The sequence below is a fragment of the Malus sylvestris genome, chromosome 2, assembly GCF_916048215.2.
Source record: "Malus sylvestris chromosome 2, drMalSylv7.2, whole genome shotgun sequence".
Taxonomy (NCBI): Eukaryota; Viridiplantae; Streptophyta; class Magnoliopsida; order Rosales; family Rosaceae; genus Malus; species Malus sylvestris.
Window position 1 is genome coordinate 14550804 of NC_062261.1, and position 143426 is coordinate 14694229.

Sequence of the window (143426 nt, forward strand, 5' to 3'; positions counted from 1 at the left end):
CTTCAGAAATACCCAATCACCTACATTATACCTCCGGTCAATGGCATGTTTGTCTGCTAAGTTTTTTTGCCCATCCTAGGCCGCTTTCATGTTAGACTTAATTACCTGAACATTTTGAGTAGTCTTGTCCACAATCTCAGGGCCCACTAAAACTCTTTCGCCAATCTTTGACCAACATAATGGTGTTCGACAAGACTTGTCATAAAGTGCCTCAAAAGGTGCCATACCATCTATCTGATAATGATATGTCGTACTATAAAGTAATCTTGTACAAAGAGCTTCCTGGAACGCTATCTAGAACTTAGAAGTAAATCGAGGATCCTGATCCGAGATAATATTAACTGGAACACCATAGTACTTCACAATCTTCGATATGAATAACTTAGCTAATCAGCTTAATGGATATTTTTCCCTTACTGGAATAAAGTGTGCTGACTTAGTAAGCCAATCAACTATCACCCAAATGCCATCAAAACCATTCTGTGTACGAGGAAGCTTGTATATAAAATCCATGGTAATATTTTCCCATTTCCACTGTGGAATAGGAAGTGGCTGCATTAATCTAAACGACTTCTTCCTTTCTGCTTTAACCTGTTGGCAAATGGCACACCTACTCACATATTCGGCGATTTCCTTTTTCATACCCAACCAATAATAAAATGGTCGAATGGTATGATACATCTTGGTACCTCCTGGATGCATTGCATAAGCCAAAATATGTGCTTCATCAAGGATTGTCTTCTTTAATTCCATATTATTCGGCACATACATTCTACTCTCTTGCATAAGTATACCATCAGATTCTCGGATTCTGAAATCTTTCTTCTTCCCTTGATTCCTTGCTTGAATTATTTTCTGAGTATCATCATCATTCGTTTAGGCTTTAAGCACTCGATCAATTAAAATTGGCCTAACTTGGAAATTTGCAAGTAATGCTTCCTTTCTATCTTCCACTCCTAACTTCACTCTAGTCGACCTCAAATCTGCAAAGAGAGGAACATGACAATCATAGATGGCATTAAGTCTAGCTGTAGTCTTCCTACCAAGTGCATCCGCCACTGCATTTGCACGACCAGGGTGATACTCAGTCGTGCAATCATAATCACTACGTAACTCAATCCACCTTCACTGCTGAAGATTAAGATCATTCTGAGTAAAAAGATACTGAAAACTCTTATGATCTGTGAAGATCTTACATTTCTCACCATAAAGATAATGTCTCCAAATCTTCAAAGCAAAGATGATAGCCGCTAACTCCAAATCATAAGTAGGGTAATTCTTCTCATGAGGTTACAACTGCCTCGAAGCATAATCAATCACCCTACCATGTTGCATCAGCAATCACCCTACCATGTTGCATCAACACACAACCCAGACCATTCACTATAGACCTCAAAATTACCATTATCATCTGGGAGTGCTAGAACAGGTGCATGAGTGAGATAATACTTTAACTGTTGAAAACTTTGCTCACAATTATCATCCTACTCAAACTTAACATCCTTCATTGTCAACCTCGTCAATGGTAAAGCAATCATTGAAAACTCTACACCTTGGTGACGGTTCGAGGTTGCTCCCAATTCTCCATAGTTGCCATTTTTTGGGAATCCACTCGGATACTTTGAGCTGATATAACATGTCCCAAAAATGCTACTTGATCTAACTAGAATTAGCATTTGCTAAACTTAGCATGAAACTGGTGTTCCCTCATACTTTTCAACACCAATTTAAGATGTCTAGCATGCTTAGCTCTAGACTTAGAGTATACCAGAATATCATCAATGAAGACAATGACAAACCTATCCAAATATGGTTGGAATACTCGATTCATTAAATCCATGAAAGCAGTTGGTGCATTAGTTAACCCGAATGACATCACAAGAAACTCATAATGACCATATCGAGTCCTGAATGTTGTGTGGAGGGCGAAGGCCCATAAGCCCAAAATAGCACCAACTAGGTGACCAAAAGTATGTCTAGTACTAAAAAAATTATTCGGCACCCTGTCGCTATTATCACTAACCAGGTTACTAAAAGTATGCCTAGTACTACAAAAAATTATTCAGCACCCTACCACTATTATCACCAACCAGGTGACCAAAAGTACGTCCAGTACTACAAAAAATTATTCAGCACCCTACCGCTATTATCACCAACCAGGTGATCAAAAGTACACCCAGTACTTCAAATTATACATGAGCATTACTCATATCAATCATAAATAAACATTCATGAGTATTACTCATATCAATCATATATAAACATTCATGAGCATCACTCATGTCAACATTCATGAGCATCACTCATGTCAACATCCATGAGCATCACTCATGTCAATCAGCTTCAAAACCTTCATTTACAAAAGCTCTAGCTTCAAAAGTTTCATTTACAGAGCTCCAGCTTCAAAAGTTCATTTACAAAAGCTCTAGCTTCAAAAGCTTCATTTACAAAAGCTCTAGCTTTAAAAGCTTCATTTACAAAGCTCTAGCTTTAAAAGCTTCATTTACAAAAGCTCTAGCTTCAAAAGCTTCATTTACAAAGCTCCAGCTTCAAAGCTTCACTTGCAAAGCTTCACCTACAAAGCTTCAGTTCAGGGTATACAAATACCGCCTCTAAACAACCGCCACTTCGGCCCACACATGGATTCAATTTGAAGTTTCCAGCCAACATACTCTATTGACCGAAGACTTTGAGGACTACATTATGTACCATATATTGGGCCTCAACTGAGCCTCGTGAAAAATACTTGGGGGACTTAGCCCATTATTTATGTACTGAGGAGCTAGCCCTTATTCTACAAAAGGGACTCCCTCACTTTCATTAGAAAGCACCCATCACTTATGTATTGAGGAACGAGCCCTTATTCTATAAAATGAACTCTCTCACCATCATTAGAAAGCATCAACTCTAGCTTATCACTTATGTATTGAGGAGCGAGCCCTTATTCTATAAAAGGGACTCCCTCACTTTCATTAGAGAGCATCGCCGCCAGCTGAGCAACCGCCTCGCTGCGAGCATCACTCCTAACCCATCACTTATGTATTGAGGAGCGAGCCTTTATTTTATAAAAGAGACTCCCTCACCTTCAACGCCACAAACCGAGCCAACCAAGGCAACATAAGTCACAAGCAAAACAGCCTCGCAACATGTGCTACTTTTAGTTGAGCATCATTTCACTTTGAGCACCTCCTCATATCCAGTATCAGTTCAAGACGACATCTAGTTACTTCGGCCCACACATGGACTGAATTTCAAGTCTCCAGCCAAAAGACTCTCTTGACTGAAGACTTGGGGGACTACTGTTTATACCATACTTACGGCCTCCGTATAAATACTCGGGGGACTCAAAAGTAATTATGTAATAAAGGAAGGGGCAAATATGTAAAAAGGGGATGAGCCCTTATTCTATAAAAGGGCCTCCTCACCCTCACAAACCCTAAGGCTCAGAAGCCTTCTCACATCCCCTAAGCTCTAAGCTCTCTCAAAGCTCTCACTATCATATTCAGAGCTCTCTCTCCCTCAAAAATACAATATCAGTGTGGACGTAGCTCAAACCTTGGGGTGAACCACGATACATCTTGTGTTCTTTACATTTCTTGCAGATTCACGATCGGATTTACGTTGTTCCAAGACCTCCGGTTTTGTGCATCAACAATTTTCAAATGTTATTATTATACCAATAAAATGACTAATTTTTTAATAATTGATGAATGAATTTTTTTTTTTTAAGTTATGCTTTGTTCATTTTTGTGATGAGTTACATGTATTTTGTAAAAAAAAAAACCCAAAGATAATGTATCTTTTAGGGTTTTAAAACTTTTAAGATAAACTAAGAATAAGAAGATCAAGTGTTTTAAAAATTTAAAATTTAATCTCCTAGAAGATAAAGTACTTCAAGATGTTTTATGTACATAGAACATAATCTCCTTATATAAAAGTAATCCCTTGGACTCTTAATCATCACAATTATCATACCTTGTTCCTTAAAAAAAAATGGGACAATTAATGGCAAGCCACGATTATCCACCCCTTCTGGGGGCCTGGAAGACTCACAAAAGCATTTCAGCCTCCTCCTGGCCACAAGTCTGACCTTCACACCAGCAGCGGGTTTCGAAACCGAGACCTCCAGTTTTTTTTTTTAGTTTTAAGGAAGTCTCGTAATCCGTCATTTACCATTGAACCACCAGCTCGTGGTTATCATACCTTGTTCCTCAATAAAGCCTTATTTGAACATAACAAAAAACATAGTGATAGACTGATAGTGATATTTCTTTAATTATTTTTTGTTTCTTTTTTAATAAACCATATAATTTACATTAAGGGAAAAGACGGTGGGATTAGTCTTACAATGTGCTAGCAATAATGTGATTCAAATTCGTCTTTGGCACGAATCGAATTTAAGACCTCTCATTTTTTATTATTTTTAGTTGGGGCATTCTACATGAGTTTTTTGTGAGAATTTGTGGTTTTAAATTTTTTTTTGTCAATGGTGCCTGGCTTCATAGCGAAACGTCATTGTTGACTCTATGAGGTTACATTGTAAGAGGGAGTATTTAAAAATTAGGTGAATTACATAAAACTACTTCAACTATTGGGTTAGTCATAGTCATGGAAGAAAATGCCGATAATATCGGTGAAATATCGCCGATATTATCGGTTTTTCACGTAATGGATATTTAAATAAGTATCCGGATGGTTTTTGTCCAAATATCGCGATATTATCGATAATATCGCGATATTACCGATAATATCGCCTCTTGAACAGCTGAGTCGACCCGGATGAGGGCAAGTCGAACCGGTTGAACATGCTCAACTCGTGGTCGTACATGGCCTTCTTGGTGGGGTTAGAGAGGACGTTCCAGGCCTCGGAGACCAGCCGAAAGGCATAATCAGGGAAGCGATTCCGGTAGGGGTTTAGCAGAAGAGCGAGTCGACGGTATTGAGTCGCGACGATTTCGAGGTTCTGAGTGTACTGGGCGAGTTGGAGAATACCGTACCAGTCGGGCTGCTGGTTTTGGTTGTTGATCTGGGATTTAGCGGCGAGAAGAGTGTCGGCGGCGACGATTATCTGCTTGGTGGCCTCGAGCCTGGGGTCAATCTCTAGGGCTCGGATCACGAAGGTCTCGGTCTCCTGCAAGTCATGCGCCGACAGTAGCTTCACGGCTCTCCGCTTCCGCCCTCGCCCTCTCTTCTCTCTCTCTCTCACTCCCCTTTCTGCCTTTCTTGGTTTTCGATGAAGTTCACTTCAGACAAAGTATAAAGGTGGGGGGATTTTGGGTGGACGAAAGAGGACCTGGGGCTTTCCGCTTCCACCCTCGCCCTCTCTTCTCTCTCTCTCACTCCCCTTTCTGCCTTTCTTGGTTTTCGGTGAAGTTCACTTCAGACAGAGTAGAAGGGTGGGGGAATTTTGGGTGGACGAAATAGGACCTGGGTTGTGACTGAAATGACGGAGATTGTTTGATGGTGGGGTGGGAGAATGAGAGGTGCAGTAGGGGTATTTTGGGAGAATGGGAGATTGTTGTTGTTGAGGGTTTTGAGCACACTTGGACCCGGTTAATGGATTGAGATTTTAAACCAACGGAACTGCTACCCTTCAACACCTTGACCACCATATCACTTATGTTTTCGTGAAAATATGCTAAAATATTTATATATATGGTTTTGTTTTGAATTCTTTTTGCAAGAAACAAATTTGCATATGACAACTCGCTATATAATCAACTTAAATCAGTTAAATCCATCATGCAATGCATTTCCTTCCAATTTTTTGTGATAAACTAATAGATAATTGACTAAATAAACATCCTGTAAAGTTTCAATAAAAATTTCCAAGTTTTTCTTACAATTTTCGTGGTTTCCATATAATTTTTATCGATATCGATATTATCCCGATATTTCCATCGATATTTCCGTATTTTCGGACTACCGATATTTTCGATATTACCGATATTTAATACCTTGGTCACAGTTTCATACTCCGTCTTTAAAAAATGTCAATGTCATACCTCATCTACAAATTTGTTACAATTTCATACCTTTCATCAGTTGTATGTCAATTCCTCCGTTAAATGCTGACGTGGCTTGAGGCGGGACCCACTTTCTATTAAAAAATTAATTAAATATTAACTAAATATTAAAAAATTAAAAAAAAAATCCAAACCCACACCTAGATCCCTTTCCCATCTTCCCCATCCAACCCGTGTCCCCCCACCCCAAAACCTTCTTTCCAAACCCAGAACCCCACCCCCACCTCCCCCGCAACCACCCCCCACCCCTCTTCTCCCTTCTGAGCCTCCCAATCACCTCTCTCTCATCCATTCTCTTCACCTCCCCTCCCATTCAAAACTTAAAAAATTATAAAAAATTATAAAAAAAAAACAATCAAAGGGTCTCATTACCTCTGTCAATGAGTTTGTCAACGAGGTGGGACCCGACGAACCCAGCTTTGCTGGTGACGACGATTCGCAGCCTCAGTTGGCCGAGCGCAACATGGACGTGACCCAAGTTGGCATGGGTAGGCTTGGAGACGAGGTCGTGGGCTGTGGAGAAGGATCTGGAGATGAAGTTGGGATTGGAGGGGCCGAGGCGAGAGAGGGTAGGCTGGAGGATGAAGAAGGTGAAGCCGATGAGAATGCCAACGAGGATGAAGATGAGGCACTACTCCTTGAAGAGGAAGTTGATGGATCTGGGTCAATGGGGAAGATAGGAAGGGGATGGGGAGTTTCGAGGAGGGGGAAAGGGATCTAGGGTGTGGGTTTGGATTTTTGGTTTTTTGGTTTTTTTTATTTAAATTTTTTAGGGTAAATTACATAGTAGCCCCTCAGATTTGAGGTCTATTACAATCTCATACAACAACTTTAAAACATTTCACTTTCATACTTCCAGTACCATTTTATTTCAAAATAACATCTTCGTTAGATTTTCCATCCATTAGTCTGTTAAATACTGACGTGGCTGCCACATTTTTGCCGATGTGGTTGCCACATGGCAAAAAAAATAATTTTTTTTTTTTTTTTTTAAAAACCTAAATCTTCTAAATATTAAAATATAAAAAATAAAAAAATAAATAAATAACTGAAACCTTCCCTCATCCTCATCTCTTCTCCCTGCAACACCCAAACCCATATCCCTCATCTTCATCTTCTTCCCTGCAACCTAGAAAGAAAAGAAAGAAGAAAAAAAAAAACCCCCATTCGATTCATATTTTCCCCCATCTTCCCCTCTCTTCCCCTCCCTCTCTTCTCCCCCATCTTCATCTTCTTCCCCCAACCCCCTACCTGCAACCCATACAAATAAAAAATAAAACCCAGATCCCGTCTCGCCATCACCGGGTTCGTGGAATGGAGGGTGTGTGGAGAAGGAAAGAGAGTGGGTGCGGAGGGAGGGAGGGTTGTGGGTTGGGGGGTGCACAGGGAGGGTCGCAGGTGGGGGGGGTGTTCTGGGTTTCTGGTTTTGGGGTGAGGGACGCGGGTGGGGTAGGGTGGGGGGGTTATCATTTCTGGGTTGCAGGGAAGAATATGAAGATGGGGGATATAGGTTTGGGGGTTGCGGGGAGAATAGAGGATTTTGGGAGTTGCATAAGGGTGGGGGTGGGGAGAAGGGATCCGGGTTTCGGGATTTTCTAGTTTTTTTTTTAATTTTTTAATTTTTAATATTTAGAAGATTTAGGTTTTTTTTTAAATAAAAATAAAAAAATAATTTTTTTTAAATAAAAAAAATATATTTTTTCCACATGGCAGCCACATCAGCACAAATGTGGTAGTTACGGTAGCATTTAACAGACTAATGGATGAAAAATCTAACGGATGTGTTATTTTGAAATAAAATGGTACTGGATGTATGAAAGTGAAATGTTTTAAAGTTGTTGTATGGGGTTATAATAGATCTCAAACCTGAGGGGCTACTATGTAATTTACCCAATTTTTTAATATTTAGTTAATATTTAATTATTTTTTTAATAGAAAGTGGATCCCGCCTCAAGCCACGTCAGCATTTAACAGAGGAATTGACAGACAACTGAAGGAAGGTATGAAATTGTAACAAATTCGTAGACGAAGTATAACATTGACATTTTTAAAAGATGGGGTATGAAACTGTGACTGAACCAATAGTTGAGATAATTTTATATAATTTACCCTTAAAAATTAGTATTTTTTGTTGTTGACAAAACTAGTGTTACATATAAAATTATTTTTTGACCAAATTCAAATGTCTTAATTTTTAAATACTCCCTCTTAAAATGTAATTTCAAGTTCAGTTACGGTATATATAGGTGTTTGGGCCCAAAATAACAGTTTGGGCCGAGTGTAGGGTCATTCTCGGCCCGGAAGGCCTTGCGGCAAGAATACCATGGATCGTTCAGTACGTGGGCCTCCAAACCTAGGTCGGCTAGGTCATAACGCAAGAGGTCGAATCCTAGTGCAATAAGGAGTCTCGGCAGGACCCGGAAGTGAATCCGGCTCAGTTAGGGACTAGGTTCACAGTCCTAGTGAAGGTAGGATTGGTCGAGTTGATGCTGATCAGGGGAAGAAAACCTAGTCCGAGTAGGTTTTTAACTCGACCTTGGGGGGAGTCATTGCTATAAATAGAAGAGGTTGCACATCCTTCAGGGACCTACAAAATCAATACAAAATTGCCCTGCGCAAACTCTCACAACTTGTGATTTTTCTTTTTCCTTTTTCGCTGACACATCTTCCGTTGGCATCAACAGCACTGTGGAAGCAACCGGTGATATCTTAAGTCGGCATAGATAGCTCTGTCACCGTAGAATTGATCGGTCTTGCAGTATCTTCCGTTGGCATCAACAGCATTGCGGCGAGAACGGTTGATTACCTATCGAAGTCTCGGTCGAGAAGGGTTTCTGAACCCTTATTGGTCGAGGTCATCTCATCAGCCTTCTCGGCGAAGTGAGGTGTTACAGTTATTACATTCGGCACATTGAAAGCCAAATTTGATATTGAACTTTGTAAGAATAGTAACCTTGTCTTCAGGTTCGAGAGCTCAAGAGGCCGAGACGTGTTCCTTTCTCGGCCGCAATCGCAAGACGCAGAAGTCAGTAGCGCGACCCAACGCAACATCAACAAATTTACTCCTCGGCCGAGCTCGGCCGACGAGTTAGCACGCCCCGCATTCAGCGAAGGACGTAGTTAGCTCATTAATTACTCGGCCTGCGCGCCACGTAGGCTTTGTAATTTCTAGGGTCAACAATAGGTGCAAAATTTTCCAATTTTTATTTACCAACACCATATATATATATATATATATATATATATATATATATATTTTTTTTTTTTTTTTTTTTTTTTTTGAGAAATGCTAAGAGGAATCTCTCAAAAGTAAAATTCTTTATGAACTCTCTGTTATCTCATTTTTTTATGCAATTTTTAGTAATATTAGCACGAAAATTGACATTAAACTGTAAGATGATAAAGAGCAGATGTGGCAAATCAACCCATTAGGTTGTTAATAAATACCTATTAAGATCCATTTAGTTTAATTTCACTTTACATCATTATCACCACTACTAAACTCACCTCTATATCATAATGATATCAAATTAAATAGATCTTAATGATACCAATTAACAATTTAATAAATTGATTTACCATCTCTAACAGAGAATTCATAAAGGGTTCAATTTTAAAAGATTCTTCTTAATTAATATTTTTTTTTTCACCGTAGAGAGGAGAGGATGTTCGGGTGTGAGAGAGGGAAACTAAAAAAAAACGTCTGGAGAGAAGGTAGGGTGCACGAGAGGAGAGGTGAAAAAAGGTGGTCACGTCACAGCGCACAGGACGAAATTCTGAACGAACCCAAACACAATAAAATGCATAAACACATCGAATCTCGTCCTCAACAATCCTATCCAATCCCTACGACCAAAAACACAAATGTAAGTAATGAGTGGGTGCAAATGTGCCATTTGCAAAATGCTAACCTTCCAATAATGGAAGTGGGACGAGGCTGTCATTTGACGATGTTGTCTTCCTCAAGTGCAAACAGGTGTACCCTCTAGAAGTGAGCCCACTAAAAAGTTAGGTTTCCACAATTAAATTAAGAGTTGTGTAACTTCTTAAAACTTATCTAATGAAGATGTTAAATTAGTGTTAAATTTCATTTGATGACTAACATGATAATTTGAAGTTAGATGTTTAATTTTTTTTATTTTTAAAGGGTGAGTCAATTTTTTTTTATTATATATTATAGGACCTACTGTTATAGAAATTGTTAAAAATTGTGTAAATTGGTTTGGGTACTATATTTGATTTGAAGTTATTGGGCTATGTTATTAAAAAAAAAAAAAACTTCAACGAAAAACTTCCGGTACTGTTCATTTTAACAAAAAACCACATTTTTACATTAAAAAGTTAATAATGGTATTATTCACTTTACCCTTTATTTTGTCCTTATCGTTAAAATTTAAAGTTTTCAAGCTTTTTTCATTAGTTTTTCTTAAAAAAAAAAGCTTCTATCTCACATACAACTCATCCGTTGGAAAAAACTTGCTGTCTTTTTATCCTATTTGGCACTTTTGACTCTTCTTCGGAGATAGTCTTATAAGTCATTGCAAGGTTTTTCCTTTCACTAATGTAGGACTATTTTACATTCACATCCTTACATGTCGCTCACGTGTGGCGAATTTTTAAGTCTAACACGTGAACAACACAAATCGGGTGACTTGGAGCACGTGTGGCTATTGGTTTCACACGTAAGACAACATGCTCTGATACTATTAAAAGAGTTAAGGTTTCACCGTAAACTTCTTTTATTATTCCTAACGTTTTTTCTTTGTTTCAAACCTACCCTTTTATCATTTCAGCAATTTCTCAGTGTGATCATAACACCGTTGTGGTAGCAAAAATACGATGTCTTCAGTCTTGACAAGATTATACCCACAAAACAATTAAACATCTTTGATCAAAGACAAAGCCATGTGCCCACAAGGCGGGGTCAACCAATGAACCTCTTATGCCTAAGTCAATTTTACTTAAAAGAGAAAGAGTTTAGGGCTTGATTGCGTAGCAAAAGCTTACCAGAAATTGTCATTACTGATCTACTAATATTGTAACATGTGTAAATTAATAATAGTTATATTTTTAAAATAGTACTATGCGTCCACTAACACCATGGCAGTTTCACTCCCAATTATTTTTCAAAATTTTGGAGAAAACTTGAGTAGGAATGCTTATAAATGCATAGTTTGTGTGGAAGAGTCTACAAGGACTTATAATCACGGAAGAGGATCCGGTCCAGATCTCTCCCATCAAAGGCCCAGGATCAAGTAATCCGGGTTGTTAAAATTTGATCCAACGGCTACACAGAGAGGACCCCTCTAAAAGTTATAATAATTATAGCCGTTGGATCAAATTTCAATAACCTAGATTACTTGATCCTAGGCCGTTGATGGAAGAGATCATGACTGGATCCTCTTCCTATAATCACAAGTGTTATGTATTCATTAGTCAATGCATGTCACTCATCTTCCCATGTGACAAGGAAGGCACCACAAATTGGAATTTGGATCTTCTCTGGATTTTAGTGTCAGGAGCTTAAGGACCAGAAAATTTGGGCCCCTTGATTTGTGTGAAAGAGAAATCAGAGCCCTTGGTTTGTGTGAGGTGGGTTAGCAAAATGAGTTAATAGAGACCGTTGGATTCAATTTAAATTGTCTGGGTTGCTTGGTTTTTGAGCTTCAAACAATGAGATCCGGAGAGGAAAATTGTTTCTATTTTTTTCTTGCACCAATTGGATTGTCCCAGAGCTTTTTCTTTGATTACCAAGGTCTAACCACAACTTTAATTTTGCAAAATTAGGTGGTTAACGTATGCAGAAATGAGTTCATATGACAATTTGTTAGATATACACACCATAAAAAAAGGGGGTCTTTTGATATGGATCCAATTGGACTAAAAATTTGACATATTTCAAAAATCAAAAGTCACTAAAAATTGGACATATTTCAAAAGATGAGCTATAAAATTGAATCTCTTTCAAATTTTGCCAAAAATAAAATATGACTACTAGTAGATAAGCATGGTGTTGTCTACTTTCATCCCCTTTGTTTGTTTGTTTATTTTCTGGTTTTTTTTTTTTTTTTTTTTTTTTTTTGTCTAGGTACCAAAAACAAAACAAGATGATACCCACTACCCACCACAGGTCCCAAATAGCAATTTCCGAGCTCAATTGTGTATTTACCAAGTGGGTCTCAAATTTCACCTTATTGTACAAAAGCTTGTATAATATGTATAACTTTGGTAATTGGTACCTACTTCCTCTTCTAGAACATGGCCTTCATTAAATGTGGATTATGATTTAAGGAACCCACATCACATTGATGGTCCCACACTTGATTTTAAAGCTAATTTTGGGATTACTTAAATGAACAAACACAAAAGATAGATTTAAGGTGAAGAAAGTGCCAATGAGAGAGCAAAGGCATATTTGTTAAATTTAGAGATATCATTGCTACCAAACTACTATGAAGATTTAGTAATTAACTAATTTAAGTTATGGTTACTATAAATAATTTTAACGAAATTTAAGGTGCCTTAACTACAACATATACTTGACATAAGTTTATGTATACCTGCATTTCTAAACAATCGTGTATATCTATACCTACGGAGATATTCTTAGTTACGATATTTGAAATTTCTGCATACTTAAGTAGAACTATTTCTAGGCGGAAAATACTAGTGTTATGTTGACGAGGTTTTTCCTTTATTTTCTTTTTCTTTTTCTGTTGACACGGTTCATCTAAATTAAACAATTATGCTATGTCTCATGGTTTTGTATATCCATCTATATGGCTTGAATTCGTAGTAAATTCTATTTCGTTAAGAACAGTTGAATCATTTTTATCACATTTCAGATACGTATGGTGCCAAAAAAAATGTCTAACTCCAAGTTATTAAAGAAAATGACTATATTTTCTAAAACCTATGCTATCGACTCCTAGATCTATAAAAATGGCCTAGGACTTATGGGCTGGCTCGAATTTGGCCCCATTTTTTGAGGTGTGAGCAGTCCAGCTCGATTGTAGGGTTATCCTTTATTTGGCACATTTTTAAATGAACAGAGTTTTTAATAGGCTTTGGGTCGGCCCATGGCCCAGTCATAAGAGTTGGACCTGGTTTGGCCTGATGTAACTAATAAATTTGGTGTAGACTATTTATCGTTTGCTAAAAAAATTGATAATAATTTCCTTGAAGAAAAAAACAATGTTCGAGGTTTATTTCATGCTACTAACATTCTCTCTTTATTTAGCTAAAAAATTATTTTGTATTATAAACTACAACTAGGACTAAAGGAGTTAATTTGTTGGGGAAAAAAAATTAGTTGTATTAGTATAGATAAAAGGTAATGCTAGGGAGATCAATTTTTTTAAACCAAATTCGCAAACCAAATAATGTGGTTCGATTATTAATTAAGTATCAATTAACATGTTTGTTTCTTATTAGTGACACATCATTTAGTTTAAAAAATTTGGTCTTCCTAGCATTACCTTTTATCTATACTAATACAACTAATTTTTTTCCCCAACAAATTAACTCCTTTAGTCCTAGTTGTAGTTTATAATAATTGAGTAAGAGAATTTTGGTTCAATTCTTAACGGTACCAAAATAATTTTTTAGCTAAATAAAGAGAGATTGTTAGTAGCATGAAATAAACCTCAACATTGTTTTTTTCTTCAAGGAAATTATTATCAATTTTTTTGGCAAACGATATTATCTACACTAAGGGAGTGGAGGAGTGGGTTAAGCCTCACAATGGTTAGTAATAATGTGGCTCTACTTTGCCATTGACGGGAATCGAACCTAAAATCTCTCCCTTACAAAAGAGGAGGAATACCACTAGCAAAGAAATAGATTTACAAATGAAAGGCCTAGAAATAGAAAAACATAAACAAGCAAAAAAAAGGCCCAACTAAACAAACCAACAAGACCCTAACTAGACAGCTGAAGCCCAAAAAACAGGAAAAAAAAAAAAAAAGATTATCGAGAATCATTACTACCGCCTCTGTCGGAAAAGTGCATCTTGGCCTGCACAAATCCACGCCCACCATTTAACATTGTCTCACCAATCTCATCTTCCAACCTCAATATGCTCTCCGAGTATAGCCACAAAGTAAAGATAACCAACAATTGAAAGAAATCAGTTGGCTATCAAGAAAAAATAAAAGCCCTTGGAAAACCATACGCAACACTGCCAGAAATAGCAAACAATGGAGAAGTGGTGGTGTTAGGAACATTCGAATTGGTTGAATCGCCGGAACTTTACACGCCATCTCCATGGAAAGTATGGCTAAAGATAGAAGCTTAGGCCATCTCCAACTGATCTGGCCAAAAGGTCAGAGGGCCGAAAATAGCCCAGAATGACACAAAAACCATCTCTAACCGAGGGCTAGGCCAAATGGCTTGTGGGCCCCATCGGGCCAAAAAAGGAAAAAATGGCCAACCGGCTGGCCTAACCCAGCCAGCCCCAAGCCGGGCCAAATGTTTAAAACTAACAGCTTCTTGCTGACGTCAGCTAGCCGTTTTATTTGAATTTTTTTTTACAGTTTTTTTTTTTAATTTTTAATTTTTATTTTTTTTCCTATAACTTGACACACCTTGACCTAGATCAAGGTATGTTGGCCGTCACGTGAGGGTGACGTAGCCATGTGCATAATGCGGAAGAATAACGATATTAATAAATGCAAATAAATAAAAACCAAACTGACTAAAACACTAAATAAGAATAAGTGCAGGACAAAATTAAGAGTGACTAAACATAACCAGAGCGTAGGTATCCTAGGTGTAGTTCAGCAAGACAAGTACTAATTATACAATACCAAAGATGATCCTACATTAGTGATAATCTATCAGAGCTGCCGTGAATTTCTCGTGAGCCACCAACGAGCACTCTTACCTAAAACCTGGAGGGGCGCAAAACAAAACGTGTGAGTGGGCAAAAACAAAGCTTTTCAAAATCATTTCACTATCAAAAGTAGGAACCTCTCGATGTAAAACCTGTATAATTCCCAAAAAATAGCATATATGATTATATCCCAAAATCATATTCAAAATAGCAAATCCACCGAATATACCATGTCAAATCTCATAAAGAAATAAGTAAGCCAGGTGAAATAAATCAATATGAAATAGTATGCAAGCCGGAGTCACATAACGTGACCTGTACGGTTGAATCTATAACTCATCAATTAGTTCTCTATACACAAGTCGAAAACACCTAAAGTGGTCTGTACGATAGGCTGGGTGTAAATAAGTATGCTCGAGTGCTACAGTCACGTGAAGGCTATGCGAAGTATCGCAAGTCACCTACGAGTCAGAACCACCTTAAGTGGTTTGTACGACAGGCTAGCACCTGCCTTGGATCTAAGGTGAGCGTGTGGTGCGAGAGGTGAACGATCACGTGAAGGTTAGGCCCTATCCTCGGGTAGAGCACTAACACCGGGGTGCAGGATAATAATCTCGAAATACATCTCAACACTAATACACTCACTGCCATCACTACTATCAATATACTCACCTGAAGCTTACTTAAGCGTCTGCAGCGTCGAACAACAATATATATATATATATAACCGTACTAATGTACAATTAGACATAGAGAGTATTTGACATGGCATTTCAAAGTATCAAACCATTTAATTAAGTTTTCTGGGAAAATACCAAGTGTGTGTGTGTGTGTGTGTGTGTATATATACTGAAAACCAAAAGCCCACTCACTGATATGTAGAAGGGTAGTAACCCCCGAGCCTTGCTTGACTATGCTCGTCCTCAGGATAGGTCTCACCTATATGCGAAACAACTATTTAAACGTTATTTTTAAGCACATAAACAAAACTAGCTAATAACTTCTCATACATTGCTCAATTGGCGTATTTGAATATACCACCGTGACCTACTCAACCCCACAAACATCCTCATATTTTTAGAAAAAATTTCCACCACTCACACGCTGGCCAAGGCACGGCCAGACGCATAGCCCACGCGCAGGCATGTGCCTGGCACACTGACGGATTCCCTAATGGTGTTAGGGAATATTCCGTTAAATAAAAGCATATGCCGTTAAAGATACTTGACGCCGTTAGAATATTTCGTCAACTTTGACGGAATATTTGCCTCATTCTTCTTTGGTTCGCTGAAGTTCGGCCGATCGTCGCTGTGATCGCTGGAAACTGGAAAATCTTCAAATTTTCATATCTCAGTCAAAACTCAACCAAAATTCATGAAACTTATACCATAATGAAGCTTAGGACGAAAGGAACAAGTTCTTACCACTTAAAAGTCCTAAAACAAACGGAAAGTCACTGGAAAATCCTTCGATATTCCGGTCACTCCTGCAACTGGCCAAACTCGAGCTTCCTGATGTTCAAAACCTTCCAAAATTCTTCTCTGAGCTTCATGAAGAAATTCAAGGCTCACTAGAACCTTAAAACTCGATGAAACCTCTGCGATCACGACGAAGTCACTGTGCACCTCATCGAGGGTTTTTGGTTCTCGGGTTTTCAAGGGCCTCACGTCCAACCAAAACTACAACTCAACTCCTGAGCTTGAAAGAAGCATGAAAATAACATCCACCACCTCGATCAGTGAGAGATGACGAGAGTTAAAGGCTTGTCCGTACAATTGTACGGACAAATGGAAAAATCCGAGAGGGAGAAGAGAGAAAGTGTAAATGGGAGAGTGTGAGAGTGTGAGTGTGTGGTCCAAGTTTTGTCACCAAACAAAACTAACAAATGTTTTAAGTTCTAAATACTTAGGAATAAAAAGGATTGGTCCAAATCCAAAGCATAAACCATACAACACAACTCAACGATTAAAGGACATAAAAGAAATTTCCATGCTCTCGAGGGTAAAATAATATAGCGTGGAAATTTCTATTATGCCTTTTAATCGTTGAGTCGTGTGTGTGTATAGGCTAAGGTTTTGGACCAATTAGTTATATTCCTAATTAATTGGACTTAATTAGAACTAAAAGGCCTAAGGTTTTGGTTGATTGGCTGCAAACTAGACCCCCCACTCACACACACCAACCAATCCCGTTGACCATCTCTCTCAGATTTTCTTCCATTTCCGTACAACCGTATGGACAACCTCAAACCTAGCTCACTAATCACAGATCGGGGTTTTGGTAGTTGTTTTCATGCTCCTTTCAAGCTCATGAGTCGAGCAATACTTTTGATTGGACGTGAGGACGTCGGGAACCAGAAAACCCCCAAAGAGATGCACAATGACTCGACATGATCGCGAAGGTTTCATGTAGTTTTGAGACTTAAGAAGGCTCTGTTCTTGCTCTTCTAGTACTTTGGATTAATTTTGGAAGGTTTTGGACGTTAGGAAGCTTGGGTTTGACAAGTTGCAGGGTGGCCAGCTTATCGTGACTTTTTCCAACGAGTTTTCTGTTGGTTTTATGTCCCCAAAGTGGTAAGGAATTGTTCCTCTCATCCTAAGCTTCAACTTGGTACAAATTTCGTGAATTTTGGTTGAGAAATGAAGAAGATATTGAAGTTTAAAGTTTTTCCAGAATCCGACAATCGCAGAGGTCACTGGCGCCGGACTCTAGCGAACCAAGGTTGAAGGAGAAGAATATTCCGTCAAAGTTGACGGAATATGCTAACGGCGTCAGGTATATATAACCGTATATGCTAGTATTTAACGGAATATTCCATAACGCCGTTAGGGAATCCATCAGTGTGCCAGGCACGTGAATGCTTGGAAAAATTTTCTAAAAATATGGGGATGTTCCCGAGGTTGAGTAGGTCAATGTGGTATATTCAAATACCCCAATTGAGCAATGTATGAGAAGTTATTACCTAGTTTTGTGTATGTGCTTTAAAATAACGTTTAAATAGTCATTTTTCATATAGGTGAGACCTATCTTGAGGACGAGTGTAGTCAAGCAAGGTTTTGGGGTTACAACCCTTCCACATACCAGTGAGTGGGCTTTTGGTTTTCAGTATATACTTATATACTTGGTATTTTTCCCAGAAAATATGTTTAAATGAAATTATGTTTTGAAATGCCATGCCTATTGATTTATGCTTAGACTCTGAATTAGTATAGTAATTACATATATCTATGTTTGACGATGTGGATGCTCAGGTAAGTACATGAGAGTTGTAGATTGTTATGTGAATTGATGATTACGTGACATGTGTTAAGAGCTCATACACATGTACCTCGGTGTTAGTGCTCCCGCCCGTGGTTAGGGCACAGTCCTTCACGTGGTGTTCACCTCCCGCAACATACGCTCACCTTGGATCCAAGTTAGGTGTACATTCTTGTTGTACAGACCACTTTAGGTGGTTTCGACTCGTAGGTGACCCACGATTATTCGTACAGTCTTCACGTGATCATAGCATTAGAGCATATTCATTTACACCTAGTCATATCATACAGACCACTATAGGTGGTTCCGACTCATGTGCAGGCATACTTGTTGAGCTATAAATTCAGTCGTACAAGCCACTTTAGGTGGATCTGACTAATATGTTATTTCTCATGAGTTTATTTCACCTGAGTCACTTATTCTGTTATTTTGGGATATTTGGCATAGCATACTTATGAATATCGCTTTTTTGAGCATGGTTTTGAGTTTTGTATATAGATTCTATTTTCTGGGAAATTATACAGGTTTTACGGCGAGGGGTTAGAACTTTTGATAAATGAAATGGTTTTGAAAAGCTTTGTTTTTGCCCACTCACACTTTCTGTTTTGCGCCCCTCTAAGTTTTAGATAGGAGTGCTCGTTGTTGGCTCACAAGGAACTCACGGCAGCTCTAACAGATTATCACTAGTGTAGGACCATATTTGATACTGTATAATTAGTATTCGTCCTACTGGACTGCACTTAGGCTACTCATGCTCTAATCATCACACTTACACTTTACCTTATTTAGTGTTCTAGTTGGTTTGGGTTTTTTTATTTATTTATTCGCTTTTCCTTATATTAATATTGCTTCCGCACTGTGCCATGGCTACGTCACTCTTACGTAACGGCCAACATGCCTCGATCTAGGTCGGGGTGTGTCAGGCTGTCACATAACTACCTAAGCCATTAAACAACATTAAATAACATTAAGTAAAACAACCTTAAACAATATTAAACAACATTAAATAACATTAAGTAACATTAACGTAAAATTATTGAGATTCCGAGACGTAAAATTATTGAGATTTCATCTCGAAAAATTATTAACAATTCATAACGTAAAATTATTGAGGTAGTTTAATTTAAGTAACCATATTAATTCAATTAAAATAATAAATTATGTTTGACCCTATAACCCTTTGGCCCCCTTGATTGGAGATTATTTTTTGTCACAGGGCTATGTTGGCCTATGGTCCTCTGGCCCCTTGGTTGAAGATGGTAAGAAAAATGGTATGATATTGTTCATTAAAATATTAATTTCTTGGAAGGCTATAGGGTCAAAGAGAGCTCTCTGGCCCTCCTTCGGTTGGAGATGGCCTTAGATGAAGGAGGAAAAGGGATGCTAGTAAAGTAAGAAGAGACCCTTGAACTATAAACACCTCACTTTTAAAATTTTGAATTTATTAGTGCAAAAGTGTAACGGTATGAGTGGGTGGTGTTGACTGTTGAAACTCTTGAAAAACAAATAACGCTAGGGAGATCGAATTTTTAAACTAAATTTGCATACCAAATTATATGTCACCAATAGGAAATAAGCATGTTAATCGATACTTAAAATAATAATCCAATCCTAAACAACCACATTAGTTGGTTTACATAATTTGGTTTAAAAATTTGATCTCGCTAACATTACCCTTAAAAAGGGTGTGCTATCCAACACCATTTTTTACTTCTCACACACCTTTTGTTAATTTCTGCTATTTGATCTTCTTCAATCCATCTTATCCAAAGACAAAAAATTAAAAAAGATGTGAAATATAAAAGGGGTGTGTGGATAGCAAACCCCTACAAAAAGGGTTAGTTAAGTTAGGATTTAGTTGTTGTAAACAGATCAAGGATGCGAGATTCATCATTAATTGTACACGTTTTCACATTCAAGTTGTGTACAGAGCCGGATTGATATAATTGTGTTTTAGTGATCAATTTAATTAGTCCCAACTGATGTTATATACCCAAATTATTAGTGTTTCTCCGCTGCTAATCTTAGATTTATTTTATGTATGTTAAATGCATGTGATGACACAGTATTATATGATAAAGATTGTATCATATAAAAGATCATGACATGAAGATAAATGAATTCCTTGAATTTTCAAAATTTGGCCTTGAGTTTCATTTTTTGGTTTTCAATTTTCTTTTTTTTTTAAACCGAAAGCTGAAAATATTTACTAAACAAGATATTAGTTTTCACTTAAAAAAAAAAAATTGAAAACAAAATGGTTATCAAACGGTTCCTAAGTTTTTAGTCTTTAATTTTTTAAAATGTTCTTTAAATTGTACCACCATTTGAAAAGATGATCAAACATAAGCCAACAAAGCCTCCTAATACACAATCTTACATTGTACTTTACATTTTATCAAATCGAACTGTCTTATTAAAAAAATAAAAATAAAAACTGAAAAATAAAATGGGTTTTAAATGTACCTTAAATTATAGCCACTTGAAATACATGATCTTCAATTGTAAATTGTATCTTAACGATCCAAATCATCTTATAAAAGGTTTGTTTATTTCCACAAACACACACGTTCCTTCAGTGATGAGGAAAGGTTTGTTTATTTTGGCTTTTTACCCCCTAATTCCTTATTTTGATAGGACTCCAGACTCCTAATTACGCCGGGACTCGATATCGATAGTATAAAACGTTGCTGCCCCCATCCTGCATATTCAGACAACATAACACTCTAAAGCTGTCAACTTCCGCACACTCGCTACTCACTCACATTCAACATCATGATTCTGGAAGCACTATTCGCGGTGATTTTCTTCGAGATGGTTTTCATACTCTCCATCTTGCTCGAGACTCCCTTGAGGAAGATGGCGACATCGTGGCTTGATCAGGTAAAGCGCTGCGGTCTTTGGTCTGCTGCGGTTAAGTTCCTAGCCAATACAATCTTATTCACAAAGATCCAGAAGCGCACGACGGACAATGTCATCCTCGAAGCCACTCTCATTGCGTTCGCCCTATTTCTAGCTCTTGTGATCGACCAACTGCATCGTCGTCTCAGTTCTCTTGATGGAAGTATCGTTTGCAGTTCGAAAAGGATCAAAGAGTTGGAAGAAGTGATTGCTGGTTTAAATCTGAGGCTGAGGCACATGAGAAATCAGAGCATTATAAGTGCTGAGAAAATTAAGAACCAACCTCCTCAACCTTTATGTGACCAAAAGGTTGAAGGCCTTGAGCCAAATAATAAGAAATCAGTGCATCAGTTGTTTACTGGAAGTTTGAACAAATTTAATGTTGCAGTCTACATTGAACGACTGATCATGTCCATTTAGGTAGCTAGAAGAAGTACTGACGCGATTAACTGTACAAGTTTTGAGGGGTTTTTTTTTTTTTTTTTTTTTTTTTGCAATTGATGGATAAACATGTGGTTAGTGAAATTGACTTTTTTTTTTTTCAATACTTATAACTGCACTTTTTTATCGATGCATGTCATGTTCTTATGTTGATTTATGTTTGCATAATTATTTTAATTTTTATTAAGTCGAGCTAAACTTGAAGTCCGAGCTCATTCAAAAAAAGAGCCGAGTCGAACCAACCATTTATGAGTTCGAGTTCAATCCACAATGAACCGAGCTGAGCTTAACATCCCTAGTTTCTCACCAAACGTCTAAAAGACTAAAACTGATAACTTGATTCGCTACAAGAGAAAACTTAGCAAAGCGCCATCTCACCAACGATCTATCGCGTTTGATGTGTGGTTCGAACTTGGAAGAGGGACAGCCCTTTTGCTTGCTTTGTTTGGCTTGCAACCCCATTTGGAATCCCTTTCCCCGGAGCTTCTCAAATGGAAGTCTACTCCTCCAGGCCGTCTCAAAATGAATATCGGCGGAGCTTGGAGCAAGGAGAATACTGTTGGAGGGGTGGTATCATTATCCGGGATTCTACCGGAAAGTTTGTTGCTGCAACGGCGCTGAAGCTCTGGCTTTCAAAGAAGATCTTTTGCTGGCTTCGACAAGGGACTTTCACAAATAGTTCAGTTGAGAGTGACTCACTTCAGATCATCTCAGGCTTCGCAGCGCTAAAGGGCACCTCTGTCGATGTCTATCCTATCGGGCACATTGTGGAGGATTTCAAGGCATTGCTGTCTGTGATCACTGAAGCTTCTATTGCAACACGTCCGTCGCTAAGCTAATGGAGCAGCGCATCGGCTAGCCCGGTTTTCCCTAAACACTCTCTTAGCTGATGCTCCTTTAGAAGCAGCTTAACTTGTAATGTTGTATCTTGATTCCCTCGTGTACTGTTCTTCTAGGTAATGAAATGCTCTCTTTACTAAAAAAAAAAAAAAATATTGATTTCCACCAGCCACCATGGATCAATCAAAAAATAAAACAATTTCACTATCAACCATCTCTCTGACTCTTAGATAGACTTACATAAAACGAACCCAACAAGGTAATGATGTCTCAATCACACATCGTCACGTATCTTAATTACATGCAATATAATTGACTTGAAACAATATCATATTGTAATCTCTATTTCATAAAAGCTTACATGCACATCATCACAATGGTGCTTCGATCCAATGACAGTATGCCTCGCACGCTCAGTCAAATTAGTTTTTAAATCCGTTGTTATTTATCATGTAGCGCGGTCGGGATGACCAGGGCGGTTTCTCTGCAGAACTAAAATATATATATAAATCTCCGCAGGCCGGCAGCTGAAAAACCAAAACAATTTGCCAACACCACCACCAGTAGGCAGTCCACTGTATCAGTATACACCCCAAGCCATCATCCATGGCCTCGATTTTCGTTCCACAACCTCCGCTCCTCCCTCTCTCCACGCCTTCGGCTTCTGCTCCGGCCGATCGGACGCCGTGCTTGCCGCTGGTAACCCGTCCCGGTCAGAGGCTCTTCCTGGTATCCGTCGCCACTTTGGGGGTTCGGAGGTCCTTCAATGTCGCCGCCTCCGCCACCTTCATGCCTAATTCAGTACCGGTATCTTCTTCGTTCCCGTTATGCAATTCGAATTTTCATCTGATTAATTTGTTCAGAATTTGTAATATATTAGGGTGATTGATTCCTTTGTAGTTATGAACAAAAGGATGAAGTTTTTGGAAATGTGAATGCTGTCAAGCTTGCGTACTTGTTCATCTAATTAATTTGATCAGAATTTGTTTACTGCATTGGGATGTCTGATTAGAACTGGATAATTTGTGATCGGAATTGCCGCTCTTTTGCTTGATATTGTTGTGCAGGAGAAAAATGGAGTTCTTACTGTTGGCGATTTTATGACGAGAAGAGAGGATTTGCACGTGGTGAAGCCTACAACGACTGTCGATGAAGGTATTTGTTGTATTTGTATGAGATGACGGTTCGTCGCGTGTAATACTTGTTTTTATAGGTTTTTCATTTTTTCTGATGGATCAGCTTTGTGCCTACAGCTATAGAGCTTCTTGTGGATAACAGAATCACTGGTTTTCCGGTGATCGACGATGACTGGACACTGGTAGGTGCTCACTTATATATCATTGAGCTTCTTTGTCAGATTTATAAATGATTGTCTGATTAAACTAACTTCAAGTTTCCATGTATTTATTTAAATTCCAGAACCAGACTTACCAATGATTTCCAATTTACGACGTTTGAAATTCACGTGGCCAAATCTTGTCTTACTTAATGTACATTCTGTCATTTCTGTTTCTTGATTTCCGTTTATTTGGTTGAGCAAAACAAGCATTACCCAATTGATCTGATGTGAGCTTAGTGTAGTGACATTGTGCAACTGATGTATAATGGTACTCCGTTGATGCAGGTCGGTCTTGTCTCGGATTATGACTTGTTAGCACTGGACACTATTTCAGGTAACTAAATATGTTCGTTGATCTTCATTTTTGTTTCTTTATGGAATTATGCTGTGTGATTCATTTTTTTTCTTAAAGATTTCACGGCCTTCTTTTCTCTCAATTTCACCTTCATTTGATTCATTTTCGTACTTGATAGTGGTAGGCCACCCTTGAAAAAGGGTAATCTGAATCTTGTGAACTAAGTTTGTTTGACAAATTTATTTGCTTAGCAGAGAAGTTTTGTTTTGGCTGGTACGCATGTAAGTATAGATTAGCTTTTTGAGGAAATTGAAGTATACGTTGTTTCTTTGTTTTTCAACATTGAAGCTAATTAAAACATGATGAGATTTTCTTACATAAAAGGGAGCAAAAGCAGAGATGAGGATGTTGAGGGGGATGAGTGGTATAAAGATACTGAGTGTAGAATAGAAAATGAAAATTCATGTGACGAGTCCCAACAAGTATGCGATTAGGATCCATGTAACCAAACTCAAAAGGTTGGGATTACAGTTAAGTTTAATATACGGAAATGTAAATGCGAATCATGCTGTACTGGCTTTGGCAAGTAAAGAATTAATTTTAACTTTTGTTGAGGAAAAAAGGGGTTTTAAATGGGGTGAATCAATATTGTGTGAATAAAAAATGGAATGTTGGGCATGAATCTTGTATTAGTACAAATCTCTTTGAAGAGGGTCAAATTGTTAAATTTACCTGTATAATTTGTATATCAAATTTACTCGAGATGCAGAGGTTTGTCTAATTTCTTTAACAACCAATTTGGAACTTCATCAGAATAAGGAATTCTCTGCTTCAGTTCAGCTTCATCTGAGTTCTATATTAAGCATTACTATCCGGAACAGCCTTGCCCTTAGAATTCAATTTATTTGGTAGGGAAAGATTTGGATGTTCATACAGATACCAGTCCAACCAAATTAGATTTGATTTGTCAAGGATTCAATTTAATTTTCTCTCACACTTTCTCTCATTCCAAATGTAGCCCTGCATTCCCTCTTGTTTTTGCACTTTTATCTTCATTCTCCACAGAGCTCTCTAGGTTCTTCAATAATCTATTGGTTTTCATTTTTCTCATTGAAATCGAATGAATTTTACTTGCATTATTGCGTCTACATGATGTCAAAGACGTAAGAATATATGGCTAGTTATGTTGGGGCGTTGTTTGATGAAAAAATTGAACAAAATTATTTGTTTTTGCTTAATATCTGTTGGTGTTTGGAAATTTAAATTAAAAGTTCCGGTCTGTGATACTGTTGTGTGCTACAACAGCTCTAGTGGGCAACTGTTATCTAGTTCAAGAGGTGTAATATTGGGACCATATTCATTTGTTTCCTCTGTTTTAAACAATAGTAAAATCAACTCAATTATTCAATTTAGTTTCAAACAGATGACATGAAGTGAAAATCAATTATACTCAAGTTTATTTGATTGACCTCAATTCAGTTGTAGATAGAATTGCTCACAAACGATGTCTTAGGTTGTGGATGAACTTCTTCTATGTCCAATGATCGAGTTGGTCATCTCTTACATAGTTGATAATACAAATCATTCGAATATTTCACCTGATAGGTAGTGGAAGAACTGACAACAGCATGTTTCCAGAAGTTGACAGCACTTGGAAAGTATGTGAGAATTTATATATCTTTTCCCGTTCTCAATATTTGTCTTATAATTTTATATGAATTTTAGTAGAATTAACATATGTTCTTGGTAATGGGAATGAATTTGAGAGGAGGGGTTTAATAGTTTCTCAAACTTGTATATCCCCATAGTGGCAATTGATATATCAAAAGGCATGGTGCTTTTTGCTCTAGAATTTCAAATTGGCGCATTGTGAAGCATATTTGAAGTCTAACCGGTAGTTTTCCTTTTTCTGCAACAATAATTTGTCTTACAAAAATGCTTATATAACTGCGTTGTGGTTGCAGACTTTTAACGAGGTACAGAAATTGCTCAGTAAAACCAATGGTCAGGTGGTGGGTGATGTTATGACACCAGCCCCAGTTGTCGTTAGTGAAACCACTAATCTTGAGGGTGTTGCTAGGTATGCTTTTCCTGCTCCACTTTTTCGCATTATCGGTCTCTACCCGGAAACAATTAACTTCTGCTATATGATGGCAGAATGTTGCTCGAGACAAAATATCGCAGACTTCCAGTTGTAAATGAAAGCGGCAAGCTGGTAAGAGATGCATTCTTTTTCTCCGTCTTTGTAATGATCTTTCAACAGTATCTCTGATATGCCATTGTTTGTTATCCGAAGATTGGAATTATTACAAGAGGAAACATCATAAGAGCTGCCCTTCAAATGAAACATGCTAGTGAATCGAAAACATAGCACGCAGACACATTCGGATCAATATCATTTCCAGATGTTTATGGTGGAATCACAGAAGACGTCGGAGGAATTGGTCTGCTTTTTAGGTTCAATTTCGACAAAGGATTTGTATAAATCAGCAATGAAATTGAAATAATAATAAATAACACGGGATCAGAAAGAAAATAACGATGCGTGCGTATTAGTATAGGAGGAATGTGTTGAAGTTGTTAAGATTTCCTAGCCGTTAGGGTTAGGTTTCCTAGTTTGTAGGATTGTTTTCAGTAGTTGTTAATAATCCCTATTCTTTAGGGACAAGTTGTTTAGTTTGCTTCTGATTTTAGTCATGTACCACGTTATTTGGTTTTTTAAAACGTGGGCTGCTTATTTCTAGCTTTTAGCTTTCTTGTAAGGCTATTTAACACCGTTGTTGCTCTTTCAATTGAATAATAGATATTCTCCCAACTATTGAGTGCACAAACACACATTTATTTACAAGTTTTCGTGAGTGTTCATCCTCTGGTTCCAACATTTGGTATCAGAGCCCCATCACGGGGCTTGATCGAAGCTAGTTTCATCGTTCAACAACACCATGACCACTGAAAGTAGCTTTGTGCAACCTGCAATTCCGTGGTTTGATAGAAACTATGATCACTAGAGCATGCTCATGGAGAATTTCTTGCACTCCAAAGAATATTGGAGCTTGGTGGAAACTGGGATTCCTACAGTAGCAGACAAGGAGGATCTCACTGATGCACAGAAGAAAACCATTGATGATCAAGGGCTGAAAGATTTGAAGGCTAAGAACTATTTGTTCCAGGTTATTGATTGATCAATTTTGGAGACGATACTGAAGAAAGATATTGCGAAGGACATCTGGGATTCCTTGAGGGAGAAGTACCAAGGTACAACACGACTCAAGTGTGCATAACTACAAGCTCTTCGAAAGAGTTTGAAGTTCTACACATGAAGGAAGGGGAATCAGTGAATGAGTACTTCATATGGACTCTCACCATAGCCAACAAGAAGATGATTCATGGGGAAAACATGGGAGATGTGGTGGTCATCGAAAAGATTCTGAGATCAAGGACTCCTAAATATGACTATGTGGTGTTTTCTATTGAAGAGTCTAATGATCTTGACATCTTGTCCATCGATGAACTCCAAAGTAGCTTGTTAGTGCACGAGCAGAGAATGGGTAGGCACACGGTGGATGAACAAGCTTTGAAGGTGACTCATGAAAACCAGCTAGAGCTGGGAGAGGTGGACGCAACGATTTTAAAGGAAAATGACGAAGGAAGGGTAGGAATATACCTGACAAGTTTACCCTTGAATGTTACAATTGCCATGAACTTGGGAATTTCCAGTGGGAATGCCCTAAGAAAGGGAAGGATTCAAAAGGTTTCTACACAGAGACAAATGAAGAAATGATGTTAATAGCTTATATGGATATCGAGGAAGCTGACAAAGAGGAATTATAGTTCATGGATTCGGGATGCAGCAACTATATGTGTGGCAAGAAGAAGATATTCACAGACCTTGATGAAACCTTCAGGAAATCTGTGAAGTTAGGAACAATTCAAGCTTGGTTGTGCTAAGGAAGAGAAATGTTCGTATGGAAGTCAATGGGATCATGCAGGTCATCACCGGGGTATTTTATGTGCCAGATTTAAAGAACAACTTACTTAGCATTAGGCAGCTGCAAGAGAAAGGTCTTGCTGTTTTTATAAAAGGTGGCAAGTGCAAGATTTATCATCCTTAGAGATGATTGATCTGGGAAACATCAATGGCAGCAAATAGAATGTTCATCTTGCTTGCTCGCACATAACCACAAGAACAGAAGTGTTTCAACATTATTGCCGAAGATTAACCCCAAATGTGGCATCGTAGATATGGACATTTGAGTTGGAGCGGCCTAAAAATTCTTCAACAAAAAAAATATGGTGAAGGGCTTACCAAAGTTCAAGGCTCACGTGAAGGTTTGTGAAGAGTGTTTGGTAGTGAAGGAGCAGAGAGATCTATTCTCGAATGAGAGTACATGGAGGGCATCTCAGACTCTTCAACTTGTGCATGCTGACATATGTGGGCCCATTAATCCAATCTTCAACAGTAACAAAAGGTATCTCATTACCTTTATTGATGATTACAGTAGAAAGACATGGGTGTATTTCTTGGTTACCAAATCAGAAGCTTTTAGTATTTTCAAAAGCTTCAAGGCTAGGGTTGAAAAAGAAACAGGTGCAAGCATAAAGAGTCTGCATACAAATCATGGAGGTGAATTAACATCACTCGAGTTCATAAATTTTTGCAACATGCATAGAATTCAAAGGCAGTTGACCGTTGCCTATACTTCCCAATAGAATGGCGTCGCGGAGAGAAAAAATCAAACCATTATGAATATGATTCGAAGCATGTTTTATGAGAAAAAAAAATTCCAAGAGTTTTCTGGCCAAAAGCAGTCAATTGGACCATCCATGTACTCAACAGAAGTCCAACGCTAGCAATGAGAAACATGACGTTAGAAGAAGCTTGGAGTGGTTCCAAACCATCAGTAGAACACTTCAGGGGTTTTGGGTGTCTATCATATGTACATGTTCCTGACAATAAGAGGATTGAACTTGATGACAAGAGTATGAAATGCATCATACTTGGAGCCAGCGAAAAATCCAAGGCTTATCGACTATTTGATCAAGTTTCTAATAAAATAGTGATAAGTCGAGATGTGATTTTTGAAGAAGATAAAGCTTGGGATTGGAGGGACAATCACAGAGAAGCAATCATGGCTGATCTTGAGTGGGAAAATGATGAAGAAGAAGGTCCAGGAGATGATAACAACGTAAAGGAATCCGAGACTGATGAAGCAGTACTAGAAAGTGGTTTATTTGATCAAGATGACCAACCAAAAGACACTACCATTGAAGGACGAGTCAGAAGACAACTAGCTTGGATGAGAGACTATGTAAGCGGAGAGGGTCTCTCTGAGGAAGAAGACATGGCTCACTTAGCTTTGTTTGCTGATATTGATCACATCTCTTATGAGGAAGCTATGAAAAGTGACAAGTGGAAGAAGGCTATGCAGTCAAAAATTGAGGCCATAGAAAGAAATAATACGTAGGAGTTGATAAAGATGCCATCAGGAGGAAAAGTGATTGGGGGTAAAATGGATCTACAAAACAAAGCTTAACAAGAAAGGTGAAGTGGACAAATACAAGGCTTGCTTGGTTGCAAAAGGGTATAGTCAACAATATGGAGTGGATTATGCCAAAGTGTTTGCACCTGTAGCTCGCTTAGATACAGTTCGTGTCATATTATCACTTGCAGCTCAGAATAATTAGACGGTTTACTAAATGGATGTCAAGTTGGTGTTCCTCCATGGAGATTTGGATGAAGAAGTGCTTGTTGCACAACCTCCTGGTTATGAACAAAAAGGGCAGGAACACAAGGTATATAAGCTTAAAAAGGCTTCATACGGTCTTAAACAAGCTCCTCGAGCTTGGTACAGTCGCATTGAGACCTATTTCATGAAGGAAGGTTTCAAGAAGTGCCCACATAGACACACCTTGTTTGTCAAAAGAATGAATGGAGGTAAAATGTTAATTGTTTGCCTTTATGTTGATGATCTCATATTTACTGGGAATGACGAGTCTATGTTTAAAGAGTTTAAGCATTCAATGATGATTGAGTTTGATATGACTGATCTTTGAAGAATGAGCTATTTTCTTGGCTTAGAAGTGCTGCAAAGGCTAGAAGGAATCTATGTTAGCCAAAGCAAATATGCTCAAGAAGTGTTGGAGAGGTTTAACATGGACTAGTGTAATGCAATTCATAATCCTATTGTTCATGGCTTCAAAATGATGAAAGATGAAAGAGGCATAAAAGTTGATAGCACTGTGTACAAACAAATTGTGGGAAGTCTTATGTACATGACTGCCACACGACCTGATATAATGTATGTTATCAGTTTAATTAGCATGTTTATAGAACGACCTACTGAGCTGCATCTTAAAGCAGCGAACGGAGTGTTGAGGTACTTGAAGGGCACGGTGAGTACACATACAGTGATTATGCTGGAGATTAGGATGATAGGAAGAGTACTTCAGGGTATGTTTTTATGTTGAGTTCAGGGGCAGTCTCATAGTCTTCGAAGAAACAACATGTGGTTACTTTATCTACCGCTGAGCTGAGTTAATAGCTGTAGCATCGAGTGCGTGTCAAGCAGTTTAGTTAAGAAGGATTTAACAACAGCTCAGTCATGAACAATGCAAATCCACAAGGGTTTATTGCGATAATAGTTCTACTATTAAGCTTTCAAAGAATCCAGTGATGCATGGTCACAGCAAACACATAGATGTTCGTTTCCATTTTCTTCGAGAGCTCACCAAGAATGAAGTTGTGGAACTGGTTCAATGTTCTACACAGGAGTAGATAGTGGATATCATTACCAAACCATTGAAGCTAGATGTGTTTCTAAAACTGCGGGAGTTAATGGGTGTTTGCTAACTCATGGATGTAAATTGATTGCTAATGGCATTTAGTTTAAGGGAGGATGTTGAAGTTGTTAAGATTTCCTAGCCGTTAGGGTTAGGTCTCCTAGTTTGGAGGATTGTTTTTAGTAGTTGTTAATAATCCCTATTCTTTAGGGACAAGTTGTTTAGTTTGCTTCTTATTTTAGTCGTGTACCACGTTATTCGGTTTGTTAAAATGTGGGCTGCTTATTTCTAGCTTTCAGTTTTTTTTCAAGGTTATTTAATGCCATTGTTGCTCTTTCAATTGAATAACAGATATTCTTCCAACTATTGAGTGCACAAACAAACATTTATTTCCAAGTTTTCTTGAGTGTTCATCATCGGGTTCCAACAGAATGCCTACGTCATTTTACCCACATGCGAGTGGGTAATTTCCAATGTAGATGCATGGGGCCCCACAGTCCACATGTATACTAGCTAGAAATATACTTCACGCACGTGAGTGCAACTAACGTTATTGAAAAATTAGTTCAGTAGCTATCGCGTCTCCTCGCGGATTTACGAGTGTGGTTTGCCATGTCATCCATGACCGGTGTTTGTTGAGCTGAATCGGGCATCGGATTGATTCATGATGTACCGGTTGTAGAACAACATATTTGAAATGTGGGTTGTTGACTTTATTCGGCTTCAATTATTGTGCAATTTAAATTTATGTCTTTGAAAAAACAGGAAATGCATCGGAGTCAAACTGATTGTCACACTGAAATTAAAGATTGTATTTTCCTTTGATCACACGATGGAAATAAACATGTGGAACTGCAGTCAATCAAATCTTTGAGGGGAAAGAGGTGAATAGGACACCTATAGACATCTACATCATTGAGATTTGAGAAAGTTTATAATAATTAATTACTCAAATTAGCAAATAGTAAACACCGAATTCTCCGCTAATCGTGGATTAATCGTTGGTCTTTACTCCCCAGAACATGGATTGGATCACAGCTCATGCATTGTTCAATGTTCATCGGCCGTTCGTAGCTAATCTCTAATTACTATGCAAAATTGGAACCCACAAAGCAGGGACGTCCAGCATCAACGCGTGTACACGATCATACCTATGGTCTATGGTCCTCTTCAACTTACGCACGTGCATCATTACCGTGCGCGTTCGTGTATGCAATTGGTCCTGACACTCTTCTTTCTAACACTCACACGATCCTAACACTCTCTTGTCGGAGAGGGATCATATAGCCATTGCAACAGTGCCATTTGACCGCAAATAGAATCTAAGACTGAGAGAGAGAGTGGCCTAGGGGGGAGGGGGGACAAAACCGATAAAGGGCACAGTGCATCCCATTTGCCCTCTTGCTCCTCCGTCATCCAAAACCCCACCAGCACCATCACCACCATATCTAATCCCCACAACCACACTTAACCAGCAACAGTGCAGAGAACCAGATATACCTAACTCTTCCAAATCCCAATTGCTTTCTTGTACTAGTACAACTAGTAGTTGTAACTTCAGTGGTTAGCCTGGTCCCTGTTGTGTCCCCCAACTGTAGGACCCTTTCTAGTTTTTGCTCCCTCCTTCACAGCTAACAAGTAAAAACATTCCCTCCTCTTTCTTTTTCATTTTTTCCACTTAAATCCACCCTTTCTTTTCCATTTTTTGCTCTATTCCTTCAATTCTCCCATCTCCTACCTCACCACCAAACTACCACTTATTGAGGAGCAAAGTTTTAATACAAAGCAATATACAGGGAGGGAGGGAATCGAACACAAAAACTCGGTGCTGCTCTTAACCATCTGAACTACAAGACTCAACATTTCCTTATACGAGCAAATGTTAATTACCCAAAATTAAAAGGAATAAATACAGAAAAAAGGGGGAAATTAAGCGAATTAGTAGCATAATTTACATCTTACATCACGTTTTTATATATGGCCAAAATTTCTCCATCCAAAGCAAAAATTTTCTGAAAAAAAAAAGGGTAAAAAAAAGAGATACAGTAGGCGAAATTCTAATTTCCAGGACCAGGACGAAAGCTTCATCATTGCTTCAGCAGTCACATACCTCCCCTGCGCACGTTAGCAAAGGCCACCCCTCAATTTTTAAAACCGCAAGAGATTAAGACAACCTCTCTCTAATTCCACTCACCTTCCGAATTCTCCGGGTCGGGCATCTTGTTCAGGTCGACCCGATCCACGCATCCGGCGAAGCAGGGTTTAATCTCATCGCCGTCTCCGTTCCCTGCCGCCGAACCGCGGTGGTGTCGCAAAGCCGTCTCGACCGCGTCTACTCGGGCGCCGACCTCGGTGGCCCGCTTGCGTATCAAAGCTGCCGACATGTCACCGCACCCGCAGCCACCTTCGACCGGCAAAGCCTCTGGAAAATTGAGCCGCGCGGAGGGACCCCGCAAGTAAAAAACCGCCGTGTCGTACGCCCGAGCGGCGGCGACGGGAGTGGAGTAGGAACCAAGCCAGATTCTAGAGCGCTTGTTGGGTTCTCGAATCTCGGCCACCCACTTGCCCCACTTTCTCATCCGTATCCCCTTGTACGGCTTGTCGTTGTCCACCCCAGCTCTCTTCCTATTCGCAGCCTCTCCGCCGCCGCCCTCCATCTTCAATTGTTCTCCTTCAATTGTTGATGTCGGTCTGAGAGTGCGAAAGGGGTGCTCTGCTTTTTGGAAGACAGAGAGAGAGAAAGGTGGGAGGGGGTTTTTTGCATGCTACTTGGCCACCAAGGTTGTATCTGGGTAGGCTTCCACGTCTCTGGAACCCAACAAACTAAAACATTTTATTCCCCGAAATAAATCCAAATTCACCGACACAACAAATCCCACCGATTTTCTTTTTCTTTTTCTCTTTTTTTGGGTTTTTTTATTTTTTTGGGAGGTCTTGCCTAATTTTTTTTTTAACAAACAATATTATTTACATTAAGGAGGATGAGATGGGCTTAAACTCAAAATGGGCTAGTAATAGTGTGATTCAAACTCGCATTTGACGATAATCGAATCTAAAACCTTTCACTTATAAACGAAGAGAAATACCACCAGATTGTAATACTAAATGCCGTCTTGCCTAATTAAGAAATGGGGTCAGTCAGACTCAGAGGACCCTGTCCTAAAAATACAGGGCACTTTTTTTAGAGTGGACAGATGCTTTATTTATTTTTCATCTTTGCATATTTTTCAAAAAAATTGGTTGGGTTTTATACAATTTAGAAGTATAAATAAATAAATAAAAATATGTAGTGGGTGGTGGAGGTAGAAGAGGTAGAAGAGGTAGAGGAGGTAGTGAAGTGATGGGAGGTGTCTGTTTGTGTGGACAACTCAAGTGGAATTCAAAGGTTGTGAAGAAAATAATAACAATTCTATTTTCTTGTTTATATAGTGAGGAAAGAGTGGTTTATTCTTTTGTTATGATTAGACTATAATTTATTATATACCAATGTTGAAAATTATACTTTAATTAGTTCACGAACTTAAAAATATATTGAATCATTAATCATTCAACTTAACGATGTGTTACATCATTGGTTATTTTACTAACCTCGTTTTTTTTTATTAAATCTAGGGGTATATTAGAAACTTCAACTTAAAACAAAATGAAATTTTCTAAATACAAAATGAAAATAGTTGGACTTGGCAACTTGTAAATATTAGGCAATACGATTTCAAAGTTGGTAGGAAATCGAAATGTGGCTAGACTTAGGGCTGGTTTGACATTGCTGAAATTATTTTAAAAGTAGCTTTTTAAAAAAGTTGGGGCTAAAATTGTGTTTAGTAAATGAAAAAAGAAGTGATTTTTGTCAAAATCATAGGAACAACAGAAAGCATAAGCAATTATACCCCTACTTTTCAAAACAACGCCTTTTTTTTTCATAGTACAGCAATCCCAAACTAGCCCTTAAACAACTAACACATCACATATTAAACTGTGAAAAAAAAAAGTTCCTATGTATTCAATTTTCTTACACAAAAAAGATCTTTTTTTAAGTTTTTGTCTTTCTCCTTTTTCAATTTATTTTCAATGATGTGAGATGAAATTCGTAATATTCCCCTAAATTTAATGAAAAAACGGACGCAGTTAGTGAAAATGATCAATGGTACAACACATATTTGTATTGGAGGACTAAAGAAACTAATATGAGAGTTTATGGGGCATTGCCACAATTAAACCTACAACTTTGTTTGATTTTAGAAGTTTGTAAACGATGATTTTGATAATGTTAATTTTAAGATGAATCACTCTAATTAAGTTGTATGTTATGAACATCTGTTACCATTTCATTAAAGAAAACCAGTGCTTTCTGCTTGAAAACACGTTGAACTTAATGTGAAATTAACTAATTTAAAAAAAAAAAAAAGTGAAATAAGAGGAACTACTACATCAAAATGCAATAATGCATGAGGTACTCTTTATTTATTTTATAGGGGTTGGGTGACGTGACATGAGAGCTCCGACCCAAAAAACATATCCAACCAAACACTATAAAAATAAAATATTTTTGTTTTGGAAGAGTGTTTTGGCAAATGTAAAAAGCACTCCAAACCCAACCTAATTAAGTTGTTGCTTTTGTGGGTTTTATTATTTCGTTGCTTCTTATTTAATTTTCTATACCGTTAGGGATTGACTTTTCCCACCAAGCAAACGGCATACCTTCCCTTATTTTTGTTTGAAGAATTTTTTTTAATGTGCCTGAAACACAATCGGTACGCCAAATATTTTAATGCAATTGATTAAAAACTTAAAAAAATATCATTCAACTAATTACTTAATCTAGCGTACGTTTTCAGCGCTCTAAAAAAATCTCTCCTTTGGTTATTGGCAGCAGGGGATAATATTGACATTCTGCAATACCAGTGGCCCCATAAGTAAGGTTGAAAATACCTGCTGATGATATTATTGGGCCGGCCTTATTATTTTATCCACAAAAATGGTTATTATCTTTTGTTTTTCACTTCCATTTTTTGTAGTTGGGTTTGATTCCCTGAATTTACCGTCACAAAGTTGATTGAGAGCGACCTTTTGTCGGTGGAATAAAATCACATTTGCTTGTATTTTTAAGAAGCCATACCATGACTAGTAGGACCACACATGAATTTGGAAGATTAGACCACTCTAAAGTTGAAGGATCATGTCTTTTCTACTATAGATAGAAAAGTAGAAAAATTAAAAATATCGTTTTTTCTTTTTGGATAGGAGTTTTATTCAAACACGAAAAAAAAAAAATTGCAAAACACAAACATCGATTATCAAGAACAAAAACTTCATATTTGAAACAAATGGTGGATTTCATTACTACCAAGGCACCTAACTGTTAAAGAGGCTTATTCTCACTTGTTTAACTATGATTCAGGTGTTTTGGAGGAAAATTGTTTGGTCTCACCGGATTCAATCGAGGCAAAATTGTTTGAAAAGTTTTACAAGATTGTCTCCTTACTGATGCAGTACTTCAGCAAACGGGAATTTTGATGATTTCTCGTTGATCCTTTTGTAATTCAGCTGTTGTGTGTGTGTCTCTCTCTCACACGTTTTTGGATTGTCCTTGGACTATGGATCTTTGGTCTTAGTTGTTGGAGCATTTTTGTTGTCCCTCTCTAATAGTAGAATCAGTGTGACAAGTTTTTTTTGGAAACCTTTCTTACAACTTTTTATGGTTCTACTAAAAAACTTTCGATTATAGCGGCTTGTACATTATATGGACCATTTGATTCCTTTAGAATCAAATTCAGTTTGAGGGCAAGTCTGCTCTCCTAGATTATGCCAAGTTATGGCTAGTGGCTTGATTTTGTGAGTTGGCTCTAGTGTGTTTCTCGAGATGTAGCTCATTCTCTTCTGCATTGCCTATTTTCTCATTATTGTGTATCTTGCCGCTTTATATTATGGCTCCGTCCTTATTTCAGTAATTTGGAAGTCGTTGATGGTTGGGTGGCTCAGGCTCAATATCGATGTGTCTTATGTCGATGGACGAGCTGGATTTGGTAGGATCTTTCGCTTATCAGTGGGTGGGGTGCTAGCTTGTGCATCAAACACAGAATTTGTAATCCTAGTTGCTGCAAAATCTTACTTTCATTGAGGTTGTGCGTATAGCTTGGGTAAGAGATTGGAAGCATTTATGGATTGAAACAGATTCCATGTATCTTTTCGAGGCTCCAAATGCGGTCTTTTGATTTCTTATGGTAGATTGGAAGAATTGTTTATAACAACTTCATCGAATACGATTTATTTGTACACATATTTATTGAGAATGAAATCAAGTTGCAAATAATTTAGCTTCATTTGGAGCAGATAGTTATGCTTATTATTGGTGGTCTACGGTTCTGGATTTTGCAGCCTATGTTCATGCTCTTAACACTATGTTTTTGTCTTTATTACCATTTCGTTGATCATTTTGTCTTTCTGGGTCTTGACCTAGTTCTCCTCCCACCCCACGTTTGTATCTTTTTCATTTCCTTTCTTATATTATTAGTAAAATTGGTGGAGGAGGGATGAGCGGAGAATTTTTGGGTGTAATGGGCGATCATCGTCGAAGAGTTTTTTTATTTTTTATTTTTTTTTAAATCATTGTCGAAGAGTTAACTTGGCATAATCTTTCTCCATTTAACATAAAAATTAAATAAAAATGTCATCATTTAACATTAGCTTTTGCTTTATGATATTAACCTGATATCAATAAAATGAATGACATATTGACGGCACCTCGAGTACCCTATATCAAAAGTTAACGAGCTAATATATAAAATTGACGAAATGAGGCAATACAAAACACAAAGTAAAAGTCTATGGAGTGATTGAAAAAACACGATGTAAAGTGATGCTTAAAATATGGTTTAGCAGTTATTTTGATAAGCCTATAAATAAAACACCACTCCCCAAAAGGATATATTGCCATTCTATGTTATGTCACTAACTTGTTTACTCAAGTCATAAACCATAAGGCAACAATTCTCGAACTTATAATTTACGTTATCACAAATATTTACAGTTTTTCGTAAGCGTTGCATGCTAAATTAAATCGGGAGTATCAAAATCACTAGTGACATATAATTGAGGAGTACTCTTTCCCATACGATAGGAGCCACAAATAATGTGGTTGGAGGAAATGTTCCATTTTTATATACAACAAGGACAGATCGCATGTGCTTGTCTTCAACCACATTTTTGTTTCCATGTATTTTAACTACATTAGGGTTATGAGCACTGACGAATCGAAACTATATATGGAACTTCATATATAAAAAACATTACTAAATTCGGATGTGGTTGGCTCTTGTTCCCCATACTTTTGCAATTTGCTTTGTATTTGTTGGATACAGTGGGATTGTACCAAGTATTATTGCTCTCCACAATTCCCCTACTAAAAGTTTGCCCATAATGCCATAACTCACTGAGTGAGAGATACAACTGCAAACGTTTAAAACACAACGACAATAGTACTTGATTTCTTCATGCCTTTTCTATTTTGGATTGTTGAAAAAGTATGCATCAAAGATGCTTAACCATTATGGTTGTCGTCTACCAAGAAAAAACTATTATGCAACGACTCTTCAAGATGTTTAACCACTATGACTTAGAGAAAACGAATTCTTTGCAACATTACATTTCTACTCTAATAATGCAATGTTATGTTCCACTACACATCGAACTTCAATGATCTGAATCGTCTATGTTGTAAACCTCGATTCTTGGATCATCCTTGCAAAATTCAATTCAATTTGAAATCATTTGCCCATTCAATTAACACGATGAAATTTTAATATTTCTTAGACCATATTATTCGTCAATTTCTTTGAGCTTAATTAGATGCCTCAAATATTTCCGATTTGATTAATTCTTAGCAAGAATGATATATGAGATGCAACGTAAAAAATAAATAGTTTAGGTGGCTGAAGTTTAATGTCGTTTGCGCCTCACAACTAATTCCCATTTAAAAAGATAGGAATACTTTCTCTTAAAGGTTTTGTGTGTGTGTGTGTGTGTAGACACATATGTGTATAATGATTGTTTTTTTTTTTTTATGGAAGAAATGTATAATGATTGTTTAGTATATATAGATTATGGGTGCACAGCTTGCAAATGCATGGCTAGTTGTGTTGTATTGTATTTTTTTGGTATTGTGACTCAATTATATTACTTACCATGCATATAAATAATACAAAGAAGCCGAACTTTATAGCCCTGAAAAGAAGGGGGCTTCTTTTAAGGTTTTGTTGCTTTGTGATTGAAATATTGAAGAAAGTGGGTGGGTAGGTTGCAAAATTAAGAAAACAATGACGAGGTTTTATTTTTTATTTTTTATTTTATTTTATTTTGGCTTTGCACCAAGCTAGATAGAGTGGGGGTAGAAATAATTTGTGGAGGGATGTCAGCAATAATGGGGCTAGCTAGAGACTAGAGGAAGTGATTTGTAATTTTGTTTCATGTAGTACTAGTCTCCATGTGTTTGTTGATTTCCTCATTTTATTTTATTTTATTAAATGATAGATTTTGTTAGACCTAGTTTGGGAGTGAGGTGCTTAAAAAAAAAGCACCCATGAAAAAAAGCTGTGAGGGTTTTAGGTGTTTGGTAAACTGAAAAAAAAAGGGCTTATTTTGGAAGCTGCTGTGAGAATAAGCTGAAATCAAAGGAAAAAGCTGAAGCTGCTATTTGTAGCTTTGGAAAACTGGCTTTTTTTCAAAGCACTCGAAGCTACAGTGCTTCTTTAATGAAAAGACCCACTATTAGACTGCTTTTTTTTCCAAAAGAACTTTTACAAAAAAGTTTACCAAACACTCTGCTGATTTATTTCACAACCGCTTATTCTCACAGCACAGCCGCTTATTCTCACAGCAGCTTTTTTTCAAAGCACAGCAATACCAAACCAGCCCTTAGATTAGTCATTGACGGGGTTCGAATCCACGTCATTATGTAAGGGCTCAATATATTTCCATCACTGTGATAAAATGCCACTTGCGTTAATTTCCTCATTTAAGTGACTATCAGTTGTAGCTTTTGTTTACTCTATATTCTCGAAGCAATTACAAAGTTAGTGCACACGACTCACCGCAAAGGATGAAAGCAAACCCCTTATTACAGAACCGACTCCACGACTCAATGTAAGGGTGACATCAAGGTTTATCGATTGATTGTTATTTGTGTTTACAATCAATGTCATTGGCGTCTTATCAACCAAATTTCACTGGCGTCAAGAGAGGTTTGGGTGGCTGATATTGCATCTGGATTAGTGCTTCATTTACCATCTATTTGTACAATCTCTCTAATAGAGGTAACGCCCACCAAGATAATGTGAATCCTTTCTCTATTTATAAATAATATAAATAGATGGTAATAATTATATTTTTATTGCTTCAGTCTTCCATATTGCCTAGCGAACCACGCTAGGTAACTTGATGAATCTGAAGTTTGAAGATGAATGTCAGGTAATTTTAAATTCTTGAAATAAAATTGAATTCTTGGAGGAAAAAGAAAATAAAAGAAGAAAGGTATTAGGTTGCATTTAAAGCAAATTTTGCCGGAGGGATCCAACTTCCTTTGTAATGGGGTCCCCAAAAGTGGAGTAGAATTATATATCCATCAATGTTGTTGACTTCTTTAGTCTAAACAAAAAAGGATTAAGAACTAAACTTCCACTTATCAAACTAATCATACTTTAGTCAAGCGTAAGACTACTATTTGGTCACATGACTTGCCTATTAGTACCAATAGATGATTTCTCCAAGAGAAACAAGAGGGCGAGCATCGATGAAAGAAAATCTTTAGGTGTAACAGTGAATATGTTATCTTTTTTGTATCTCTAATCATGCAAAAGATAAAAAAAAAAATGAGAACATATGTCTACTGGCGGAACCAATATAGAGTTATTGGTTGTTCTTGATCTCGACAACTTCAAAAGCTCTACGTATATTTGTTTGTATATTGTATTTGACTCCTTATTAACAACTAATATAAATTAAATTACAACATTCTCCTCATGCTTCTTTTATTTTCTTTTATTATAATTGTCTTCCTTTTCTCTATTTTTGTATGAAATTCTTTAGTTGAAAAGCCTTGATAGCCTTCAACATTTCGTTACAGTATCTTGCATCCACCATCGACAAGCTTTTACAAATAATAGTAGTTGTCGCCACATGTTGGCATAAACTTTCAGCATATGTTGACAAGAATTGATAGATGTCTGCTAGATGCTCAACGAAATGAGTCAATGAAACTTTTTTTTGTTGATATCATGATCATATTATTTGAAAATTCTGATTATATCACTACCTAGGTTCTATTATATTTGGTAATATACTGAATTTTAGTTGAATAATTGAGCTTGCGATAGCCCATATGTCGCAAATATCTATTTCCACGTTCCATTTTCCTATTATTTATCTCCATTATTATATCAAGAACATTGATCATGCAGACTAAGAATTCGGTCAGAAAATGAAAAGTAGAAAGTCAAGCATACGATACGATGATCATCCCCATGAATGCCGTGACGTGGCAGGCAATGGCAGTGTGACAAACCCGAGGGCAGTTGGTCCTTGGATGTAGGAGTTTACGATTCACGTTGACCTTTCTACATAAATCCAAAAAAATAGAAAAAGGAAAATAATAAATTTCATGCACATGTCTAATTGTAAAGGTAAAGGAATATGATTTTCTTCCTTCTTATTTTCATTATCTTTCTTTTTTTTTTCTCTTATATATTGTTATTTGTGTTATCATCTTTATGAAAAAAATCAATATAAAATATTGATGCGGTTAAACTGTAACCGTTCAAATAAAAAAGGAAGGATTGAGAGAGAGATTAGGAGGAGAGAATATCATCCTCTAAAAGAAAAACCAAAAATACAAAAAGTCAAGCGTGTGGAAAATGTGACTAGTCATTGTCTTTGACAATTTTTTATTTTCCTTTGAACAAGTCTCTCACACACACACTTTGTAATTGACGATGCTTGATTAGTTGTTATTATTTTTATTTATCTGTCCACTTACATTGAACTGGTTTAGCATTATGGTCAATCGGTTAATTTGAATGTTAATGTATTGTGAGCTTTGTAAATATCAATGGTTTGTACACGTAAGCAACTGATTAAAGTATGTTTCGTCAAAATAAAATAAAAAAACACATCGAGCGATTTTTTGGAAAGTTAAATGAATCCTTATCTTCATTTTAGTGATCGCTTATCTCACCATCTTTCTTGCACAGTAGGGTTGGAAGCTTTAGTAAAGGTAAGGATAAGGTTCTAAAAACGTTAGGCACTAGTCGGGCGGCGGATTTGGGCTTAGTCCCTAGGCGGATTTGGCGGATTTAAGTAAATATTTTGTATTTCGTATAAATAAGTGTCTTCTTATACTTAAAATATATATAATTTCATCATAAACTACAAAAATAGAATGACATATATTATGAAGTATTGGAACATAATGAAAACATGGGGATCAAGTGTGTGTTTATTTAAGTATGCAACAAGTCTCTTATAATTTACTAAAAAAATAAAATGCAAATTGAAAGTTATTTATTTTCTGTCTAAGTGAGTCGCCACCAAGGCGAGTCTGGGTGGGCTAGTTGGGTGCCTAGGTGGGCTAGGCGGGCACCTCAGCAGGTCTAGGTGCTCTTTCTTAATTTTTAAACGCCCAAGTATTAATCAAAACGGTGGCCAGTTGCATAGCACCTAAGTAGGGCCTAGGCGACACGAGGTGGAGATTTTTAGAACAATGAGTAAGGACAGAACCAACCTCAATACATCACAAACTACAAATAGTTGTTTGAAATTGAATGCTTCTACATCCGTGGCCTTCAAGCAACAACCTAGAAGCGGAATCCTTGGTGACATTTGCATAACACTAGAACAATTATGCACCTTATTATTGAGTTCCAACTCTTAAATTCTGGTTCATTGTTACCCCGGAGTACTCGACTTCCGGGACGGAAAAGCAAACATACCTAAGCTTGTAACATATACAGACAAATTACTGTTTGACATATGCAAATAAATATTTGTTTTTTACCGTAATTGTATCCATCAAGCGCACGTACAACAAAATATGTTTAAGTCAACTAAATATCATACTTTTTGTCAAAGAATAAAATGTTTATAATTTGAAAACCCACAAATATTTTCCATTATTGAATGTTGACGATGACGACGAGGGCACCATCAAGGAAAATGAACATAAATCGATACCCCTGCCTGGATAGCAAATCTACCTGCTGTCGGTACAACTAATGTAAGATGTGGATCGCCTTGCGCGGGCATGGAAGCGAGCGAAAAGCTACAATCTTCTATTCAACTACTTCGGCTTCTTACGCATTCCCATTCGTGATCTGGCGTATCTGGGATTCTTGTTAAGCAAAACTTGTAACATAAAACCAACAAATCCATGGAGAGGAATGGAAAAAAGCAAACAAAGCAAGAAGCGAACTACTAAAGGATACTCTAATCTCATGCCTTCGCCAGCTGTTGACGAGTAGAGAAATGTGCCTTGCAGATGGCTCAGCGCTCCAGTTGAGCAGGCAGTGTCCTACAAATATAGGGCAAAGCATATAATTAGAAATTTAGAACCACAAAGCAGGTCTAGGAAGCGTTGCAATCAGGAAATCCAGACATTATACTGGTAAGCAAGGCTTCCATAACATAAAATCGATAACGCCCAAGACTCCGACACAAAAGGCAGCAATAGAATAAGTAATGGATAACTTTATTTTCGATTCTCGATTGTTATCTACAAATGCTCATACCAGTGCTATCTACATCTAAGCTCCCTCTTGGAAACACTGCATGTTTACTGTTATTTTTAAGCCGCTTAATGATAGCACCAATAAGTACCTGAAAATCAACAAATGCAACCGGAGCTCCATATGTACTTTGCATCTTCAATTTTATGAACCCAGGGCACCTAACAAAAACAAATTAGAAAAGCCTCGTCAGTGTTACAGACTATACAGATGAATGCAAATGAAAAAAAATTATAGCTATTCACCTTGAAAACACTTGAATTAACTCTTGCTCCGTACATGTTGGCCCCAAGTTAGCCACAAAAAGTGTTGGACATGGAGTATTATTTTGTGGAAAATGCTGTACAGAAGAATTATTCTGCCAATGTAAATAAGAGCCAACAATGTTCACAATTAGATTGCATTTAATGCAATTTATGTAACACCTACGATGAAGAGAGTAGGATTCCAGAAGAAAACACGCAAATTGAAAAAATACAAAATGATGCACAAAATCCATGTTAGGAATCCAGTATTTAAAATACTGAGACTACAATGGAAGTTTTTTTCACTACAACACACTGCGATAGGATGTACTCAATATTAGTTTTAAGGTGGCCTTTTATTCCATTAAACAATGTCCCTAGTGCAGCCCTATGGTAAAACGCCTGACAAGATAAATATCATAATGCTTAAAGAATCGAACATATATCTTTTGAAAGCAAAAAAAGAATATCAAAGAAAATATTGCATGACCATCTTCAAGAGTTTAAAATCGACTTGAAAATGAAAATACACAGAGAAACTAAGTATAACTAATGAAGAGAAACCATACCGCATTTGGGGATATTGTCTCGTGTACAGCTCTGCCATTGAAGTTGCCATGACTGAATAGTAAAGAAAACAATAAATGAGTACAAAAAGTTCAATTAGATTTACTAAAGAGGTTATTTCAGAAAGGAAATACTATACTCCAACTTTGTGGAACAGGGCATCCAGAAACTTCTTTAACTATGCCCTTGGCCTTTCAGCTAGAAGTGATAACTTTAAAATAAAATATGTGCTGATTATTGGACTAATTGTAGTCACTTCCATGTAAAAAAAAATGTGTGCTCAAGCAGTGCAGATGACCTTGGTGCAGATGGATAACCAGTCATGTTGTAAGCGGAATTACCCATTCCAGGCATGTGAATGCTGCCAACTCCTGCTAGTGTCCAAGCGTGCAAAACATGTGCAATGTGAGCTATTAGATAAATGTGTCCTCCATGTGACTAAGTAATAGTTTCTGGTCTCAGAGACCAGGCAATCATCAAACAGATATCATTAAGAAAATTGATCATATACAGAATGGAGATCGCATAATGTACATCAGGATGATTAATATACAAATAACTGTAGACAAAGGAATTCGCATGAGCTAAATCCCTTAAACAAGAAGTTACAGACAATCCTCTTACCAGAATCAGGAGTTCCCCTTGAATATGACGAACTTCTAGCTCTCTTATCTGAGCCAGATCTTTCATCATCTGCAAACAATGATCAACAATAGCACACATTGCAGTTCCATGCCAGTTATTACCGAAATAAACAAAGAACGGACAAAGAAAGTGAAGAAAGTACAAAGCAATAAACCTGTTCTTGAGCGCTTCGACCTAGAATTAGATTTTGCTAGATCAATATATAATGTTGAACCTTTCTCAAGATCAAACACCATCCCCTGCAAATAAGGTTCAAAATCAAGAGCTCTCAGTTAATGCTTTCACATCTTTCTTCGTGCACCTAAATTTCACATAAAAAGAGGAAAACTCGCCAACTAAAAGGCATATAATCAACCGACACATTTGCAAACCGCTACTATAGAACTTCATCCTCCACACACAAATTTGTATAAGTGATTCAACCCTATGATAGGCTCTTCAGCCAAGGAGATAAAAATGGATAAATATTGACTTCATTATCATAATTGCAAATTGCAAAAGACTTTAGAAGCAAAATGATCGCCCTATTTAAACCACGAAATACCAACCAATACTAGCCCGATTTCCACAATGTCGACACGGCAATGCAACCAAAATAGTACAAATACAGTATTTATTTATAGATATCCAAATTTTACATCACTAAACAATGCAAGATACTAACATTCAGCGCGTGCATTGCTCCAATGGCAGACTGCTGATCCAAGAACACCGCAAAAGCAAAAGGCTGCATCACCAAAACACCGTGTCAGCTCACATAAACTTCAGCGTCAATAAATACCACACATTCAAATTCAATCCAAAATTCCCCAACTTCCCAATAAAAAAACCTTTAAAAATTAGGCATTAAATTTATTGAATTTCAATTGGTAACGACGTACCTGAGATTTTCCGTTGGGGGTTCGGAGGTGGGAGGACTCGTAACCCGGAAACTCGCGGAAGAGGTTATAGATTTCGCGAGGCTCGACATCTTCTGGGAGACCGGCGACGAATAGAGTTCGGAGCTCGTCGTATGAGGGTTGGGGGATAAGAGGGGCAGCGTAGGAAGCGAAAGGTGATGGCTGTTGAGGGAAGTAGGGCTGAACCAAGTGGTGCTGTGGCGGTGGCACAACCACAGGAGGTGGCTGAGAGGGCGGAGGTTGTTGGTAGTAGGGGTAGTGAACCGAGCCTGGTGGTGGAGGCGGTGGCGGGTAATAGGGAGCCATGTCGTCCATTTGAAGCCCTAGAAAAAAATTGGGTTCCGTTTTTTGTTTTGTAATATAGCAGCGACAGTGCTTTTAAGTTGCAAAGGTGGGCTGGGCCAGAAAATTTGGAGCCCATTATGATATTTTTATTTCAGCCTAATCGAATAAACAGTGGTGATAAGGTAATCGAAAAGATAACTTCGTCATAAAAAAATTTAGGATAAATTACAAAAAAAATTACCTTAACTATTGGGTCAACCACAGTTTCATGCCTTATCTTTAAAACATTTCAATTAGCCTTTAATACACTTGCCGTGGGTTTTATATTAAGGAGGTCCATTCTCCTTGTGAAAAGTCAGCCACAAAAAACAAAACCAAAAATCATCTATTCTACATAGGGGGCTGCTGCAAGGAAGGCCAAGAGGAAGAGCTACTTTCGAGTTTTTCTTTACTGGGGCTACAATGTAGCCTAATCATGAATACTTAATTGTCTTGTGGCATTGTTATTATCAAGTTTTTCATCTTTATTAAGTATATTTTGCTATTCGTAATGTGCTTATTTTTATTTAGATGTTTGATCACCATCTAGGTTTAAATTATGTTGATTTGATGCAAGTTAGAGTAGATGTCATACTTATCTTGGGTTTAGCTTCTTGCAATTGATACCATAAATACCTATTTGTAGATGCCATACAATTATGGTTTGTGTGATTTTCCAACGATTTCCATAAAGCTTAATGGGTTCTTACTTGTTTAAATTCATTTAGATGCCATAGAGGATTAACATGTAAGGATACTTTTGATGTAATCAGATGCCATGGCCGTTGAATAATTTAGGGAAAATCGATCATTAGTATTGGGGAACTACTTGAGCATAACATATTAAGGGAATTAAGTAAAATTGGTTACGGTGAATTCAAATGCCCTAGGTTTTATTTTCTTATGTTTTTAATTTTATTATTTCATGCATTTTATTTTCAAGTCATATTTCATTTTTAGTTTAATTCAAATTTTCTCTCTTTTCCATTAAAGCTTCTCAATTACAATTTGTTTCAATTTAGCTAGTAAGATTTTTAGACAATTTGATCTCTGTGGGACGATATCCGTGCTTATATGCTATACTGTCATTTGACGTATACTTGTGAGCACAAAAATTTGAGACTTAATAAGCCTAATTTTGATTATCTATTTTTCACAACAAGAAGTTAGATGAGAAGGCCTATAATTGGCTAGTGAAAAAGCATGCAACTCAATGGAGCAAGTCACACTTTGAAACCTATCCCAAGTGTGACATGTTGCTGAATAATTTGTGTGAATCCTTCAATGCAATCATACTAATGCCAAGGCAAAAGCCTATTATAACTATGCTACAAATTATTCACACTATGTTGATGAAGAGAATTCACATGAGGCGAGGTATAATGATGAAGCAAGTAGGAGATCTCTGCCCCAAGATTAAGAATAAGTTGGAAGAAGCCAAACTCTTAAGTGGCGGGTGCATTGCACAATGGTCAAGAGGGACCAAATTTCAAGTGGATGCTACAGGTAGGGAACAATATGTGGTGGACTTGGTTGAGAAGACATGCTCTTATAGGAAGTATGGCTTGACATGAATACCTTGCAACCATGCAATAGCTGCCATCCATTTCAACAGAGAAAAACCTTAGGATTATGTGGATGCTTACTAGTCAAAGGCATGGTACTTGGAAGTTTATTCTCACTTAATAATGCCAATGAATGGTATATCGTTGTGGAAGGATACTGAAAACCCACAAATCTTGCCTCTATTATAAACAAGGCAACTTGGAAGACCAAAGAATAAAAGAAACAAAGAAGCTGGTGAATTGGAGAAAGATGGTGAACAAACTCCCACAAACCCACCAAATAATCCTGAAGGTCCTCCTAAGCCACTTAAGCTAGGAAGGAAAGGGCAAGATGCTTTGAAATGTACTATATGCAAGCAAGAAAGACATAATTCAAAGACCCATTATCGACATCTTCCTCCAAGGGACAAATAGGTAACATTTTGTACTTTCTTTAATCCTTTAATCCTTTAATCCTTTAATCCTTTAATCCTTTAATTCATAATCCATTAATGATTTTATACTTTGTTCTAGGCATCCACATCAGCACAAGGGAGAGCATCATCATCTACCGAAGCTGCACCTAGAAAAAGGACAAGGAAATCTAAGGTGAAAACCGAATCCTCTTCTTGTAGTTTACAACATCAAGTTTAGTTTAGAACATTGTTTTGCATCTGACCTTTTGTAATGAACATTGAAATTAGGCATCACAAACAGGGGATGATTCATTTGCAAAGCTCATTCACCGAGAGCCACCAAGCAGAGAAAGACGAGGCAAACCAAGACTTAAAGAAGCCAGAAATTGTAACAAATTATTGTTTTTTGCGTCATGTTTTATGTGCAATAGGAACTAAAATTATGGTACATGGGTTCTGGAATTAGACATCACAAACATTGAATTTCTTTTGGTTTTTTGAATAGATTTGTAAGCTTGGAAATGCATTGTTTTGCACTGTTTTGCTTTGGATATTTAAGGATGTTTAATGCATATCGTTTTAAATGTTAAGATGGATTAAGGATGCTATATGAATTACAGTTCATCTTTTGGTCTTTGCAAATGTTTTGAGTTGTTAATTTTGAAGTGGAATTTGTGTTCACCTTTTGGTTATATCATGGGTTTATGTGGAATTTGGATATTTTAGGTTGTATTATCTTCCAAAATTGGACTCTTTAATTTAAAAATGAATTTTTAAAAATATTTTTTTAGCTGACGGAATAGTTTTTGTGGGAAAAATAGTGTTCAAAATTTCAAAAAAAAAAAATTCAAAAATTATTTTAAAAATGACGTGGAAATTTTTTGGTGGAAAATCTACGTGGAAGTCCATATGTGGAGAGGGTGGGATCCAACATAAGCCACGCCAGCATTTAATAGATAAATTGACAGACAAAGTAACGAAGGTATGAAATTGCAACAAATTCGTAAGATAAGGTATGACATTAAAATGTTTTAAAGATGAGGTATGAAATTGTTGTTAGCCCAATAATTGAGGTAGATTTTTGTAATTTACCCAAAAATTTAAATTAGGATTAAGCCATGGTGATGTAATCCGTTGGTAAGTTTAGTACGAAAGTGATTTTTTAGCCCTGGAAACTTTTCACTCAGCTTTTGGAGTGGTGGAGACGCAGCTACATCAGATATCACTTGAGTTTCTCTCTCTGTTAAATGTCCATTAGAAAATACAAATTACAGATAGAGATCAAAGAGATCAAATAAAAGGTACACACATCAAAGTATATATTTATCCTACATTTAACAGACATTTAACGGAAATATCACCTTACTAACAGGCTACATGGCAATGTTTAAGTCATAATTTTTTAGCAATAGGGCTATCTTCCAATTACCTCATCACCCCAAGAATAGTTTATTCAATTAGGCCTTACATTGTTTTGGTAATTTTTTTTTAGTTTTATTTTGGTTAACATTTGTGGTTGGATACCACTAAATGATAAATTAGCTAGCAAATTTAAAATGATAATTGTTGATACACAAAACTGGAGATCTTGGAACAACGTAAATCCGATCGTAAATCTACAAGAAGGTAAAGAACACAAGATGTATCGTGGTTCACCCCAAGATTTGGGCTACGTCTACACTGATTATTGTATTTCTCTGAGATGTTGAAGAGGGAGAGAAAGAGCTTCTCTGTGAGGATAGAGATCTGAGAGGGTGAGGGTCAGGCCTAAGAATTGGCTTCCCTTAATGAGAAGAGTGAGGAGTCCTTTTATAGAATAAGGGCTCCTCACTTATTACATATTTGCCATTTCCTTTGTTACATAATTACATTTGAGTCCCCTGAGTATTTATATGAGGTCTAAATACGGAGGCCCTAAGTATGGTACAAACAGTAGTCCCCCAAGTCTTCAGTCAATAGAGTCTTTTGGCTGGAGACTTGAAATTCAGTCTATGTGTGGGCCGAAATAACTAGATGTCGTCTAGAAATGAATACTCGATATGAGGCGGTGCCCAATTTGAAATGATGCTTAACTAAAAGTAGCACATGTTGCGAGGCTGCTCTGCTTGTGGCTTATGTTGTTTTGGTTGGCTCGGCTTGTGGCGTTGAAGGTGAGGGAGTCTCATTTATAGAATAAGGGCTCGCTCCTCAATACATAAATGATAGGCTAGAGTTGATACTCGCGGCAAGGCGGTTGCTCAGTAGGCAGCGATGCTCTCTGATGAAGGTGAGGGAGTCCCTTTTATAGAATAAGGGTTCGCTCCTCAATACATAAATAATGGGCTAAGTCCCCCAAGTATTTTTCATGAGGCCCAGTTAAGGCTCAATATATGGTACATAATGTAGTCCCCCAAGTCTTCGGTCAATAAAGTCTGTTGGCTGGAGACTTCAAATTGAATTCATGTATGGGCCGAAGTGGCGGTTGTTCAGAGACGATATTTGTATACCCTACATTGAAGCTTTGTAGGTGAAGCTTTGCAAGTGAAGCTTTTAAAGCTGGAGCTTTGTAAATGAAGCTTTCGAAGCTGATTGACATGAGTGATGCTCATGAATGTTTATGTTGATTGACATGAGTGATGCTCATGGATGTTGACATGAGTGATGCTTATGAATGTTGACATGAATGATGGTCATGAATGTTTATGTATGATTGACATGAGTGATGCTCATGAATGTTTATGTATGATTGACATGAGTAATGCTCATGTATGATTTTGAAGTACTGAATGTACTTTTGATCACCTAGTTGGTGATAATGGCGGCAGGGTGCCGAATAATTTTAGAGTACTGGGCGTACTTTTGATCACCTGGTTGGTGATAATAGCGGCAGGGTGCCGAATAAATTTGGAGCCATAGGGCCTGGCTCTTTTGGGCATATGGGCCTTGGCCCTCCACACAACATTCCAACCCATTATTTTGGGCTTGCCGTTTTTTTTTATTACCCTCTGATGGAGTTTACACAGATGTCTGTGAGAGATAAGAAAAATAAATTACATCATTCAAAACAAAGGTTTCGACACAAAAGCTTCGACAATTGCAGATCGTTGGTGCGTTGCTGTTGCTTTGCTTTTGCTTTCGTTTTCTGCTTTGCTTTTGCTTTCTTCTTTTCTCTTTTTGCTTTGCTTTTGCTTTTGTTTTTTTCTTCTTCCTTTTGGTATATGGCAGACAACACAAAGGAGAATAATAATAGAAATATTGTAAGAAAACTTATCTTCTTCCTGTTTTCCACTAGTACTCGTGGTATTCGCTGGAGATGGGATCTGAGCATCAATAAGGCCACTAACGTGAGCCATGTCGTAGGAGATGGGATCGCCGCTAACGTGAGCCATGTCGTAGGAGATGGGATCTGAGCATCAACAAAGCCGCTAATGTCCTCTGTGCTAGGGAAATAATCCCCAAACTTATGAAATAAACGGTCATGACCCTGTCTGTCGTGTAAAACGCCTCATCAACACCATCTCCATGATGAATATCAATATACTTTTCAGCGTGGTGCAAACCCACAATCCAAGCAGTGAACTATCTGGACCTACACATTCTTGGACAGCAGCTTCACTGCTCTTAAATTGACCAATCTAACCTTCACTCGCTTCGGGGTCAACAGGGTGATCAAGCAAGAGAGACTCGCTTCAATGACCATCAGATCCTTTGCCGGAGTCGTGGACTAGATCTGGATGAGGCGCTGCAAGTTGCAGTTGGGGAGCAAGCAGGAAAGGTAGGAGCCCGGCCTAGGCGTTAAGAGAGAGGCGGTGCCGGCTCTGGCTGTCGACTCTCAGCCACCGGTGGTCGACGAGCGAGCTTCGTTTTCGGTCTCCTTGCACCTCCAGTCCTTGTCATTGAGATGATGAGATTCTTCGAGATCCGGTCTATCAAGTTCAGCACGAGGCTCAGGTTGGGCCTCAGTGATAATGGAACGAATACACTTGAGAAGAAATCGTCACCTCGACGAAAGAAATGACGGCTGGAGCGACGATCGAAGTTGAGGTCGCTTTCATTGTTGTCATCGTCGGAGCTGCGAAGAGCGTTGGTGTTGAAGAGCTTGGAAGCGGGAGAGTGGGTGATGGCGAGTGGGCGGATAGTATAGATGGTGAAGGACTTGGGGAAGCGGTTCGCGGGGAGGAGGTGGCGGAGGGCAAGTGAGGAAGCCGTTGAAGACGCCTCTCATTTCAGGGAAGTGATGGCTGCTTCTCTGTGTTCTTTGTAATCTTTTTATTTTTTATTGTTTTTTTAGGAATTAATTACCACACAGATGATGTTCATCTGTTTGCCAAAAAAAAAAAAAAGACAGAGAATATGAATTTTCTCTCTACCCAACTTCACTGCACTTTTTGTCTTTCTCGTTCGTGTTTTGTTTTGGTTTCCGTGTGTGACTGGCTGAGAGAGGAGAGAGAGGTGGTTGGAGGTCTGTGATAGTTTTTTCTTTTGGAAAAGCCCAAAGAGTAAGGTTTTTGGGTTCTTGGGTTTCTGCAGATTCAAGGTAGACAGTGGTGAGATGAAAAAATGAAAGAGAACCGACATAGTTTTTTGTGTCGATTCCCACAAACGACGCCAAATGTTGATGCACAAAATCGGAGGTCTTGGAACAACGTAAATCCAACCGTGAATCTGCAAGAAAGTAAAGAACACAAGATTGATGCGAAAATTATCTTAACACACAAATTTAACCCTCTTTTGACAATTGTAGTACAAGTATAAGTAGGGATCGTTCTGGACCGAGGATTATGAGGGCTTACTAATAACCTCTAAACTAACTCAAAAACATAAAACTAAACTTAAAAACACTTAACAAGACTCACAAGACTCAAAGCAAGCTTAAAATACTCAAAACAGCTTAAAACAACCAAATAAACTTAAACTAGACACTAGGAATGACTTTGGACGAAAATTGACTTTTACTTGAATCAAAACACTTAAAAACACAAACTAAAATAGATTTGAAACACTTTGAAACAAGAAACTAAAAGGGGGGGTTTTGATTTGGATGAAGTTGAAACAAACAATCAAGTATGAAAAACTAGACAGATTGTAAAACAAATGTGAGAAATAAGATGATGGATGAGATAGCTAGAGGCTTTTTCTCCACACATGACATGTATGCAAATAACTCGATTTCTAGTTACTACTTCATTGAATTATGAATGACAATGCCCCAAATTAACCGTGACATCACAAGTTAACTCTCAGATTTTCCTTGTTTTATTGGATTGGATGACATCATTCGACAACCCAAAACATTCTTCAAAAGTTCCCTACATGACATCATAATAGAGATACAATCAAAGATCATTACGTCTAATGAAAATCATAAGCATTGACAAAGCACTTGCAACTATGACATCATGTCACTCATGCTAGGAATTGAACTTGACACGATCGTTTATAAGCGACCTTCACTACATGTGAATATAAGTTTGTAACGATTATGTGAAACTTCCTTATATTCTAGCAACGGATTTATGCATGCCAATTAAGTGTCAAACCTTAATTAACAAGTACAAATAAGTTATCATAGTTAAGCCAATTGCATTCATGATTCAAGAGTTCATAACTAGAATTTATCAAATTATATTGCACATATAGTCATGGCTTTGAAATCACCCCTAGCCAAGAAGGGTTTAGCCACTCATATTTACAACAAAACGAAAGGGAATGAATTTAAACATTAGAAACAAAAGAAAGAAAACACCTAAACGCTCCAACGATCCAAGTTGGACAGCAAGCACGTCCAAGCACTTTCCTTCATTTCCTTTGCTACAACATAAAATGTTGGTGAGTGTTTGAAGGTTTGTTTGTATGGAGGAATGGATGTGAAGATGAATGGATGTGTTTGGATAAGGGTTGTGTTGAAATGGGAGTGAATGATCTCACAAAGTGTGAACTCAATTTATGTTACACACACTTCCTTTTATAGAGGAAGTGCATGGCAATGGAGGGGAACATGGAGTGGTGTAGCAATTGAGTGCAATGATGCATGAAATCTGAAATGATGGAGGGAACAAGGAATGGTGTAGCAATTGAGTGCAATGATTCAATGTAATGATGCATGAAATCTGAAATAATGAAGGGGACAAGGGTGATTATGCATGACATGGGTGGAAAGGTGCGTAAGTGGTGAATCAATGAGTGCAAAGAGGTGAAAGGATATTGTGCACATGGTAGACAAAGGAAAGGAAGTGGAATGATGCAACAAATGAGTCAATGGAGGGAACATGGATGATGATGCACGACATAGGAATCCAAAGGGAGTGCAATGGTGGTGCACGATAATGATGGAAAGGTGAATGGTAGAGTGACACCCCTTTGTGGCTGAGCTCTTTGTCCTTTTTACATTAATTCTTTTTTCTCTTTAACACATTCCTAGCCTCTTGTCTTCAATTTCGTCCATCCACCTTGCTCCATGCATGTGTTATTCATTCCAAGCCCAAAACTGCTCCAAAATGCACCAAAATGCATCTTATTGCTTTATAAGGCCTATGGACCTACAAACACACGAAAATAGCTTAAAATACACAATTAACTAAGAAATAACAACATAAATGCATGAGAACAAGCTAACTCAGTCGTATAAATATGCTCCTATCAAAGATGTATCGTGGTTCACCCCAAGGTTTGGGCTACGTCCACACTAATTATTGTATTTCTCTAAGATGTTGAAGAGGGAGAGAGAGAGAGCTTCTCTGTGAGGAAAGAGCTCTGAGAGGGTGAGGGTTAGGCCTAAGAATTGGCATCCCTTAATAAGGAGAGTGGGGAGTCTTTTTATAGAATAAGGGCTCCTCACTTATTACATATTTGCCCTTTCCTTTGTTACATAATTACATTTGAGTCCCTCGAGTATTTATACGAGGTCTAAATACGGATGCCCTAAGTATGGTACAAACAATAATAAAACTCATTAATGTAATCAAAAGGTTTTTGTACTAATTCTTTCACACAACGATGTATTTGACTAAGAGGTGAATAAATAAATTGATATCGAACTCGTAAGTAATGAAATCTGAACCTAATACCTCTCACTTACAAGTACTATGTGAGAGTTTCTTTAAAGTTTTGGTTGAAAGAAACAAAGTGCGACCATTTGTTGGATCCACCAAGCTGTTGATTAAAGAGTTTAACTTAAATGGTAGTTTTGAATCAAATTAGGATGTATAAAATAACCAAGCAATTGATCAAGCAACGAAGCACGCGGCCTGATCGTGGATGCGGATATTTCAGTTCAAATGGCACAAAAAGTTTAAAAAAATAGGCGACTTCATATAAAAATATTAACGAAATTTGGTGAACTGAAAACCATAAGCGAAGAAAGGCTGCAGAAATAAGCAACTGATTTACTTCCCTAAAACTGTTGAGTGCCAGATTTATATGGTCCCTCGAAAGACAGGATATAACAACACTGAATGCACTTCATTCAGTTTTCCATGAATCTTGTGCCAACTACTTCGACGTAACACATGTATAACACGCACCAAAAGCGTTTTTGATTTCTTGATACCAACTGGTGTAACCGATCATCCATTAAACTTTAATTTCCAAACAAATGAGATCTAAAGTGAGCAAATACAAACAAATGAAAAACCATCGGATCAACATCAACTGGTATCATAAATTTCGAGAAACATTTGGTGCTTGTAGTTTACTCAAGATATCCACACAATCAAAACCATGAATGACGATTGTCATAAATTAACACAAATGACATAGTCTCAACACTTATGATTGTGTTTCTCATTGACATGAGTATGACCATACCACTCGTACTAGTGTCATTCATTAACATAAGTTAATCCAAATGATGGCAGAAAATAAATTCAACCTTGTGTGTTGCTACCTAAAACTGCTTATAACTTCCAAACAACTTTTGACATAAGCAGTTTTAACATTAAACAAAAGGCAGCAACCAACAATTACCAAAGTACCAGAACTTTCTTGGACTAGAAGGCTAATTTTGCATTAGACAAGAGGTGGGTATTGCTTCGACTGTTGCCGAACCCTCTTCTTATACTCTGTGGCATCCTGCATTAAGCCAAGTTGAAGAGTATAAGAACATAAATTTAAGCAAACATAAATTTCACCCTGTTAAATTCATAACAGGTGGTCACTTCTCCGCATTCAATCAATCCTATGGCCCCCAACAGATAGCACAACAATGACAACCCTTGATTGCAGTCACGCATGGTGAATTCTGATGCAAATTAATTCCCATTTCCAGGACTAGTGAAGCAAGTGTATATTTTATAAACAAATAAAAAGATATTGAATCCTTTGCCTAGTGGACATCCTAAGATATTGCATAACCTTAGAAAATGCGTGAATGCAACCGTCAAAGTTATGTACATGCATACTACCATTATACTTTCTTTACATTCATTACATAAACTATAGAATGCTTAGTACCGTAAGATTAAAATCTAAACTCTCCATGCCAAAAAAGTGGCCTCCTTATGTTGAAAGAGTTTAAACAAGACAAAGGCACTTACACTGTCCTCATTAAGAATTGACAGATAGACAGTTCCAGATGGATATACATTGGGATGGAAGAAACCTGGCGGGAATTTACATTTTGGAGGCTTGCTAGGGTAGTCTTCACTGAAGTGAAGTGTAAGTGGAAAGAAACCCCCATCCCAGTCAGTCTGCAACAAAAGATTAGGAAGACAAGTGAATACCTAAAGAAAACATCAAATTTTATTTCTTCATATCTACTATCCAGTGTCCATTTCAAATTTCACTTTAAAATCTTAAAAAAGAGAACAGTAAAGGCATCCTTCTATTAATAAATAACCAAAATGTCTCTTGCATATTGCCTGAACAAATCCTCTTCTTGTCGTAACTTTCTCTAAAGTAAACAGACTCTTGATATAACTACCGAGTATATAATTACCAAAAACATGTTGAATGACATAAAAACAATAAACAAAACACTTGAGTTTGAAAAGGATAAAGAAAAAAGAATCCACAATTAAAAATTGAGATAAAAATATTTGGAGATATTAGAAGAAAAAAGCCCTCAAAGAAGGACATTGTGCTGAGTCTTCCACTAAAATCAAAACAAGCTTATGCATTATGGTACAAAATGAGAGAAGCATAATATAACAAGAAGATGCATAAGCATTCCATCTCATTGGTTAATAAACAAAAAGGCCTTGATTCATGCACAAGTGATTTAGCCAAAAGTTAAATAGGATTGAGAATATCATTATTTCCATCCTAAAGTACTTAAGTGATTTATCCATACAAGGCTACAAATCTTTTAAACATGTACGAAATGGCTCAAATATTTTGCAACCCCATTCAAGTTCACTTATGAATCATTGTCCATGGACCAGATCCAGCATAAAACATGGATTTGCTCACAAATTGAGTAAGAAAAAAGTAGTACATATAAATTTTCATTGTAATCCATGAATCGAGTAATAGATGAAAGTGCTCAAGATGCAAACTAAATCCAATTAAAATCACGCAAGTAACATAACAAATCAAGTCGCACGCAAGTATTCTCAACAAAATATTTACTAATGCTCATCCTTCGTCAGAGAATTTGGTGCGGCATGCATTGATACGTGCACTCAAACATGATTTCACCTCATCAATGATACTAATTGAAAATTTCGCAATATAAGAGTATAAGACCGTACCAAACTAAGTGCCAATACAACATTACCCAACAACTAAAACGACTAACTTATGGTTTTCCAGGAAACAATTTCGGCTACAAAAGTTTTCCGAGAAAGTTTCTCAGTTGTAATCGTATGATAGATTAATAAAGTAGTTTCTATAAACTTCAAACAAAATTGAGAAAAAACCCATCTCAAACAATTCATTTCCTCTAACCCAATAATCCATGTGAACTAAGAAACGCAAATTTCACCAGGACAAAAGAAATACATAAAAATAGTGAAATTAGAAGTGCCCAATAAGTCAGATAGCTTACACCGGTCTTGCCAGGAATTGTGCAATGCCAAACCATCAAATTAACCGTCCCATCTGGTAAAGTCTTCGGCTTCGCAACAAAACCCTACAAACACAAAAACTAACCCACAAAAATCAGAACCCAATTTAAACAGTAATTCACAAAGAGATAGGGGGTGGGTGTACGGACGTGAGGGTGGTTCTTCTGCCAGGCCTTGTGCTCCTCCGCCAGACGGCCACGAGCTATACCTCTAGACATGGCGTCGTTGCTTGTGGTTGTGGATCTCCGAGTGGTCTCCTTTGGGGTTCTTTTAGAGAGCGAAAATCGAAGACTTTTTTTGGTGTTTTTATATTTTGGTGGCATGAAAGAGAAAATGGATTGGGAGGGAGGTGCGATTCTCGTTTTATGGTTTATGGGGCTTCCAATCAATTTTGTAATTTTTGCATTTTTATTAAAAAGGTTTTGGTCCCCAAAGTCAGTGAAATTCCTTTTTTTTTTATAACAAAAGTATGCTATTTCTTTTTTAATAGTGGGCTTGTTTGGGCATCTTGAAAAAAGATGTTAAATAATCCGTCAAAATTTTATGCGAAATGTTAAAGAAATTCTTTTAAAAGTGGCACTTTTTATATACTCTCTGATACTTCATAATTTTTTTTAACCCAATGATATTATTTATGTTAAAGGGGTGGGGGAGTGTACAAAGTCTCACAATGGGCCATTAATAATATAGTTCAAATTCACTTTTGTTGAAAATCGAACATAAGACCTCTCACTTACAAGTGAAGAATAATATTACTAGACCGTAGTACTAAGTGACAACACTTCACAGTTTAACGTCAATTTAATTTTCATGTCAACATATGAGGTAGTTGAGAGTTCTACTTCTAAGACAATCTCACTTTTGAGAAAGTTCTATTAGCATTTCTCAAATTTTATTTTATTATTTATGTGACAAATCGAATATGGATGTTATATCTTCTTATTTTCGAAAAGATATGTCAAATATATATTTTATTAAATTTTGAGCCCAGTTGCATTAAATAATAAAAAATAATTAACAGTAATTTTTGTTTTCAACTTATTGGTTGTCAATAAGACTCGTACATTTAAAAAAAAAGTTTTTTTTTTTGTCAAACAATAAATTTTGTTAGATTAGATGTTAGATTAGTCACTACTAAAGTTTAATTTTATCTTTGTTTACCGTAAAAAAAAGACAGCTAAAAAGTAAAGAAGTCAAATAACTTAGTATATGACATCTCCTTTGAAGAATTATATGGTGCATTCTAATCTTAATTGACGTATTTAACATCTCTTTTAAAAATAATCTTAAATAATTAATGGATAAGAAATAAAGAATATATCATCTCCTGATCTCTTTCATCAAGGTCATCGGACCAAGTGATCCAGACATTTGAAATTTCATCAAACGACCTAAAATTATTATAACTTTTAAGAAGTTAAAACAAATGGATGGTTGGATGAAATTTTAAAAACTCGAATTACTTAATTTGATAACTGTGATAGAAAAGATCCGAAGAAATAAGTGCTTTCATCGTCAAATTCGTGCAGCAGCTTTTGTACGACGTTACATTGTTGCCGTAACCAAGGCTCCCACTAGAATGGGTTGGGCCTTGTTATGAATTAAAAGCCCATTAGACTAAGATCATATGATCTCTTGCGGAGTTTTACTTGGACTTAATGATTGGACTATAGTTATAGGCCCGTTATTATTTATTTATTTTTTGTTTCCCTTGTGCTTCAGGGGTGTGATCCATCCAATTCGATTTAGGTTAGGCCTCAATATGGTATACGAAAATAGGATTGACTATGGATTACAGCCACAACACATGGTTTAAAAAAAACTGTAAATTTTTCTGATCTGAATAAAGTTGGATGTACATGAAGAAGATTTGGCTCAGCATGTTTTATTCTATACGGGTAGGGATATGAGCATTTAGTGGAACCGGTGAACTACACTTACTTCTGGATAGATGTGTGGGACAAAGGGCTCGTGGCACCTGATACCCACCCTTCCTCCTCTACTTTGAGAATTGTGTGAATGGAGAGTGGCCGGAAGGGAAGGACGTTCTCATTCGGAGTCTCACACTTACTTGAGCAGTGTGGGAGACTGGGGAATGGGTTGAGCAAACTCCCCTTTTGGAAAATAACGTATTGGACTTAACTATGTTATATTGCATATGTGACTGTTAGATTATTGTATTAAGTAAATGTATCTATCGTATCCAGTCCCCAATTTAACATCATAATTTGTTTTGGTTTGGTTTAGTTCTCAAATTGGTAGTATAACTCAATCATACTTTTGTAGTTTAGCCATTTCGCTTCGTAAGCTATCAAGCACACATTCTATGTCCTCTTACATTTATCAAGGGGAACTTGGTACCGGAATTGAACAATATTGAAGCCGGAAAATTTTTGAGAGAGAGAGAGAACGTCAAATTCGAACGTTGAGAAATTTTAATTTTTTACTTTAAAAGAGTTTAAATCAATATGTGTGATGAAAAATAATAGTAAGTGGTGTTAACCAATAAAAAATTTCAAGATATTAATTGGGTTGAATAGAAGTAACATTTTCAAAGTAGGGCAATCAGATATGGAAGGAGTTGAAGCCTTCACTATTATTGCAATGGAGACCCCCTAACAAAAGAATTAGATTTTTAGAGGTCTTAGTTTGCTTTAATCAATTAGATTTAGATCAATGTAATCTAGACTAATTATCTCGCTAATGATGTGTTGAAACACAATTTGTCCCACATCGGACAGAGGGCCAAAGAGAAAGCAGTTTAAATAGAAATACCCATCTCTAACTAACATCAAGGCCTTTTGTGATAAAACCCCACACCTAAGGATTGAGCAGGTGGTAAAGTGGAGACAGTATTGGTGTTGTTGGAGTGGACCCTCGGCCCGTCGACTTGAAAAATTCTACATGATGCAAAAAGCTTATAATTTGAGGATTAATCGTCATCATTATGTGTTGTCCATCACCATGTATGTGTTTAAGTTTAACATTATTTTTTCAACAAATTTGAAGGATTCTATTTGGATAAGGTAATAATGATGAGCCTTTGTTACGGATTTTCAACAAGTTTGAAGGATTATATTTGGATAAGGTAATAACGATGAGCCTTTGGATAAGGAGATAGTACGTTTCGAACCCGAGATACATGACTAGAAATTCATCACCATGTATGTATTTAAGTTTAACCTTATTTTTTCAACAAATTTGAAGGATTATATTTGGATAAGGTAATAATGATGAGCCTTTGTTACGGATTTTCAACAAGTTTGAAGGATTATATTTGGATAAGGTAATAACGATGAGCCTTTGGATAAGGAGACAGTACGTTTCGAACCCGAGATACATGACTAGAAATTCAACACTCTAAATTACAAATCAAACTAAGTCGCGTGCAACCCTGACACAAAGATGCTGGACTTAGCAGCTACAACTTTCGCGTCGTCAGCAACAAAACCAAGGTGAAGAACAATTAACTGCTGTAAAGCGGGAGAAAAAAAGGTTAAGGAATTTAGGGTTGAGATTGATGTCAAAGGCAGCTGCCAGAAGAGATGTAATGTTCATGCATATGCCTAATTGCCTACCATTCCAAAGTACGTGGTGAAAGGAACATATAACTTGCAGTGGTGCACATGAATATATGTGTTAGACAAGTGCATGAAGCTTGACCTGGAAAGAGAGATAAAGCTTTAGACTTCAGAGCCATTGCACTTAATGTGCAAGACAAAGACATGAAAATTAGCAACTGAAAGCAAAGAAATCTAACTTCTGGGCTAGCCACTGCGAAAAGTCTGGTTCTGGAGGACCACGCCCACATGACCACAACTATAGTTTGTATCAAGCGAACCATACATCTTTTCCTCTGAACCAGACGTCGATGGTTCAATGTTGCATGTAATCGAATTGGCATTTATTATGAGAGAAACGTTTGTGTCGTGACAGTGGAGAAATTTTTTAATCTACTCAAAATATGGGCATATACATTAATAAGTGGAGGAACACTTGGGAAAAAAAAAATTTCTCCCATTTATATAATGACATATGACCTACCGCCCTATGTTCCTGGCACATTGAAAAATCCCTCGTGATAGTGCAAGTAACACTACGTACTAGAGTAATGCTCCAAGTCCACCCGCATTAATTATTAATTTCAGTTGAGAATGAATTAATATTGATGGGAATAAAGACTTTGCATGAACTTATAAATAAGTTGAACTACTTCCTATCTTGCCAATTGATTTTATGGTGAAACCTCAACTTTCTTCATGGTATTAGAGCAGGTTGTCCCAAGTGTGAAGTCTAACGACCACACGTGCTCGATCACTTGATTTTTGTTGTCTACGTGATAGACTTGAAAATTTGTCACACGTGAGGGGGCATGTTAAGAGTAGCTTCACCCTATAAAGTGCAGCCAAGACCAACCATGTGGAGTAAGGCCCACTTAAGTGGCAATATGACGATGTTTGATTTCGATATGCCCATTTTGTTGGGGAGTATGAGGGTTAGAATTGCGTTGTTAAATGCACAATCATGACAAAAGGTGAAAAAAGATTAGTTGACATACTCCGTAACATTACCACTTTAGAGGACCTGAACAGTAACTCGAAAAATATTGCGAACTATAGCCACAAATCTTTTAAAGTGATCACATACTTATGATTTTTGTTTCATAGAGATATCTAAAAGTAGCGAAAAAAATTCATTAGTAACTTGTGGGAGATACCTATAACCTTTATGGTGAGGACTATAACCATTACACACACAAGGCTAGACTGACTCTCTAACTTGTGGGAGATATAATAAGGTTCAAGCTGGGAAGACACCCAAAGACTCAAAGATGAGATGAGAATAAGGGCTGGTTTGGTATTGCTGTGCTTTGAAAAAAAGCTGCTGTGAGAATAAGCGGCTGTGCTATGAGAATAAGCGGCTGTGAAATAAAGCCAGTAGAGTGTTTGGTAAACTTTTTTGTGAAAGTGCTTTTGGAAAAAAAAGCAGGATGATAGTGTGTCTTTTCATTAAAGAAGCACTGTAGCTTCGTGTGCTTTGAAAAAACTGGCTTTTTTTCAAAGCAGCAAATAGCAGCTTTAGCTTTTCCTTTGATTTTCAGCTTAGCTTCCAAAATAAGCCCTTTTTTTCAGTTTACCAAACACAAAAATGACCCTCAGCTTTTTTTCACAGTGACTTTTTTTAAAATCACCCCAATCCCAAACGGGGCCTAAGTAGGGAGGGATAACAAAAAAGGATGGAATATGGGGAATTTCAATCTTTTTTTTTTTGGTCATTAGGAATTCCATTAATAAAGCAACATGGAGAAGAAAATACAGAAAGACTCCTTAGAAAAGGAGAAGATTGATAAGATGGATGACAGTGAGACCTTGCATGGGTTAGTCTCTCACCAATATGGCGCTTTGTCCTCACATTCTCACAATTCTTACTCAAAGAATGTGAAACCTAGACTCAATAAACTATTAACCCCACTCAATAGAGTGGCAAGCCCTAAAACTTAGTATACGTACGAGTAATGCTAGATAACCAATTTCTTAGACCAAATTTACAAAACCATGTGATATGTCATCAATAAAAAATAAGCACGTTAATCAAAACTTAAGTAATAATTTAATCATCAACAATTACATCATACGTTTTACAAATTTAGTCTAAATAGTTAGTCTCCCAAACATTACTCGTACACATACACACGTTGTAGTTTGAATGAATTTGCAACACCATGGCATCCGAACGCAATTAACCAACTAATATTACGAAGGAATCGCATCCAAGGGGAAGCTAATAAGGTATAGATTATTGCTGACATAATTGGTTTAAGCTAAAGTTTTGGTAGTTTGTGGTTGTGGGGAAGAATCATTTTAGAAAGCACAAAGTTTGCATGGGGCATGTTCAAAAGGTAATAGGCTGGAACATCGAATGGAAAGGCCCAGTGAAGAAAGCACAAAGAACGAAAGGGAAAAAGGAACTGGAATAAAGAGTTCTAGCTAGCTCCAAGTTTTCTGCAAATAAAAGTCATAGAAAGGTAGGGTCGTCCAATGTACATGAAGTCCTTCTGATCCTTTTTATTGGTTTGAGGCTAAACTTACAATTAAACAGAAGATGATATTGATACAATTGTTCGTTTGAGGTTTGGAGGCTAACGGGCCAGACATTCAAAATATATATGTTGGATAGCATATCCCAAATCGGTTGCATGACAAATAATGTACATATATTATATATATATATATATATATATATATATATATATATATATTTATATGAGTTTTTACTTTTAATATCTCCGAAATCTTTTGTGAGAAAACTCAATAACTAGTAATAGGTGGTTAAGTTAGGACAATATAGTGATATTGGTGGTGGACCATGCTGGGCCTGAAAAGTTAAAATAGTATCAAATCCGGCTATTATATATCTCAACATGTTAATCAACACTTAAATAATAATTCAATCCTCAACAACCATATCATTGGATTTATAAAATTTAGTCTACGTATTACCTAAAATATTCCCCTTTGATTTCAACGACTAACTTATATGTGTTCTTACGTGAATGAGCAGCTTAGAAACTATCTTCCCATCACCTTACTTCCATCTATAGAAAACGTCTCTCTACCATCATCCTATGCATCATCCTTTGCAATTTTTCTCTCCCATATGTTGTAAATTATTAATCCTCTCTTCCCAGTCATCCATTCGAATACATACGAGATAAATCTGAGATTAGTTTGACGTGTCCATGCAGAGTCCTGAGCATGTACCCACGCACGCACGGTATCAGTTATCAAAGCAAACTACTTGTGTGTCAAGACCAACAATTATACGTGCTTCCACATCTTTCAAATATGTTGTTTTGTACTTGAGTCAAGACACACCACTAATATAACTGAAGTCCTTTGGGAAGTAATTTCCCAATCTTCTTCTCTATGCACTCATCCTTTTGTTTTTACCTAGATTGAATAAATCGATGAAAAATCAAAAGATAAATAAATAGAAAGTGTATATAGAAGGAGAAAACGTAGGTGAAAATCACTACCCATTTAGTATCACTTTGGTCCAAAGCAATCTTAGAGAATGAATTTTGCACAAATTACCATCGTTTTTTAACAAAGCAAGTCCCTTTCGATCTAGACCCTCATTGAGTATGACTTGTCACCTTATTACGAAACCCATAAGGAAGTGGCTTACAATTGAGGTTATTCCACCCGTTGTGTGTTTTCTAGTTAAAGTCTAATCTCTTAAGTTCTCCCCTCCAAATCCACTCTCTCTCCTCCTCTTTTCTCGTTTTTCTTTCTTTCTTTATAAACAAGTCAACACAAGATATTGACGTGACTAAACTGAGACCGTTCAAACAGGTGAAGATTGAAGGGGAGATTTGGAGAGAGAGAACCCTACTCCTATTTTTGGACCACTTAAGGTTGGTAGTAAGACTCTTGTCGGTGTATTCCATATTACCCAAGAAAGATTATGATAACAACAAGGTATTAAAAAACGAACCAGTCCACATCCAAATCCAAAGGGACAATTTGATATCATTTGCTGCTGGGGCCTCTACTTTGCAAGAGTTGGGAGAATCCAATGGATATGGAGATTGAAGGGGTAATTAGGTTAGGTATAGACAAAGAAAGCTTCAAGTTCTCTGAGGTTGATATCTTTGTCCTTAATCTTTTTTTTTCTGGGCATTCTTCATTTCTTGGGGACAAAGGAGATGTTGGACAAACCTGAATCATAACAATCCTTGGTGAGCTTGTTTAATGCTTCACTTGTATTTTAAGGCAGTCAAATCCAATCCATGTATTGTACAAACAAATAGGGGGATTTTTTTTTCTGGAGTTTCAGAGTATGTGATATTCCAGTTTCTTTTGACTGTTAAATCTTTGTTTAAAAATACGAAAAACAGCCACTTAGTACTACTGTTTAGTGATATTTCTTTTCATTGTTAAGTGAAAGATCTTAAGTTCGTTTCTTGTCAAAAGTGAATTTGAATTACATTATTATTAGTCTATTGTGAGATTTAGCCCATTCTCTCATCCTTTAAAATTCTTTAGTTTAAATAATATCATTTGTTCAAAAAAATAAAAATTTACGATTAAAAGTCTAAAATATACGGCATCATGGAACATCATAAATTTTTTACGAATAAGGGATTCTTATGGCAGTGTCATCATATGATTGAGACATTTTAGTATAAAAATAAAAGACATTTGTTTTTCTTTTGGTTAAAAAATGAAAAAGAGTTCGAGCATGAATTTTGTAGTTCTCTAAACATAAGTTAGAGCTTTAAGAAGAAGAAAAAAAAAGGAAAACTAATGAAAATGGTTTGAAAACTTTGAGTTTTAATGATAAGGACAAAATAAAGGGTAAAGTGAATAGTACCAGGATTGACTTTTTAGTGTAAAAATGTGGTTTTTCGTTAAAGTGAACAGTACCGGGTGCTTTTCGTTAAAGTTCTCAAAAAAAAAGCATGTGATTAGAGGTGTATTTGTTTATATTTGCCGGATACGTGGTGATAATAATAATATATATATATATATATATATATATATATATATTTTTTTTTTTGTATTTCTCATTTTCTATGTTTTGCAAGTACTAGATAGATATATCGATCATTTAAAACGTGGAATGTGAGTTCTAGAAAAAAGGATTAGATGGAATAGTTTTTTCTTTTGGATCCGAGGGGGCATACGCCCATAAGAAAAAGAAGGATTACATAAGAATATCATAAGACTTTAGTTATATCTGCAACTAACAACCAATGATAAAAATGAGGAGCTTGCTAAAAAAAGACTAGATCCAAACTACATGACAAAGTCAAATCATCAACAACAAAATTATTTTGATGATAAATACGATGAATTTCACAAGACTAACTTTGATGCATAAGGGCCCGACAATGCAGTATTAAACCTCCTAGAAGGTGATTATCCACTTTTGCAAGTAAAATTAACCATACTGTAAGTGCAGAATCTGATGGAGTAGTGTTTTTCATATTACACCTTGTTATATATACATTTTATGCGTCTCAGTTCCAAACTATTCATTTCCTTCCGTTAATTAGTAGTTTTGAACACTCACTATTCTTTTAATAATAATAAATTTCGTTAATTGTATGAGTCACACTTGAGTTGCAAACCCTATAAAATAGAAAAAATCATTTGTGTATCATTTCTTCTTTATCCACAAGCTCTTTTTTTTTTTTAACAAAAAATAATACTACACTACGTGGGTGGAAGTGAACCAAACTTCACAATAAACTAATAATAACGTGATTCAAATTCATTTTTGACGATAATTGAACTTATGATTTCTTACTTATCAATAAAAAAGAATAACACTAGATTACGATATTTTAATTATTATTATTATTTATTCAATACAAAATTAAAAATAATTATTAAAATGTAAATAAAGATAAAATAAGTATAAGAAAACCACTGGAACAAGAAGAAAAATGAAAATTAATATTAATACCGTTATTAAACACTATGAACTGTTGAATTTCTGAGTCAGAAGAACACATTGGGAAGAGAGAGGAGCCAGATTTCTTTTCTTTCTTCGAGGCCTTTATAGTTGTATTTTTTATTTTTTTTGTTGTTTTCCAATAAACTAAATATACTCCGAAGTGTCGACAGTTGGGAAAATTACCTCCATAACAAGTGTACGGTTCAAGACTGGAGGTTGCCCACCTTTGTTTTATATTTATGTATCCAAGTGGGAACACAGCTGACAGCTCACTGAGACAGTGGTCACTCTTACTAGGAGGAGGAGGAGGAGCCGGCGGCGCTGGAGGGCAATTTGGGAACTTAAAGCAGCAACAAAAGTCTTCAACTTCACCAACACCGCCATTGAAGAAGAAAGGACCCACTGGTTTGGTTTGATACCAAAAGTCCCTCTGCAGTTCTTTTCAAACCGCTCCCGCCCTCCCCCCAAACTCCCCATTGTCCACCTACCACCTCCCTCTCTCTCTCTCTCTCTCTCTCTCTCTCTATATATATATGTATCTGTTTGTTGAAAACCCAATTGTTGTTGTATCATTTTCTTCATCCTAACTCCAACTAATCAGATAATGAGATCAAGTTTCTAACAATATTACCACTTTCTTCAGTAACCCATATCTATTTGCATCTTTTTTTTTTCTTTCTTTTTTTTCTCCCTTTCAATTTTATTCAATGGAAGCATCAGAGAATTGCAGTGTAAAGGTGGCTCTGCACATTAGACCACTTATCGGCGATGAACGCCTTCAAGGTTGCAAGGAGTGTGTTGCTGTTACACCCGGAAAGCCTCAGGTACTCTTGAGTTTTGTTTACAGTGAGGAACTGGGTTGTTTACAAGCAATGGAGTTTTGGAGTTTTGGGGTTGATTCCCCTTCATCTGCTATGAGCATTGCTTGTACTTGTCTTTAGGGTTCTGTGAAATTACTGGTTGGTTCATTGGAACTAATTATTTTGGTTTTTCACTATATGAAATTTATTGCAGTAGTGTGTCATATGAATCTTAAACAGTGAGTGCTAGATTCTCATTTTTCCAGTGCTATATCATAGTCTAGTCTGTTAATTGAGCCGTCGTTCCCTATGTTTCCGGTTAGGCAAAACAATAGAAGTTGAAAAGTTTCCTTCTTTGCAATGCTGATTTAATGACCTTCTGATTAGGGTTCAACAAGCAGACATGAATTATTACCAACGCAAAATCAAACCCATTCCTCTCTCTCTCTCCCTCCCTCTCTCTTTCTTACACACACACACATACATATCTCATTGCCTTCATACCATTAAAACAAAGTACTATCAAATTGCCTTCATACAATTAACACAAGGGACAATTGTAAACCAGCTTTAAACCAGACAAAGTCCTTTTTTTGCCAGGTTGTGTTGGCCCGAGATTCTATGCATACCCACTTACCATGAGACCTACTTTAACACGTAGGTTCCCACAACAGATAAAACTCAAGAAATATCACCATGATAATATAGTCTATAGACTATAGAGTGGTGAGGGGGTACGGGTATGATTTAAAATGTTCCCTGTATCTCATTTTGCTAAACCCCAGCGAAAGTTATGCTCATGGTAAGGAAAACAGAAACCATTTGGCACACTTGTGTGAATTTAGTGGCTTTTTGATATTATGGTACTATTTTGTGTTTGCAACTTTTAGCTTGCTGTCGTAGTTGCTGAAAGTATGATCTTTGTTGACCATGGTGCAGATAAAAATTGGCCCACATTCTTTTACATTTGATCATGTCTATGGGAGCAGTGGAGCTCCATCATCTGCCATGTTTGAAGACTGCATTTCTCCACTTATTCATGGTTTATTCCAAGGATACAATGCTACGGTACTTGCTTACGGTCAGGTAATCTATATCCTGTGAAAAATGGGCCTTGCGGTTGAATAAGATCTTGCACATGGTCTGCTGTTATTTTAACAGCTGAATTATACATATGCTGCAGACAGGATCCGGAAAGACGTATACCATGGGAACTGGCTCTGGAGATGGTTGCCAGACAGGGTTGATCCCTCAAGTTATGACTACATTGTTCAACAAGATTGAAATATTGAAGCATCAAACCGAATTCCAAGTGCAAGTTTCCTATATAGAGGTATATTCCTTGTGTTGTTCATATTCCTACTTTGTCATAGAAAAGGCCCTCAGTCATGTGCTTCCAGAAACTTTTCGTTGTCTGGAGGGTAGTCCTATGAAACTCAAAACAGTGAGAGTATTGGCAAGTTTTTCTATAATGGCAAGCTATCTATGTTGTTTTCATAGATCAATCTCTTGCCAATTTTTATTTCCATACTACGAGGATTAATATAGGGTTTAAATTTGCAGATTCTGAAGGAAGAAGTGAGGGACTTGTTGGATTCTGTATCTACAATTGGACGTGCTGCAAAAGTTAATGCTCCTGGAAGGCATCCCATACAAATTCGTGAAACATCAAATGGAGCCATAACCTTAGCAGGATTAACTGAAGTTGCTGTTAGTTCATTACAAGAAATGGCCACTTGCCTGGATCAAGGATCATTAAACAGAGCAACGGGGAGTACAAATATGAACAGCCAATCTAGGTAAACCTTGAATTTCAAATTTCTCCACTCCACTCTGCGATGCAGATTTACTTTTTATTACTGAAATGGTTAGCTTTTTCATGTATATTTATTTTTGAGGATTCTGGCATCCATATTTCCTAAATCGACGTTGCGAAGTACTGATTTTATTGAAAATTTATTTTAACAATTTCATATAGAACGCAGCATCACTTTTGAACTTTTAGTAGCACCTTGAAGACTTTTAGTACTGTGAAAGATCAAGATTTGTACAAGAAAATGAGAACTTCCTTTCTAGATATCATCCTGGGAATATATATATGTAGCATATTGATTATTGCATGACAGAATAGTCCTGTTGAATGTATATATGTAGCATATTGATTATTGCTTGATTTTTTTCTAGCTAAATGTTTCATTTGCAAAAATGTGTAGTGTAGTAATTAATCCAAGTGCTCGAAAATCTTGTTACACCTACAGTTTAAGTGATTGCTCATAATTTAATGATATATTGTTCCCATTTGTATGGTGCTACTAGTCGATCGCATGCCATCTTTACAATAACATTAGAACAGATGCGAAAAATCCGTTCAGCTTTTCCTGGGAATGACAGTCCAGATGAGGATATGGGTGAAGAGTATTTTTGTGCAAAGCTCCATTTGGTAGATCTTGCTGGATCAGAGCGAGCAAAGAGGACAGGTTCTGGTGGACTCCGTCTGAAAGAAGGTCAGTAAAACTGTTTATGAATGCAATCGTACTGTACCTTTCAATCATCAACTACTGAGACTTGTAAACATTAACTTATGAATAGGTATACATATTAACAAGGGACTTCTTGCACTTGGTAATGTCATCAGTGCCTTGGGGGATGAGAAAAAGCGGAAAGAGGGGGTGCATGTTCCTTACCGAGACAGTAAACTCACTCGACTCTTGCAGGTTAGATAAACATGAATAATCTGCCTGCTCTGTCTGGGATATCATGTACAATGGTAACATTACTATTAAAATGTAGATGCTGATGCCAGTATGAAATGTTTTAATGTTATCAAACATGTGCATTTCCACACTTTTCAACGTTTCAATGTTCAAATCATAGATTTATAATTTCATTAGAGGATGATGTTTCTGTTTTTGCTTGATTTATGTGTTGCCGTCTGATATGGTTCACTTGTGCATTTTGGCAGGATTCACTTGGTGGAAACAGCAAAACAGTTATGATAGGTAACATTACGAGCTTGTCACGATGATTCGTGCTTTGGTTGAATGCCATTATACTTAAGTGACATTTATTCATACTTCCCTCGCTCAACTATTTCATTGAACTGACTACTTTTATCCTCCATTATTCCCCGCTGTTCCAAATATCCAATTAGGATTTTTTTTTTGTTTGTTTGAAGACATTAGATTTTTCCAGTTATTTACTTTGGAACAAGATTTTCTTAGTCTGGAATTGGATTCCTCTTTGATTGAAGTTGCCCTTAATGCTTCTTACTTTTGGTAATTTTCTGTTCTTTGCAGCTTGCATCAGTCCTGCTGATATCAATGCTGAAGAAAGTCTTAACACTCTGAAATATGCAAATCGTGCTCGCAATATTCAGAACAAACCTATTGTAAGTTTGTCAGATGACTCTCTTATGGTTTTCCATAATTCCCTTTACGAAATGTTTTAATTAATGAGTACCGTTGATATCTGGTTTCATATTCCATGAATTAAGACCAACTTGAAATGTTTTCGTTTTGGGGTACAGGTTAATAGAGATGTCATATCCAATGAGATGCAAAAGATGCAAGAGCAGCTAAAATTATTACAGGCAGAGCTATGTGCTCGGGGTGGAGCTCCATCAGATGAAGTGCTGGTATTTTGCTTAAAATAGACGTCATTGATTTAAATTAGTTGTCTGTGCATTTTCTTATGGAGGCACATTGAAATTGGTTGCATAGGTTCTTAAGGAAAGGATTGCCTGGCTTGAGGTTACCAATGACAATCTTTGTAGAGAACTTAATGGATATCGCAGCATATGCGCTGTTGTGCAGCAGGGTGAAACAGAGAGCCAAGTATGTCAATGAATCTTTTTATAAGAGTTTACAATTTAATTGCTGGTGATCTTCATTTTGATAGTTTTCCATTTCTCAGGACCGTGTTTGTTTCACAAAAGTTGATGGACTTAAGAGGGGCTTCCAGAGTATGGGTTCATCTGATTATCAAATTGGGGAAATTACGTCAGGTGAACCACTCGTTTGTTTCATGTTTTTTGACCTTTTTAGAAGAAATGATATAGTTTTTTTCGCTTTCTCTTCAGTAAGAATTTAGAGTAATGATGCTAACTGGTCACTTTGGTTGGGCTGAATTTATGAAATGCTTATTCTGGTGCACAACTCTTGTTTTGACTCGCAAGTTTGGTCCTTGACATTTTGGGCATAATTCCAAAATTTCCAGGTGAAGATTGTAAGGAAATCGATGAAGTAAAAAAAGAGTTGGAGCATCAACTTTTACAAAATACAATGGACACAGAATTAAATGAGTTAAACAAGCGCTTGGAGCAAAAAGAGGTTTTACTTTCATTTATAGTTTCATATGTAAACTAGCCGTGGGATTTAACTTGAATAATATATACGCATATCTATGTTATCTTTATATGTTTATCACACTTGGAGAGTTGAAATGACAATGGTCAAGTACATCTCAATGCATCTCAACCATTCATACCATTCATAACTGCTCGGATGATTGAACATATTCTATATTTGGTATATGATCGGATAAATTTTTGTTTATGGTATTTTCATTAATCGTTATAGCATTTTTATGTTCCTATTTGTTTGATGATCTACAATCTGAAGATAATCCTACTTTTCTGTGATTGTAATCTTTCTAATATTCTGTATATCAGAAAAAGAACCACGAATATATTGCTCAGGAATTCTTATCAAAAAGGAAAAGAGGAACTCTTGGGTTGCATTCTTCAATCTGTTATATTTTTTTTGTATGGCATTGTTCTTATAGTGGAGCTGGCAGTCAGTGTTCCAATCAACCTTCATTAATGTTTCTGGCATGTTTCATCTGCTGACAATGATCGATTTTTTATTGAACGGTAACTTTACTACTAGTCACTGCCCCATAATCATAGCTTCCACCTTTTTGCAGTCTGAGATGAGACTTTTTGGAGGGATTGACATTGCAGTTCTGAAGCAGCACTTTGGACAGAAAATCATGGAAATTGAGGAAGAGAAAAGAATTGCGCAGGTCAAATGAAACATATGTGAATTTTGATTTTTTGAAATGGCCTTATTCTCTATCTGATGGTTGAAATAATTACAGAAAGAGAGGGACGGCTTATTGGCTGAAGTTGAGAGCCTTGCTTCTAACTTGGACGGACAAGGGAAAAAAATGCAAGATGTGCATGCACAAAAATTAAAATCTCTCGAAACACAGGTGATGCTGTAAAAAATTTAAAATGTCGTTCAGTTCGCCTGTATTTATGTTGATAAGTGAATGTATTCATTGTGAACTACAGATATTAGATCTGAAGAAAAAACAAGAAAACCAGGTCCAACTTTTAAAGGAGAAACAAAAAAGTGATGAAGCAGCAAAGCGGCTGCAAGCTGAAATTCAATATATCAAATCTCAGAAGGTTGGTTCTATTTTTTGTACATCAGGGAGTTCCATAAGCAGAACTATGAATTGTATAATATCTTATGCATTTTTGATCTTTGTTAACCAGTTGTTCATCATATGCAGGTTCAGTTGCAGCATAAAATAAAGCAAGAGGCAGAACAATTTCGACAATGGAAGGCCTCTCGTGAGAAGGAATTGCTACAGGTGCTTTACCTCCCATTAAAATATGCAATCTGGTCCATCTCTAATGCGCCTCGAAATTTAAGTGTGGTCGATTCCTGAAAAAGAATATGAAGAGTTATCAATAATCCGAAACTTTATAAATCTGTTGTGTCTTGGACGGATTGGTCTCCAATGGACTTCACCTATCATTTTGTATTCTTATTACACCTTTTTAAAATGTTTCAAAGTGCTCTCAAACTTTGGGAATTGCGTGCTGTATGTAGTCCTCGTAATCATTTGGGGTATCTTTGTAAATCCCATTTTATTTCAGCTATGCATGTAATTGCTTATTTTGTCATTCTTTCTACTATATAATTATTATTACTATTTAGTGTTGGTTGTTTAATTGTGATTTTATCTCAAGCAGCTAAAGAAGGAGGGAAGGAAAAATGAGTATGAACGGCATAAACTTGAAGCTCTGAATCAGCGCCAGAAAATGGTATATATTTGTATTTGACACATACTGGCAATTGAACTCTTTCACTTTGATAATAAACCCATATCGAATGCAGCCTATCATTTTTAACATTCTTGCAGGTTCTTCAAAGAAAGACAGAAGAGGCAGCAACTTCTACCAAGCGGCTTAAGGAATTGTTGGAAACTCGCAAATCTTCTGTACGTGACAACTCAGGTAAGTTTTATTTTTTATTTTTGTTTGAACGTAGCTATCAGTTGACCCCAATAACTCAGATAACCTCATTTCCTAATCTAGTGTTTTCATCTTCAGTTAACCCCAATGGACATACACCAGCTAGCCAGGTAAAGATCTTCACTTCACTTATAATGGTTCAATATTTAGGATGGCTGGTTGGATTGTATTACTTGAGTAGACCGTTACGCTTGAAATTAATGACCTTAATATCATCTCTGCTATAAGTTTACATCGAAACCATTTCAAAACGAATTGCATCTCCAGGGCAATGAAAGATCTTTACAACGGTGGCTTGATCATGAGCTGGAAGTCATAGTGCATGTGTGTGAAGTTCGTTTGGAATATGAGAAGCAAAAGAAATTGTATGTATTTTTTTTTACTTTTATTTTGCAAGGAATTTGCTTATAGCCTTATACTAGGATTAATGAAAGTTATATTTTAGACGAGCCGCACTGGAAAAAGAGTTGGCCTTATTCAAGCAAGCAGATCAGCTTTCTGGTACTCAAAGAGGAAAGAGCGGACATTCCAGGTATGTCTACTAAAAATTTCATGTATGCAAACACATATGCATTATTGATATGCAATACAATAGTCTTCTTTTTAAGTATTATGCAATCTCCATTTGACATTAATTTTCCCAACCAATCAGAGTGCTGTCCATGTCACCGGGTGCAAGAATGGCAAGAATAGCTTCACTTGAGAACATGCTGAGCATGTCTTCAAATGCTCTCGTGGTGATGGCTTCACAGCTATCAGAGGCAGAAGAAAGGGAGCAGAGCTTAAGCGGTCGTGGACGTTGGAATCAGTTGCGTACAATGGGCGACGCTAAGAACTTGCTTCAACATATGTTTAATGGTGCTGCAGAAGCAAGGTGATTATACAATTACATTGAATCTGATGAATTAACTGTTGAAGCTATCTTGCATTGGTGAGGATTACTTTGTTGAAATTAGGGATATGCATTTCATGAAATTTACTTTCCCTTTAACTTATGCTCTGGTGATGGGTGAAAAATAATTGGCAAAACCTTTTACTCGTGTCTTCTTTTTTAAGTTCCACGGTTTTGATTAATGACTCTGATTGATAGTGTCAGTTCTTTTTCATTAAGTGTAATTTTGTCCGAGCAAATATTACCTCTTCGCAACGTGAAAGAAAAATAATGAAGAATGTTCAGGAATTGTAATTAAAAGAAATTTTAATATTTGTATCTGTGTCAACAGGTGCCAGTTGTGGGAGAAGAACATGGAAATTAAGGACATGCAAGACCAGCTGAATGAGCTTGTCACTCTACTTCGTAAAAGTGAGGTTCAGAGAATGGAGCTGGTGAAGGAACAAAAAGTGACGGAAGAAGCTGTTGCTGTTGCGTTGAGTACACCAGCTTCGGTGAGACCGCCAGCTAAACCTCTCGCGGCTGTCAAAATTTCTTATTTTTACTTGTTCTTATCCTTCGATTGGATAATCAATTACGAAACTGTAGTTTATATAAACCAACATGCAGATCTGCCAAGATTTAAATGGGATTTTTATTTTTTATAAAATCCATATTATTCTTCATTATTCTCACTACTACTTAAATGGGAATCAACAGGCGAATTCACGCACTCCATTAAAGCACTTAGTGGATGATATTAGTGGTCCTTTGTCTCCAAAGTCACTCCCAGCACCCAAGCAGCTCAAGTTCACAACTGGAATAGTTAAAGGGTTGGTTCAGGATTCAGCGGCATTTCTGGACGAGACACGAAAGGTAATTATTTTTCTTTTATGCTGTTTTCAGTGTCATAATTCTCCTCCTTGACTAAGAAAATAGTCATCATTCTGGGTGCAGATGGTACCAATGGGACAATTCTCTATGAAGAAACTAGCAACGGTGGGGCATGGCGGTAAGCTTTGGAGGTGGAAGAGAAGTCATCATCAGTGGCTACTACAGTTTAAATGGAAGTGGCAGAAGCCTTGGAGACTCTCAGAATGGATCAAGCATAGCGATGAGACAATAATTAGGCCGAGGCCTCACCCACAGACTCAGATAGATATGATGTGATTATCAGCTTCGTTTTATGTTGTATACACATCTTGACTGCCATATACGATTCAAAATATGGCTTGGCGAAAACAACTGTAACTGCAGGTAATCATTCTCCTGTTGTTTCCAATACAGGCAACTGCCAGCTTCGATATAAAAGAGAAGCGTGATATATTCATGCATCAAATATACACTTATGTTTTTGTTGCCTGCGTGCAGGATGCAGATGTGTTGTAAATTGGCAGGACAAGAATCGCAGGTTTGACAGTCTTTTGGCCGAAACATGGTTGCATCACAAACCACTTTGTCATGCCAGCAGTCTCAGGAAACTTGCATAAGACGGCGAAAATTGAACTGCTGTTTATGTGGTGAAAGAAGATACGTTCGTGCAATAAATAGGTGGTTTTACGATGCTAACGTCTGATGCTGATTTGTACTTCGTACATTGTTACATCGTTTCTTTAGTTACACAGAGAAGAGTAGAAAATAGTTGAATTTCTGCTGCCGTGTTTTGCGTGTATATATCACCTCCCCCGAACTCCGGTGAGTTTTTGTAATCGTACAACCTTAGTTTGGGAGAATTTTGGCTTTGACATGTCATGTTTCTCGTTGGAGTGTTTAACGAGTTTGTACCTACTTTGTTCATTTTAGGGAATTGATTTTTTATTTTTTTGTCAAACGATAGATTTGTTAAATTAAATATTAAATTAGGGAGCTAGAAGGGTTCAAACATACGCCGTGATGCAAGGATCTGGGCAACACTCTTCTCCATCATAGTGGTAGAGGGTCATTTGCTTAGGGAATTGATTTCAACTCACTATTTTTGTTCACATGCACATTTCATACTTATTTCTGAACTATAGATCGAATAAAGTAATCAATAAACAAAAACAAATAGTGCGATAATCATTTTCCGTCATTTGATCGACAAATTGTTAGGGTATAGGTTTTAGTCATTTTACATTTTTCACTACCGTTTCAACGTGACTGTGTAGTATAACCAATTCACGTGTTCAGTTGGTCCTTGCTTTTACGATGATCATGTAAAGTTCTTCAATCAGAGATTGGAATTGAAATATGTGGTAATAAAACATCCTTATGTCTGCACCAAATCCACACAATTTTCGAAAAATACTTAAGTGCAACCAGAATATCAAAGTGATAATATCCTAAACTTATCATGTGTTGCCGTGTATTTTAACTTGCTCACATGACATCATGTGATTGGTATGAAATATTGCCACCTTACCGTCTCATTTGCATGTGAGTTTTTCCTAGATATGGCAATCCAACCCTGTTAAACCCAATAATCGTGGAAAACTGTCCGAATGGAATGAATTTAGGGTAAAAATTTAAGTATCTTTCAAATATGAAAAAAAAGCAGTTGGCAATTTGTCTTTCTTTTGTTTTATTTGCTGGAAGTTGGCAAGTTGTCAGCATCCAAGCTGGTTAATCAAACTTGTTTATTGTTACGTTTTCATGATTGAGCATCATTTGTGTGAAATTATTATGGGGTAGTGCAATATCGCTACGTGATATAATCAATTCACATATTCTTACTTTTTTTTTATGATTATCAAAATAAAAAAAATATGGGTATATATCATCCATGCTTGCACCAAAAACCACACAATTCGGAAAGAAATTCACATGCAACGGGTTGTCAAGGTGACAATATTCCAAACTTATCACCACCTTGCCATCATTGTACCAAAAACTCTGGCAAAACAAGAAAGAAAGAATGCTTAACATCATCATTATATATCTTCCATTACCAGATTGCGCTCGTGTGAATGCAATTACAAGAATTCCTCAAGCTTTGCCCTATAAATCCGTTCTTCAACCTCATCCCCTTGATTAGAATTGTTTCAACCTCCTCCCTTGATTTACTTATTTGAACCCAAAATTGTAGTCTCCAGACTCTACTACTTGGAAAATCCGACGTCTGCGTTATCGTCAGTCATCACACTCTCTTTAATCTCCTGTATCATCTTCAACACTTGCCACATTGCCGGCCTCTGTTCCGGAGACGTCAAACTACAAATACAAGCGACCTCGGTGAGCATTCCCAGTTGATTGTCATCCCCAACATCGTCATCCCTCATTACTCTGACCCAATCAGGCACGTCCGTGGGCACGAGAAGCGGATGTTGGGACGGATGTTTACCCGTCAAGAGCTCAAGCAATAAGATGCCGAAGGCATAGACATCGGATTTGGACGTGGCTCGCCTACTGGACTTGCGAATCTCGGGGGCTTTATAGCCTGCAGAATCAGGATCTTCATTTGCACAAGTGTCCGCAAAGAAGGCAAGGCCGTAGTCCGTGAGACAGGCCTCGAAGTCGCCTCCGAGGAGAACATTGGAGGACTTGAGATTGCCATGGATGAGGGACGACGATTGGTGAATGTAAGCAAGGCCTTGAGCTACATCTTCAGCTATCTTCAAGCATGATGTCCAATGCAGAGGTCTTGCTCTAGTTGATTTCGAACCTATTTATTCACGCATAATTGCAAATTGTTAGCAACAGTTTTTATAAACAACTCGCTAAAAACACAAGATCTAATGTTCATAAACCCTACACCTTACACCCTCAATCACTCCCCTTTCATTTTCCACTGTTTTCGTCTCCATTCTCTTTTCGTTTATTCAATCCTCATTCGGAAGCCGAGTGCCAAAACCACTTCCCTTTGGTTACTAAGAAAATCCCTACTTAATTAAATTAAATTTTTTTTTTACGCGCAATCACTCGCAAATCGCTCTCTAGATAAGCTCCATTATTCTTGCATGTGCAAATTTTAGACTAAAATAATATTAAAACTAAAACGTCTAAATTTACAGCTCTTCTGTAGCTGACGGACGAAATAATATCCAACTAGATCCATACAAGCGTCTCAATTATTTTACCATGAAATAATTGATCATGGGACAAAGGGGGGCCAACCCGTGATTGTCGGTGTTAAAACATACGTGACCGCACCTAAATTTGACTGAAAAGCATAACTGAAACCCAGTCACGTCACGCACAACCCAACACCACTAAACCCATACCCATAATATTCTCACACGTGACAATGCCAGAGACCCCAGCCAACTTGTTTTTCGAAACAACTTAGATGACACGAATATACCGTCAACAACGTCCTATTTGTTTGAAAACATTGTAGCTTACGTTTCGTGCCAATGCTAAAAATGTGACACGCCCATTTCAACAACATTAAGCATGCAATAGTTTCAAGCGTTTTTTACCGCACTCACCGTGAATGAGATTGAATAGACTGCCGTTGGGTTGGTAATCATAGATCACCAGCCGCTCTCCCTTTGCCTGAAAATAAGCCCTCACCGGAACCAGATACGGATGCCGCAACCCACCCACAACGTCCATATGCTCCTCAAACGCTTCTCCGCTTGTAATCGCCGTCTTGCCGGCGTCCAATCTCTTCACCGTCACAATCAGCTGGTTGTCCAGCACCGCCTTGTACGTAGTCCCAATGCTACCCCTCCCGAGCAACTCCGCCGAGGCTCTCATCAGCTGCTCCAGACTGTATAGCTGAGCCTCCCCGTAGCAAAAAATCAAGTTCCCGCTCCTTGGAATTGCTCTCGGAGGAGCTGCTTGTTCAATTGTCTTTACCTTGTCGGAAAATTGCACCGCCTCCCTCCGTTCTGGGATCTGTGCTTCGATGGTTCTGAAATTGTTTGGATTAGAGTGAATGCGATTGGCTGGTGAGGTAATTGGCGACGGTTTTGTGTCTGTGTAAGTGATGGTTTTGTTATGGTTTCGAGCCACCGCAGAGAGGCATAAGACGGCGGCGACGAGGAGCGAAACCCCGATTGCGACGCCGAGGATGACGCCGGTTTTCTTGTGGTTTTTCGGGGAAGGCGGAGACAGAACAACTCCCTGAGACTGTGCAGTGCTCTCCCCCAGCGGCTCCGACGCCGGAGAGGTTGAACTGGCATTGCGAGATTCAAAGAATGGGGCGTGCAACCTGCACGCCCGGTTCACAGTCTCGCCGCAGAGCCCCGGGTTGAGCTGAAACGACGACGCGTCGAACCGGGACAGGGAAGGGGGAACCGGGCCGGTCAGGTTGTTAAAGGAGACGTTGAAGATTAAAAGGAAGGACTGGTTCAGACCCGGGAGGGAGCCGTTGAAGCGGTTAGACTGGAGCTGGAGTGAGGTGAGCCGGTCCAGGCCAGAGAGGTTGTCGGGAATGGGACCGGAGAGGTCGTTGAAGGAGAGATCGAGGACGGTGAGGCGGTGGAGGGCGAGGATGGAGGGGGGAAAGAAGCCGGAGAAGGAGTTGCGGTTGAGGAAGAGGGACTTGAGGTTCTGGAGAGGGGAGAGGTCGGGGATGGGGCCGGAGAGGGAGTTGTTGTGGAGGCTGAGGACGCGGAGCTGGTCGAGGCGGGAGAGGGTGTCGGGAGGGAAGGAGCCACGGAGAGAGAAGGACTGGAGGACGAAGCGGACGACGCGGCCCTGGGAGCACTTGACGCCCTGCCATTGGCAGTAGTCGAAGCGCTCGTTGAGGGTGTAGAGGAGCTTGTTGTTGAGGTCGGCTTGGGATTTGAAGGACAGGAGGGCGACGGCGTCGGAGGATGGGAGGAGGAGGTTTGGAGGCGGCGGTGGGAATGGAAGGGAAGTGGAGGGGTGGACGGCGGTGGCGAGGAGGAGGAGGAGGAGGAGGAGGAAGGGAATCATGGTGGGCGGTGGGTCATGGATAGTGGAGGGAGGAAGTGAGGTGGTTTTGTTGGGTTCGTTGGGCTTAAAGTGTGAAGCAGCTGGGCGTTTGGCTAGTAGTGGGAGTCTGTGACAGTGAGAGGCGGTGGGAGGGGCGTCACGTGAAAGTGGGGAATGAAGAAAAATTGTTGGTGTTGAGCTCAGTGGGTAACTCTTCTATAGGCTTCCACTATCTGTCAGGCGTTGCCCCTAGTTTGGCGCGTGATTCACATTATTGCTTCATCGTAAAAAAGTGAAATTTTAGCTACTTTTCCGTTGAAATTATTTAATAATATTTCTTTCTACTTATAAGTAAATATTATTTTTAATTTTTATAGAGGACTTGTTTGATATTCTACATTACGTTAGATGACCGCTTTCATTTGTTTGGTGGTAATAATTGAGTTTAATTTTCAAATTTTAGCTACATTACGTTGGATGACCGCTTTAAGGTTAATCTAAGTAGTGTGAGTTGGTAGAATAATGAGTTAGGATTAAGATATATTTCTAGTTTGATTCTCTGCAATGTGAAAAAAAGTAAATAAATAATTCAAATGAGAGTTTGAAAATTTAACCTAAGATAATTAGATGTTAGATACCTTAATCATTGCCTAATTCATTGCTAAGCTTTCATTTTCATCCAACGAACCAAAGTTGGTACTACCAACTTGGTAGGCAAGAGGTGGAGATTGCACTGCACGCGACCTAAGGTGCGAACCATGCTCGATGCTCGGAACATGTCGTATTATTATGGACTATAGCTCGAGTGGACTGGAAAACAGTATTTGACCATTGAGTCTTAATGTCGTAATAAGTCAGACTATTTCCGTCCTCGCAATTTTTAATGTTTTTGTGGCCTGTTTTTTGTTGTTTATGGTTATTGTCCGGTGCATTTTTGTTTTAAACAATTTGTATAAAAATTTACGAGCTAATTATTCATACGACGCAGCATTTATAAAAATAAATATATTAAGTATTTAATGCTACGGAGTAAGGGAGCATTGTAGTCGCATTTTACAAAACTTCTATGAAACTGAATTGGACATTTCATACTCATCGCCCTCTCATACTTCCTTCGCTACCCTATTATTGAGGGTGCAAAGGCTTTGCTGGACTGGATCATTGGAGCTGTCTCATCACCCATATCCGCCACCAAGCAAATGAAGTCGCGCACCGCCGTTCCCCGCACGTCACTTCTTTATGATGGTTTTCATTCTTGGTTTGAAGAAACTCCTGATCTTTTAGCAGATCTTTTGCTTGAGGAGGGTCTCGCTTTTGTGTAACTGCTTTCTTTTATGTGTTTCTCTCTTCGACCTTTTGGTCTTTCAAGTTTCAATGAAACTGTGCCGCTGATTTTCAAAAAACATTATATGTTGTATCTTGTTTTGATAAGTTTCTGACTTCAGATTTCGTAAGTGTTACAATAGATAAAGGGAGAGAAAGAGCAAGATGAGGTACCATAGAGAATAGGAAGTGGAATATTGCAGTGGGGTGGTTGGCCGCGACGGCCGATGGGAGGCTAGGTATTAAGTGTTTTTAAAAGATTAAATTGTGTAAAAAAAAATTCTTGGTTGATTTAGAATTCTAATGTGTTTGAGCTATAGTACTTGTCTTCTAAGACCTACTCCAACTCTTGAAGTAAACCTCAAATTTTAGATTTTAACTGATCCCAACTTGCTCCAACCCTTGAGCCAAATATGAATTTTAACTAAAAACTCATTTTTGTAGCAAATTTAGCCCATAATATAACCTTGGGTAAGTAAGCTGGCCCATTTGTGCGAGTGGACTCGCCCAACAAAAGCGCAGACGTTCAGGCTTCACGCGATGCATGCATCAACGCGCTAGGCTCTTCAAGTCTTCGACAACCTTGGGACCCCCCCCCCCAACGTGGGCTTGTCAGCCAGAATATTGAGCCTAACGACTCTCTTCTTTGATCCAGTCATGCTGGAGCAATGGACCGTTGGTTGATCCAACGGTTCAAAATCAAATGTTTTTTTTTTAATTTTATATTTATAAATTAATTGAATCCAACGGATGAGATTTAATATGATCAAATCTAACATTAAAAAAAAGTCCAACAACCAAAATTATTTCATGGTGTTATTTAGTGATTTTTTTTTAATAATTATCCGAATCTAAATATTTTTAGGTTAAAATGTTCATAAAATTAAATTAAGATAGTCTACATAATTTTTTTTTAAAGTTACTCTAAAAAAATTAGCCTAAATTGATTCTTTAATAATCTCGAGCTAAAAACTTTACCCATAAAGGTTTGTAGTATCCCACATCGGCGGAGTGAGGGTTGGTCCTTGGCCTTATATGTACTTGCCCCTCTCTTCCTAGCATGACGCGTTTTGGATAGTGAGGTTCTCTTGCCCAGGAACAAATTCGTGAGGGCATGGCCCAAAGCAGACAATATCGTGCTACGGCGGAGTCGGGATGTGATAGGTTGGAGCAAAAAAAACTGTTTCTAGGTTAAAACCTAAATTTTCTAAAAATTGGGGTTTTTGATTAGTCATTGCAAAAGATTAAAATACAATAAAATAAAACTGGTGCTAGATTAGATATTCAATTTAATCCCTTGAAGTGTACTTTTATCAAAATTTATATTCAATTTTTGTTATTTAATTTGTATTTTTATTTAATCTCTCTACATTAAACTTTAATTTTATTAATATGCACATATTTAGTTCTTTAATTATAAATGAACATAAATGAGAAAATATTAAAAGAAATTTGTGATACAAAAATATATAAATACATAAGTGTACAAAAATGACTATGCCAAAATATATAAAATTGACTTTTTTTGTTCCGAAATATTTGTATCTACATGATTGTAATAAAAATGTATGTACCGAAATGTATTATATTAAATTAATGTACCTAAATGTCAATACCGAAATGTATGTACCAAAATGTACGTACCGAAATATAGTATATTGAATTAATGTACCTAAAAGTCCATACTCAAATGAGAAGTATTAGGTTCGAATCTCGTGGATGGCGAATTCGATACCAAATTAAGTTGTCCATTGTGTGGTTTAGCTGAACCCCTCTCGTGTAACATCCCACATCGCCCAGGAGAATGGATCTTCTATGCCTTATATGTATATTCCTATCTCTACCTAGCACGAGGCCTTTTGGCAGCTCACTGGCTTTGGGTTCCATCGGAACTCCGAAGTTAAGTGAGTTCACACAAGAGCAATCCCAGGATGGGTGACCCACTAGAAAGTTCTCCTATGAGTTCCCAAAAACAAAAATGTGAGGGCGTGGTCGGGGCCTAAAGCAGACAATATCGTGCTATGACGGAGTCGAGCCCTGGATGTGGTGGGGGCCCAGGCCGAGATGTGACAATTTGGTATCAAAGCCAATTCCTGGTCGGAAGTGTGCCGACAAGGACATCGGGCCCCTGAGGGGGGTTGATTGTAACATCCTAAATCGCCCAGGGGAATGGATCATTTATGCCTTATATGTATATTCCTATCTTTACCTAGCACGATGCCTTTTGGGAGCTCACTGGCTAAAAGTTCCGTAGGAACTCTGAAGTTAAGCGAGTTCGTGCTAGAGCAATCCTAGGATGGGCGACCCACTAGGAAGTTCTCGTGTGAGTTCATAGAAACAAAACTGTGAGGGCGTGGTCGGAGCCTAAAGCGGACAATATCGTGCTACGGTGGAGTCGAGCTCGGGATGTGGTAGGGGCCCGGGCCAGGATGTGACAATTTGGTATCAAAGCCAATCCCTAGTCGGAAATGTGCGACAAGGATGTCGGACCCCTGAGGGGGGTGGATTGTAACATCCCACATTGCCAAGGGGAATGGATCCTCTATGCCTTATATATATATTCTCATATCTACCTAGCACGAGGCATTTTGGAAGCTCACTGGCTTTGGGTTCCATCGGAACTCCAAAGTTAAGCGAGTTCACGTGAGAGCAATCCCAAGATGGGTGACCCACTGGGAAATTCTCGTGTGAGCTCCTAGAAACAAAACCGTAAGGGCGTGGTCAGGGCTCAAAGCGGACAATATCGTGCTATGACGGAGTCGAGCCCAGGATGTGGTAGGGACCCAGGCGGGGATGTGACATCTCGCCTTAGTATAAAATATATCGTTATATTAAAAAAAAATCAAATGTGTGTACCGAAATGCATGTATATGTTTGTATCAATGAATTAATGTACCTATATGTTTGTATCGATGGATACACCGAAATATACAAATGTATTAATGTACCTAAATGAAGAACATACAAAATTGTTGTCGGACTATATATTATAAAAAAATAGTTGCCTAAATGTAGAATTAAAATATATTATGATAAATGAAATGAAAATTAAATTTAAATGTAATTATTACATTAAAATAGGAATAAAAAGATAAATAAAAGATCAAAATATAACTAATAAAAGAGATGATTAAATGTACTAGGGACTAAAATTGAATTGTAATCTTACACAAAGTCATAGTCTAAAACTCATTTTTTTTAAAGGATTAAGATGAAGTCTTCTATTAAAAATTTCAAATTTTAACCCAAGGGTTGAGACTTGAGATGGTCTAAAGAGAGAAACTTGCATACATGATTAAGATTTACATCTAAAATTAATAAAAGAATGATATGTGAGAAAATTGAAACATATATGAAATTAGATTGTCAGCTCAAAACGCTAAGGTATCATCTTAAGAGGTAGGTAAGTCCTTCTGGTTTAACCTTCATTTCTATGGGGATATGAAAACTACATAGATATCAACTTTGAATGCACGTCGAGGCTTGATTCAAATTCAATTCAAATCTAACACATGGAGTCATTATTAAAAAAAAGGAAAGACACCATCAAAGTGTGACCACTTGAGTTCAATTCAAGCATGTAAATTTGTATTATATCACATTTGAGCATATTGATAAAAGCCACCACTATTTATAGTTCCGTAATTCATAGTTCCAACTAACAAGCTAAAATCCTTGTGGGCCTCTCTCTCGATCTCTCGATCAATCTAGCTAACAAAAGCATCTTCTTTTTCATGCTTCTTTTCTTTTTTTCGAAAGATGTATATATCCTTGTCAAAACAGGAGGGGTTGTTGTTGTTGAATATTCAAAATCGGGCGTTGAAAGAAAGAAAAAAAAAGTTCAAATATCATAATTCTGCTTCATCTAATATCGAGACATTTTGTGGTAAAATTTCACATTTATTGGACTGTGCAGGTAGTAATTAACAAATTGGAGATAATATCAGTGTTGTTAAAAGTGAGCCCCGTCTCTCTGATAATTTGAAAGTTGTGCTCTCTTTTTCCTTTTCCCCATTTCAAATGCAGCAAAGGTAAATTTTTTTTTCTTCTTTTACCTTAACGAGGTCATGGACTGCACGAAATATAATTCCACCCGCAGTTAGCCATGAACAAGAGCTCACCATGCAAACAATGATGGAGCTAGGCTTATAAAACCAGTTGGAGGAAAATATTACACTTCAGAAGCCCAAGCCGCTCTAATTGATGCGCAGCACTTGTAATGCCATTTATTGAGGAAAATATTACAAAACCAGCTGGAGGCAGAAGGACGCAGGGAACTACCCAAGAGAGCCGAAAGAAGATGTGAACGGGAAAAAAAGAGGACGCGTTAACTGATGGACAATAAAGAGTTAATAGAGGCCAGAAAACTTGTTACTTTTTATAAAAACTAAAGGTCATCATGTTCTAAATCGTGAGATTATTATAGTGGTGGAGATTTAGCGAAATGCGCGAAGCTTAAATGTAGAGACTCGAAATCCGTAGATTTGTATAGTGTGACAAAACACAAAGGTAATGCAAACATAAACCCTAAATAAAAGGGAAGAAATTTTAATTCCTATCCTACTTCTAAACTGTAATACGTAAAAATACCCTAATCTAAAAATAAACCTCAATTTGCTAACCTAATCTTTACTATTAAGATTTCATTATCCTTGAATCAAATTCCAGGAAAAAGATTAAGCAAAGATTCCTTACAGGGTGCAAGATTGCAATATTCTCAAAGCGCAGATGAATGGACCAGTTTCTGGGTGTTGTTGCGATAGGCAAATATATAATCCTGTTGGTTCCTGCATTAATCGTATTCTATATAGGAATTGGAGTTGGTTTTAGATATATACAAATTAAGGGTATTCCTAAAGTTAACTTTTGATTTATAGTTATTTTCTCTGTAATGCTCATACTATTTTGTGTCATATCATAGTGCACCCACTTCAAGGCTTGAAGGAAACATTTTATTGCTGATGCTACAAGCTAAGCACATAATATGTGTATGAGGAAACTTATATTGATTATTTTTTTTTGGTTCGAAAAGTTTAGGGGGGAGGGAAGGCTACCCCATTGCAGGGTTAAGGCATATCACAAGCTTCTTTGAGGCCTTACAGAGGAGGTCTTATGTCATTTTTTGGTTTTTACAGATCGCCCACAAATAAGAATTGCAGGCAATGAAATTCGAAACTAGACCTTGGTCTAGCGAAGACCCTTGTCAACTTTAATTGGTTTTATACTAAGATTAATACAAGAAATCAATTTATAAACTAGAAAACTTATGACCAAGAAATTCAGTCTAACAATTTCAATTAAGTTTGTCTAACAATCATTGCCAATTATATCCATCGATAGAGAAGAGTCTTGCCACCAATAGGTAGTACAGTACATAAGGAAAAAAAAACCTTTGGCAATTGGTATTAAATGCAAAACAAAGCAAGTGAAAACTTTATTTAAAAAAAGAAAAACTATATTTGCATATTCATAATGTGTCACATCCCAGAAACTATATTTGCAAATTCATAATGTGTCACATCCCAGTCTCGACTTCGTCGTAGCACGATTATTTGTCCGCTTTGGGCTTACCATTCCCTCACGGTTCTGGCTTACCATTCCCTCACGGTTCTGTTTTTGGGAACTCACGAGCAACTTTCCAGTGGGTCACCCATCCTGGGAGTGACCTGGCCTCCTTCTCGCTTAACTTCGGAGTTCCTACGGAACCCGAAGCTAGTGAGCTCCCAAAAGGCCTCATGCTAGGTAGGGATGAAAATATATTGTTGATGCACAAAATCAGGGAAGACTTTGGTACAACAGAAAGTGTCAGGTTTTGTGACCTTCGCTTGGTTGCTTGGTTGCTTCAGTCACTAGTGAGGATAAGTACGTAAATGAATAGAGACAGAGAAGCAAACACAGGATGTACGTGGTTCACCCAGATTGGCTACGTCCACGGAGTAGAGGAGTTCTTATTAGTAGTGAAGGGCTTACACAAGTACAAAGGATCAAGCTCTCAATTTAGTGAGTTCTTGTGAATGATTTAACACAAAATGGCATTAGGCAATATTGTGGGGGAATGACCCCTATTTATAGAAAAACTTGTAGCTTTGTCACATTGACATGTGTCATGTTGTGATTGGTTCTTGATGTCGACACGTGCTGCGCTCTGATTGGCTTCTAATCTTGACACGTGTCGAGTAGTGATTGGCCTCCTGGTCGGAGGGGAACTCTTCCTTGACAGTATAGCGTTGGCCGGTGCTCGGTAGTTTCGGGATTGGTCAAGTATGGTACAAACAGTGCTCCCCTAAGTTCCCGAGTGAGGGAAACTCCTCGGTTGGGGACTTGCAAGATCCGATCCCTTGAGTAATCACGAAACTTCTAAGTACCGAAGTGTGGTCTGATCTTCATCTGCCCTTCTCTGGAAGTACCTTTCCTCCATCCGGGAATGGTGTATTTAGCTGATGTTGACGCACAAGGTAATGTATCAATTTCACTTGAAGCTTAGTTGTAGTTTCGGGCTTAGTCAAGTGTGATACAAACCCTATAGTAGGAGTCCCCCAAGTCGCCGAGCTAGGAGATCTGCCGAAAGAGGTGACAGACAAGGTAAGCAGTCAAACTTCCAAGTAAGCAACCCAGGATCAGAGGTTTGACTTCGGCTTCCGGTTGATTGTTCTTCTTCTCCTTGTCTCTCATTCAACTGTCAGGATAAGGAGAAGCAAATGGATAAGAGATGATATGAGATACTTTTGCTTTGGAAGAAGTAACTTTCCACAGGCTTATTCTTGAACTGTGCTGGAGGGTTTTCTGGTGCCCTTCAGAGTATAAGGCCGACTCAAAAATTTGAGGGTCAAAACAAGTCCATCAAATCTAGAGCATGTTCGACCTTGATGATATGGGATACTTTTGCTGTTGACGGAATAATGAATGTGGTATGGAAAGGTGTCGTGCTGTAGTGATCTGTTTCAGCTCACCGTTGAACCTTCTGCTTCAATCTTTTGCATGGCAGAAGTGGTGTGCAACCTTTGCATTTAAATGGTCCTTCAGAACATTCCTTCATAGTGACTCATCCACGCTTGGCAGCTTCAGTGTAAAGAGCCAATATCTGATCAACTGTCATGAGGTATTTGCCGGTGGAATTCGTGACCTTGACAGCAGTTGAGGATGAGTACTCGAGAGCAATGCTAAGTAAGCAACCAGGCAAAGGCTCCAGGCAGTCAGTTCCAAATTGGAGGTTTGATTTCAGGTTCCGACTGACTGCTCTCTTTCTCCTTGTCCTGCAGGTGTGGACAAGGACAAAGAGAAAGACAGGGAGAAAGCATGATATGGGATACTCTTGCTTTCGACCCTGATGATATAAGATACTCTTGTTCTTGGTGTGGCTTATTTGCTGAGGCATTATCGGGGGGAAATAAAGCTGAGTATTTCGAGAGGTTATGTTGAGGGTGCCTTTTCGAATGCGAGAAAGGGTTGAGCATTTTTGCAGGTTTGCCTGTCCGTTGAGGAGGGAGGTCAATGTATATAGGGATTTCCCAATAACAAGTAGTAATGCTATTCCTTTACCCTTCTTGGTCACAGCAATGTAGTGGGAGCTGCCAGCTTCACGTGTTTTAATTTTGTCAGAGCACTTTGAAAAAGTGGTATGTGGTATCTGGAAAGCTGATGTTACGTGTGAAGATTACAGACAAGCTTTATCTAAGGAAATCTGGCTCTCGAAGTTCTGAGAGTTGTGCCTCTTCGGTTTTCGAACAAGCAATCCCGTCGAGGATCTGACTCTCGAGATTCGGAAAGCGGTGCTACTCCGGTTTTTTAGAAAGTAATTATGTTGGGAGTCTTTTCTCGAATGTGAGTAAAGGTTGGACGTTCTTGCCAACCTGTCTTGCCGCAAAACACGGAGGTCGACACACATAGGGACTTTCCAGTTGTCAAGCAGTGGTGCTGTTCCTTTACCCTTATGGGTAATAGTAGGGTAGCTGGAACTTCGAAATTCTCGTGCCTAAACTTTGTCAGAGATCTTTGACAAAGTTATATGTGGTACCCGAGGAGTTGATGGTGCATATGGAGAGCGGTGATTGAACAGTAAGATTCACGTGCTTTCTACTTCACCAGAAATCTTCGACAGAGTGCCCGTAATTTCCGCAAAGCTGATTGTGCATGTGACAGGTGCTGACGAGGCTGAAAAAGCAGGTGCTTCTTCGATTTCTGAGATCGGCCCTCGTGGTCTCTGAGCAGCCCAGCTTTTGAGAAAGCAAACGCCTCTTCGATTTCTGAGATCGGCCCTCGTGGTCTCTGAGCAGCCCAGCTTTTGAGAAAGCAAATGCCTCTTCGATTTCTGAAGCTCCGTCGAGTGCAGATTTTTATAGAGGCTGGCATTAAGTTCCACAGCACACTTGAATCTCTACCAGTAGAAGCTCATTTCTTGCACTTCTAAGATCTTGATTTGTCTGACCTCTTCCTTCTTCAACACATTTGAAAATGTCTGGACCCTCCGACCGTCGTTTTGACTTGAACCTTGGAGAAGAGACAGCCACGCCTTCTCCAGACAACATATGGCGCCCATCCTTCATATCCCCTACTGGTCCTCTTACCGTTGGGGATTCTGTGATGAAGAATGATATGACCGCTGCAGTGGTGGCCAGGAACCTTCTCACTCCCAAAGATAATAGACTACTTTCCAAACGGTCTGATGAGTTGGCTGTTAAGGACTCTCTGGCTCTTAGTGTTCAGTGTGCAGGTTCTGTGTCTAATATGGCCCAACGCCTATTTGCTAGCACCCGCCAAGTTGAATCATTGGCTGCTGAAGTGATGAGTCTCAAACAGGAGATTAGAGGGCTCAAGCATGAGAATAAGCAGTTGCACCGGCTCGCCCATGACTATGCTACAAACATGAAGAGGAAGCTTGACCAGATGAAGGAATCTGATGGTAAGGTTTTACTTGATCATCAGCGGTTTGTGGGTTTGTTCCAAAGGCATTTATTGCCTTCGTCCTCTGGGGCTGTACCTGGTAATGAAGCTTCAAATGATGAACCTCCAATGCCTCCTCCTTCTGGGGTTTTGTCAAGTACTGAGGCTCCGGATAACCACCCTCCGGTGCTTTCTCTTTCTGGGGCTCTACCGACTGCTGAGACTTCCCCTAAGCAACCTTTGTGAATGCTCCCTTTTGTTTGTTTATTTTGACTCATGTATATGTACATATTTGTGGCTTATCGAAAATATTAATAAATAAGCTTTGCTTCATTTCAACATATTGTGTTAAATACACCAAAGCCTTCTTCATAAAGTTCTTTGAATTTTTGCTTTTGTTGAAACCTGTATTGTTGAAGCTTTGTGAGTGAAGCATGTAGTTTGAGGTAGTGTTCCCTTAATTTCCCGAGTGAGGAAAACTTCTCGGTTGGAGACTTGAAAAATCCAAGTCACTGAGTAGTCACGAACTTTTGAGTACCAAGGCGTAGTAGCATATGGTGGGAGTCCCCCAAGTCTCTAGTCGAGGGAGTTGACGAATGAGGTGTCTTGCTAATAGTCCATGTCGTAAGTACCAAAACTTCATTCTTTTGTTTTCTAAGTGGTAGCCCCGGACTTTTTCTTCATAGATTTTGTTTATAAAGGTTGCTAGGCCCGAATAAGTGGAATTGCAGAAGGTGTAACCGTTGGTGCATTAACATCATAATGGAAGCATCACAATGATGGAAGCATCACAATGATGAAAGCATCATAATGATGAAAACACCATAATGATGAAACATCATAATGATGTTTCTTTGGTGGAATTGTTTTTCATTTCCCCTAACAACCGGAATTGTTTTTCAACATAACACCATCATCTGTAGGTCGAATCACAAAGTTGTCTTCATGAAAGTTGTTCGTTAATTCCTTAACTACAACATATCCAAATTGGAGAGCCATCGGAGCAGTACAACTCCAGAAATCCAGGTATGATGAGTGACTGTTTATCATTTGTCTGTCAACCCGTCAGATTTGTTGTGAGCTTTGAAACTCTATTTTCTCTTGCTCAGATCAGCATGCTTTCTTCATTGAAGTTGTTCCTCAGCTTGTGAACTACAACATATCCAAATTTGAGATCCCTCGGAGCTGTATAACTCAAGAAACTCAGGTATGATGAATGACTGGTTATTATCGTTTCCCACAGACGGCGCCAAATGTTGATGCACAAAATCAGCGAAGACTTTGGTACAACAGAAAGTGTCAGATTTTGTGACCTTCGCTTGGTTGCTTGGTTGCTTCAGTCACTAGTAAGGATAAGTACGTAAATGAATAGAGACAGAGAAGCAAACACATGATGTACGTGGTTCACCCAGATTGGCTACGTCCACGGAGTAGAGGAGTTCTTATTAGTAGTGAAGGGCTTACACAAGTACAAAGGATCAAGCTCTCAATTTAGTGAGTTCTTGTGAATGATTTAACACAAAATGGCATTAGGCAATATTGTGGGGGAATGACCCCTATTTATAGAAAAACTTGTAGCTTTGTCACATTGACATGTGTCATGTTGTGATTGGTTCTTGATGTCGACACGTGCTGCGCTCTGATTGGCTTCTAATCTTGACACGTGTCGAGTAGTGATTGGCCTCCTGGTCGGAGGGGAACTCTTCCTTGACAGTATAGCGTTGGCCGGTGCTCGGTAGTTTCGGGATTGGTCAAGTATGGTACAAACAGTGCTCCCCTAAGTTCCCGAGTGAGGGAAACTCCTCGGTTGGGGACTTGCAAGATCCGATCCCTTGAGTAATCACGAAACTTCTAAGTACCGAAGTGTGGTCTGATCTTCATCTGCCCTTCTCTGGAAGTACCTTTCCTCCATCCGGGAATGGTGTATTTAGCTGATGTTGACGCACAAGGTAATGTATCAATTTCACTTGAAGCTTAGTTGTAGTTTCGGGCGTAGTCAAGTGTGATACAAACCCTATAGTAGGAGTCCCCCAAGTCGCCGAGCTAGGAGATCTGCCGAAAGAGGTGACAGACAAGGTAAGCAGTCAAACTTCCAAGTAAGCAACCCAGGATCAGAGGTTTGACTTCGGCTTCCGGTTGATTGTTCTTCTTCTCCTTGTCTCTCATTCAACTGTCAGGATAAGGAGAAGCAAATGGATAAGAGATGATATGAGATACTTTTGCTTTGGAAGAAGTAACTTTCCACAGGCTTATTCTTGAACTGTGCTGGAGGGTTTTCTGGTGCCCTTCAGAGTATAAGGCCGACTCAAAAATTTGAGGGTCAAAACAAGTCCATCAAATCTAGAGCATGTTCGACCTTGATGATATGGGATACTTTTGCTGTTGACGGAATAATGAATGTGGTATGGAAAGGTGTCGTGCTGTAGTGATCTGTTTCAGCTCACCGTTGAACCTTCTGCTTCAATCTTTTGCATGGCAGAAGTGGTGTGCAACCTTTGCATTTAAATGGTCCTTCAGAACATTCCTTCATAGTGACTCATCCACGCTTGGCAGCTTCAGTGTAAAGAGCCAATATCTGATCAACTGTCATGAGGTATTTGCCGGTGGAATTCGTGACCTTGACAGCAGTTGAGGATGAGTACTCGAGAGCAATGCTAAGTAAGCAACCAGGCAAAGGCTCCAGGCAGTCAGTTCCAAATTGGAGGTTTGATTTCAGGTTCCGACTGACTGCTCTCTTTCTCCTTGTCCTGCAGGTGTGGACAAGGACAAAGAGAAAGACAGGGAGAAAGCATGATATGGGATACTCTTGCTTTCGACCCTGATGATATGAGATACTCTTGTTCTTGGTGTGGCTTATTTGCTGAGGCATTATCGGGGGGAAATAAAGCTGAGTATTTCGAGAGGTTATGTTGAGGGTGCCTTTTCGAATGCGAGAAAGGGTTGAGCATTTTTGCAGGTTTGCCTGTCCGTTGAGGAGGGAGGTCAATGTATATAGGGATTTCCCAATAACAAGTAGTAATGCTATTCCTTTACCCTTCTTGGTCACAGCAATGTAGTGGGAGCTGCCAGCTTCACGTGTTTTAATTTTGTCAGAGCACTTTGAAAAAGTGGTATGTGGTATCTGGAAAGCTGATGTTACGTGTGAAGATTACAGACAAGCTTTATCTAAGGAAATCTGGCTCTCGAAGTTCTGAGAGTTGTGCCTCTTCGGTTTTCGAACAAGCAATCCCGTCGAGGATCTGACTCTCGAGATTCGGAAAGCGGTGCTACTCCGGTTTTTTAGAAAGTAATTATGTTGGGAGTCTTTTCTCGAATGTGAGTAAAGGTTGGACGTTCTTGCCAACCTGTCTTGCCGCAAAACACGGAGGTCGACACACATAGGGACTTTCCAGTTGTCAAGCAGTGGTGCTGTTCCTTTACCCTTATGGGTAATAGTAGGGTAGCTGGAACTTCGAAATTCTCGTGCCTAAACTTTGTCAGAGATCTTTGACAAAGTTATATGTGGTACCCGAGGAGTTGATGGTGCATATGGAGAGCGGTGATTGAACAGTAAGATTCACGTGCTTTCTACTTCACCAGAAATCTTCGACAGAGTGCCCGTAATTTCCGCAAAGCTGATTGTGCATGTGACAGGTGCTGACGAGGCTGAAAAAGCAGGTGCTTCTTCGATTTCTGAGATCGGCCCTCGTGGTCTCTGAGCAGCCCAGCTTTTGAGAAAGCAAACGCCTCTTCGATTTCTGAGATCGGCCCTCGTGGTCTCTGAGCAGCCCAGCTTTTGAGAAAGCAAATGCCTCTTCGATTTCTGAAGCTCCGTCGAGTGCAGATTTTTATAGAGGCTGGCATTAAGTTCCACAGCACACTTGAATCTCTACCAGTAGAAGCTCATTTCTTGCACTTCTAAGATCTTGATTTGTCTGACCTCTTCCTTCTTCAACACATTTGAAAATGTCTGGACCCTCCGACCGTCGTTTTGACTTGAACCTTGGAGAAGAGACAGCCACGCCTTCTCCAGACAACATATGGCGCCCATCCTTCATATCCCCTACTGGTCCTCTTACCGTTGGGGATTCTGTGATGAAGAATGATATGACCGCTGCAGTGGTGGCCAGGAACCTTCTCACTCCCAAAGATAATAGACTACTTTCCAAACGGTCTGATGAGTTGGCTGTTAAGGACTCTCTGGCTCTTAGTGTTCAGTGTGCAGGTTCTGTGTCTAATATGGCCCAACGCCTATTTGCTAGCACCCGCCAAGTTGAATCATTGGCTGCTGAAGTGATGAGTCTCAAACAGGAGATTAGAGGGCTCAAGCATGAGAATAAGCAGTTGCACCGGCTCGCCCATGACTATGCTACAAACATGAAGAGGAAGCTTGACCAGATGAAGGAATCTGATGGTAAGGTTTTACTTGATCATCAGCGGTTTGTGGGTTTGTTCCAAAGGCATTTATTGCCTTCGTCCTCTGGGGCTGTACCTGGTAATGAAGCTTCAAATGATGAACCTCCAATGCCTCCTCCTTCTGGGGTTTTGTCAAGTACTGAGGCTCCGGATAACCACCCTCCGGTGCTTTCTCTTTCTGGGGCTCTACCGACTGCTGAGACTTCCCCTAAGCAACCTTTGTGAATGCTCCCTTTTGTTTGTTTATTTTGACTCATGTATATGTACATATTTGTGGCTTATCGAAAATATTAATAAATAAGCTTTGCTTCATTTCAACATATTGTGTTAAATACACCAAAGCCTTCTTCATAAAGTTCTTTGAATTTTTGCTTTTGTTGAAACCTGTATTGTTGAAGCTTTGTGAGTGAAGCATGTAGTTTGAGGTAGTGTTCCCTTAATTTCCCGAGTGAGGAAAACTTCTCGGTTGGAGACTTGAAAAATCCAAGTCACTGAGTAGTCACGAACTTTTGAGTACCAAGGCGTAGTAGCATATGGTGGGAGTCCCCCAAGTCTCTAGTCGAGGGAGTTGACGAATGAGGTGTCTTGCTAATAGCCCCGGACTTTTTCTTCATAGATTTTGTTGATGAAGGTTGCTAGGCCCGAATAAGTGGAATTGCAGAAGGTGTAACCGTTGGTGCATTAACATCATAATGGAAGCATCACAATGATGGAAGCATCACAATGATGAAAGCATCATAATGATGAAAACACCATAATGATGAAACATCATAATGATGTTTCTTTGGTGGAATTGTTTTTCATTTCCCCTAACAACCGGAATTGTTTTTCAACATAACACCATCATCTGTAGGTCGAATCACAAAGTTGTCTTCATGAAAGTTGTTCGTTAATTCCTTAACTACAACATATCCAAATTGGAGAGCCGTCGGAGCAGTACAACTCCAGAAATCCAGGTATGATGAGTGACTGTTTATCATTTGTCTGTCAACCCGTCAGATTTGTTGTGAGCTTTGAAACTCTATTTTCTCTTGCTCAGATCAGCATGCTTTCTTCATTGAAGTTGTTCCTCAGCTTGTGAACTACAACATATCCAAATTTGAGATCCCTCGGAGCTGTATAACTCAAGAAACTCAGGTATGATGAATGACTGGTTATTATTTTTCTGTCAACCCGTCAGATTTGTTGTGAGCTTCGAAACTCCATTTTCTCTTGTTCAGATCGGTATGCTTTCTTCATTGAAGTTGTTCCTCAGCTTGTGAACTACAACATATCCAAATTTGAGATCTCTCGGAGCTGTATAACTCAAGAAACTCAGGTATGATGAATGACTGGTTATTATTTTTCTGTCAACCCGTCAGATTTGTTGTGAGCTTCGAAACTCCATTTTATCTTGTTCAGATCGGTATGCTTTCTTCATTGAAGTTGTTCCTCAGCTTGTGAACTACAACATATCCAAATTTGAGATCCCTCGGAGCTGTATAACTCAAGAAATTCAGGTATGATGAATGACTGGTTATTATTTGTCTGTCAACCCGTCAGATTTGTTGTGAGCTTCGAAACTCCATTTTCTCTTGTTCAGATCGGTATGCTTTCTTCATTGAAGTTGTTCCTCATCGACTCTTTCATAACATATCAAAAATTCAGGATGAACTAACGGTTAAATATTTCCAGATCTTCGAAACATCACAACAGCTTCGAAATCTGCAAGAAGCCGACTATCATGTTTGGAGCTTCAACACTTTAATTTCCGTCGCTCAAACAGAAATGGTTCCTTCTTGAAAGTTGTTCATATGCTCAAGAAATATAGGGTGTCCAAAATTCAGCTCCATTGGAGAAGAGCAGAGGTTGCAGAAATTTGATAGATGAAAGGAGGCGGAAGAGGGAGAGAGAGAAAAAGTCTCTTGGGTTGGATTTCTATTTTGGGGCAGATTCCAATTTTTGTAGCACCTTCATTATTGATGAATTGCTTGTACTTTTGTCCATTATGAAATTTGGGACTTTGGCTTGTTGTTGGATCTATTATAATATGTTTGGGAACATATATAAGTGAATAAATAAGAAGGAAAATTTTGGGCCCTTGTGGGTGTAAAACAAAAAATGTTTATGTTTACCCAAGTGTTTTTGTACAAGTTCAAGGGCATCTTGGGTTTTGTGAGCAAAATTTGTTTATTTGGAGCAAGGTTTTGTGTTGAAGCTTTGTAGGTGAAGCTTTGGTGTTGAAGCTTTGTGGGTGAAGCTTTGGAGGTGAAGCTTTGGAGGTGAAGCTTTTCGGGTGAAGCTTGTTGGGTGAAGCTTTTTGGGTGAAGCTTTTTAGGTGAAGCTTTTCGGGTGAAGCTTTTTGGGTGAAGCTTTTTTAGGTGAAGCTTTGATGGTGAAGCTTTTTGGGTGAAGCTTTTTAGGTGAAGCTTTTTGGGTGAAGCTTTTTAGGTGAAGCTTTGATGGTGAAGCTTTTTGGGTGAAGCTTTTTAGGTGAAGCTTTTTGGGTGAAGCTTTTTTAGGTGAAGCTTTTTAGGTGAAGCTTTTCGGGTGAAGCTTTTTGGGTGAAGCTTTTTTAGGTGAAGCTTTTTAGGTGAAGCTTTTTGGGTGAAGCTTTTTAGGTGAAGCTTTTCGGGTGAAGCTTTTTGGATGAAGTTGTTTTTTTTTTTTTTTGTTTTTTTTTTTTTTTTTTTTTTTTTTTTTGGCGCTTGACACGATCTTCATTTGCTTGTTTTGTAGTGACTGTGGAAGACAGATTGCTTTCTGATTGAGAAGGGTTCCGGCATCGCTTGCTATGAATGTAAAAGAGTGAGGGCTGAGTTGGCTAAATTACCTCTTTATTGAATTCATTGCCAAATGGCCTTCATTACATAGGATGCCGAACGCCTATAGCTCAACACTTGTACATCGTGAGTCTATTTGTAGTAGTACTTCAAGTGATCAGCGTTCCATGGATGGCCAAGGGTCTTGCCATCGGAGCTTCTAAGTGTGTAAGAGCCAGGGCGACTGATGCCAATGACTTCATACGGTCCATCCCAGTTTGGACTAAGTGTGCCTTCACTCGGGACTCTGTCGCAGAGTAATCTTTTCTTTAAGACCCAGTCTCCTATTTTGAAAGAACGAGGCTTGACCCTAGAGTCATAATAGTTAGAGATGCGCTGCTTGTAGGCGACATTCCTCAAGTGAGCTTGGTTTCTGTGTTCCTCGACTAAATCCAAGTTGAGGGTGAGTTGTTTGTCATTTTCACTTTGAATGTAGTTCTGGACTCGGAATGTTGCTTGCTCGAGCTCAACAGGGACAACCGCCTCTGTGCCAAAGGCAAGTGAGAATGGAGTTTCTCCTGTTGAAGCCGATATGAAGTGCGATATGACCAAAGAACTTGGGGTACAAATTCTGGCCAACAGCCTTTAGCTTTGTCCAAGCTGGTTTTCAAAGTGCGCTTGATTATTTTGTTGATGGCCTCAACTTGTCCATTAGACTGGGGATGAGCTGGAGAGGCAAAGCATAAGTTGATGTTGAACTTAGAGCAGAACAACCTGAACTTCTTGTTGTCAAACTGTCGCCCATTGTCAGTGACTATCGCATTGGGAATGCCGAATCTACAAAGGATGTTCTTCCACACGAAGTCTTCTATCTTTGCCTCAGTAATGGTTGCCAAGGGTTCTACTTCGGCCCACTTTGTGAAGTAGTCCACTGCAACGACTGCGTAACAGACTTTGCCCTTCCCTGCCGGCATTGGGCCGATCAAATCAAGTCCCCACTGGGCGAAGGGCCAAGGGCTGATCATAGGAGTAAGAGGCTCTGGAGGGGAATGAGGAATAGCCGCATATCGTTGACATTTGTCACATGAGCGGGATACTTTGATGGCATCCTGGTGGAGTGTTGGCCAGTAATATCCTTGGCGAAAAGTCTTGTGTGCTAGGGACCGAGATCCAGCATGATCTCCACAGACTCCCTCATGTATTTCCCGAAGGACGATTTCCGCCTCGGCAGGCGTAAGACACCTTAAGTATGGCAGGCTAAAACCTCGCTTATAGAGTTGATCATTGATGATCAGGTAGCGGGTAGACTTGTATCGAATTTGCTTAGCCTGGACTTTATCATTTGGGAGGGTGCCATGAGCAAGGAAATTATAGATCGGGGTGATCCAACTATCCCCCCGTTGTAAGTTGCATACTTCTGCGGCCATGGTGCTTGGTGTTGCCAACAGTTCGACATGAATTTTTCTTCCAATCTTGTCTTCCACAGCTAAGGCGAGGCGAGCCAGGGCGTCTGCATGACTGTTTGCCGCTCGAGGAACTTGGGTGATCTGGTAGTGGAAGTGCTTGAGCAAAAGTTGTGTTTGCGCAAGATATGCTGCCATGGAGCTGTCCTTAGCATCAAAGTTGTTGGTAACCTGGTTGACCACTAATTGGGAGTCACTGAAAATATCAATTTGTTTAACCCCGAGGTGTTTGGCCAAACGTAATCCTGCTAGAAGGGCTTCATACTCGGCCTCATTGTTTGATGCCTTGAATTTGAAACGAAGAGCAAACTCCATTGCTACTTTGTCGGGCGTAGTCAAGACTAGTCCCGCTCCACAGCCCTGTTGGTTGGATGAGCCATCAACATACAGACTCCATGCTGAGGTCGTTGATTCTACTTTCTGAGCTTCCGATGGTAATGAAGCTACTGCTTCAGGTGTAGAAGCAATGTCAACAGGATATGTGAAGTCGGCGATGAAATCTGCTACTGCTTGGCCCTTCTCAGCTGGCTTTGGTTGGTAGGAGATGTCAAACTCACCCAACGCTATTGCCCATTTGATCATTCGCCCTGAAGTGTCAGGACTTTGGAGTATCTGTCGAAGAGGATAATTGGTAAGCACGATGATGGAGTGCGCTTGGAAGTAAGGGCGGAGTTTTCGAGCAGACATGACCAATGCCAGAGCCAATTTCTCAATGTTAGAGTACCGTGTCTCCGCATCTTGTAAGGCTTTGCTAGCGTAGTAGACAGGTCGCTCAATATTCCCATCCTTTCGAATGAGAACGGAACTTACGGCTGAAGCTGATACCGATAGGTAGATAATGAGAATGTCTCCTACCTCGGGCTTGGAGAGTAGAGGGGCTTTACTCATGTACTCCTTGAGGTTTTTGAATGCCTCGGCACATTCATCAGTCCATGTAATGTACTTCCTACTTCCCTTAAGTGCTTTAAAAAAGGGAGCACATTTGTCTGTGGCCTTAGAAATGAACCTGGTTAAGGCTGCCACCTTGCCAGTAAGGCTCTGGATGTCCTTTGAAGTTACCGGTTCCTTCATGTCGAGGATTGCTTTGATCTTCTCGGGATTAGCTTCAATGCCTCGTTGGCTAATCATGAAACCTAAGAATTTGCCAGAGCCTACGCCGAAGGCACATTTGTTGGGGTTTAACCTCATTCGATACCTCTTCAAAATAGTGAAAGTTTCAGATAGGTTGGTGATGTGTTGGTCAGCATGTTTGCTCTTGACTAACATATCATCAACGTAAACTTCCATGCTCTTCCCAATCTGCTCGGCGAACATTGAGTTGACTAGTCTCTGATAAGTCGCTCCTGCATTCTTTAGGCCGAAAGGCATGACTTTATAGCAGTATAGTCCTCTGTCGGTAGTGAAGGCTGTGTGTTCTTGATCCGAAGGGTTCATGAGGATTTGGTTGTATCCTGAGTAAGCATCCATGAAGCTCAGGAGTTCACACCCGGCTGTAGAGTCTATAAGTCTGTCAATAAGAGGAAGAGGGAAGCTATCTTTCGGACACCCTTTGTTTAGGTCGGTGTAGTCAACACACATTCTCCACAAGACCTTTTGAAGCAAAAGACTTTCTTTGGTCGGATTTTTCTTAACAAGAACCACATTTGCTACCCATGTCGGGTAATTGACTTCGCGGACAAAGCCTATGCCTTTGAGTTTTTCAACTTCTGCTTTCATTGCCTCGTATCGTTCAGCGTCATAAGATCTTCGCTTCTGTCTCACCGGCTTGATCTTGGGGTCAATACTCAAACGATGACAGATGACATCGGGAGAGATGCCTGGCATGTCCTCGTATGACCAGGCGAAGACTTCAGTGTTCTCTTTCAAAAAAGATATCAATGCTAACCGAAGGGGTGGTGACAATGTGGTGCCAATCTTCACCATGCGATCTGGATAATCTCTTGAGATAGGTACCTTCTCCAACTCTTCAGCAGGTTGGGCTTGCTGGGTGAAAGAGTCATCTCGAGGATCATCGGGTTGATTGTTGCTATCAGGAAGATCCAAGTTCGCTTCATCTAAGCTGGTCTTTGTGACTTGGTCATGTACAGACAGGGTTTCCTTGGGTCCGGGCAAGTGTTGTTGCTTAACTGAAGTGTTGTAACATGATCGTGCACTAAGCTGATCTCCTCTGATGTAGCCGTTGCCATGGGGGGTTGGAAATTTCATCAACAGCATATGCGTGGATACCATAGCCTTGAGGTCATTGATGCCTGTGCGCCCAAAGATGACATTGTATGCCGTTGGGCAGTCAACCACTAGGAAGTTAGTGGTAATGGTAGCCGTGTAAGGGCCTGTACCAATAGTAAAGGGTAAATGTATGCTCCCTAAGGGTTGCACGATATCACCGGAGAAGCTTATTAGAGGAGAAATCGAGCGATCGAGCAAGTGTTCAGCTACACTGAGCGCCCTGAAAGCTTCGGCAAACATGATATTGACCGAAGCCCCTGTGTCTACGAGGATTCGTCGAACATCAAAGTTGGCTATGTGAGCCTCCACGATCAATGGGTCGTTATGAGGGTAGATGATGCCTCTTTCTTCCTCAGGGTAGAAACATATCGGATCCCAGTTAGGTTTTTGATACTTCCCTCCCCTGATGTCTTCCACGTGAAACACTTGGTGACCAGGCCTCAGACTTCGTTCACTGTTTTTCATGGCCCTATTGGAAGATTCAGATATGGGTGTGCCGCCGCTTATGGAATATATGACATTCACCTGGCGTTGGGTACGGTTATCCCTTTGAGGGTGAAGAAGGAATTGATCAATTTTTCCTTCTCGTGCCAAAGCTTCAATACGATCACGGAGGATGATACATTTCTCGCTATCATGGCCGTTATGCTCATGGTAGCAACAAAACGTGCCCGCGTTATTCGGGGGCGTGTAATCTGGGTGCCTCGGCTTTGGTTTTGGTATCAGGTGAGCTATGCTGGGGTAAATGGCCGCGCATGTGGCATTCAAGGGCGTGTATGTCTCATACCTTGGGGTAGGGGGTATCTTGACGCGGGTTTGACCCACTGCATTGACTGCCTGGGGGCGAGCGTTATTGTGGCGATACCCTTGGTTATCGGGATAGTGTCCCTTACTCTTTTTACTGAAAGGAGAGTGGTGAGGATGGAAATCCTTCCTCTTGCCTTGAAATTGATATGTCTGTTGATTCGGTGAAGCATTATGCAAGGCATGGGGAGGTGCCACTGCTGTTTGGGAAGTCGAGGTCTTCTCATTTAGGTGAGTCTGGCTTCCACCTCCCACTTGTTGATAAAGGATGGTTGTAGGGGGTTTCTCCTGATATGTCTTTGCCTCGGCGGAGGCATGGTTATAAGCCTGCGCCATCACCTCAGAGTAAGTCTTCCAAGTATTGGCATTGATCATGTATTTAAAGAAACAATCACGTAGGCCTGCCGTGAAGGCTTTGAGGGCAGTCTTGTCATCTGCTTCGGCACACCGGGAGTATTCATGGCTGAAGCGGCCAGCATACATACGTAATGACTCGTCTGGCTTCTGGCGGATAGTGTACAAGTCATCTGCAGAGTGCAAGCGATCGGTTTGGAAAATGTGTTGGGAAACAAATAGTTTCCTCAATTCCTCAAATGAGTCTACCGTCTCAGGTGTAAGACGACAATACCAATTTAGAGCTCCACCAGAGAGGGTGGAGGGGAAGAGAAGACATCGCTCTTCGTCGGTGTGCATCCGGTATGCCATGGTGGACTCAAAGAGGTTAAGGTGCTCAATCGGGTCCTCTTTTCCAGTATAAAGTTGCAAGCCAAGCTTTTGCTTTGTCTTTGCTTGAAGGGGGGTGTTGAGGATCCTCCTTGTAAGAGGGCCAGGCCTGGGTTGGTTCCAGTCAGGTATTTCAGCCTGACGTTCAGCCTTCAACTTGTTTACTTCCTCAAGAAGTTGTAGGACAAGGGGGTCCTGAGCGGAGTTATGTGTCACTGGAGCTTTCTTTCGTAAATCTCCATCTCCTCTTGGAATTAGGAAGGTTTGATCAAGGGCATGTGATTTTTCCCTGGACTCGCTGTACTGGCTTCCAGGGTATGTTTGTCGGAACACCTCTGAGTCCCCTGTACCCTCATGTCTCTCTGGGACTTGTTGCCCCTTCCCCAAATTGGTGGCCGGCTTGGGCCGTGGCAGGGGACCGAGTCTCTCAGAAATCCTTGGGTCATTAATCTTTGAGCTTATATGGATGGAATTCTCTCGACGTTGCTTCAGGAAATCCCGACAATCGCGAAAGACGGCTTTCGATCCTTCTGCCCCTTCAGTAAAGAGGTGTCTCCCTCCACTTCTCATGGTTCGGGTTGAAGCAACTGGGTTAAGAGAAGCCTCATGTTGATTATCAAGTCGAGGGGTAATCTGTTCCCTATCAGGGATATCTATGTCGAATGCATGTGACCCTCCATGTTGGAGGGCACCCAGTTGATGGTTGACTTCCACGGGGGCAACAAGCTCGCATGTCTGAGCTTGCCTAGCTTCGTGGAGTGTCTCGAAGAGCTTCTCATATTGCTCCTGGAGGACCTCATTCTTCATTGCTATCTTGTTGTTCTGAGCTTCCAACTCATCGACTTTAGCTTGAAGAAGAACTCGTTTTCCTTCCTTCTTTCGTTGTTTCGCACTATGTGCAAGGGGGGTGTCATTCTGTGTGCTGTGGCTTCCTTCGCTTCCCATGTTGGAGAGGGATGCCTGGTCAAAAGAAAGTGTACGAATGATAGAAACCAGCTTGACACAGCTGAAGAGAGTAGGAATAAGTGTCGTTCCCACAGACGGCGCCAAATGTTGATGCACAAAATCAGGGAAGACTTTGGTACAACAGAAAGTGTCAGGTTTTGTGACCTTCGCTTGGTTGCTTGGTTGCTTCAGTCACTAGTGAGGATAAGTACGTAAATGAATAGAGACAGAGAAGCAAACACAGGATGTACGTGGTTCACCCAGATTGGCTACGTCCACGGAGTAGAGGAGTTCTTATTAGTAGTGAAGGGCTTACACAAGTACAAAGGATCAAGCTCTCAATTTAGTGAGTTCTTGTGAATGATTTAACACAAAATGGCATTAGGCAATATTGTGGGGGAATGACCCCTATTTATAGAAAAACTTGTAGCTTTGTCACATTGACATGTGTCATGTTGTGATTGGTTCTTGATGTCGACACGTGCTGCGCTCTGATTGGCTTCTAATCTTGACACGTGTCGAGTAGTGATTGGCCTCCTGGTCGGAGGGGAACTCTTCCTTGACAGTATAGCGTTGGCCGGTGCTCGGTAGTTTCGGGATTGGTCAAGTATGGTACAAACATATATATTTAAGGATCACTCCCCTGGGCGATGTGGGATGTTACATAATGAGTTCCCAAGTCTCACTCATATATTTGGTAAAACATAATTAGAATATAATACCACATAATCTAATAAAACTTGTTTTATTCATAATCGGTTTGGAACTGTTGATTCCCTTTTATTCATAATTGTTAATTTGTTCGACACGTAAGGATGACTAAATTGTAATCGAATGATTTTTTAATAAAGCTGCTCTTTACATGGTGATATAGAGAATAAACAATTTAAATTATGACGTTTGTACATAGAAATGATGTAACATTAGGGAGTAAGGAAGAAAGTCTTTTCAAGGAAGGATGGAAGTATTATCCGTAAACAACCTTTGGTGATTGGCATTGTAGTTTCAGAGAGACGGGTTGCAATGTATCACCGATAGCATAGATATTGTTCTTACCTAATCACTCGTGTAAGCAATAGGTGTGGAACTTTTATGCAAACAGACTTGATTTACTTAGAAGTGGAATCATTTTATATAAATTATGCTTTCTTTTGTGAAATGCGGATATGAGACTTTTAATTGATTCAAAAATAGGTATCAATGCAAAACAAAACAAGTGAAAACAATACTAAAAAAAGGTTAATATTGTCATATTCATAATGAGTTCCCAAGTCTCACTCAAATTATTTGGTAGAACATAATTTGAAACACGAACATAAAATCTAACATATTCTAATAATTCTAGAACATGTTTAATATATTCAGTAAGAATGGAACAGACAGTTCTTGAATCAGGTAAGTAGTCATCTTCAAAGGCACCAACTTATTTGACAAAGTTTGCATATTCAAAGAGGTTACTTGAGAAGGGAACCTAAATCGTACAAGGTAAAGTGACTTCATGCTTGTAATTAGTTATGTGGTCAATCCAATGCTACAAAGATTAAATTTGAACACCAAATTTGTAAACTAAATAGTGTGTCACCAATAAGAATTAGCATGCTTATCAATGTTTAAGTAATAAATCAATCATTCACTTCCATATCATTTACTTTTCAAATTTTAGACTACAAATTTAATCTCCTTAACATTACCCAAAACTTATACCCACCAACTCCCCCATTGTTTTTCTCCTCCCACTCCCACAAAACATGCACACATTACAAAAACACATAAAATAATTCAAAATATTACATGCAAACAAACCACCAACTAAACAACAGTTAAACATCTCTGAAACAACAATAAACAAATCATTTTATTGTAAATTATTTTGTAATTTTATTTGTGGAATGCTAAGAGGGTGATTGGAAGGTCACCCTCAATTTCTTCATCCAACATTGCTTCAAATTTCTGCTTGCTTATTCTACACATTCTTTAAAAATCATTCCCTCTCCAATATTCTCCTCAGAAATTACTTGGTTGAGAGAGAGAGAGAGAGAGAGAGAGAGAGAGACTCAGGTGATCAGTTGCAACACAAATTAATCAACCTCTCTTTCTCTCTCTGTGATCTCTGAAGAAATCCAAGTAAAATTCCCAAAAAATGAAGAACAATACCAACACAAAGCTGATCCTTCTCCATCCTTACATCCAAAAGCAAGGAAACTCCAACCGCCTATGGCTTCTGGCCTTCATGTCATTGTTCACACTCGCCTTCCTCCTCACAATCGTCTACACAAGCGGCTTATACGCGTACTCATCCACCAGCACCACCACGACAACCACAATCCCCGCCGCCACAATAACCGCCACTAACACCGCCGCCCCACAGCTCCCCACCACAGTCATCAACACCCTCCTCCACTACGCATCCAAATCCAACGACACGTTCAAAATGCCGTACGCCGACATCAAGCCCATCTCTGATGCGCTCCGAAAATGCTCCACCCCATGCAACTTCCTCATTTTCGGGCTTACCCACGAAACCTTACTGTGGAAAGCCCTAAACAACAACGGCCGTACCGTGTACATCGACGAGAACCGGTACTACGCCGCCTACATGGAGGAGAAGCACCCCGAAATCGACGCCTACGACGTGCAGTACACGACAAAGGTGAAGGAAACCAAGGAGCTCATCGCCGTGGCAAAAGAGCAAATACGCAACGAGTGCCGTCCGGTGCAGAATCTGCTCTTCTCCGAGTGCAAGCTGGGGATTAACGACCTGCCCAACCACGTGTACGAGGTCGAGTGGGACGTGATCCTGGTGGACGGGCCCCGTGGCGGGTGGCCGGACGCGCCCGGGAGAGTGATGCCGATATTCACGTCGGGGGTGCTGGCGAGGAGCAAGAAGGGCGGGAACGGGAAGACGCACGTGTTTGTGCATGATATTGGCGGGACGGAGGTGAGGGTTGCTGGGAACGAGTTTTTGTGTCGGGAGAATTTGGTGGAGGCGACGGAGACGATGGGGCATTACGTGTTGGAGAGAATGGACGAGAGCAGCTTTCAGTTCTGCGGCAACCGCACGACTTCGTCTTCGTCAGCAGCAAAGAAATCTTCTGCTTCTTCTTCTTCAGCATCGTCTTAATTAGTGATGGTGGGTGTTTAAATTTGGTAGTAATAATCATCATCATGCAAGATTCAGCAAGTGTTATTTGGAATTATGTGGCATACAAAAGAGGTAAGCACTAAGCGTGGGTGAATATTTATGTTGATTTTGGTTTTTTAATTTTTAGAATTTCTTTTTCCTTTTTCCTTTTTTTTCATGGGTGGGGTGTAAAAATAATACTCTTTTTTGGAAATGCAAGCACAAGTGTAATTTTTATTACACTGAAATGAAAATATGAAATTCAGTTTTCGTCCAAGCTATTATTCAACATCTCAATTTGTGCAAGTGGTCATTTATTACAGTGGTGGAAAGAAGTTGAGCTCGTACAGGACGGCATGAGTCTGAATTCCGTTAGTGACTAATCTAACATATAATCTAACAAAATCTATCGTTTGACCCAAAAAAAAATTCTCAATTTGTTATTCTGCACTTCAAAATCAGTATTCGAACTCCGTTAAAAAATTGGGTCAATCAAAGCAGAGTGTGGAAATTATTTTGCTAAAGGAGTGTAGGAGAAAGTGTGGAAGGGTGAATTAACGTTTCTATTTTCATATTTACATCTTAATTTTTTGGATTTGTGTTTGATTAACACTTCTCTCTAGAATGAGTCGTTGTATTAATGTCTTGGTGATGTGAGAGTCCTCACAGTTCTATAAAAGCATCTTGAATGGGAGTTCCTATTTAGGGATTCTCATCACCAATTTTAAGGATTTATTTAGAGACTTTAAGAGAATATTTGGGTCCTCAAAGGAATATGTTTGCAACGGAAGGCCCTTATATGTAATATAATCTCTAAATGTAGGACCTAAAATATTTGGAGTATTATAGCCGTTGATAAAACCCAAAAAGCTATCTTTATCGGTGGTTTCACAACGGTTCAAGAAAAGAAAAAGAAAAAGGAAAGCTACAAGAATGGCTACTAGCATTCACATGGGTGGGTTCAAAATCAAGACAAAAACAAAAAAAGAAGCTATTGTGTAGCATTCACAAGTGAGTAGTGTTTTCTATTCAAAATCAACAGTGGGCCCACTCTTTAAGTTTTTATACATAGCCCTTATATTTGAGGATTTTTTTGAGTTATTCAACGAGTCCCTATATATTTAGATATTTTAAAGACTTGTATTCCGACCCATTAAAAACCTTTTGTCCCTATATTTAAGGACTATACCGGACCTCATTTAGAGTTTGCATTAGAGATGCTCTAACAAACTACCTTGGTGGTATCATCTATTCCTCCTGGTAATGGGGAGTTTGTCTCCCCCATACACAGATGGTCAAAGAAATAGGATCAAACAAACAAATAATTCGTTAAAATTCCAATCCATGTATGCCGTAAGCATAGAGATAATAACATAATTAATTGATTAATGATAGCTCCAACTACATCAGATTTTCAATTGTTTGACATGTTAAGTGAACCAAATTCAAACAACCATGTACCAACCTTATCGGCAAACCGAGCTCAACTGCTCAAGCTTATTACAAAAACAAAAGCGTTTATCGTGCAAGATATTAGAGTAATTGTTGGGGACCTATCATTTATAATTTTGGGATTTGGTTACAGTACATGCACTTTGGTCATTGTTAGATATGGTCATATATATGATCGTTAAATGGTGAATGTATTAAGTAAATGCATGTATCATAATTGACTTCTTTACGTTGATATACATTAGGCTTATTTACGGTAACACCTCCTAAAATTCAAACTCGCTCTCACTTTTTTTCCTGAAACTCATTTTTCTCGCTTAACCCCCAACAAGTGTATATACTAATCTCTTTCACTATGCCCTATTTCCGTTTAGAGCACTTCCAATGTGTAAAGGCTTCCCTTGGCAATAGGCAATTCAATCCCCTCCGGTGAAAAGTAACTACTTTTAATGAACAATAATTGTCTTCTGCATCTCTACTCCTAAACTGAATAGCTATGGCAATAGGCAATAAAATTTAGTATTTTTTAGGGTAAATTACATAGTAGCCCCTCAGGTTTGAGGTCTATTACAACCTCATACAACAACTTTAAAACATTTCACTTTCATACATCAAGTACCATTTTATTTCAAAATAACACCTCCGTTAGATTTTCCATCCACTAGTTTGTTAAATGCTGATGTGGCTGCCACATTTGTGCTGATGTGGCTGCCATGTGGAAAAATAATAATTTTTTATACATTAAAAATATTATAATATTAACCTTATTAAAAAAAAAAAAACCATTAAAAGTCATCATCTTCATCTCCACCCAACTTCATATCCTTCTTTCTCCTTCTCCAGCCCACCATTTCCGTACTGTCTTTCTTCTCTTGGCCTCCCCCCCCCACCCCACCCAAAACCCTAAAAAACCCAGTTGTAGGAGAAAGAGCCCCTCATTCAATCTTCATCTTCCTTCCCCAAACCCAGTCTTACACCGATCCATCAACCACCACCATGCCGGAGTAATCCCGTCCCTCATCTTCCTCGCTGCCCAGACATCAACCTCTGCCCAACCCTCATCTTCCTCGCTTCCGGTGTAATCCTGTTAACCACACCACGTCGTTGGCTGCAACACTTCTCCTCTCCCGCACAAAAATCTCATCTCTCTTTCGCTTATACCAAATTAAGATCCACAAACCAAGATGACCCACTCAACCTTCTATCTCACAAAATTGAAAAATCTCATATGTTTTCTTTTCTTACTTGGGCTTATTGATGTATTTTTGTTGGTTTATTGGGTTATGTAGTTTTGATTACTGGGTTTGGTTTGCATCTGAAAACAAATTAAAATGTGGGCAGAGGTCGAAGAGGCGGAGCTGGTCAAGGGAAGCGGGGGAGTCGAGTAGCTACTAGAGAAGAAGAGAGATGAGAGTGAGGTGGAGACGCCGGAGATGAGAGTGAGGGGTGGGCGGAGGCCAAGAGAAGAGAGGAAGTAAGGAAAGGGTGGGCTGGAGAAGAAGGATATGAAGCTGGGAGGCTCTGGAGGGAGAAGGAAAGATATGAAGTTCGAACCACCCCCTTCCCATCATCTTCAATAGATTTCAACTTTAGCCATCAATTCCTTTTCTGTAATCAACAGCGTGGCATCGAACGCGAACCCATCCAAAAACCCATTTTCCCCACCATCTCTTTCTTAGGCAGATCTGGGATTTCAAAATTTTTTAATTTTGGGTTCGCAATAAAATACCAGTTGGATTTTGGTTATAGGTTCGAACTCAAATACCCAGTTTGAATTCAAATACCCAACTAAATCAATTGGTGCGTGGGGGAGGGACGGATGAGCGGTGAAGGGATTTGGATTTGCTATGGCTCGACAAGAAGGTGTCGAGAAAGGGCGAGCAGCACATCTTGATTTTCAACCTTGGCGGCGGGACTTTTGATGTCGTGCTCTTCTGATAATCGATGAGGTAATTTTCGAGCTGAAGGCCAAAGCTGGAGACACCCATCCTTGGAGTTGTTGCCGGCGATAGGTGGTGGAAGGGTGCAAACGGGCGGGTGAAGGGGGGGTGGGGTTTTCCTTTTTGGGTTTCTGGTTCGTTGGGGGTGGGGAAGGGTTGCTTCCTGGGTTTCTAGTTGGGGGTGCACGGGGATGGGGTTTTTTTTGAGTTTTTTTTTTTTTTTTTTTAGAAGATTCATGTTTTAAAAAAAATAATAAAAAATAATATTATTTTTGCCACGTGGCACACATTTGGCAGCCACGTGGCTCAAATGTGGTAGCCACGTCAGCACTTAACGGATCAATGGATGGAAAATATAACGGAGGTACTATTTTGAAATAAAATAATACGTGAGGTATGAAAGTGAAATGTTTTAAAGATGTTGTATGAGATTGTAATAGACCTCAAACCTGAGGGGCTACTATGTAATTTACCCTATTTTTTATGTTCTAAAATAATAAAAATATTTTTAATTTTGGATAGGATTTTTAACCGATCTCGTCACGTCCCATGTGTCATTATTCGAAAGTACAATTTTTGTAGATAGATTTTGATAAGATTTTTAACCAATTCTGTCGCGACTTCCATATTTAGAATTGTTGAAAATATTGAAATGTGGTGTAAGGTGGGAGAAATGATAAGATATTTATAGAAAATAAAATTATAATTTTTTAAATTTGTTTTGAAATTTTTTTGGATTTTTATTTTTTTTTAATTTTTTATTAACTTAATTAAGCTGAATTGTTGGATTACAAACAAATTTGAAATTCAACCATCCAGATTGTGACACGTGTCCTCGTGAAACATTTCTGTTTTTTTCTTATTTTTTAATTTTTAAAATGAAAAAAATCTGAACCGTTGATCTGGAAATCAAACGGTCCATATTCAACTGCTACTTAGTGGGCTGCAACGCAGGCCCCACCGTCTGAAATCTTGTTGGAATGAGCTGACGCCACTTTGAGAGGGGATTGGATTGCAAATGGAGTGTGTCCACAGAGCAAAAGAGCACAGTGGAAGTGCTCTCAAGTCCGATCGGTTAAACCTTATGATCTGGCACAACTGGCACAAATGGAACCCACTTGCCAATTCCTTCGTCATTGTCTCATCCCTTCCCTTCACGGCTTCACCCACCCCTCCTCCTCCATCACCCACCCGGGATAATGAGACTATGAGAGGAATATATATTAAAATGGTATAGATGGCTATTTTGATTTCTGAATTATCATACATATCTACATTGTATATATATGGTAATATATGTGGTATTATTTGAATGTAACAGTAGAATAAACATGACAATTTTCATCAAAAGATTGACGCATACTTTTACAAAAAACAACCTATTCATTGAGTCATTGCCTGTTTTTCTCTTATGTGTGCAGGCATTGCCTTTTTCTATAACAAGGGGGACCGTTATATGTATCTGTTCTTTTCTATAATATTTAGATTGTTTTACGATTGTTTTACATAATATTTTTTCGAACTACAATGCTAGAAATCTTGTTGTGTAATCGTCCCTTACATATATTTTAGTCTTCTCTATAATCTTTAAGAATATTTTCTTTCATATGCAAACGGTAGTAGATACAAACATTTGTTTTCCTAAGACAAGATAAGTTCATGCGCCACTTTACCTAATTAATCTTGACTTCCTAGCCACATTGCCTCAACCTCAATAAAATATTTTGTCAAATATATTATTGTGTTACAATTATGCTCAAATATAATATTATCGTGCAATATCGCTTGTAAGTTAACACATTGGTCTTATGAAGGATCCACACATGCAAGAAATCAGTAAAATCAACCCAATCGAGTGACATAACTTACATAAGTCATGTGTGTTATTTTTACACACAAGATATAATTCATTACCCTGTTTAGATCTAACCACGCTCAAATTTTTACAGTTAGTAAAAAAATTACTTGGACTTTATAAAGTCTCTAAAAGCTATATGAGATCGACTCCTAGTTTAGTTAGCCGTACAAAAAAATTGTCAGATCTATCCACGTGTACTCCTCCCTCCACCATGGCAGAGTTGATGGTTTCACCATCTGGTGGCAACCCATTTCTCATAAAATCCTACTTTTTTATTTTTTTATTTATTTTATTTTATTTTAAATACCCCTTGTATTTCTTAAATATGAACCACATATGTGATATGCCATTCTAACGTTTACTTTGACTGAATTTATAGAAATGGGATATAGTAAGACATGTCTTACAAAAGGTTGGGTTGCTTCTCATATTGCCAATTGGTTTTATGATGGAATCCTAACTTTGGTGTATTTAATTGGGAATTTGAGAGATTTTTTAATGGATTTTTATGGAGTTTAATTTATTTAGAGATTCCATGTAAAATTTTGATTCAATTCTCTCAAAATTTCATGGGAGAGGTGAGATTTGTGAATGCTTAAAGTACACTATGAAATCTCTCAAATTCTCTCTAATTCTTCATGTAACAACCCGTCCCAAATTTTATGATTTTATAAATTTAAAAGAGTGAATTGATGAAAATGCCCCTGTTGACAACGAATTTTCGGTAAATAAATCTTCACCAATGCATTAAAGTTTTGACGTGTCACGGCATACATGGGATGCGCCACGTGTCACACAATTGTACACATGGCATGTGACTCAACAGATTGGAAGAAATACCCTTGGATCATTAAACAAGTTTTTCTTCTCATTTTTGGGCAATGACAAGGCAAGCACACTTCAATCCATTATGGATGAAAACAAGTTTTTCTTCTCATTTTGGGCAATGACAAGGCAAGCACACTTCAATCCATTATGGATAAAAGCAAGTTTTTCTTCTCATTTTGGGCAATGACAAGGCAAGCACACTTCAATCCATTATGGATGAAAGCAAGTTTTTCTTCTCATTTTGGGCAATGACAAGGTAAGCACATTTCAATCCATTACAGATCAAAACAACTTTTTCTTATTTGGGCAATGACAAAGCAAGCACACTTCAAGTTTAAAATTGTATCAACTGGGAAAATTAGGCCATAAGTTAGACCACTTCAAGTTCAAAATGGTATTAAGTGGGAAATTAGGCCATATGTTAGACCATTTCAATTTCAATATTGCATTAAGTGGGAAAATTAGGTAATGATGCTTAAGTGGGAAAATATTGTGGTGGTGATTCATTCTCAAAACCTATAAATAGGCTTCTCCATCAAGGTATCAAGCGTCCTAAAAAAAAAACACCAATTCACTTCACAGAAATACCTTGAAGCTTTGAAACTCTAAAGCTCTCAAGCAAATCCCGAATGATCAAGAAAGCCCTCTTCATTCTTCGTCAAATCCTCCTTCAAGATCAAGCCCCAATGGCCCTTGAAGAACTTCCACCAATTCAAGATCAAGCATCGACATCCCTTGAAAAAAAGTGTTCATCGTTCATCATCTGTTCATCCTAAGATCAAGCTCCAACGGCCCTTTGGATCAATAACATCAACAAATCCACACATCCGTTCTTCAAGTTCAAGCCCAAAAGCCCTTAAAGATCTGTTCATCCTCAAACCTTCAAGATCAAGCCCAAAAGCCCTTGAATGAACTTCCCTCAACCTTCAAGATCGCCCCGAGGGCTCTTAAAGAAATTTCCAACAGTTCATCCAAGATCAAGCCTCGACGACCCTTGGATCAACAAAACATCGACAAATCAACACCTTACGGAGATCGAATCAGATGATCAAGTTATAAAGAGATTGTAACCCTACAAATCCATTAACACTAAAAAAATTTTTTGTACACGTTGTTCTTCTATCTCTACTTCAACCATGTGACAGGCAGCGATAGTGCACTGTTGGAAGAAGTCATTCGGGAAGTGCTCGTGCAAGAAGACGAGAATGAGTGGCTCTTGCTCCATAAGTTCCCCAACGTATGTTGGCTTAGCAGCTCTTACGTTTCCTTTAAGTTTTCTATTGTTACATCAGCGGTGTTTTCTCCCTTGCTCTATGTTTGGCCGTGTGGCTTGTCGTCTTGGTTTCCTTGTCTTTTTGTAGGTCAACAACTTCCACCCTTCTTCACCGTCTATAGGTACATCTTGGTTGTTTGCCCGCAGTGATGGTTGTGCAGAATGTGTCATGTAGCTTGAGCATGGACGGGAATGGTCAGGTGTCACTTGGAGAGGCACGGGATCAAAGGATCTAAATGCAATCGTAGTAGTATGCGTTACGGCCGTGTCTTCAAGGTCGAGCTCGATTTGCCATTGTTGTGCTAGCTTCATGATGAGTTCTTTGAGGATGAAGCACTTGCCAATAGGATGGCTTACGATACGATGGTACTTGCAGTACCTAGGATCGTTTACACGATTTATCTCTTCGGGACGCTTGCATTCGAGTAGCTCGATCACCTTCTTTTCTAGTAAATCGTCTAACATTGCAGCCATGTCAGAGTCAAGAAAAGGGTACGTTTTCTGCTCTAGTTCTTTCAAGGTGTTTTTGTAACTGTCTTGGGTACGAGCAGGCTTACCTCTATTTATTTCATTTGCTTTGTTCTTGAAGGAGATCTTGATGGGCATGGATGAGGTCTTGATAGGGGTAATGTTGACGGTAAAAGCTTCTTTGGCAGGTTTCTTCCCAATCTTGTCTACATTAGGGGCGAACACCTTATCCTTCTTGAAGTCGGTGATTAGCTCATTATTCCTGTGATTGACTTTCATGTGTTGATGTGCCTCCAGTTGGTTGGCGAGTGCGGCGATTTGCAAGTCTTTCTTCTCCACAGTCCGTGTGAGCTTTGCGATCATTTCATTCATTTGAGCTAGCTGCTCCTCAATTGAAGTCGCTCATGTGGTCATGACTTGCATGGCTAAGCTGCTGCTTGAGTCAGCGTCGGAGAGTATGGACTCGGAGTACTTTTTTGAACTTTCTTCCCTTGGTGCCCTTAGCGAGGCCAGGGTGATCACAGGCTCATGCCTCGAGTTCTCTTATTCCCTCGGCAAAGTTAATGTAGAGGTGGAAGCTGCGGCAGAGAGATCTCTTGCCTTGCTTCGGGTTGTGATGCCCGAAGTGTCACCACTTACGGCGAGGATGTTTTTGTTCTTCGTGTTGGTTACGAGAACCGCTTGAACCTTCCTTGATGCCATTTGATTTTCGAAGGTGTGCTTTGATTTCCTTGAATAGAGAAATAGATGAGAGGTAGAGATTATCCCACCGGGCGTGCCAAATTTGTGAACACGGAAATTCCTGAAACAAGAACAACGTGTACAAAGAAAGATTTTGGTGTTAATGGATTTGTAGGGTTACAATCTCTTTATAACTTGATCCTCTGATTCAATCTCCGTAAGGTGTTGATTTGTCGATGTTTTGTTGATCCAAGGGCCGTCGAGGCTTGATCTTGGATGAACTGTTGGAAGTTTCTTCAAGAGCCCTCGGGGCTTGATCTTGAAGGTTGAGGGACTTCAAAGGTTTTTGTGCTTAATCTTGAAAGTTTGAGGATGAACAGATCTTCAAGGGTTTTTGGGCTTGATCTTGAAGAACGAATGTGTTGATGTTGTTGATCCAAAGGGTCATTGGGGCTTGATCATAGGATGAACGGATGATGAATGATGAACAATTTTTCCAAGGGCCGTCGAGGCTTGATCTTGAATTGGTGGAAGTTCTTCAAGGGTCGTTAGGGCTTGATCTTGAGGAGGATTTGACAAAGAACGAAGAGGGCTTTCTTGATCCTTCGGGATTTGCTTGAGAGCTTTAGAGTTTCAAAGCTTTAAGGTGTTTGTGTGATGTGAATTGGTGTTTTTTTTAGGATGCTTGATACCTTGATGGAGAAGCCTATTTATAGGCTTTGAGAATGAATCACCACCACAAAATTTTCCCACTTAAGCACCATTACCTAATTTTCTCACTTAATGCAATATTGAAATTGAAGTGGTCTAACATATGGCCTAATTTCCCACTTAATACCATTTTAAACTTGAAGTGGTCTAACTTATGGCCTAATTTTCCCACTTGATACAATTTTAAACTTGAAGTGTGCTTGCTTTGTCATTGCCCAAATGAGAAAAACTTGTTTTGATCCGTAATGGATTGAAATGTGCTTACCTTGTCATTACCCAAAATGAGAAGAAAAACTTGTTTTCATCCATAATGGATTGAAGTGTGCTTGCCTTGTCATTGCCCAAAAATGAGAAGAAAAACTTGTTTGATGATCCAAGGGTATTTCTTCCAATTTGTTGAGTCACATGCCATGTGTACAATTGTGTGACATGTGGCACATCCCATGTATGCCGTGACACGTCAAAACTTTAATGTGTTGGTGAAGATTTATTTACCGAAATTTCGTTGTCTACACCCACATTGAGGATGGCTATACAAGAAGGCCTGACTGATGAAGAGAATACAAAGTTGCATCTTTAGGAGTTGAAAGCGCTGGATGAAAGAAGGCTTGAAGCTCAGTAGCATTTTGAGTGTTATCAAGCATGACTCCCTAAGGCCTTCAACAAGAAAGTTCGCCATCGTTCTTTTCAAGTGGGAGATCTCGTCCTTGCATTGCTTAGGCCTACCATCATGATACACAAGACAAGAAGCAAATTCACCTCGAAGTGGGATGGACCTTACGTAGTATAAGAGGTCTACACAAATGGTGTTTACAAGATCATGGAAGAAGATGGCTTAAGGATCGGCCCCATAAACGGCAAGTTCTTGAATTGGTAATATGCCTGAGAAGAAGCCATGCTCCTAGCCCGCAAGAGCATAAACTGCGTAAGGCACAAAAAAAAAAAAAGCATTTGAACTACGTTATGACTTGATCTCTTCTTTGGAGGGGTACGTAGACAACTCGAACGTTCAATTTTCGAGTTCAATCACATCAAAATAAAAAATAAGGGTTTTATTAAATACTTGACTAATGAAAGTCAATCTTATTACAATTTCTTTATACAAAAAAAAAAAAAAACAAGAGGGATTTTTCACAAAGGTTGATCAGGTGGCGCCTCATCATTCGACGAAACTCCAGGAAGAAGAAGCGCCGGAGGTTGATTGTTTGGAGCCTCAACACTTGGTAAAACTCCAAAGGACGAAGGTAATAGGTGCCTCTGGAGTAAAGCTATAAACATCTAATGGTCACTCTGAATCCGACTTTTGGATTCCTGCAGCTATCAAGTTTTCTCTTGATGCTCGTCGAGTAACTATTGGCAAGCATGTGCAACTCTTTGTTTTCACGTTTAAGCCCTCTAATCTCTTGCTTAAGACTCACCACCTCAGTCATCAGTGACTCAACTTGACGAGTTCGAGCAAGAAGGCGTTGGCCCATATTCGATACAGAGCTCGCACACTAATCACTGAAAGCCAAAAAGTCTTGAACAACCAGCTCATCAGACCGCTTGGAAATGATCATATTGTCCTTGGGGGTGAAAAGATTTCTAGTTACCACTGTAGCGGTTATGTCATTCTTCATCACAGAGTCCCTAACTGTAAGAGGACTGGTGGGGGATAAGAATGATGGGTGCCATATGTTGTCTGGAGAAGACATATCAACATCCTCCCAACATTCAAATCAAAACAATGATCAGATGGGCAAGCCATTTGCAAAAATGATGAAGGAAGAAGAGGTCGGGTAAATCAAATTCTCAGAAATATAAAAAGAGGGAAATTCCTTCAGACAGCAACTCTCTAAATGTGTTTTTGAACATGATTAATGCCTCTATAAAAAAAAAAGAGGCAACATGGCCTGTTTAGAAATCAAAGAGGAAACAAGGTCACTTGTTCAGAGATCGAAGTGGCACTGCTATCCGAATTTCAAAAGACCGGCTTTTCTGGATTTGTCAACACCTTTCACACGGAACCTCAGCTTTCCAGAAATCACGCGCAACTTTGTCAAGGATTTCTGACAAAGTTGAAGACGCATGAATCTTACTGTTTAAATTATCCAACGGTTGTCGACAAGAGTAAATGAATAGTACCACTATTGGATGTTGGGAAATTCCTATATATGTCAATCTTTATCCTCCATAGCAAGGCAGACCTGCAAAAATGCACAACCCTTCCTCACCTCCGAGAATACACTCCAAGCAAAACCTCTCAAAATACTCAGTTTTCTTCTTCTCCGGGAATACCTCTGCAAACAAATAACACCAAAGCAAAAGTATCTCATATCATGCTTTTTCCCTATCTTTTCCTTTACCCTTGCTCTTACCTGCAAGACAAGGAGAAAGAAAGTAATAAGTCAGAACCTGAAATCATACTTCCGATCTGGAACTGATTGCCAGGAACCTTTGCCTGGTTGCTTACCTTGCATTGCTCTCAAGTACTCATTGTCACTGAGAAGTAATGTTCTGAATGAGCGTTTAAATGCAAAGGTTGCATTCTACTCCTACATCAGGGACAAATACTGCAAGAGATTGAAGCATAATGATCAATGATGAGCTAGAACATATCACTATAGCACAACGCCCTTCCCTGCAGAACCACATAATCCAGATGGATGAGTCTAAGTCAAATCCAAGCTTGGCATTATTGTTCTAATCAAAAGGCTCAAAAAGTTTCAATAGCCTTTCGCTGGCACCGTCATCAAAGAGTAAAGCCTCGCCGTGCAACGCTGTCAAATAGCCACAATTTCTTCTAAAGCAAGAGTATATCATATCATGCTTCCTCCCTGTCATTTTCATTGTCCTTGTTCTTACTTGCAGGACAAGGAGAAAAAGAGCAATCGGTCGGAACTTGAAGTTAAACTTCCAATTAAGAACCGACTGCCTAAAACCATTCCCTGATTGCTTACCTAGCATCGCTCTATCGGAGAAATAAACAAGGTAGCAGAAGATACCACATTTGCCTGAAGAATAGATAAGGCAAGTGAAAATGTTACATTGAAGCATGTGGAGACAAGCACAACAAAAGCCGATTCATCCGCTACTTCTTCAAAAGTAAAAGTATCTCATATCATCAGGGTTGCAAGTACTCTAGATTTGGTGGACTTGTTTTGACCCTTAAATTCTTGAGTCGACTTGCTAAGGCATTGTGAACTGCACGTACCAATTCACCACCCTTGAATCAAATCCTTCAAGATCAAGCCACCAAAGGCCCTTGAAGAAATCACAAGTCCGATTCAAGATCAAGTGTCCACCACCCTTAAATCAAATTCAGTTCAAGACTAAGTCTGTGGAAAGTAAATTCAGACCCTTAGAGGAAACTAGAAAACCCTCCAGCCCAGTTCAAGATTAAGCATGTGGAAAATCAACAATTGGAGGAAACTAGAAAATCTTCCAGGCGAATTCAAGATTAAGCCCTGAAAGCCCTTGAAGAAACTTCCAACCCAATTCAAGATCAAGCCTTGACGGCCCTTGGATCGACATCTACATTAAGGGACTTCAAAATGTATCTTCTACATGTGACAAGCACATGTATATGACGTGCCTTGAAGTGGGGGCATTTGTAGACAACGAATTTTCGGTAAATAAATCTTCACCAACGCATTAAAGTTTTGATATGTCACGGCATACATGGGATGCGCTACTTGTCACACAATTGTACACATGGCATGTGACTCAACAAATTGGAAGAAATACCCTTGGAGGATTATACAAGTTTTTCTTCTCATTTTTGGGCAATGATAAGGCAATCACACTTCAATCCATTATGGATGAAAACAAGTTTTTCTTCTCATTTTGGGCAATGACAAGGCAAGCACACTTCAATCCTTGCCAAGCACACTTCAATCCATTATGGATGAAAACAAGTTTTTCTTCTCATTTTAGGCAATGACAAGGTAAGCACATTTCAATCCATTACGGATTAAAACAACTTTTTCTCATTTGGGCAATGACAAAGTAAACACACTTCAAGTTTAAAATTGTATCAAGTGGAAAAATTAGGCCATAAGTTAGACCACTTCGAGTTTAAAATGGTATTAAGTGGGAAATTAGGTCATATGTTAGACCACTTCAATTTCAATATTGCATTAAGTGGGCAAATTAGGTAATGGTGCTTAAGTGGGAAAATTTTGTGGTGGTGATTCATTCTCAAAGCCTATAAATAGGCTTCTCCATCAAGGTATCAAGCATCCTTAAAAAAAACACCAATTCACATCACACAAACACCTTGAAGCTTTGAAACTCTAAAGCTCTCAAGCAAATCCCGAAGAATCAAGAAAATCCTCTTCGTTCTTCGTCAAATTCTCCTTCAAGATCAAGCCCCAACGGCTCTTGAAGAACTTCCACCAATTCAAGATTAAGCCTCGACAGCCCTTGAAAAAAAATGTTTATCATTCATCTTCCGTTCATCCTATGATCAAGCCCTAACGGCCCTTTGGATCAACAACATCAACAAATCCACACATCCGTTCTTCAAGATCAAGCTCAAAAGCCCTTGAAGATATGTTCATCCTCAAACCTTCAAGATCAAGCCCAAATGACCTTGAAGAAACTTCCCTCAACCTTCAAGATCAAGCCCCGAAGGCTCTTGAAGAAACTTCCAACAGTTCATCCAAGATCAAGCCTCGACGGCCCTTAGATCAATAAAACATCCACAAATAAACACCTTACGGAGATCGAATCAGAGGATCAAGTTATAAAGAGATTGCAACCCTACAAATCCATTAACACCAAAATCTTTCTTTGTACACGTTGTTCTTGTTTCAGGAATTTCCGTGTTCACAACCTCTAAAGGTGAGAATGTTGACTTTCGTTAACTGTTGTGTAGCAAGACAGCTAAGGAGTAAGGAGTAAGATTATACCATCGTGGTCTCTCGCCGTGGTCGGACTTGGTCGAAAAAAGGTCTGAAACTTGCAGACTCCGCTGGAATTTGGGAAATAGTTTCCCCGAGCTATTTTCTATCATAAAACTAGTTCAAAACACATAAGCACTTAGAATAGAACCACAAAGACAAAAGTATAAGATTTAGAGTATTCCTGAGGCTTACCATGGCCGTGAACGGCAGAGGTTCGTCGGGAAAATCATGGTCTCGCTGGGAAAATATGGAAGTTGAGTTATGGGGTTCAAGTTCATAACCTTAGTTCTAGTTATGGGCTGGAACGTTGATAACCTTCATCGATGTAAAGAGATTTGGTGGTGGCTTGAAGGTTTGGCTCACCGAAGATGACGGGTGGTGGTGGTTCGACGTGGTTGTATCCTCTCGGTGCTTGCTGAGGAAGAAGGGAGGAAAATAGTTGAAAGTTTGAGAGATGTGAGGTGTTAAAAAATGAGAGGTCTAAGAGAATAGGGGGACACAAGATAGTTGGAGTAGGGATTCCACGTGGGTGAGTTCCCACCAGACAGAAAAGAAGAAAGAAAAATCTCCCCTGAAAATATTAAAATAATCATGGCATATCTAGAATAGTGAATTTACTAAAATGTCATCGGTAATCGATGTTTCGTAAAATCTTCATCGTATCACTGAATTAGGTTTCGCTTCCCACGCGTTTGTATCGTTAAGTATTGCAAGGATGAGCTAAAAGAATGGGTCATACGTCTCACTACACGATAGTCAACAAAAGTCAACATTCTCGCCATTAGGGGTATTTTCGTCAATTCACTCTTTTAAAATTTATAAAATCGTAAAATTTGGGACGGGTTGTTACACTTCAACTCTTTCAAATTCTTTAAAATCAAATTCTATTGAATACTCCTAGAATGTTATAAACATCTTTAAAATCTTAATTGAATACACCCATATTTCTAAATATTTTAATAAATTATTTTAAAATCCTGATTTAATACATATTGAATTTCAGAGAATCACTTAAAATTTTGATTGAATACCCCTAAATTCATTAGAAGAATTAAAATCCATCAAAATCTCAATTAAATACACCCTCCGTAGTATACTTTTGAGGGGTTAAGTGAGAGCGAGCTTGAGTTTTATAAATAGGGTATAGTAAGACATGTAGTAAACTTTTGAGGGGTTAAGTGATAGCGAGCTTGAGTTGAATGGGGTACGACCTTAAATAAGCCTATACATTAATTATATATTACAATATGGTGACTTTTTTTATTTTACAAACGATAGTGTTAATATGTTAAATTATTAGTTGTTAGGGAGAAGGGAGATCAATGAAAAAGAAACCTACACACCAGAGTGTATCCCTTCAAAATGTGGAACTTTCACGCTGGAAAAAGAAAGGCACCGCAGCACTAATGGGAAGTTTGTATTGTGGTGAAGAATATATACACTTGGTAAGATTGTGATTGGTACAATTCTCATATTGAATAAAAAGTGCGAAAGGTCATATGAAATTAAATATTAGTAAATATCATATGATTTAGTAACAAATTTTTACGCATGCTCGAAATACAAATAGTGCATATAATATGAGTGGACTACAAAGTTGATATATCCCACTTGTAAAATGCATTACTTACTATTTGGGGAAAAAAAAAACAAGAACAAGACCGAGCAAAACAAGCCAAATATGGCAAAAACCGAAACAAGCAAAGGCCAGAGGGAAACGGGACAAACCGCTTACTATCTGTTTCCAATCAATCCAACAATTAAAAACGATTCTTAAACATTTTTCTCAGCTCGTGTTCAAGTACTGAAGCTGCTGCGAGAGTCTACCATCCTCCGTCGTTCGTCACCGCCATGGCCACCGACTTCAAGTCAATACCCATCATCGGTAAATAGTTTAAAAACCAAATCAAATAGTACCCAAAAACCCAGAGATTGAATTTTTCATTGATTTTTGTATTTAATTTTGGATCTTACTGCAGATATTGCTCCTCTTTTGGCCAAATCCGATGATCCAAAAATGGGCCAGGACCCGGATGTCGCTCAAGTTGTCAGACAATTGGATCGAGCTTGTAAAGAAGCTGGCTTTTTCTATGTGGTACTTTGAATGAAATTCTCTCGAATTTAGTTTAAACCCATGAAAGATATGCCATTTATTTTCATGGGTTTTGAGTTTTATGGGGTTGGTGGTTTTTGTAATTTGGCAGAAAGGACATGGTATTCCCAAGACTCTGCTGAAACAAGTCAAGAATCTGACACGCAAGTTTTTTGAGCTTCCATACGAAGAAAAACTCAACATCAAAATGTCTGCTGATAGCGGATTCAGGTATATATAATTATATATATGCATCTTTGTGAATGAGGATTAATTTTATGATATATGATGATTAGTGTATGTGTGATTTGTATTAAGAGAAGGCTTGATTTCCATGCAGAGGATATCAGAGAATTGGAGAGAATATTACCAAAGGTGTACCTGACATGCATGAAGCTATTGATGTATGTCTTGATTTTACAAATGCTTTTCAGTCAAACGTTGCCAGAAGTAATTAAGCTATTTAAAAGCGCTTTTACCCATTGTAAAAGTAATGCGAATATGCTTTTGTATACTTTTCTTTTTTTGCCTTACTGATTACCATTTTGTTTCACCTGTAATAGTGCTATAAAGAATTGAAACCAGGGATGTATGGAGATCTTGGAAAACCAATGGAAGGACCTAACCAATGGTAGGCACAAATTAAGGCCTTCCCTGCTAAGTATACTATTACAGATTTTCTTATGAATACTGCATTCGAGTTTGGTATTTCAAGTAAATTTTGTATCTTTATCTTGACTACGAAAAGATTGTCAATGTAAATATGAAAAATAGAGCTGATCTAACATTGTATATGAAATTGTATGCGCACCTTAGTTGAATTAGTGTAGCAGAGCTTTTGCACAAGTCTAGCCCTAGTAAGGACTGCTGTTCAAATTTAAGGAGAAAAGTTCTGCGTAGTGATTGGAGGCGTGGAACACCCCATTGTCCTGATCACCATTGAACGAAATTCATTTATGTTTTGTAATCGCAATGCTGCTCTTGACTCATTCAACAGTACACAAAATTGATACCGTTTTGGAAATTGAATTGCGACTACATGTCTATCCTTCTGTTGGCTTATTCTGGAATTAGTGTTCGGTCTAGATACTCCATGTTTATCCCTTTCGAGCTTACTATAGACTTAGACTTCACAACTGATTCTTGTATAGTGTTACTGAAGTTGTTCATTTCGACTTATGATCCTTTGTGCAGGCCAGATAATCCCCCAGAATTTAAGGTACTAATGGAGGAATATATCAGCCTTTGCACATGTATGTTTTCCATGGATAACAAACTTTTTCCCTTTTTTCCACGCTTTTTATCTTTCCATATTCTCCTGGTTACAAGCTTTTGTTTCTCGTTCCTTTCAGGCCTTTCAAAAAAGATCATGCGTGGAATTGCTTTAGCACTGGGTGGATCACCATATGAATTTGAAGGTGATAGAGCTGGAGATGCATTTTGGGTGATGCGTCTTATTGGTTACCCAGCTGCACGCTCTCCAAATGCCTCGGACATTCCAAAAAATGACGTCGGATGGTAATGCTCTAGTGCTGCTTAAGATGCTTGCCCTGTCCTTTATATCTAAGTTATATGTTATTGATGTCCTTTCCTCTCTTTTCTACCAATTGCGTCCTTCTGATCATGTCTGGCGGGCAAACAATTGCAGTGGAGCTCACACTGATTATGGTAAATTTTGTTTGCCTTTAGCAAGTAGTGGCCTAGGAAAATAAAAAAATCCCAGTCTTCTAAATTGTTGCATTACAGGTTTATTGACATTGGTTAATCAGGATGACGATATAACTGCACTTCAGGTAAGATTATTCCCTTCCTAGTGTTATATGTTGTTAGCATCCTGCTGCTCCAGTTTCCATACAAGTTGAGTTGAATGACTTGTTGAAGGTGAGAAACCATTCCGGTGAGTGGATATCAGCTCCTCCTGTTCCTGGGACATTTGTCTGCAATATCGGAGACATGCTAAAGGTATTACTAATCTGTGTATTCATTGTTCCTAACATTTGTACCGACTCCTGGATTAAGTACTAAGTCATTCTCTCCCTGGAATGAGTGCAGATTTACTCGAATGGTTTATACGATTCCACTTTGCATCAAGTTATCAACACCGCTCCAAAATACCGGGTCTGTGTAGCGTATTTCTATGAGGTATGAGATTAGCTGGTTCATTTATTCGCTCGTTCTTTCTTCTTGTATTGCGTTCCCCACACGTTATTTCAGCTTCTGTTCTCTTTGTTATTGTTCATATTTTGGTGCTAACCTCCTCTGTACATGCTTTTTCGTGTGTTAACAGACAAATTTTGATACAGCAGTGGAGCCTTTGGATTTTTGTGTGGATAAGACAGGTGGATCTAAGAAATTCGAAAGAGCTGTTTATGGAGAACATTTGGTTAACAAGGTCCAAACAAACTTCGGTTAATAGTCGAAATATTAGTGTATGAAGCACTTAGCATCTATTGTATATAGTGAACGAATCCTGTTAATTTGGTGAAACTACTTTTTGAATTGGTTCACATCGAATGCTAATGACCAACCCCCTACCCCCAAGATTGGGGGTTTGTAATTGGAAATCGATTGAATTCCAACAAAATTTTTAGGACGTGTTTGGTACTTTACTTGAATTCGATTTTTTAAAACTTATAAATATTTTTCAAGTTTCAGGCTTTTCGTTAAAATGAACAGTACCAGGTGCTTTTCGTTAAAGTTCCTTTTAAAAATTTGTTTGATAAAATTATTTTAAAAAACTAAACTTAAGAGACTAAAAAAAATTTTATTCTCTAAAAACACTAAACGTGAGTTTTTTTTAGCTCTCATTTTTCTTCTCTCTCTCCTCTCTTTCCTCCATTCGGCCTTCTTCATTCTCTCTCTTCTTTCCCCTCTCTAACTCCTCTCTTTTCTCCTTCGATCATCATTTTCTTTCTCTCTCCTCCTTCTATCTCCTTTAATCCTCTTTCTTCCTTCTTTCTCTCCAATCCTCTATTTTTTTTCCTCCTTCTGTTTTCCTCTTTATCCCTCTCATGCAATTCCTTTTTTGATTTCTTTGTCCAGTTTAAGTTTTAAGATTTAAAAATAATTTTAAATTTTATACTAAATAAATTTTTTAGTCTTAAAAGAAAATTGTTTTAAAAAAATATTATTAAAATATGATGAAATTTTTTTAATAGGATCCCAAACAGGTTTAATACAGCTAAATGAACATGAACAAGTCCTCATTCGGGTACCGAAACACGAAGCAATCTGAAAATATTAGTCACAGAACGGGATATTTTTCTCCTTTTTTTAGTGGACGTAGACTGAGATGCTGTATCAGCAATCACACAAGAATGCAATATACTATGGAGGTGCATCTTATAATCCAACGTTACAACATTCTAACCTAATAATCTCAAACAAAATGATGACGAAAACCTAACGGAAAGTTCGATTCCTGATTCCGCCATGGCTGAGATTTTCCTATATCGGGAACAGCACCTCGTTCAGCTAGTATCCCAAAATTCATACAGACAACCGATTTGCAGAAACAGTTTCAGCATTGGTATCTTTTAGATGAAGTGGAACGCCTACGCCCAACTCTCTCAGCCGGTCTACTATATCGTAAAGAAATCCAAAAGTGAGTATGTTTTGTGCATTGAGGTCTTCTCTAATGTGTGGATGAATTCTGAACCATTCTCCCAACATACTATGCACATGAGCGCGAATCATCCGCCAAGGCACAGGGTATTGTTCACAGAGCTTCAAATACTTCACCAGAAGATCTGCCTGGTCCAACTTCCCATCTTTCCTGCTTTCTTCATTCTCAGCTGCCCATTTAGCAGTTCAAAACCCAGCAAAGAGAGCCGGATTCTCAAGAAGAGACTCTGCGGAAAGCACCCCATCAGCACTAGTCGCCTCCAAACAGTCACGAACATCATCCATGTGCCTGATGTTACCATTGGCAAGGACAGGGATTCTGAGAGCATTCTTGACGGCCCTGATGGCTTCCCAGTTGGCCTAGACTTTCTTCTGGTCTTTCTCATCTCTGGTCCGGCCATGGATAGCTAAAAGTGAGCATCCGGCATCCTCTAGCATCCTAGCGTACTTGATCGTATCCTCCAAATTTGGAAAGATGCGGACTTTGCACGACACAGGCACATTCAGGTTTTGAACCAAGTTCTCTACTAGAGATTTTATAAGAGGAAGGTTATCCATCAGAAAAGCTCCGTAATTCCCCCGCCTCGCAATACGCTGAGGACACCTGCACGAAAATTCACCCTAACTCAAACAACTTGAGGCTTTTAATCCCTAAATTCCACATTAACTCAAAAGGATATTCGAGAATTCGAATTAGTTGCTTGCGCGGTAAGTTTCTAATGCTAGTTTAACATTTTTTGTTTAATACTTTGCCAACAAGTAAACAAGAATTCACTCCAACACTTGAACATTTCTCCATTGTTAATCACCCACTAACAGTCTAACACTATATTAAAAACACAACACCCCTAATCATAATTTCATTCATAAATTACGTAACAAACATTATCTGAGATTGGATGAGCAATTACCCCAAATTAATGTCGACATAATCACAATGAGTCTCCACTCTCTTTGCAGTGTCCAACAGAACTTCAGGATCATTAGCACAAAATTGAACAAATAATGGACGGTCCTCTTCCAATACTCTCAAAATTTAATCCACCAATTAACAAAAAATTACTACATTAATCGCCAAATTCAATTAATTTTACCTTGCAAGTGGTAAATTCTTGCTCCCGGTACTTCTCACTCTTTGTGAAAATGAGCGGCGTCGGCCCCGTACTTGCCGCAGAGCATCCGAAACGGGAGCTCCGAGTTGTCCACCATCGGGCCCCGTACTTGGGGCAACAATCAGTTTGGGCCGCCCCAATTTCGACCACTGATCCCATGCTCGCTCGATACGCTACTCACCAGTTAAGCAGCGCAACGGCGGCGTATAGGAGAAAGTTTGTTGCTCTTGTTGTTGTTGGTGGTGGTCGGAGCAGAGGGCGTCGTCGAGGTCTTGCAATGGGTCCAAAGGGAGAGTTCGGGTTCGGATTTGGGATTCTGTGGCGGTGAGGGGTTTTAGGGTTTTGGGAAGGAGGTGGTGCATATTGGGGATTTTAAATCTCATGGGCGGACAATGGGATGGAGAAAGAGAAGCAAACCATCGCCACCTTTTGGATTGGAGGTTGTGGGACTGTTTCTGCATATACAGCTGCATGTTGTTGCACGGCCTACTTAGCTTCAGGATTAAGCTGATTTTTTTTTTAACAAATGATATTATCTACGTTGAAGAGATAGCGGACTTAGCCTCACAATAGGCTAACAATAATGTGGTTCAAATTCACATATGGCCAGAATCGAAACTTAAAAATTCTCACATACAAATGAAGTAGAATACCACTTGACCGTTGTATTTAGTGACAGGATTAAGTTGAATTAACTTAGCATGGTTTAAATAATACAAAAATAACGGAACATTTGTTACAGTGTCGAAATAAAATTATTTTTAGATGTTATAAATAGGAAAAATTTAAAGAGATAACCTTTGCTAAGGACAAGAATGAAGCGGGTGCGAAATATCATACTATTTAGTTTCGTAGCTCTAACACAAAAGGATTGTAGATAAAGGAGGAGGGGAGGGATACTGATATTATGGCTTTCGGTAATTTTCTCTTTCAATTGTTGTGTGTTGATCACTCATGGAGTGATCTATTTATAAAGCCACATTTGTAAGTTTACAGTGAATGGAAAGTCACACCCATGACAAATCCAACAACATCCGTGATTTTTCTCTTTTGAAAATGTACCACACAACAAACTCCCTACTATTCCCATGTGGGCATTCAATCATTCTTACAATTATTACAACACTCCCCCTTGGATGCCCACATATCAACATCAGTTGCCTCGTTAAAACCTTGCTTGGAAAAACCCAATGGGAAAAAAACCATAGCAGAGGAAAAAGAGTACAACTTTACCTGGATTGTTGATATAGTGTTAAGCATGCTTTATGTTACCTCGTTAAAACCTTGATAGGAAAAACCCAGTGGGAAAAATCTTAATCGAAGGAAAAAGAGTACAACATGCATGTATCATAGATGCTCCCCCTGAATTGTATCTCCATTTGATTCCGCATTCTTCAAATTTAGCTGATTGGTAAGTCGACGTAATCTGATTCCCTGCACTAGCTTCTGAAACGTGCACTTTGGTAGAGACTTGGTGAATAGGTTTGCCAGATTTTCATTGGAACGGATTTGTCTGACTTTAATAACTTTAGCCTTCTCAAGCTCATGTGCACTGAAAAAATTTGGAGATATGTGTTTAGTCTTATTGCCCTTGATGAATCTTTCCTTCATTTGGGCAATAATGACACACCCCAACTTGAATCAGGGCATGCTGGCCGTCACGTAAGGGTGACGTAACCATGTGCACAGTGCAGAAGCAATAGAGATATAAGGAATTACGAATAAACAAAAACCAAATCAACTAGAGTACTAGATGAGATAAGGTGTAAGTGCGAGATTAAATGTGAAATACTAGATGAGGGTCCAAATCAACTAGAGTACTAGATGAGATAGGGTCCAAAAGGTTAGGAAGAAAATAATTAAACTCAATTGTTTAATCCTTAGCTTATTTACACAACCCACAACTCAACTCTCAAGGGTAGAATTGACATTGCACGCCATCAAGAAAAATATCTCGGGACGGGCTGTGACAACCTACCCCCTTAAGAAAATTTTGTCCTCTAAACTTGAATAATAATTACAATCCACTAATAATCATAAAATAACCTTGGATACATCTCTTTCATACGCTCATCCGTCTCCCAGGTGGCTTCCACCACCAAATGATTTCTTCACAAAACCTTCACTAGGCGCACTATCTTATTTCTCAGAACCTTATCCTTCCAATCCAACATAGTCACTGGCTCCTCATCATAAGTCAAATCTGAATTAATTTCCAGAGGTTGATGAGGTATCACATGAGAAGGATCTGAGACATAATGACAAAGCATAAAGACATGAAAAACATCGTGCACTTTGGATAACTCTGGAGGTAACTCAAGCCTGTAAGCAACCTCACCGACTCGCTCGGTGATCATATACGATCCAATGTACCTAGGACTCAACTTGCCTTTCTTCCCAAACCGCACAATACCCTTCCATGGTGATAGCTTCAGAAATACCCAATCACCTACATTATACATCTGGTCAATGGCATGTCTGTCTGCTAGACTCTTCTGTCGATCCTGGGCCGCTTTCAGGTTAGACTTAATCACCTGAATATTCTGAGTAGTCTCCTCCACTATCTCAGGAGCCACCAAAACTCTTTCACCAACCTCTAACCAACATAAGGGTATGCGACAAGATTTACCATAAAGAGCCTCGAAAGGTGACATACTAATACTTGAATGAAAGCTGTTGTTGTAGGCAAATTCCATTAAATCCAACCGCTTATGCCAAACGTCACCAAACTGCAATACTGAAGATCTCAACATATCTTCCAACGTCTGAATGGTCCTCTCTAACTGTCCATCTGTTTGAGGATGATATGTTGTACTATAAAATAATCTCGAACCAAGAGCTTCCTAAAATGTTATCCAAAATTTGGAAGTGAATCTAAGATCCCGATCCGAGATAATACTAACTGGAATCCTATGGTACTTCACGATCTTCGATATGAATAATTCAGCCTTTGGAAGTAAATCTAGGATCCCGATCCGAGATAATACTAATTGGAATCCCATGGTACTTCACGATCTTCGATACAAATAATTCAGCTAATTGGCTTAAAGAATACTTCTCCCTCACAGGAATAAAATGTGCTGACTTAGTAAGTCGATCAACTATCACCCAGATGCCATCATAACCATTCTATGTACGAGGAAGCTTGTAAACAAAATCCATAGTAATATTTTCCCATTTTCACTGCGGAACGGGAAGTGGCTGCATCAATCCAAAAGGCTTCTTTCTTTCTACTTTGACTTGTTGACAAATGACACACTTACTCATATATTCAACAATTTCTCTTTTCATACCCGGCCAATAATAAAATAGTCAAATGGTATGATACATTTTTGTACCTCTCGGATGCATTGCATAAGCTGAAATACGTGCTTCATCAAGAATTTCCTTCTTTAATTTCATATTATTCGGCACATACATCTTACTCTCTTTCATAAGCATGCCATTAGTTTCTCGAATTCTGAAGTCTTTCTTCCTTCCCCGATTCCTTGCTTGGATTATTTCTTGGATCTCTTCATCATTCATCTGGGCTTCGAGTACACAATCAATTAAAATTGGCCTAACTTGAAAATTTGCAAGTAAAGCTTCCTCTCGATCTTCCACTCCTAACTTCACTCCAGTGGACCTTAAATCAGCAAGAAGAGGAACATGACAATCATAAATGACATTAAGTCTAACTGGAGTCTTCCTACTAAGTGCATCCACCACTGCATTTGCAAGACTAGGGTGATACTCGATCGTGCAATCATAATCACTAAGCAACTCAGTCCACCTTCGCTGCTGAAGATTAAGATATCTCTGAGTAAAAAGATACTGAAGACTCTTATGATCTGTAAAGATTTTACATTTCTCACCATAAAGATAATGTCTCCAAATCTTCAAAGCAAAGATGATAGCTGCTAACTCTAGATCATGAGTAGGGTAATTCTTCTCATGAGGTTTCAATTGTCGTGAAGCATAAGCAATCACCCTACCATGCTGCATCAACACACAACCCAGGCCATTCAAGGATGCGTCACTATAAACCTCAAAATTAACATTATCATCTTGGAGTGCCAAAACAGGTGCATGAGTGAGATAATACTTCAACTGCTAAAAACTTTGCTCATAATTATCATCCCACTCAAACTTAACTTCTTTTCTAGTCAATCTCGTTAATGGCAAAGCAATGACTGAAAAATCCTTAACAAACCGTCTATAATAGCCTGCTAGGCTAAGAAAACTCTGTACCTCAGTGACGGTTCGTGGTTACTCCAAATTCTCCACAGCTGCCACTTTTTGAGAATCCATTTAAATACCTTGAGCCGAAATGACATGTCCCAACAATGCCACTTGATTCAACCAAAATTGACATTTGCTAAACTTAGCATACAACTGATGTTCCCTTAGCTTCTTCAACACCAAAGTAAGATGTCGAACATGCTCTGATTTAGACTTAAAGTATACCAGAATGTCATCAATAAAAACAATGACAAACCTGTCTATATATGGTTGGAATACTCGATTCATCAAATCCGTGAAAGCTGCTGGTGTATTCGTTAATCCGAATGGCATCATAATAAACTCATAATGACCATAATGAGGCTTGAAAGCAGTCTTAGGGACATCCTCAGTATTGATCTTCAATTGGTAATAACCAAACCTCAAATCAATCTTAGAAAACACACAGGCACCTTAAAGCTGATCAAACAAATTGTCTATACGCGACAATGGATAACGGTTTTTAATCGTTACCCGATTTAATTGCCTATAATCAATACATAGCCTCAAGGTCCTGTCTTTCTTTCTTACAAACAAAACTGGAGCTCCCCAGGGTGAAATACTAGGATGAATAAAACCTTTATCAACTAATTCCTGCAATTGGACTTTTAATTCCCTCAATTCAGCAGGAGCCATTCTATACGGAGTCAAAGATATAGGATCCGCACCTAGAAGCAAATCAATAGTTACCTCCACATCTCGGTCTGGCGGTAATCCAGGTAAATCATCAGGGAATACATCAGGAAAATGCCTGACTACTCGAACATCCTCCACACTACTAGAAGCAACATCATTCAGCACAACTTGAGCTAAATATCCCTGGCAACCCTTAGATAACAACCTTTTTGCTCTTACAGCAGAAATAACACCGTGCCTCACCCCACTATGTTCACCCACGAAAGTAACTTTAGGTAATTCAGGACGATGAAAAGTAACTGTTTTCCCATAACAATCTATGTTGGCACGATTATAATGCAACCAATATGTGCCTAAAATCACATCAAAATCAACAATATCTAATGGGATAAGATTAGCTGGCATAACCACCTCCTCCACTATCATTAGACATCCTGGATATACACAATCAACATAACATCTCTCCCCACTAGGCATAGCAAACTCTAAATCATACCCTAGAGGCGTAGTATGAAGTTGCGTCACTTGAGCAAATGTATGAGAAATGACAGAATGCGTAGCTCCACAATCAATTAAAACTCTAGCAAAGTGACCAAGAATGTTTAATGTACCCATGATCAAGTCCGGATGATTCTGAGCATCATGCAAAGAGATATTATTAATACGCCCCTAGGCTTTCTATCGTCCATCACGACCTCTACTAGCTTGATTACCTTGTCCCTGCACACCTTGTCCCTGACTTGTTTGACCAGATTGCTTTGAAGATCCTGCACTACTGGAAGCAATCTCTATTTGCTGAGGTTGTCCTCCTTGATACCACTGAGATCCACAAACTGGAATGGAAGGATACGGCGTATACCCTTCAGGATACTAAGAATACCCACTCTGGTAATAAGGATCATGTGAATACTGATACTACCCTGAAGCATAAGGAGCGGAATCACCCTGATAATGGTAAGCACCACCTCAACCCATCTGACCACAACTACCAGAACCTGGAACTTGCTGGATCGGCGCTGGTGGTGGCATATACAGTTGATGGGGCCTATGCTGACTTTGGGGATAATTTATAGCTCTATGTCTCATCTGCCCACAAGTAAAACATCCATTGTTACCTCTCCTACACTCCCCAAAATGCTTATTATTACATATGAGGCATAAATGGGCATTTCCTTTTCGAGCATCTCCCTGCCTTTGGAATCTATGACCTCCTGAAAATCTTCCACCTCTTATCTAACCAGTGGTACTAAAACCTCTACTAGAAGAGCTGGAACTAGTTCCACTCCTCTTAAAGCTCTGAGTCTTACAAGGTTTTTGAGAAGACTGACCTTTACCTTTATCATCTCGCCTTTGATTCCCATTTTTTTCTTCTTCTTCACTTTCACTGGGCATATTTTCTGAGTCCTCAATCCTCAAGAAAATCTCATAAAACTCATGGTAAGTAGCACATGGAGTCGAGGTAGCTATAGAACGCCATTTCTTCTTAGTACCTAACCTGAAATGACAGAGCATCTCAACCAGATTAGCTGCAACCTTCGGATGATAACGAGACAAGTCAGTGAATCTCCTATAATACTCATTTGTCGTCATCTTCCCCTACTTTAATTGAGTAAACTCTTGCTTTTTGTGATCATTATACTCAGGAGGAATAAACCTTTTCTGAAAAAATATTTTAAACACTTCCCAGTCTGCAATTTCCTCTGAGGTCAACTGATAAGACTCTTGTCTCCACCAAGATGCAGGCTTCAGACCTAAAAACCAAGTAGTTGTCTCGACCCACATATCAGGAGGAAGATTCCCCTGACTCTGCATTACGTGGAAGGTCTTCTCAATATGATTGATCCATTTTTCCACTCATTCATGTCCTTCATTGCCCATAAAATGATTCAGCTTCATATTATAAACAATTTCAAGAGGTGTCATTTGGGGAGGACGAAGCGAAGACTAAATAGTTGTAGCAATAACTTCCCCTCGTCGTAAAACCTGTATAATTTCCCAGAAAAATTAAGTAAACCAGATACAATGCATCAATACCAGATATAGCATCAGTCGAATCTACCTACGTGACCAGCATGGCTGGGTCTATAGCTCATAACCAATCTCAATCATATCAAATCAAATCCTGCACACGAGTCAGAACCACCTAAAATGGTATGTACGACAAGACAAGGTATAAAATAAATATGCTCTAGTGATACGATCACGTGAAGGCAGTGCGAATAATCGCGGGTCACCTACGAGTCGGAACCACCTAAAGTGGTATGTACGACAAGCCTGTGCACCTAACTTGGATCCAAGGTGAGCATATGGTGCGGGAGGTGAACATCATGTGAAGGATTGTCCCCTAACTCTAGGCGGGAGCACTAACACCGGGGTGCAGGTTTATGAGTTCTCAATACATCACATCATATCTCACATAACTGAAGTAACCTCATATCTATAATTCATGAACTTACCTGGCACTTATCTGTGCGTCCGCAACACCAATTATAAATATATGCAACTATTAATGCATAAATGAAATAGGCAGATACTTTGCATGGCATTTCAAAACGTATAATCATTAAATTTCATTTTCTGGGAAAAACTCAAGTATATATGTATATACGAAAAACCAAAAGCCCACTCATTGATATGTCGAAGGGTTGTTAGCCCTTGAGCCTCGATTAATGGCGCTCGTCCTCAGGATAAGTCTCACATATATGCGAAATAACTAAATAAACGTTATTTAAAGCACATACACAAAACTAGGAAATAATTTCTCATACATTGCTCAAATGGGGTATTTGATTATACCACCATGATCTACTCATCCTCCTAAACATCCCCATATTTTTAGAAAAAAAATTCATGACCCCACGCGCCGCCACGTGCCAGCCAAGGCACGGCCAAACCCTAATTGAAACTTAACTGCCGTTAGAAATATTCCGTAGAATATTCTGTTAAATCTTAACAGAAGTTAACAGCGTTACCTGATGCCGTTAGAATATTCCATCAGACTTGACGGAATATTCTCCTTCGTCTTCCTTGGTTCACCGGTGCCGCTGAGATCGCTGGAAACTGGAAAATATAGAAAGCTTCATATCTTCTTCATTTTTACACCAAAATCCATGAAATTACCAAAATGAAGCTTAGGACTAGAAGAACAAAACCTTACCATTTTCAAGCCTTGAAATCCATGGGATTTCGCAGGAGGAACCTCAATATTTTGGCCAAACTTGAAACTTCTCAAACTTGACTTCCCGAGGTCCAATTTACTTCGTTTTTCTTCTCCGAGCTTCGTGAAGGTGTTTTAAGGCTTCCTATAACCTTAAACCTCCATAAAAACTTCAAAATCACGAGTGCATGAACAGTACACAAAATCGGGTTTCACGTCCAACCAAAGGTATAAAACAACTCCTGAGCTTACTAGGAGTTCAAAGATTACCTTCACAGCCTTGATCCGTAACTAGAAGGAAGAGTTTGAAGTTCGTCTGTACGCTTGTACGGAAAATGGAAGAAAACCGAGAGGGAAGAGAGAGAAAGAGAATCAATGGGAGAGAAAGTGTGTATGTGTGGTCCTGATTTTTCTTACAACCAACCAAAACAATTAGAACCTTTAGTTCTAATTGTGTCCAAAAGGTTAGGAAGAAAATAAATAAACTCAATTGTTTAATTCCTTAGCTTATTTACACAATCCACAACTCAACTCTCAAGGGTAGAATCGACATTTCATGCCATCAAGAAAAATATCTCGGGACGGTCTGTGACACACACAGGCTGCATTATCTTCATAGATGACAATTGAGTGTCTGTCTTTGAAGGTAGACCACATGAATGTCGGATATGATGGATCATTAATCTAAACCAAGAACATTCACAACTTATTTCATATAAAGCAAGTATTTCCGAGTGATTGGAAGATATAGTAACTAATGTTTGCTTTGTTGAGCACCATGAAATTTTTGTATCTCCATTAGTGAATACATATCCGGTTTGTAAGCCGGCTTTATGTGGATCAAAGAGAAAACCAACATCTGTATATCCAATAAGAATCTGGTCATTTGTGGATTTCTCGGAGTAGAAGAAGCCCATGTCTACTGTCTCATGAAGGTATCGCAATACATCTTTGACTCCCTTCCAATGATGAATTGTTGGAGCAGAGCTATATCTTGCTAAGAAGTTGACTGAAAAAGCTATATCAGGTCTAGTACATTATGCTAAATACAATAAAGCACCTATTGCACTCAAATATGGTACTCCTGGACCAAATACCATTTCATCATCTTCTTTTGGACGGAATGGATCTTTCTTAGTGTCCAAAAAATGAATGACCATTCGCATGCTGAGTGGATAAGCTTCATCCATGCCAAATCGCTTCAGGATTTTTTCAATGTAAGCTGATTGATGGACCAAAATTCTATTAGCACAATACTCGATCTGCAGGCCGAGACAATAATTTGTTTTTCCAATGTCTTTCATTTCAAATTCACTTTTCAAATATTCAGCAGTTTTATTGAGCTCTTCAGGGGTTCCAACTAGGTTCATATCATCAACATATACTACCACTATACCAAATCCAGAATTTGATTTCTTAATGAACACACAAGGGCAGATGACATTGTTGGTGTATCTTTCTTTGATCAAATACTCACTGAGATGATTATACCACATTCGTCCTGATTGTTTCAACCCATATAATGATCGCCTTAATTTGATTGAGAGCATACCTCGTGGTTTCTTAGTCGTTTCAGGCAACTTAAGTCGTTCTGGGACTTTCATACATATGTCAGTATCTAATTCTCCATATAGATACGCGGTGATGACATCTATAAATCGCATGTCAAATTTTTTTGAAACCACTGAACTTATTAAGTAACGGAACGTAATTGCGTCCATTACAGGAGAGTATGTCTCTTCATAATCAATTTCAGGTCTTTGTAAAAAACCTTGTGCAATGAGTCGTGCTTTATATCTTGCAATCTCGTTTTTCTAATTTTGCTTTCTTGTGAATACCCATTTGTAACCCACGGGGTTTACACTAGGTAGGGTTTGGACTGCAGTCCAAAAACACTTCGTCTTTCCAAGGAATTTAATTCTACATAGATTTCATCTTGCCACTTAGGCCAATCTTGTCTCTGTTTGTATTCATCAACAAAGCAGGGCTCAATATCATCGCTTAATATGATTTCACTGGCTAATGCGAATGTGAACATGTCGTCGATGAGTACATGCATGATTTATGAAGATTTCTTTGCTTTCATGTACTTCTGTCTCTTCAAGAACATGTGTCTCATCATGACATTTTCTTTTTCTGAAAGTTCTGAATCATGAATTGTGGATTTATCATTCATTTTCTTTTCTTGAATGATTTCATTTGGGTTCAGTTGCGCCCCCTTTTGAGGAGCTAAATCTTTCGAACCTGGGGATCTACCACACTTCAGGTGTGCACTGGATGAATCATTCGCTACCACTTTATTTTGTCCAACAGGGACATCAATTCTTGCAGGCGTATTTGCAACTGGTATATATGATTTTGTCACTTTTGAAACATCATTAAATTCATCAGGCATTTGATTAGCGATACTTTGAAGATGAGCGATCATTTTCACTTCATTTTCATATTGAGTGCTTCGTGGACCAAAATGAGATAAAGTAGGTACAACCCATGTCAGCTCTTGTTGTTCTTTTAGAACAATCTTTTCTCCCCCTAACGACGGGAAGACTATCTCATCAATGTGACAATCAGCAAAACGAGCTGTAAACATATCACTTATCAAGGGTTCCAAATATCCAATGATAGATGGTGAATCAAAACCCATATAAATTCTCAGTCTATGCTGAGGTCCCATTTTAGTGCGTTGTGGTAGTGCAATAGGCACATAAACAGCACAACCAAAAACTTGTAAATGTGAAATGTTTGGTTGATCCCCAAACACGAGTTGTATTGATGAGTATTGGTGGTTGGCTATGGGTCTCAATTGAACCAATGATGTAGCATGTAAGATGACATGTCCCCATGCAGAGAATGGTAATTTTGTTTTCATGAGCAGAGTGTAAGTTATTAATTGAAGCCGCTTGATAAAGGCTTCTGCTAAACCATTTTGAGTATGGATATAAGGAACAAGGTGTTCAACATCAATGCCTAGTGTCATGCAGTTATCATCAAATGTTTGAGACGTAAATTCACTAGCGTTATCAAGTCGGATTGACTTAATGGGGTGATCTAGGAACTGTGCTTGCAACTTAATTATCTGAGCAAGAAGTTTAGCAAAAGCTACATTTTGAGTAGATAATAGGCAAACATACTACCATTGGGTAAATGCATCAACCAAAATCTTAAAATATCGAAATGGTCCACAAGGTGGTTGAATAGGCCCACAAATATCCCCTTGAATTCTTTGCAAAAATGATGGGGATTCAGCATTAATCATTAGTTGTGATGGTCTAATTACCAACTCCCATTGAGAACAAGCCTTGTAAGGGTTATCATTTGGGATAGCAATGTGTTTGCTTAATAATGGATGTCCATTAGAGTTGGTAATGATCCTACACATCATGGTGGATCCTGGATGACCCAAACGGTCATGCCAAACAATATAAATTTTTGAATCAATGAACTTCTGGTTCATGACAATATGTGCTTTAATTGTCTTTATGTATGTATAATACAATCCACTCGATAAACCACGCAACTTCTCCAATATACACTTCTGGGTATCATTGAAGGTAATGCATAGATATTCTACATTTTCTGCACTTTTTGTTTCAATGTGGTATCCATTTAAATGTATGTCTTTAAAACTCAACAAATTTCAAGTTAGATCGAGTAGCGTACAATGTATTTTATATGGACAATATTGTTCCATTTGGTAACATGATCTGCGCTTTTCCTGAGCCTTCAATTACATCTGATTGGCCTGATATTGTTGTTACCTTTACTTTTGTAAGCATCAAGCTTGAGAAATATTTTCGATCTCAAAATTGTATGCGTGGTTGCACTGTCTGCAAGACAAATATCTCCGCCATTACTCTTGTTTTGAGAACAACCATTATTTTTATCCATGCTCTCTAAGTAAGGAAATCACAGTTAAAAAACAATTTATTCATAATAAAAGGAAACTGAAATGCAACTTTTATTGAATTGAAATGCGAGCTTTAAACTACAAATTTAGATAATAATAGTACATCACACAGAAGTGATTCAATCAGATCGATACACTTCATTCTCTCTTTCCACAATGAAGTATGAGACATCCAGGTGGGTTATGTTAAATTGCCCTGATAAATCGAATATTGGATCAGGTATATCCATCGATTTAGCCTGGTTGATAAAATTGGTTTCAACACAATTCTCCTTGAGGGAGGCTTGATGATCCACCAGATGTTTTAGGGTATGACAAGTACGCACCCAGTGTCCATTGCCACCGCACCTATGGCAAACTCCTTCAGGATTTCTAGAAGTGTTATTCATATGAGCATTGCCTTTTTGGCAATTTACATTCTTAAAGCTCGAGCTTGAATTATGCCTTAGAACCTGGTTGTGAAACTGGACACCACGGTTTTTGCCTTTCCCGTTCCACCGGCCTCGCTTGTGGCCACATCCTTGTTTGTAATTATTACCACGAGAAGATGTGGTATTTACTTCAATGGAAGCAGCATTCATTTGTGGGAATGGTGCCGATCCAGTAGGTCGGGACTAATGATTCTTCATCAGAAGCTCATTGTTTTGTTCAGCTATAAGGAGCACAGATATCAGCTGGTTGTACTCAGTAAAGCCTCACTATCTATACTGCTGCTGCATTAGCACATTGGAGGCATGAAATGTGTTAAAAGTCTTTTCCAGCATATCTTCCTCAGTGATGGTTTCCCCACATAGCTTCATCTGGGAGCTGATTCTGAACATTTCAGAATTGTACTCAGCCACTGTCTTGAAAACCTATATCCTTAGGTGAGTCCACTTATAAGCCATTGGAAGAATCACCGTTTTCTAGTGATTGTATCTATTTCTTAGTGCCTTCCAAATGGCTAATAGATTTTCAACTGTTAGGTACTCGTTCTTCAGTCCTTCATCAAGGTGGCGACGGATAAAGATCATGGCCTTCGCCCGATCTTGAGAGGATGCATTGTTCTCCTTCTTGATGGTTTCTCCAAGACTCCTTGCCTCCAGATGGATCTTGGCATCCACTACCCAGGTAAGGTAGTTCTTTCCAGTAATATCCAGGACAACAAAATAAAGTTTTGCCAAGTTCACCATTTCCTTTCCTAAAAGAAAAATGGGATGTGTAAGAACTTGCAATAATATGTGTTCTAGAGGAGTATAGTATTAGAACTTCTAGTTCTTATAAATTTTTCATTTTTGATCTTTAGGCCAAAATGATAAGCACACGAAACTTCAGGCTTGAGATTTACATGATTAATGAGGGGGGCAATTGTACCACACCACTCTCGTTGAAACAATATAGCAGAAAAATTTAAATATGCAGAGTAGGGTGGGCGATTATACCACTCCACCTAAAATTGCACTAAAATTAAATCTGCAATCCAAGATGGGCGATAATACCGCATCATCTTTGATTGTAGCAAAAATAAATAAATATTGGGTTAGTAATCAGAAGCTACACCAAACAAAAAATCAAAGATATAAGTAATTGTCATATTGAGAACTAGAAGCAGGCATGGTGCTAGCAGTTCTTCGCGAGGGTACATCCAGCAGGTGAGGCAGAGGAGGAAGAAAAACAGTAAAATCCTTGGAGGAAGCATTTTTCACCGATGTGAATTGTTTAGGGTTAGAGAGTCATGCTGATAACATGTTATAAATAGACAAAAGTTAAAGAGATAACCTTTGCTAAGGACAGGAACGAAGCGGGTGTGAAATATCACATTGTTTTGTTTCGTAGCTCTAACACAAAAGGATTGCAGATAAAAGATGAAGGGAGGGATACTGATATTATTGCTTTCAGTATTTCTCTTTCAGTTGCTGTGTGTTGATCACTTACGGAGTGATCTATTTATAGAGCCATATCCGTAGGTTTACAGTGAATGGAAAGTCACACCTATAACAAATCCAACAACATCTGTGATTTTTCTCTTTTGAAAAAGTACCACACAACAAACTCCTTACTATTCACTACTATTTCCATGTGGGCATTCAATCATTGTTACAATTATTACAACATTAGAATCCAAATGTTGTTTAGTCATTTTTTTAATTCACTCTCTCTACCTTTCCTTTTCTTTTCTCTTAATTTCCTTTCCATTGTCTCCTCTGTCAAAATTGTGTCTTTCATCACTAAGCTCTCCATCCTCTACTGAGCTGACAATCGTTCATTAAACCCCAACCCTTCCCCGCTACTCTCGTTGACGTCAGAGCTCTCCTTGGCATCGCAGATGCTTCTAGTTTCCTACTTAAAATCCCACTGCAAGTTGAAATTGTGCAAAGGCTTCATCCAGCCTCTTCTGAGATTGTGCAGAGACTTCGTCACCTACTCTTGATCATGGATCTTTCTCTTTGTTTCTAGCGCCGCCTCTGCTTTTCTAGGAAAATCTCATAATTTTCTAGGAAAAGGGAGAACTTTTCTATTGGTATTGTTGTTGTTATTGTTTTGTTGTTCTCTCGTAAATCGCAGGGAAATGTAAGTTTATATACGAGAGAGGGCGTTTTGCTTTTTCGTT

At 38.6% G+C, this 143426-nt stretch overlaps 11 protein-coding genes across 26 annotated transcripts; 7 read left to right on the forward strand and 4 right to left on the reverse strand.

Annotated features, from left to right (window-relative positions):
* Positions 1-20892: 20892 nt before the first annotated feature.
* LOC126601484 (uncharacterized) lies at positions 20893-21438 on the forward strand. Its single transcript, XM_050268201.1, has one exon. The coding sequence runs from the start codon at positions 20893-20895 to the stop codon at positions 21436-21438; it is 546 nt and encodes a 181-aa protein (XP_050124158.1).
* A 1228-nt stretch (positions 21439-22666) lies between these two features.
* On the forward strand, positions 22667-26748 carry LOC126586946 (CBS domain-containing protein CBSX1, chloroplastic-like). The gene is made up of 8 exons (XM_050251911.1): positions 22667-23106; positions 23367-23454; positions 23553-23617; positions 23924-23972; positions 25539-25591; positions 25898-26013; positions 26091-26148; positions 26230-26748. Exons 1-8 carry the CDS (start codon positions 22906-22908, stop codon positions 26302-26304), a joined length of 705 nt encoding a protein of 234 aa, XP_050107868.1. The 5' UTR covers positions 22667-22905; the 3' UTR covers positions 26305-26748.
* Positions 26749-30134: 3386 nt separating this feature from the next.
* Positions 30135-30708, forward strand: LOC126601493 (uncharacterized). The gene is made up of 2 exons (XM_050268207.1): positions 30135-30384; positions 30605-30708. The coding sequence occupies exons 1-2, from the start codon at positions 30135-30137 to the stop codon at positions 30706-30708; spliced, it is 354 nt and encodes a 117-aa protein (XP_050124164.1).
* A 1848-nt stretch (positions 30709-32556) lies between these two features.
* LOC126587013 (ethylene-responsive transcription factor ERF010-like) lies at positions 32557-33527 on the reverse strand. The gene has a single exon (XM_050251987.1). The coding sequence runs from the start codon at positions 33368-33370 to the stop codon at positions 32894-32896; it is 477 nt and encodes a 158-aa protein (XP_050107944.1). The 5' UTR covers positions 33371-33527; the 3' UTR covers positions 32557-32893.
* Positions 33528-42707: 9180 nt separating this feature from the next.
* On the reverse strand, positions 42708-46177 carry LOC126586917 (RNA-binding protein L-like). 4 transcript variants are annotated; one of them, XM_050251902.1, is made up of 10 exons: positions 45822-46177; positions 45605-45667; positions 45095-45179; positions 44920-44988; positions 44594-44666; positions 44298-44349; positions 43729-43823; positions 43575-43644; positions 43184-43269; positions 42708-43081 (listed from the first exon to the last, which is right to left on the reverse strand). In XM_050251902.1, exons 1-10 carry the CDS (start codon positions 46152-46154, stop codon positions 43039-43041), a joined length of 969 nt encoding a protein of 322 aa, XP_050107859.1. In that variant the 5' UTR covers positions 46155-46177; the 3' UTR covers positions 42708-43038. The 4 variants fall into 4 exon arrangements, with proteins under 4 accessions (XP_050107859.1, XP_050107846.1, XP_050107852.1 ...); XM_050251889.1 differs by having other exon boundaries at positions 43729-43841; XM_050251895.1 differs by having other exon boundaries at positions 44594-44669.
* Positions 46178-56109: 9932 nt separating this feature from the next.
* Positions 56110-58475, reverse strand: LOC126601498 (SUMO-conjugating enzyme SCE1-like). Its single transcript, XM_050268220.1, has 4 exons — positions 58256-58475; positions 58088-58171; positions 56637-56789; positions 56110-56172 (listed from the first exon to the last, which is right to left on the reverse strand). Exons 1-4 carry the CDS (start codon positions 58427-58429, stop codon positions 56110-56112), a joined length of 474 nt encoding a protein of 157 aa, XP_050124177.1. The 5' UTR covers positions 58430-58475.
* Positions 58476-67738: 9263 nt separating this feature from the next.
* LOC126586897 (kinesin-like protein KIN-4A) lies at positions 67739-77389 on the forward strand. The gene is made up of 26 exons (XM_050251863.1): positions 67739-68395; positions 69311-69457; positions 69555-69704; positions 69935-70170; positions 70688-70875; positions 70961-71085; positions 71334-71370; positions 71668-71759; positions 71898-72005; positions 72091-72204; positions 72284-72374; positions 72587-72699; positions 73295-73393; positions 73469-73582; positions 73665-73781; positions 73889-73969; positions 74355-74426; positions 74525-74618; positions 74715-74746; positions 74904-75001; positions 75082-75168; positions 75289-75510; positions 75860-76022; positions 76228-76383; positions 76465-76764; positions 76879-77389. Exons 1-25 carry the CDS (start codon positions 68279-68281, stop codon positions 76675-76677), a joined length of 3066 nt encoding a protein of 1021 aa, XP_050107820.1. The 5' UTR covers positions 67739-68278; the 3' UTR covers positions 76678-76764; positions 76879-77389.
* A 903-nt stretch (positions 77390-78292) lies between these two features.
* On the reverse strand, positions 78293-81599 carry LOC126586907 (probable inactive receptor kinase At5g67200). Its single transcript, XM_050251873.1, has 2 exons — positions 79914-81599; positions 78293-79147 (listed from the first exon to the last, which is right to left on the reverse strand). The coding sequence occupies exons 1-2, from the start codon at positions 81349-81351 to the stop codon at positions 78585-78587; spliced, it is 2001 nt and encodes a 666-aa protein (XP_050107830.1). The 5' UTR covers positions 81352-81599; the 3' UTR covers positions 78293-78584.
* Positions 81600-88515: 6916 nt separating this feature from the next.
* LOC126586955 (uncharacterized) lies at positions 88516-97950 on the forward strand. 12 transcript variants are annotated; one of them, XR_007610957.1, is made up of 3 exons: positions 88516-89193; positions 93569-97065; positions 97149-97593. XR_007610957.1 is itself a non-coding variant. In XM_050251922.1 (2 exons), exon 1 carries the CDS (start codon positions 95479-95481, stop codon positions 96151-96153), a length of 675 nt encoding a protein of 224 aa, XP_050107879.1. In that variant the 5' UTR covers positions 92892-95478; the 3' UTR covers positions 96154-97065; positions 97149-97593. The 12 variants fall into 12 exon arrangements, 8 of the variants coding, with proteins under 8 accessions (XP_050107879.1, XP_050107873.1, XP_050107895.1 ...); XR_007610961.1 differs by lacking the exons at positions 88516-89193; positions 93569-97065 and adding exons at positions 92107-92559; positions 92643-92740; XR_007610959.1 differs by lacking the exon at positions 88516-89193 and adding an exon at positions 97603-97950 and having other exon boundaries at positions 92892-97065; positions 97149-97427.
* An 8849-nt stretch (positions 97951-106799) lies between these two features.
* Positions 106800-108228, forward strand: LOC126583099 (protein IRX15-LIKE-like). The gene has a single exon (XM_050247401.1). It carries the CDS (start codon positions 106971-106973, stop codon positions 107949-107951), a length of 981 nt encoding a protein of 326 aa, XP_050103358.1. The 5' UTR covers positions 106800-106970; the 3' UTR covers positions 107952-108228.
* A 15447-nt stretch (positions 108229-123675) lies between these two features.
* LOC126613943 (probable 2-oxoglutarate-dependent dioxygenase At3g50210) lies at positions 123676-126733 on the forward strand. Of its 2 annotated transcripts, XM_050281554.1 has the most exons (12): positions 123678-123933; positions 124028-124143; positions 124253-124371; positions 124481-124544; positions 124704-124771; positions 125335-125393; positions 125493-125658; positions 125789-125808; positions 125887-125933; positions 126022-126102; positions 126193-126282; positions 126428-126733. In XM_050281554.1, the coding sequence occupies exons 1-12, from the start codon at positions 123900-123902 to the stop codon at positions 126551-126553; spliced, it is 990 nt and encodes a 329-aa protein (XP_050137511.1). In that variant the 5' UTR covers positions 123678-123899; the 3' UTR covers positions 126554-126733. The 2 variants fall into 2 exon arrangements, with proteins under 2 accessions (XP_050137510.1, XP_050137511.1); XM_050281553.1 differs by having other exon boundaries at positions 123676-123933; positions 125335-125658.
* Positions 126734-143426: the final 16693 nt, after the last annotated feature.

Coding starts and splice junctions, on each gene's coding strand:
- LOC126586897 (XM_050251863.1), top strand. CDS start 68,279: ATGGAAGCATCAGAGAATTGCAGTGTAAAGGTGGCTCTGCACATTAGA. Junction 74,747..74,903: donor GACATACACCAGCTAGCCAG/GTAAAGATCTTC, acceptor TTGCATCTCCAG/GGCAATGAAAGATCTTTACA. Junction 75,002..75,081: donor TATGAGAAGCAAAAGAAATT/GTATGTATTTTT, acceptor GTTATATTTTAG/ACGAGCCGCACTGGAAAAAG.
- LOC126587013 (XM_050251987.1), bottom strand. CDS start 33,370: ATGGAGGGCGGCGGCGGAGAGGCTGCGAATAGGAAGAGAGCTGGGGTG.
- LOC126583099 (XM_050247401.1), top strand. CDS start 106,971: ATGAAGAACAATACCAACACAAAGCTGATCCTTCTCCATCCTTACATC.
- LOC126586907 (XM_050251873.1), bottom strand. CDS start 81,351: ATGATTCCCTTCCTCCTCCTCCTCCTCCTCCTCCTCGCCACCGCCGTC. Junction 79,148..79,913: donor TCTATTCAATCTCATTCACG/GTGAGTGCGGTA, acceptor GTGAATAAATAG/GTTCGAAATCAACTAGAGCA.
- LOC126586946 (XM_050251911.1), top strand. CDS start 22,906: ATGGCCTCGATTTTCGTTCCACAACCTCCGCTCCTCCCTCTCTCCACG. Junction 23,618..23,923: donor TCGACGATGACTGGACACTG/GTAGGTGCTCAC, acceptor CCGTTGATGCAG/GTCGGTCTTGTCTCGGATTA. Junction 26,014..26,090: donor AATCTTGAGGGTGTTGCTAG/GTATGCTTTTCC, acceptor ATATGATGGCAG/AATGTTGCTCGAGACAAAAT.
- LOC126613943 (XM_050281553.1), top strand. CDS start 123,900: ATGGCCACCGACTTCAAGTCAATACCCATCATCG. Junction 124,372..124,480: donor TCTGCTGATAGCGGATTCAG/GTATATATAATT, acceptor ATTTCCATGCAG/AGGATATCAGAGAATTGGAG. Junction 124,545..124,703: donor ACATGCATGAAGCTATTGAT/GTATGTCTTGAT, acceptor CACCTGTAATAG/TGCTATAAAGAATTGAAACC.
- LOC126601493 (XM_050268207.1), top strand. CDS start 30,135: ATGATGAAAGATGAAAGAGGCATAAAAGTTGATAGCACTGTGTACAAA. Junction 30,385..30,604: donor GATAGGAAGAGTACTTCAGG/GTATGTTTTTAT, acceptor CAAAGAATCCAG/TGATGCATGGTCACAGCAAA.
- LOC126601484 (XM_050268201.1), top strand. CDS start 20,893: ATGATTCTGGAAGCACTATTCGCGGTGATTTTCTTCGAGATGGTTTTC.
- LOC126601498 (XM_050268220.1), bottom strand. CDS start 58,429: ATGCCACCAAAATATAAAAACACCAAAAAAAGTCTTCGATTTTCGCTC. Junction 58,172..58,255: donor GGCAGAAGAACCACCCTCAC/GTCCGTACACCC, acceptor TTGTGTTTGTAG/GGTTTTGTTGCGAAGCCGAA. Junction 56,790..58,087: donor CAATTCCTGGCAAGACCGGT/GTAAGCTATCTG, acceptor CTTTTGTTGCAG/ACTGACTGGGATGGGGGTTT.
- LOC126586917 (XM_050251881.1), bottom strand. CDS start 46,154: ATGGACGACATGGCTCCCTATTACCCGCCACCGCCTCCACCACCAGGC. Junction 43,645..43,728: donor TTAATTCAAGTGTTTTCAAG/GTGAATAGCTAT, acceptor TGTTTTTGTTAG/GTGCCCTGGGTTCATAAAAT. Junction 43,270..43,574: donor TTGCATTTGTTGATTTTCAG/GTACTTATTGGT, acceptor CTATATTTGTAG/GACACTGCCTGCTCAACTGG.
- LOC126586955 (XM_050251922.1), top strand. CDS start 95,479: ATGTCTGGACCCTCCGACCGTCGTTTTGACTTGAACCTTGGAGAAGAG.